The sequence below is a fragment of the Pipra filicauda genome, unplaced genomic scaffold (genome assembly GCF_003945595.2).
Source record: "Pipra filicauda isolate LSUMZ 115617 unplaced genomic scaffold, ASM394559v2 scaffold206_size1356665_pilon, whole genome shotgun sequence".
Taxonomy (NCBI): Eukaryota; Metazoa; Chordata; class Aves; order Passeriformes; family Pipridae; genus Pipra; species Pipra filicauda.
Genome location: NW_024104317.1, coordinates 6,249 through 150,427, shown reverse-complemented (window position 1 = coordinate 150,427; position 144,179 = coordinate 6,249). Strand labels below are relative to the sequence as shown.

The following is a 144,179-nucleotide window of genomic DNA, read 5'->3' as shown; positions in this document are numbered from 1 at the left end:
GGAACTGATGCTGGGTGGGCCAGGGGAAAGGAACTGAATGGCTCTGAATAAAGTCCAACAAATTGGCAGGGGTAAGTTTTGTCACCCAGAGAAGGCACTCAGGTACTGTTCACTGGTATCATGCAGTTCACAAATGTAAAACTGCTTTCAGTGAATACAGAAAAGTAAGAATGACTCATGATGAGTGCTCTGCATTATTCTGATGGGTATTGTAGGTTTCTTCAAACTTGTACATTGCTGCCTGAGTGAATGCAACTTTATGTCAAGGAAGTCTTTAAAATGGTCTTTAGAGCTAGAAAAGGGAAAAAGAAAGTGCTGGCGCAGGTAAGATAACTTCAGATGCACAGCTTTAAATTGTCACAGTAACAGTCCAGAGTAGGATGGTTTACTTTTTCCAGGACTCACTTGATGGCTAGGGAGAATTTCTATTCTTCTGTACTGAGGAGAGAGAAAGGGGGTTTTGAGAGATGTAGTAGGGAAGGAAAGAGAGAGAGAGGAATTGCGGTGCAGACCATGGGAAGAATCAGGGCACCTAGAAATTGCAGGCAGAGGGCTTCCTGTTTATCTCAAGCTGCACAGGTAGCCAAGTTGTCTCGAGCACTGGAGAAAGAGGTTATATGTATGTAGGAGGATGTATGCATGGAACTCTCCTTTGGCTTTCTACCATGGCACTGATGCTTTCCATCACTGGGTGAAAGAATAACAAATGCATTCTTTTGTGAACTTCTTTAGATGTCTGCACTCATGGTGAATGCAGGATAAATTCTGTGAGAAGCCCATCTGAGCTTGCTTGGCCAGAGAATAGCTAATGGTTGCTTATGGGCAGGGAGGTACAATCTAGGTGCAGATTTGGGAGTTGGTGAGTTGTTAGATTTTACTCTGGGAGAAGTAATTGCTCTGAGCATTGCTGATGTCACACCATAAATATCAGATCCTGAGAAAGATCAAATGGTGGGGGCATGGGTTGTACCAGAAAAATGGGCAGGGAAAATGCTGAGTTTTCAAGGATGTGGAATACACTGTTGGAGGGAATGCCTTTCAGTAATGCAGAATAAATTATAATCCAAGGTTTTGTTTTCTGTAGCATTTCAGTTGTATATTAAAAACAGTAAATTACACTGATAGAGTATGATATTCAAAGATCTAAGCAGTCTTTGAATTTCTCTTTCTAATTGATACTTGGGAATGATACATATCCGATGCAGTGGGTATTGTTTTATTGTAAGATTATCTGAGTTGTTTATATCCTGAAAAAATACTGTAGATTCAGCTGCCTTTTGCTCCCACCCCAGGGTGTCTGTGCCTTGATTTTATGACTGGTGTGTCATTTGGTAATTAGTATTCTTCAACTTTTTGTAACATTTGTTATAGTGGTGGTACCTTCACCTACTGATGGCATTAATATCGGTTGGTATTTTTATGCACTGATCAAATTGGCTCATTGTAACCAGAGAACTTTATAATCATAGAGCAAACTATTACTTTTATAATGCTCTTATTCCATAAAGGGTGCTGTAATTTTTCCAGGATAATTAGGGAAATAGATCACAAAAACTCAGGGGTGCTCAGGGCACCATGTTACTAAGTTTCATATGTGCCATTTGTTTGCCATTTCGGTCTGATATCCTGACTGTGGCAGAAGTGACTGAAACTTCCCATTGCCTTCTTAAGGCCAAGATTTCCAAATGGAAATCTAGCACAAAATTAATTACAGACAAATCTAGGAGTCTTTCTGCATCTGTTAGTCATACAGGATCGTGTGTGTCATCCATAATGCCTTGGTCTAATGCTCTGAGTTTAAAATTGCTGCCTTGGAGCTTCCCTATGCACACATACAACTGCTCTCCCTGAGGAAGTTTTTAGTTCCTCTTATAGATTTGTTCAAGAGAAGTTGCTCAGCCGTGGCAGAAGTGATGTCGTTGCTGCGGACACATTTGGGGATTTTCAAGCACCCTACTGTCAGACTGAAGAGAAGCTGGAAACACTTTCTCCTCTCACTCTCTGTCCCTCCAAATACTCCCAAGTCACTTCTAAAGAGCATCTGTGTAAGAGAAGAAACTCCCCAAATAGCAGATGTTTTACCAACATTTTCAGGGGAGTGGATTAGAAGAAAAAAAGCTCCTGTCTCACTGTGTCTCTTCTCCATGTGCCTGCTGAAGGTCTTTGCTCACTGTTACATTGCCAGTGTAACAAACGGGGCTGCTGGAGACAGGGCAGACCTGCTCAGTACTTAGGCTTAAACACGATAGTTCACTGAGCCATGCTGCTCAGCTGCCCCTCTCTTGCATAGGATTGAAGGAATTGTTTTGCAAGAAAGTAAAACAATTGATTTAAATCCAGTGATACCAGCTAATGACATGGTAAGGGCGAACAGTATGAAGGAATGATCTGTGTAAATGCTGCTGTGCATTTTTGCGTGCCACCGAACCTTGTGAGTGAGGAGAAGTTGTTACATGGAGTAGGCAATTATTGCATCTTGGGTGTTACAGGATAGAGGTTTCTTTGGGCCAAAATGATTGTGCACTACAGTTTTCTGACAGTCTTACAGCATCCTTCACCCCAGCAGTAATGTCCCCTATAAAGAGTTTTGTATGCAAGCCAAGATGAGATCAGCACTATCTTGCACTAATGACGGAGATTTTACAGTTCTAGGGAAGTTCTGTCAGCATGCAAACTGCAGAAAAGCCTAAAATGAGTTATCAATATTTAGATGTTTGGCAGGTGCATGGACATGCTCCTCTGTATTTGTACACACTTACCAATTAACTGTATGATTCTCAAAGTTGTCTAGCCAGAAACAACTGTATGATTTTGAAACCGGGCAAGTTAATTATGTTGGTTACTGAACAAGTAACTCTGTTTACGTAATTGAATAGATGCATTTAATAAATTCCAGCTTCTTATCTCTTTTACTTTCATCATTCAAACTCTTGAACCTGAACTGCAAATATTACTTGCCAAATGCCAACAGACAAGATGACTGCTAACCTTTTTGTCTCTGTTAAAAGTATATTGAGAGATATCTTTTTTTCTGAAAGAATCTTATATAGTGCTGAATAGCTGCCTACCACAGGAAAAAAAATTGCCAAGTTGGACAATCTTCAGACCTTTGGTATACACTAATTATGGTATGAATTGTGTGAATTTCATTTGTACTCGCGTATTTATATATATCTCATTAATTTGTTACAAAGAGGGAAAAAATCATTACTGTAGAGTCAAATTGCCTGTAAATGACTTAAGGAATATGTTAATGATCCTGCTCCAAATGAATAATTATAACGCAGGTGCACTTGAGATGTGATCATTTAACTGACAGCACACAGCTTCTAATGTCTTGAATATCCATGATAATGGTGATGTCATAGCAGCCAGTTAAAATCATCGCTCACATCCTCCATTCAATACACAGGAGAACTGTGGGTGTAATTCCTATATAGAGCTATTACCTTGCTTATTTAAGGAATGGTTAATTTATAAACAAATCAAGAAGTTGCTCTGCATTGATTTTAATGCAATATGTTTCCAGTGAAATGCCATGCTATTGTCTCAAGTAGAAAATAAACATCAGTGGCAGAAAGGTGTTACTGCATCAATTTGATGTTATAGTTTAAATGAACTTTACTCAAAATATCTGAGTTTATTAGAGATGTGAATTGTATTTCACCTGCTTTGCTACTAATATCCAGCTAAAATTTCCACACTTATTGCTTTAAAGGTGCCTGTAGTTTAGTTCCCTCTGAAGTCGATGCCTGTGGGAATCAGGGGATGTATGCTCTGACGTGCGCAAAATAGCCCTTGTCTGCAGATGAGTTGTCTCATTAAGAGAAGACTTGAACTCTGAAAAGGCCAGTCTACTTTTGGGCTTACATCCCGCTTCATTTTAGACAGCTGTGCAACATGTTAAGCTTTTCAGCGTTATTTGTGGTCAAGATCAGATTTTAAGTATTAAATAGTCTACTTCAAATGTGCATGAATTCACAGAAGGCAGCAGTGTGCTGCCTAGGTGTTATCTCCATGATAATAGCAATGAAACTAGAGCAGTAGCTAAATATAGAACAGTTTTTCTGCATCTATTTCATGAGTTGTCATGTAATTACAAATAGATGAAGAATTAAATCTCTAAGCTGTAATGAGGTTTATGAGGAAAACCTACAGAATTCCTAATGTAAAAGGGGTTGTTTCCAGTTAAGGTTAGCACTGTATTCCTTGAGAAGAACACTACCACCTTATTTAGAATAATAATACTATATTGATGCAGGTTATTTTAGCAGCAAGAGTCTATGCTAGGAGGGGAGAACTCTTTTGAAGATATCAGTTCCAAAGCATAATAAAACAGGTGCATCTTAATAGGTCTACCAGGAATGTTTTAGCTCTTAGCATCTTTTAAATGCTTCTGCTGAGAAACCCTGTTTTCATAACAAGGTTGGTGAGTATTAAACCTGTGATAGTTCTTTCTGGGATTACTATAATTTACAAAAACAATAAAAACCTGCTAAAAAACATCTCTGTATTTATAAATGTTGTAATCCAGGGGTCCCACTGATACTTGCAGTGAAAGATATGCCTAAGGGCATATAACCCTGCTTGTACATTGCCAGGACTGCAATCTGGTTTATGACAAAACAGATTCATTTATCTCCAAATAAATAAATTACTTTTGTGAACATTTAGAAACATTTGCATAATTAGGCTGTAAGATCTTAGCAGTCTTTTTCATAATAATTAAACTAATCTAATCTTGGACAGGGTAAACAGACTTACTAGGCTGAGAGCAGCCTTCAGGCAAGGAACTTACTACATTCTACAGGAACTGTAAGGCTGATGATGTTTGTTAATTATGCAGAGCTTTTACTCCCCAGTAATAGCAGCGTTTGTATTGCCTGAAGCTTAGATAGCTACTCCCAGGCATATAAAATTAGGCTCTGGGTTTTTTTGTCATGCTTAAAAAAAAAACAACAAACCAAAACCAAACCAAAACAAAACCCGAAACACAAAACCACAAAACAAAACAAAGAAGATACTTCAAAATGATTATACGCTTTCAGCAAGGAGATATTAACCTTACAGCGATGGATCACAGATCCACATACAATTGGCTCACTCTGCAGTCATGTGGTCTTGATTATCTTCATATCTGGAGTCCTTCATGCCATACAGAGACACGGAGTTGTGAGGCTTGGTAAAAGAACAGCAGAAGGCACTGCTTTATCTTCTGGGGACTTCAGGAAGAAAAGACTGAGAATATCAAATAAGTCTTATCCAGGACAGTTCTCAGTCAAGCAGTCAATCAAAATTTACTGCCATAAATCAAAAAATGAAGATTATAAACAGTACCTAGCAAATTTTGAAAGATTTTCTTTCCTTAAAGAATGTGTCACCCTTATCTAGTTCTATAGGAGTCATCAGTCCATGAAGACTTCAACTGGCAAGTAAACTCAAGAAAGAAGGATTTTTCTGCTTACAAGCAGGGTATGGCATTAACAAGGATGATAGTTAAAGTCTACAAGCTTATTTTAAAAAAATCATCTCTTAATAAAACTCTCTTGTAGACAAGAATTTAATTTCTGAATATTATTTTCCTGGTAACAGGACATGCAAAGAGATCCTCCTGGTGGTTTTTTTTTGATACTCTGCTTAATTTAGAATATTTTAATAAAAACAAATTCATGTGATTAGTCCTTAAAAGGTTGATTTATAGTTTATAATTTTTTTTCTGAGAATTTGCATACAAATTCACAATGCATTTCCTTTTTCAGTAAAGTTTACATTATATATGGATAGCAATAGTGAGGCCTGATCCCTGCAAAACAGGGGGTTAAACCATATGAAGGTGGTGTTGAATGAAGCATTGCCTCTAATAATCAAGGGCTAGATTTCATTCACACCAAGAAGTAGCATGCTTTATGAATTTCTCCTGTTAATGTCGAAGAGATTGTTCCCTGACTAAATACTGCTAGATGAAGTTTTCAGATTCTAGCTCTTAAAACAAGTTACATCAGGATTTGCTTATGAAGATCTGAATAACCACCGATCTTTTAAGACCTTGAGGGTCAGAAGATCTGGAACAGGTGATCACAGAATCACAGAATATGCTGAGTTGGAAGGGGTCCACAGGGATCATTGAGTCCAACTCCTGACCCTACACAGGACGATCCCCAAGAGTCACACCATGTGCCTGAGAGGATCATTCAAACCCTTCTTGAACTCTATCAGGCTTTGGTGCTGTGACCACTTCCCCAGGGAGCCTGTTCCAGTGCCCAACCACCCTCTGGGGGAAGAACCTTTTCCTAAAATCCAACCTAACCCTGACACAACTTCAGGCCATTCCCTTGGGTCCTGTCACTGGTCACCACAGAGAAGAAATGAGTGCCTGTCCTTTCTCTTCCCCTCATGAGGAAGTTATAGACTGTGATGAGGTTTCCCTTCACTCTCCTCTTCTCCAAGCTGAAAAAATCAAGTGCCCTCAGCTGCTCCTCATACAGCTTCCCCTCAAGACCCTTCACCATCTTCATTGTCCTCCTTGGGACACTCTCTAAGAGCTTAATATCTTTTCTGTATTGTGGTGCCCAAAACTGCCACGATATTCAAGGTGAGGCCACACCCTTGCAGAGCAGAGCAGGACAAGTGATGTATCTATGGATATTTTTTCCAGAATAGATGAGTGGGTAGAGGCAAGAAATTGGAGTAACTGGTTTTCAGCTTTTGCCTCTTCTGGCCTGTACAGCTGAGCAATCCAAATGTGATGTCATGCATGGATAATAAGCAAGCATCCCATTGCCAACTACCTTCTGCTGCTTCAGGCCTTATTCTTTCTTACTGTTTTCTTCATTCCTGGGCATGTTATGTCATGAAATTTAGTGAATTCAGCATGTCTGCCAGTCATTGCTGTATAATCTAGTGGGTTGTTGCTGTTTCAATTAACATTTTGTGGTATTGCCAGTGGCATGAATTCAAGTACCATGTGTTGCTCTTTATTAACTTTTATGAGGGAATAATACAAGTTGCTTGTATCAATGAAATTAATCAGAAAGAAAAATCCTCTTTTAAAGTGATGAATTGTGTAAATAAGTTATGTCTCTCTCTAGTCTCTAGGAGGCCCACCAAAAAGTTTCCTTTGACATCCCAGGCTAAAAAACTCCTAGCTAGAACATTCATCCCAACACTGCACATAGCATTAAATAGGGCTAGAAGGGACTGCTCTGGATTTCCTAGTCACAGGAACAGCCACTGATTTCTTTGAGGAGAACACCTTCACCTGAAGCCCTCTTTCTCCTCTCTTTGAGTACAGTGCATAGCTATGTACTCTTTATTTACCAGAAACACAGAAGAGCACATTTAGTATAGAGCAATTTCCAAGACTGGACTACTGGATTTACAAGGTGGAAATGTGGCACTCTTGCTGTTGTAACTCCCACCCTTAGTGCTATTTCCATGGGGTCATCCCTTGGGCCAGTGCTGGTCAGAAGAGTGAGCAAGAGCAACTCTAAGCTTCTTGTCTTGATGACAGCAGGCAGTCTAGGAAAAGTCACATTTCCCATGCTCTTAGCAAAGAACACAGCTTTTTAGATTAAAATATGGAAAATCTGCATTATGTATAATATCTGGTGTCTCTGGATATTAACTGCCTTTGATAGTTTATAGCTTGAACATGAAGCAAATTTTCATCAGATTAGTTTTAATACATACATCACTGTTAAAATTTTAACACCATTGCTTCCATATTGCTGTTCAGTATATTTAACTATATTGTGCAATGTAATATGCACCTTTATCTGCATCACTTAACATGGAGGTAAATGAGCTCCCTCCTTATTTTCCTCCTGCCCTTCTCAAATTTTCAGTCAAATTATAAGGAGAATATATGAGATTGACTACTGTTTTTCTCTGTGGGGACAAAAAAAGACCAAGTAAAGATGAAGATGATGCCATTCCGTCTGCTCACCAGACTGTTGTGGTGTTAGAGTCAAATTTTCCCTCCCCTTCCCCTTATCTCTCCAGAAGAATGAGAAAATGGTATGTAAGCTGTTACTTTGAGATATAGTTGATTCTTGGGTGCTGTCTGAGTAGGTGTAGTTATGTGCTGCTGCTTTTTCAGGACAGAATGGGAGATTTGGGACAAATTGGCCCATCAAACACGTGTATCAGCTATTTGCAGAATGGCACAGGATGCTGAGGACAGTAGATGCGCTCAAGGTTGTGTTAAGTTGAATCTGTGTCTATGACCACAGATAATTAAAAGAACATATTTTTTATAATTATAGTTCTGTGAGAAATACAGCGATTGGTGTTGTTATTAGGTCATCTGCACATTATGGACCAGGCAATAGCTTGTCTTTTGAAGATAATCCATACTTTTCAATCCAATATAGTGGTTTAAAGAAATGTCATCCGTAGATGTAGCTTTTTCTCTTGTTTAGCTCTGTCTTGATGCTAGAAGGTCAGTGGGTGAAATAACTTTAGGCCTTGAACCCTAAATAGTTGAAGTACTGGATATTTTTGCTAGTATAAACTCATTTTCAACAATCGCTTGTACTCTTGGAAAATGGTATTTTAGGAAAACTTGGTGTATACAGGTATCATTCTCTCGAGAGTTTGAGGGGGGAAAAATTAAAAATTGTCAGCTCTCTCATTTCCAACACTTCAAAGCATATTTACCAAAGATATATTGGCTGGATTTCTGTATAATTTTGTGTGAATCATTTATCTTGTCTGGTCCAGAATGTAAACTTGCTAAACATTTTAAATTAAGTATTTTTTATGGAGGAAAAATGCTTACCATTTATAATTTGCATTATAAATACAGCCCAATTCCAGACAAGCTTTGCTTTTATTTCAATAATGTTAAAGACAGAGTACTAATAATTTGATATTACAGAGCAGGGATTTTCAAAGCTGGTTAGAGAACAAGAGCGTAAGTAAATTGCATAGATCCTCTTAAATTACTTAGGTTGTTTTGAAAAGTTGAGATGATTTAATTCTCTTCTTCTTCCTTCACTATAACCTTTATCGATATAATGATAATATATTGATTCCTCTTCCTCTTAAAATCACTGTTGTTTGATAGTTTGGGGTTTTGTGGTTTTTTTTCTTTCATTGCATTATGCACTGAAAATTCTTAAAATTTCATAATTGGTCTAAAAGAAATTACTCTCTTCTTCATCCAGCAGTCCAGTAACTGCCTGAAATGAATAATTATAGTAGCTCAAACCTGATTTTTATGATCCTTGATGGCCTTATTTGGAATAATATTAGTCTAAATATGTCTACTGTATAGGATTGTTAGGAGTCTGGTCTGAGAGGGCACAGTGCAAATCATCCTGATAAGGAAGAAAGAGAGGAAATACAGTAAGAACCCAAGCTGGCTAAATCAAGAGCACTTCCCATACTTCAAACATAAGAAGGAAGATTGCACAAAGTGGAAACTAGGTCAGTTCACTAAGGCAAACTGCAAGCACATGAATCAGAGAAGCTATTCAAGAGAGTGGGAAGGCTATTTGAAGGTGACAGGGGAAGGGCTGATGTCATGCTATTGTGTCAGATTTCAGTATAAAGGTCAGGTACAATAAGGTAGTCTAATACCAGCGCCAATAGGAGAGAATAGGGAAGAAACAACTTACATAGCATGTATAAAATTTAGATGTTTTCATGCCAGCTGGTTGATGAATTCTCAGAGCTTCGAATAGTTATCTGTAGGAACTTCTGAGGGACAGGCAGGTTATCTAGGTATTAGAAAATATAACTGTAGTGATTATGTAAAAATAGTTGGAAAAGTGAGAAATTTATAGAACACCCAACCTTATTCCAGTTGCTGGAAGGGCACTAAAATATACAGAGAGATATACAAAGCAACAAGTTAACAGTTGTTCACTACAAAAATCTATGTTGAGTGAGTGTCCAAAGGTGTCTGTTCTGGATCAGATATTATTCTTGCTTTCATTACTGGCCTAACTGGTGGGCCTGAGAGTAGTCTTAAATTTGCAGATGTCACCAAACAAAAAGGACTTCCCAATGGGAAGTGACACGCTAGGTTTACAAATATATGTAAAATACTTAGGAAAGCACTGGCGAAATAAGAGCTTTGTAGAAAATGGTATGGTGGTCTGGGTGGACCACAGATTGGAGGCAAGTAAAAACTGGTGAGCTCTTGCAAAAATTTCAAATCATGCACTAGGATATAAACACGAGGAATAACATTGTATTAAGCACCAGGAAGGTCTGAGCCGTTTCCAGTTTCGGACATGCTACTTCAAATAAATTATGGACCAAACAGAGGCAGTCCAAAGGACAACAGTGAGAAATTTTAGGGGTTGTGACCTGGAAGAAAGTTGGAAGAGGAGAAATTGAGCCTAAATAAAATGATACTGGAGTGTGTTTGTGTGTTTGAGTAAGCATATGATAATAGGCAGGGCATAAAGAAATAACTACTATAAAAAGAAAATAAATTCTTGGTTCTCCGTGTCTCTGAAGAATAAGCAGAGCAGACCTAACATGATGCAGGTTAGATATTTTAAAAATTTCCTGATAGTAAAGGATGTTAGTAAAGGACATTCCTATAGTAAGCTATCAGAAGATGCTAGCGAATACCCGGTTTAAAAGGTCTTTAGGAACAACCAGGTACCTAATATGGGTGTTTTAAGGACAATTATCTCAAGATAGGACATAGGGTAGATGACATTTTTTTATCTTTTTCAGCTGTTTGATTCTACTTTATCTCCTGTGTGAGTGTAGAATGAGTGACAAATTCCAATCTGAGACATCACATGCAAACTGGGAATGGGGGAGCTGCTAGTTCCCTTTTTTGCCTGATGAGCTCTTACTCTGAGCACTACTTCTTGAAATTATGAATGATGAAAGTACTTTCTGGGGCACTGTGCTCTCCTGGTACAGGTACAACTGCTGTTGTGCCCCCCAAATATGAGACCTGAATAATTTATCCATGTGTATGGTCTGAAGGCCATACCCTACTATTTTGGGAGGGCAGAGGGTAGGGCCAGAGATTGTGCAGTCCTAATTGTACCTACAATGACCACCCAGAACTCTTACTCTCACTTTTAGATCTCTAGGGGCTTTTGTGAATTGCTCTCAGAATAGTCAGTGCAAAAGTTTTCATTGCATGGCATTTTCTTGCTTATACAATTCAGTGGCCGAGACAAGTAAATAGAAAATGAATGATGAATTTACTACTCCAAAACTGAGGCAGAAACCGGTTGTCCAGTAGGGTGTACCTTTAAATGATGGATGTATGACATTTGTCTCCTTATGTGAGAACTCTTACCTGTAAAATTTCAATTCAAAAAAGTTCAATTTATGAATTATTCATTAAATACCCCCTAAACTCTAACAAGACTTTGAGTATAAGAGACCCAAAAGCCTTACTTTTGATAAATAAAAAGACCTTAATTTTCTATTAGCCAACTCAGAGTTAATCAGAGAGATTGTAAGAGAAACAAAGGAGCTGAGAAAAAGCCAGAGATAAGAATCTGTCCTAGATAACACTAATGCTCCTTGAGTACAGGGTGGGGAAGATATCAGTGAGAGATACCTGTGGCATACATCCACCTGACCTAAAAAAACCCATAGACTAGGCTTATTTTTCCTCAGTCATAAACTTTATATTAAAATAAATAAGGTTTTGTCAACAGGTTGAACAGTTGGACACAGGTAGAGGGGGAGAGCACTATAAGCAAGACAGCTGTGTCTTCCAGGAGAGGCGGGAATGAGTTGGATTCTTCTTCGTTTGGAATAAAGTGGTTACACTGAGGTAATGAAATATTTAAATAACTCTTTTGTGCTTTGGACCCGTTTTCCTAAGTTGTGTATTCTTTGGCAAAGAGCTTAAACTCTTCTTTTGAAAGATCTGTTTCTTGTCTCGGCAGATTTACCGACAGGCTCTGAGAGGGTCAAACCAATTCAGAACCAGAATTGTTCCAGAGCAGCTCTGGGAAGGGGTCACAAGAGGATAATCCATTTGATCCCACATACAGGAAGAAGATAAACAGGAGTGTGACTTGAAAAGTGCTATGTTGAGGAAAATGTGGCTTCTAAGAAGGGTGGCTGGCCACAGACTGGCAAGCACATTTAAAATGGTTTTGGATAGTGGAGTCAGTGAAAGGGACATTTGACTGAGAACTTCCAGGGAAGAAATCTGCTGTTACTTTCACACGACCATAGTCTACGATGAGTGTGTCATCTGTTAAAATGGTTATCCCAGGCTCTCCGGGAATAAAGAGGCCTCTTACAGCTTCTAAAGTATCCAAGAGCGAACTGTAGGCGTTCTTGTATTAGTCAGATGCCCCTGCTGTCCACAGAAGAAAGAAGTGCTGCTCAAAGTCTAACACTCAGCACTGATCTATGCCTTTGGAGCAGTCTAAAAGTCTGTGAGTTGTCCTTATCTATACTTGGCTAAAGCAGTTTTTTCTTCACTTGATACCACATGCTGTTTCTGCTTCAGCACCTCTTTACATTTGTCAAAGTGATCTTGAGCTCTACTTCCTTCTGCAGTGTCTGCATCTTCTCCTTCTGTGCTAAGCAGACAGAATAAGCCTTTGTGGCTTCTGCTCCCATTTCACAGGGGCAGAATTTTGGCTGCCTTTTGCAGCAGTTCAGTTTACCCCATCCCAGGCTTGACATTGTCAGTGAGCAGGTGTGGACAAACTCTCTTTGGCTAAAGGTGGAGTTCATGTGCGGTAACAACTGTTTGAGTAATTTGGCGTTTAACAGATGTCATGCCAATTTTAGGATATAAAACTCCTCTATTCAATGGAAAAGAAGTAGGAGGATGTGAAAAGTTCCCTCTGAATGCTGAGAGGTGTTTAAGATAGGGTATCTTACCCTCTGTACATCCTTTCATCATTTGTCACTGACTAGAAAGACAGACAGCTTACACTAGATGCCAAGGTTTTAGGTGGCTAAAGTAAGGAGAAATGAATCCCGTCATTATAAGAGAATAGTTTAATTCAGTAACCACTAGATAAAGGTTAGGCCTTAAGAAAGCCACTGCACACTCCAGAGATCACTTGTTACTTCAAGTGAAACTCAGAATCTTTCCGGAGCCTGGATATGTTGCCTTTATTACTGTTCTCACCTCGCCTGCTGCTTGCTATTTTATTGCAGCATCCTGGCAGGAAGCTTTGCTTATACTTACTGCCTGAAGAATGAATGTGAGTGTTCCTCAGGTGTATTAATTCCTCAGTGGAAAGAACATCCTTTACAGAAGAATGTAATCCTCTGCTTCCTTGTAATTTGCTAGAAGTATACATCCTTTCTGAAAATCTTCTGGTTTATGATTTGGATTTTTAATTAACTATATATTTTGGCAAATACCTTTAGAATCCTTCTTATCTCAGCTCTAAACTGCCAATGCAGTTTGAACATATTATCTACCATCTCCAGAAGTGTGTAGTCTAGCACCATTAACACTTCAATTTTTCTATCCTGTTTAATGGAAAATTAGTATCCCAGATACTTAATCTCCTCTTTGAATGGTTGTGCTTTCATACTACACAGCATTAAGGCAGAAAAGTAACTGTCAAAATGAAAATTGTGGTATCTTTGAGCTGGGAGACATTTAGCTCCTTCAGCTTTGATACAGAGCCTCCAGTCACTTATTTGTGGTTCCTACCCTGGTTTCTGCAAAAATATACCAAAAATTACCCATCTTGTGTGTCCTGTCCTGTATGTTTTACATAATCAGAGAGATTTTAATCTCAGATCATTTCTGTAAGGGTTGAATATTTAAAGTATGGTCTTTCATTGTATCTCTTGTACTCTTGATAAAAACAACATTCTTAGTATTGATCCTCCCTTGAGCAGTGAGCAAGATTTGTGCTTGGAGCACTTGGGCTGGGTAGCATGAAGTGAACAGTCTTCAGATGCAGTGACTACTACTGCAAGTGTAGACAATCATATTGCCTAAGAAATCAAAGAATCAAACAGGAGAGGGCTCATTTGTAAAAGGGCCACATTTTCAGAGGTAAGAAAGTTCTCTAATAGTTTTCAAGGTGTCTAATTATTGAAGTTATGCAAATAAAATATTTTGATTTCTCCTTGTAGTCCTACCATGTTATTCTTTTGGGATCCACCTTGAGTTAATGTACGGAGAGTAAACAAAACAAAACTAACAAACAGTAATATCACATTACAAAGTAATGCAGTTTATGGACAGTGTGTAGTGTGATATTTGAGGGGGTTTGTGTATGATTTTTGTTCGTTTGTGTTTATGATGGGATTATTTGTTTGTTTTTAAGCCTTTGTCTTCACTTTCACTTATCAATATGGGATCTTGAAAGAGTTCATTCCCAGTCTCTTGTACTGTCATGGGAAAAGCAAAATGATATTCTTGGCTGACAACAGTGCAGTTTCCAAACGTTACCATGGTGATCACCTATGTAACATCACTACCACTTTTCACAACAGCTCAATTTAAGATTCAAGTTGAATATTTCCATGATTATGGGAGGGTAATTATTTCATTACTCAAGGGAAGAAGATTTAGGAGGTAAATAGCTCTTCATTAGTTCTTAAATGATTTCCCTAGTTTTTTAGGCCACAGAAATGCCAAATATTAAAGTGACAGAAACAGAGGGTCAAATTCTGATCTCCCTCTTCATCTTGCCTACCTCTCAGCCCTTTCTGAGCAGCCAAGAAAGTAAAAATATCTCCAGCCATTAAATGCTCTTCATACTTGAGATATTTGGTGTAGGGCTTAGTCTTCAATGTTGCCCTGTTTTCCAAGGTGCCCAGTTTTTCAAACATGCAATGCAGTTGAAGTCCAGAAAAATTGCAGGTTGGATCACTGACAGATCCTTGTAACTTTGAAAAATCACACAAGCAAGTTGAAAGGAGGTGAAGCATCCAAAGTGCTGGCCCGCAACTGTAAAACTTCTTCCTTGTTTTGACTACAGGTGTTAATGTCTTTTATGGATAGGGAAAGTTAGAGCCCATTAACTGCTTTCATGGGTTTTTTTTAGTTTCTTCAGAATTTGAGCAACCAGGAACTTTGACTACAGAGTCATTGTGTGGGGACCGTTGATACCTTCTGTCATTGCTGGTGATATTTTGTGGATTTTATGTGCACATTTTAATTGAACTAAGCCATCTATTTATAATTAGAAGTGGATGTAAAAAAACCAAAGAAATGAAATGTTAAATTCGACTGGGAATTTTAAAAAAAGTTAACCTTTATTGTTAATTGCAAAGGGACTGTCTTCTACTAATTAAATCAGTGGTAGAACATCAGATAGGCTTTGCAAATAACTTAATGGCTTATAAACAAATAATTGCCGCAGCAAAATAAGCACACATAACAGAAAGAAAATAATTATATTGTAACACTGTTATTAATTTGTCCCTTCATGTTATAGAATATGCTGTTCTTAGGAGTCTTTCATTAGAGAAAAAAGCTTGCAGATACCTCTCTTTGAATCATACTGTTAGTTAGGAACCAAGGGGGAAATGATTCATGATTTCTTTTTGCCTGCATTTTTACATTTTCCAGGGAAAATAAATGAGTAGATTTACATAATCACAATAAAACATTTCAAGAATAGTGGCGCAAATTTTTCTCGCCAGGCTGCAGTCACCAGGCTGCCAAGGTTTCAGGACACTACTAATACGTCTAGACAAGCAGCTGTTTGTGTTGTTTTGGCTGATGATCATTGTGTTCCCTCATTTTTTATGGGCCAGGGTTCAGCAATGATGCAACTCCATAATCAAGTGATTGGGGTTATAAAAGACACAGAAAAATATTGCAGTGTTATGCTAAATCAGACTGAGATAGAACATGGCAAATCAACAATTTTCTGGTTTGTATGCCATTTCTCAGGGATATCTGCCAGAGTGAAAGTAAGACTAGGTCACAGTAGAAAGAACTAGAAAATGCTTAATTTTTTTTTCCAGAAAAATCTCATTTATGGGAGTAGTTTTATTCAAGGGTTTACATTTTGTTGATGCTTCCTCAGATTAAGAGTGAAACTATGGATCATGAGACATCTGATTTAGGATGCTTGCTTGGAAACCTCAAATTCCTGCCCTATCTTAGTCAAACTATGGAGTTTCAGGTGGTTGTCTTGGATGTTGCACTGAGATTTCTCAGTATAAAATTCCATTCTATATGGCTATGACTTACCCATTGGCTCAGAGAGACAGGCACACAGCCAACATCTGCCTCTTGGACAGTTTAACCATGGATCCTGGGCTACAGTTCATGATCTACTATCATTCTCTCTTGCAGAGTTGTGCTGGCCTCAGGAACTTGTAATAGGAATGAGCTTGAAGGGTCCCTTGAAGGTCAGCAGTTATCATGGTCAGTTCTGGCTGATTTCCCCAGAGCGATGGATCCTTGCAAGGTGCTGTTGTCACATTCTGTTTGAAAGCCACCTGTGAAGTCCCTGCTCTCTTCAGCTCTTCATGGTGTCAGGGATTACTTAGGGCCCTTGACCACTTGGTTTGTGTTCTGAGTGAAAAAGAGTAGCTTTAATTGAAACTTTCACAGGCAAGTGTTAGCATAGAAGACTAACCTATTAGTGTAGACAGATACTGATATCTTTAAATATAATTTTCCATGAAAAATCCCTCCAATATTCTATTAGTAGCTGTTAGAACAAGAAAAAAAATCACATTTTATGAACTTATGTTGGTGTGGCAACATTGCAACATGGTTACACTCAGGACACCTTCTGGAATAGTGCCACCTTTTACTCGTAAATACATATATGTTTACTGGTTAATATTCACTTTAAGATGACAGTATAAAGTTTCAATATAGCAGCAAGATACAACCTACATTACTGTGCAAAAATTCTGTTTGAGATCAGGACTAAATTAGAAAAGCTTATAAAAGTTATATCCATGTATATGTACACACAGTAGTGAAACACTTTATAGCAATATACCTATGTGTATAAAATAGTGTAAAACAATTGAATTTTCATAGAATCAGAGAATCAGGTTGGAAAGGACCCTTAACATCATCAAGTCCAACCATTAACGTCACACTGCCAAACCCACCTCTAAACCATGACCCTAAATGCCATGTCTACACATCTTCTAAATACCTCTGGGGTGGTGACTCAACCACTTCCCTGGGCAGCCTGTTCCAATGCTTGATCACCCTTTTGGTGAAGAAATTTTTCCTAATATCCATCTAAACCTCTCCTGGTGCAGCTTGAGCCCATTTCCTCTTTCCTATCTGTTGCATGGACAAGTGATGGTGACATCTTTAGAGCTGCCTTCCATCACTACCAGCTGTGATTCACTATTGGCCAGGATGCTCATTTCGTTGTATGTTTTCCTAGCAAGGCAACAAGGTTCTACCAGAGGAGTATACCCTAAGAAAAATACAGCTGGAACATAGAGGTAGTGCCTGGTAGGAGGTGAAATATTTCATTTGGAGTGCCTGCTAAACTGAATACGCTCTGTTCTCACTTCTATATAAAGTGGAATTTATGCTGTTATGCTATTTTTGTTCTGAAGAGGAATGATTTAGCAAACTGCCAGGGGTGTAAACTGAACAAGGTACAATGTCTAAAATTAGGGGAAAAAAATGAAAAAATTGCTATTCTTGAGTTTGAGCCACCCACATCTACGTTATCTGAGTTGGTGCAGGTAAGCAACTAGTTTGGACACAATTCAAAAATTATTACTCAAATGCATAGTAAACAGTATTTTAATACACCCACTGAAGTAAATAAAGCATGTCGAAGAGAAATTAAACTTTATTTAGCACAGAATTTCTTTTTTCAAATTAGTCTTGTTTTGATTTCCTTTGTTCAAAAGTCCATTTTGAGGTAGCAGTGAAATCCTGCCTGATGTCATAAGAATAAAACTTACATTAAATTCCAAGAGGCAGAATTCCTATGGAAAGTCTTCCTACTTCTCTGTAGGTTGAGGTTTCTTCATGAATGATCACACACACTGGCTGGTACCTCTACCACATTTAATAGTGTCTTTTTCTCTCCAATTGTGTTTTCTAATGTCTTGGTTTTTTCAAGATCCTGTAAGCCAGTTGTACGATTTTGTGTTCCAGGATTAATTACTTCTTACTGCTTTTACTACTTTATATAGAAAGGAAATCATGACAGCCACACAGCCTGGTTTTCTCATATATAAGAATTCACAATATTTAATTATTTAGCAATTTCACCCATTGTTTTCAATAGCATTTTCCTTTCTTTATCAAATATAAAATATTTAGTGTTCAGTTGCAAAGACATTGAGACCTTCTGTCCCTTTCTGAAAGTTTCCTGACTCTTGCCCTTGTCTGTGGAATATTTTATTTTATTCCAACTAAATTTCAATGAATTAGTAGAAAATGTCAATGTAGTTGAAAAAGCTGTTAGGAAGAAGGTGGAGGAGGCTTGAACAATTGCTTCTCATATGGTTTTGAACAGAAAAGCTCACCAGAAGCCAGAGTGTGTGTGTGAAGACTTTGATGCACACTCTGGGCTCTGCCTCAAGGACGAGGGTAGCTTTAAGAGTATTTAAATGTCTTCTCTATGGTGAAAGGAAGACAATGTGTGCTGCCTGAGAATCACTGCAAAAGCACTGCTTTGCTGCCAGTTTACTTTTCTGGTTGACCTTTATAATTTTTAAAACTACTCTGATAGAAGTAGTATTTAAAGTATTTAAATGTTCTTCAGGTTTAAAGCATATTCTGATGTCCTGGCATTTACATGCAGATTCTCTTCAGTGTTACAACAGAAGGAAACTCACTCAGAACTACAGTTCTAGTAATTTATAAAAAATCCAAACATAAAAATTTAAGTAGTGTAACAAAATATTTTAAAATCATATTTGTAAGATTTGTGGTAAAAACTTTAGGAAAGAAATAGTGATTTTTATGTTTTCTGTCACTTTAATATTTTTTAAAAGTTCTCCTGTAATTTTCCAGTATTATTAAAAAAAGTAAGCTTTAATTGTGCATACAGTGGAATAGAACTAGAAAATACTTCTGCTATCTCAGAGTTGTATTGAATAGAATATTTCAGTTGGAAGGAACCTACAGTGATCACCTAGTCCAGCTATTTAAAATTTGAGTATATTTTAAGTGTAAGAATTTGTAGCACATTATATGTAGAATAGAAAATTTGCAGATTTTCATGGACTATGGATTTAGCAGAAGGATAAGTGCTCTGAATAGAAAACTGAATGAGAGCACAAAACCAACAAGTAAAACCTAAAACCTGACATATATCTTTCCTCTCACTGCATTGTCTGTACTTTTATGATTATTAAATGATGAGTGGTACATAGGCCTGTCATTTTTTATTTTTTTCGGAAAATGATATGTGAGACTTGGGTTCCATTTGTTCAGGCAACTCATCTTTATTCTCAGTTGTGCTACTGCTGCTGCACAGTCTGCTTTGTGACTGAAGAATCACCTCGGGAGTCCTGGTCAAGTAGTGGGAAATATGGGCAGGTCACTGAGCAAACAAGCCCCTCTTTCTTCAGCAGTACCTAATTCTGTGTTGTCCAGGAGCAGTTTGCCCATAGGAAACTCACTTTTTTGAATATTAAAGGCAGAGCTAACACCCCTTACCCCACCCCCTGCCATTTTTTAGGGGGACAAAAACCCCGAAACGATCAATTTTTCTTTTCTAATTCAATTTCTACTTTTTTCCTGCTAAATAGATACTTAACCCAAGACTATTTGGTTTAGTTGAAAACTCAATTTCCTACTAAAACAGTTATGTGATGAATTTGTGATCAGCCCTCATATTGCCACATTAGTGACCTGTGTATTTTTCTCTAACAAGATTCTTGACTAATTGTAGTTACTAAACCAACAGGCATCCTTTTTTTTCCCTTCAAAAAGGAACACCCCACTGTGAGTGGAAGGGCATTTACAGGGTTACCCTCTTTTCAGCTGATGGTTGAACAGGTCAGTACTTTCAAGAGTTGCTTAACTGATGCTCCCATATGCTTGTCTGGTATTTTCTGTGGAAAAATAAATGTTTATGTGCCATGCAACTACCCACAATATTGAATTTATTGCTTATCACAGTGCTCAAAACTCTATTTGTTTGCAGAGCAGCATGGCCTGTGTAAGTGTTAGACTTGGTACTTTGCTTTTAACATATTTTCAAAGAGAGATTCTTCAACTCAAGACTTTATCCAAACTGTTTGTGAATAGGACTGAATAACATCTGTTCTAGGGAAATAAGCTTCCAAAAAGTAGTGTTTTTAAGAGATTAGAATAATTTGAAAACTGATTAATTGCAGTGGATAATTTTGGCAGGAAAAAAATGGAATGGAAAAGATGAGAATACTGATTTTTTTAGAATGTGCCAAAATATTTCATTTGAATATTTTGTAATAAAACAAATTTTTGTGAGACTCATTTCCTGTTTAAAAATCAACCTCCATGTGGGGATAAATGTCTTAAAATAGGTTATTTGAAAATAAAATGAAGCAATTCACTCTAGGTTGGTGCAGAGTAATTGCTATTTTGATTTCTGTAATGTTTACTTCTTGAAATATTTTTATAGCTTTATTTGGCCCAAGTTACCCTTCAAAGCAAAAAGAGCTATTATTTGTCCAATTCAGTTTGCAAATTTCATTTCATTACTTGCTGGTAGATCTGATTAGAAGGTATTTTTCAATACTCTGCTTATTTTACAGAGAGTTCAGAAGGCATCATTTAAAAAAACAAAGCAAAACCAACCCAAAACATAGCTTTTCTACATTTGTGTAGCTGAATTAACATAGGAAAGTCAAGGATGACCCCTCCTAACTCATGTTTTGTGTGGCTCTTCCAGATGCCCATTGGTAAAGCATAATGAAGGGAATAACCAGTACATGTGATTTTAGGAAACTTACAGAATTATGGCTCTTACCGATTGGTCAGTAAAGCAATAATCTGTTGATTGATTTGTAGCAAATATATTTCTGTTGAGATTAGTATGTTTGTTATTCTACAGTTAGAAAATAATTAAGATGTAGGGTGAAAAGACTTGGGAATTAATTCTGTATGCGATGAATTAGCTTGTTTGCTCCAGTTTGTTTTTGATCAAATAGAAGATGCTGAAAGAGTATAAAATAAGGTCCTTAATATACTCTAAGGGCCTGTTTCTGCCCCAGCTGACATTAAAGGCAAGTTCCCACTGATGTGACTGATGCCCTAATTGCCTGCTTGACATTGATGGTTTCTCATTTCTCAATTCCAATAGCATTGCTCTAGAAAGGATGTTGGAATGATGTCAGTCTTCTAAGCAGTGATCACATAAAAAGCAAATATTTTAAACAGAAGATTAAAGAGCTGGAAGCAGAAAAGTATGGTTGGTGACTATCAAGCCCCCTTGTTGCAGGTGAGAACACACAGGAAGAACAAGTCTCTCTGTGCCCATTTTTGTTGTGGGGGAATGCATTTACATTCCCTAGGTTGGTGCATTAACTTTCCTTGCTGGGAGTCACAAAATTTTACCTAGTAATTTTAAAAGAGCCATATTACCTGGATATGACTTGTTTACTTTTTAACCCTTTTTTTTCAAGCCCACCATTGACAGGCTTTTTTTACCTAGTTATTTAATCCCTTGTTTCGTTTTTCACTCTTTGTTATTCATTTTATTAGACTCGAATGCAGCCTTGCTGCACTGTGATTCTTCCTTTCTTTTTTCCACATGGCTGCTCGGTTTGCAGAGGATTCCTCCTTACAGATGTGTTCCTTCCCCTGACAAACAATTACCCCTGTTCCCCTCTGCAGGAGGCCATTAGGACATCATCACGGGTTCTGCTAAGTCATCTCACAATCACAGTTTTGTGCAATCACCTCTCATCTGAGTCTATCTAGGCATATGCCATGCGGGAAAACTAGCAGTCACAAAATGCAGCACCTCCAGGCATATTATTTGTTATTTTGGTCCAGGAGTGTGACAGATAATGGCTACTGTCTGAAGGTTTCATTGGCTGCAGGGACTGGCATCATATGCAGAAAATGCGGAAAAACCAGGATGGGTGATCACATCCCTATCTAATAGCAACAAAAGGAACAGTTTTGTATTTTCACTGCAGTTGAAAGCACTAAAAAGGGAGACTGAAAAGGTAATGTTTGGAGAATTATTCCACTGAATAGACTCACAAAGCTAAATTTATGTCACATCTGTTCTGTATTACTTATTGCTTATGAGCTGAGTGTACAAAGACCAAATGTGTCAATAATTTGCTTCATATTTAACCTAGTTACCATAATGGAGCTTAGCATTTGACACGATTTGACTAAAAAAATGCCATAAAACTAGGCATTTTTAAGCTTAAGCTGTGCCAATTATTAGGAGATACTCACTCCTTAAAATCCAGATGTACCAGGTAGTCCTCCCATGCTAAACTGTGAAGAGCAGAGAGCTCCATTACTTAAACACAATTTGAGAAACTGTTCACACTTTCCCTGTAGCTGTTCACACACTTCTAACTCATGCTAAAAAAATCCTTAATTAAATATTATGATTTCAAGGACTGTGTTAGACCTTGAAATAAATGCACCCAAAACCGTGTGTTTTCTTGATAGAAGGAAGCCAGCTGTTTTGTGCAAGACTCTGTCTGTATAAATGTTATAAACTGCTGAATTACTAAAAGGCCCCTTGATATATGATCTCATGTTGCTTAATAGGCCTCAGATTACTTTGGGGAAAAATGGGTTTTATTGTGTTAATCATATGAAAACGAAGTTACTAATCCCTATCTAATTATGAGGGGTTTTTCTAACTTGTAATAATATCCTAATTATTTCCTCTTATTGAAACAAGTCCTGTTCTAAAAGTAATCCTCAAGAAAGCATATGGAAAACTATCCAATGAAATATCTTCGCTTTAATTTTGATTTATGTGGATTTTGAATCATTTTTTTTTTTTTTACTATTGTTCCAAATACTATCAGCAAACACTGTTTTGTATTGTATCTCTAACACATTCTTCTCTTTTTGATAGCTCTCTGAGCAGAACCTTAATTCAGGTTCCATACAACGTGTTTAGTTTATGATATTAAATCAAGTGAGTATAGACTCACCACAGTCAATCCTGAAATAAATCACAGAACAATGCAATTTAAGATTATTTGACTGCTGACAGGCAGATGATTAGATAGCATAATCATTTCCTGTGCTCTGTCTGCCTCTGAAAGTACTCTGGTTTTGGGTATTTTGTACTGCAAGATGCAAGAGATAAGAAAACAGGGGGGTGGGGGATGGAGAGGAAGGATAAGACTATTGAGAATAAGAAAGGAATAAGAAATTATGAGTAATTGTGTAGATACCACTGAGCAACATCTTAACCTCATGCTCAAGTTAAAATGCCTTTGCAGCAAATGAGACTGAGAACTGCAAAGTGAACCTTGTAGTCAATGGAAGAGAAAAAAACCCCATGGTTTTTCTGCAATGAGCTCATCAGGGAGCTCCTCCCTAATTTAGGCTCTAGCTTGCAAAAAAGAAGTCTTTTTTTTTTTGTCTTTTTTTTTTTTTGGCTGACACTATTAGATCAAAACAGTACCCAGGCATTAGACAGTATTTATTAGCTTGTAAGGCCAGAGATAATGATCCCATTCAATCAGAACTCATGAATAATTCAGCAGTCCCAACTCCACATCATTTCTGTCTTTACTTTTAAAACCAGTAAAGCACCATTTGCATTGCCTTTTTGAGGGGAGGGGAAATGACAGTAAGCAGAAAAATAAAGCAGATTTTTTGTGCTTTTGGTTTTGCTTCTCAAACATACTCCACTCTCTTTTCTTCCCTCCCATCTCCCAGAACAAAAACGACATCAGAATAAATATTAATCACGATACTATTGAGAAGATGCTGTACACTAATTATTGTCAAGAATAGTGCTACCCATATTTATAGAGGATTTTGTAATCACTGCAATTTGTTCAGTATTGTTACTTATACTAGCTGCTATGAAGTAATTACAGGTTTTTCTCTTCTTTTTTTTTTTTTTTGTTTTAAAAGAACACCCACACTTTTTTTCAGCTTTCAGGCAAGCTTGCAAATAGTCTTTTCCCTACACGCAGTTTCTGTGAAGTGAAACATTCTTTCTGTGAAATTCCTTTCCTGCTGCTGAGCTGAACAAGCCCAGGCTGATGTGGTACCCATGAAGCCTAAGGAAGAGTTCTGTGTTACATATCCCAGTGAATGGGAGGCACAGGATGAATCTGAGGTTTTCAGTATCTTGGACTCTTTCTTTACCTCACTTGCCCAGCTTAGTTGATATCTTACTTATTGTAACAGTATTTTGCTTACATTTCATGGCAGATCCCACACTGCTTTAGATATTCTTACTTTACATAATATGCCTTTGTTTCTTTGGGTTATGCTGAATAAGGTAATAGAGATTTATTCTATGTGATCTTGCTACTGCTTTATAAATCCACTTTTGTATTTTTTGTCTGCTACATTGTGACAGCAGTTATGTGACTATTACATGACTTGGTCCCTTTCTTGGGGCCTTGGGGACCCTTTCTTTTCCCCTTAGTCCACAGAGCAGTTGTGGCCTGAGTCTACCAGGGGAAGAAGGTTGTAATTTGCAGTGATTGCTCCCATTGCGCTCCCAATTGGGATCCCTGTAAATAAGTAGCAAGTTCCAAACCCCAACTACAGAAAATGTCCAGTAGCCTATTAAAATATACATTACCTTGCTTATTGATGTTAGCCTCTTAAAGAAAGGGGCATTAGAGATCTCTTATAAATAGATTATTTTTTTGTTATAAACACAAACAGCCTTGCTGAACCGTGGGAAGGAGGAAGAGGTATTAGAAAGAGCAATGACATTCTGATCCTGTCAACAGCACTCTAAAAGAATGCATTTCTCTGACATCTCTGTTAACGCAACTAATGCAGATGTCAAGAAAGTCATCACGTGCATACGTAATGATGTGGCAGAGTGGCTGTACACACAGTGAATTCACATCTATGATGCAGTGGGAAATATACAAATTATCTTTCCATTTTTATAAGTCATTGACCTGTCTTTCCATATCTGTGATGATGTATCCTTGGAAAAGGGAAGAATTTTGCAGAAAGAAGGGTTTGCCTAAGAAAGTGCTTCAAGAGCAGAAGCTTGAGATCTAAACATACCGGAGAGGATGTGTCCTTACTGTGGATGTACTTGATGTGCTTCTTTATCAAGTACAACAGAAAAAAAAAAAGTGCACTAAAACCTAATTGTTTTCCTTCATGAAGTTATATCAACGTTTGAAGAAGAAGGGGGCATTCTGGCCACTTTTGAACCAAGATGTTTAGAGGCCAAATAAACAGCAGCTCAGCAAGCCATAACTTAGGAAAAGACTGTCAATAAATCCCGAGGGACTGCAGATATATTTGTTAACTTGCAGTGTCAGTCAGAGGGCGAGTGTTTGTGTATTCATGTCAGTCATTAATTAAAGGTCTCTTGGGAGATTTTAAGATCTTCATCTTGGATTACTGAAACTGAGCAAAAGGACAAATTGGGCTTTGCAAATATCCATAGAGATTGAGAGTAGTGAGTGAAAAGGATATTCTGATTCAGATACCATTGTTTTCTTCATAGGTATCCTGGTATGAGAACTGCTGATTTAAGAGAAATCATCAACCAAATATTTACAGTGTTAGTAGAAAGGCTGCAATGATATTTTTATTAGCAGTTGGTGCTTAGTAACAAAACCCAGCAGATTAGTTTAGGGTGAAGCTTGTTCAGTTTAGCAGAAACTAATGTGGTGCTCGTGAACTTTTCCACCAGTATTTAATTAAGTATGAATTTAATTGAGTATGGAAAAATAATACATAGGCAACTGAATTTTAGGCTTGTTCTTATGTACCCTCTGTTCATTCCTCATATTTAGAGGAAATGTCAACACAAGTCCTGGTATAGAGGAATATGAGTGTAATACAGAACCAAATATGAATGCCTGAGTGTTCTGGTGAGCTCTAAAAGTAGAATCTGATCTGTGGAGTGATACAGTTTAGGCCCCAATGTTCATTATAAGTGCTGGGGATTTTGCTTTGACTACCTCTCTCTTCTGGTCCCATGGACTGAATGCCTGTTAGCAGCAGATGCACAGTAGATGCACTATATTTCATCCAAGAGGATTGTGCAACATGAGAGTGCCCTGCAATGTGAGGCAAAATGTGGTGAATGGGGATGACAAGGAAGCAAAATGAATTCTGGATTCAAAACAGAATGCTGGTGTAGACATGCCCTCTGACATTCTGTAATGCTGGTAGCTATCTCTAAGTGATATAAGGTTTAGGTAGTTGCCACTGAAATCAATGGGGTTTCACTTGTATTGATGTTTGTGAGAAAGGGAATCAGATGTTAGGTTCTGCCAAAAAAGCAGATTCCTGGCTTAAGCCTATGTAAATTTACTTGTCAACACATATGGCTCTGATTGCCAAATTGGAATCTAAATGTGCAGCCACCAGATATAATCCAAACCATATGAAATAGATCTGTAAAGTAAATAGAGTCACACATGTTTCACCCAGAGATGAATTTAAGCAGTTGAATAACTTGGTGTGGGAAATCATTCTAGTTTAAAAATAACCACAACAATGGTAATATGTGAAGAGAATTTAAGTGCTTTATTGGGGTGCATCAGGCAAAGCATCACCAGCCAGTTGAGGGAGGTGATTGTCCCGCTCTGCTCTGCACTGGTGCGGACTCACCTTGAGTTCTGTGTGCATTTTGGGGCACCACAATATAAAAAAGATGTAAAGTTATTAGAGAACATCCAAAGGAGGGTGGTAAAGAGTCTGGAGGGGAAGCTGTGTGAGGAGCGGCTGAGGGCACTTGGTCTGTTCAACCTGTTGAAGAGGAGACTGAGGGGAGACCTCACTGCAGTTACAACTTCCTCCTGAGGGGAAGTGGAGGGACAGGCACTGGTCTCCTCTCTCTGGTGACCGGACCCAAGGGAATTCCCTGAAGTTGTGTCAGGGGAGGTTTAAGTTGGATATTAGGAAAAGGTTCTTCACCCAGAGGGTGGTTGGACACTGGAACAGGCTCCTTAGGGAAGTGGTCACAGCACTGAGCCTGACAGAGTTCAAGATGCATTTGGACAATACTCTCAGGCACATGGTGTGACTTTTGGGGATGGTCCTGTATAGGGTAAGAGTTGGACTCGATGATCCTCGTGGGTTCCTTCCAACTCAGCATATTCTGTGATTCTCTGATTTTTCTTATTATGACCTGTATCATTCAGCACACAATTATCACAGCATTGCTTTCTACTACGAACTCTGCTTAGTAATGGATAATGATGTAGATGTAGCCTGGCCCAGGGAGCTTAGAGTCAAAGTGATAGTATGAAGCATAATTATACATACACCTAACTTCACATCTGAACTTAGTGGGGCACAGAGGTGCACGTAGTTGAACAATGTGAGCAATGAGTTCCCATAACAGGACTTAAATCTTCATGCCGCAAAGGTCAGTTATAATATGCCCTGAATGTCTTTACATTTGTTGGGGGAGCAATGCCATTTTTATCGTATTGGCTTGCTTATGATGGTTTCTGCAGAACAAGCAAAAGTTTGAGAAGGGGTTTAGAGTCTCGCTCCTGACCCAGATAATGCCAAAAATATCTACCATTGTATTTTCTTCTGCATTCTTAGATTACTCAGGTTGTCCTGCTGCGTTTATGAGAAATTCTGCCCAGCACCAAACCGTGCACCAGGAGTTACCTGCAGCAGTTTTATTTCCAGCACTCGCTGCAGCAGTTGCACTGACACACACCACAGAGTACAGAAGTAAAATAATCTCCAGCTTTCTCACAATGTTCAGTTTCTCAGCACCAGAGTTCAGCATTTGAAAGTGCTGATCTCTTACAGGATGCCTGAGTTAAGCAAAAACATGTAAAGTCCATTCAAACTCTACTAATGATACATGTAAGCCTTTGGAAGTTAAAACCTGATCCTACTTTCTCTGAAGGCAATGAGAGTCCTGCAATTAACTTCAGTGGGAACAGGATCAGGCCCTAAGTCACTAAATAACATTTTCCATGGTAATAATTAATAACAGCAGTTTTGAAGCTAAAGAAATTCATAATTTTTTTTTTGTAATGCAAGTATCCAAAATTGCTGGTGGATTTAGGAAGAGAATCAAACAATTATCTGAGGTATGTTCAGGGATGACAAGCTCTAAAATCAGGACACATCCAGAGCTGCAGGCTGAGTGAGATACTGTAGGATGGATTAAGAACTATCAAATGCTATAAGAGAAAGGTAAGTATTATTGATTGGGGGTGGGCTAGGAAAATAATATGCTAATAAGGTGCATTGCAGAGATCTTAAAACCTGGCAGATGCATTTTTCTAGTGGAATGTTTGTAGTGTGAGGGGTTGCAGAGGATATGTCTGAAAGGAGACCCAAGGGGAAGTTTAGTCAATCTTGGATGCTTTTTAAAAATATTGTCTTGCCTTGTGGTTAAATAATGAATGCAAATCTCCTTTCATGGATTTAAAGCTCTGATTGCTGACATGGGAAAACCAGAAAGGTTTTGGGATTTTTTTCTCTTTTGTAAAATAACACCAAATGACATGGATATCTCTTTGTTCTCACATATGAATTTATCTTTGTTTTAGGATAAAAGGAGCACCAGATGTGACTGGGATTGCATTAGCAGAAAAGAGCTGTGCAGAGCATTGTGGTTTTCATTTGTTCGGGTTGTTGCAAACATTTCTGTAAGTGTCTTTCAGTGGACAGCAGTGTAGCCTGGAGCTTGGGGTTCAAGAAAACTGAAAAATATAATCATACCTCTCAGATTTAGGAGCTGAACTGTGCTGTAACATGTACAAGAGTGCACTCTGGCCATTATTCAGTTGAGTTTCATTAATTCTAGTAGTCCTTCCACGTGCAAATTTATAACGTCATGTGTAGTCAATCACGTATTGGATAGTTCCATCATATTCTGTTGCAAACCTTACAGAATTTTCATTTTCATCATATATGATACCTTACTAAATCATATGGTATTTTTTCCCGTTCCCAGAATGGTTGTTTTGCCTTTCCTGAGGCTTAAGAAAGGAAATGCATCTTTATGACATTCTGGCCAGTCTTCTCCCTGTACTGTTCCCATTTTGAATACAATGAATAAACAGTATAGCCATGTAAACAAGAAATGGGGCATCAGCCCTTCTGTGGTTACTGCCCATATGGATAGAGTGTATCAGAAACAACTTACCCTTCTTCTTTTTAAGAAATAATATCGAATTATATTCTGTTTACTGTGGAGTTAGGTGCAATAACTGTGCTGGCAGTGAGGCTGTTACCACCCATCAGCTGGCTGTTAGTAATTGCTCGTTATGTTCCAAACCTGTAAAAATCACGAGATAATTTAGGTGATGTCCTCAGTTGATGAAGATGATCTGTTATTCCGAAGTAACCTTGCTTTCTATCAAAAGAGACACTATTCCCCCAAGGAACTTGAAAATCTAATACAATAATATTTTACTTGATTAGACTAAGTAACTGACTATGAAATAACTTATATTACATGAGTTTAAGGAGTCTATTAGCTCTATTATATTTCAGCCCTCATCAGTAAGATAATTCATCATGCTAGAAAATGTGAATTGTACTTTATGAATTAGTATAATAATATTCTGCTCCTGATAGTTATTAATTCCGGTTCACTCTGATTTATCATAACATTAAACTATTCAATGTTTGAAGAGAAATAGAAGTTAGTTTTCATATTGCTCTGAGATACAGTATGTAAAATGTTTCAGAATAATAATTAGATGTTAGATACTACTATATTTTCTGAGGCAGAGCTAGTGATTGCTTGAAAATGATATTTAAATGACCCTACTCTGCTTAGAAACCACATAACTTAAATTGTGCCATCCATTGCTGCTGCATGGAGCTCTACAAGAACATTTCTTTCAATGAGAAATGACACTATTTTTGTGCTGACAGTTTCTATGTAATAATAGTGTTAGGTTTTGCCAACGAGCTAGAATTGTTGCTAATATGACAGTTTGTGGAATTGTTGAATTTTGAATGGAGAGTAATCGAAAATGTACATTACTATGGACTTCACTGGGTGAGGCAGGAGAGGGTGGAATTAGAGTTTGCTTCTGGCTCTACTCTTATTTAAAATGCACATGATGTAGTTCTGATTGTGCGAACAATTTTTTAAACCAGTCTTAGAAAGCAGCCATTTACCAGCAGTTAGCAGCGAGATTATGCTGTGGAGGTGATACAAAAATGTTTATATTGACTTAAATTGAGATAGATTGTTTTGCTTATTCCCATGCTATTTCTAATAATATTGAATGTTGGTAACGATTTCCCTCTGAGAAACTCAGAATTGTTTATAAGCATTTAATGAATTTTGTTTTGAAAAAAAACATACCAGTATTGAAAATAGAGCAACACATAGTAAAGTTAGTGGTGAGAAGAGAGTCTAGGTTTGCTGATTCTCCTCTCAAGCCTCTCTGTTGGGATGCTTTTTTCTTTGGGCTGTGACAGAGTCAAGGTAAATTTTGATCTGTAGGTATTTCAGTGTCTGTTAAAAAAACCTGATGCACTTACTGAGGAGATGGTAAAATTGAGTATGAATGTATCAGGTGGTAGCTGATGACTTGGGTAATGTTAGTGACAGAAGAGTTTGATTCTTGCTATCAGGGACTGAAGGCAAATTCTCTAGTGGGTCACACCAGGTTTCATATGGATCTACAGCTATGGGTATCAGTGGTGTTGCTCATGATGCACACCATGAGGATTGAGAAGAGAAACAAATACTGTGATTTCTCATGTGTGTGTATAACACAGAAGATACACTTGTTTCATATTCTCTGCTGCTAGCCCTCTTCCTCCCAGGATAGCTAGTGTCCATGTTTTTATTCTCACGCCATTTCTTTACTGTCTAACGCTCCTTTCTGTGGCCAGACATCTTTTGCTCATCTGTGTGCTTGGAACTCTAAGGGAACAACAGTTTAGAATCTTATGCTTGCCCTGTATCAGGTAATTCCTTTATTCCTATGTTTTGAAGAAGCTTGTCAAAATCTTTAGGTAATCATCTATGGGAAGTCATGGCCAGCTTTAATTCCCTTGCTTTCTTGTGTGAAGCCTTTAAATGAAGTTAGGTGTGCTACTCTGATAGTGTTACCGGTTAGAGATGTTCCTTAAATGAATTATTAGATGCTATGATGAGAGTAACACATTCAAAAGGGGACATTTATAATTTTGTGTTGATTTTATGCTTTATATTTTGCAAAATATTTTTTCAGTATTCTTTTGACTGCATTGCTAAGTATCTCCATCTCCATATGTAGAGGTATCTTGTGCTAAGTTTATTTGTGGTTCATGTCATAAAATCTTTCATTCATTTAAGAACTTATGTTCCTAAAATAAATACAAATCTGTTTGTTGTCAGTTGAATTTGGAGAAGGGTTTTCCATTTATGCATATTGCATTGTTTGAAGGGTAATCACACTGGAAATATATAGGTTTTGATTGTATTTTAGATGCTTCTGAGATTAGAGCAAATATCAGAGTCTCCATAAGTGGTCTGAGCTACAGAGCTGTGAAAAGAATGGATTTTCAATTTTCTGAACAAAATGAACTACCCCAAATTATTTTAGGTCAAGTGAAACATTTTTCCAACCTGAAATGGAGTTTTAACATCTTTTCAGATATTAATTTTTGTCAGTTTAAAATACTTTGTAAGAAAAACTCAATAATGCTTTCAGAAACATTGAAAAAAACTGTTTCAGAATTGTGTGTTTTCTAGATTTAATTCTTCTACCAGTTCTGCCTGGTGAATAGGTCCAAGTTGGCTGATAGTTACGGGAGATGTCTGACTGCATTTCTGAGTGAGTAAATTATTTGTCTGAAAAGTTTTAGCATGCTGTACTCCTGGCAGAAATTTGTCTTGGTGACTGCTCCCTTTTCTTCCTTCCAGTTAGGGTCCAGGAGAGAAAGGTTGGGTTTTTCCTGTGTTTAATGACTGCACACCAGCACATCTTTCGCTGGTCTAAATCAGCACAGCTCTGGTGGATTTCTACCTGCTGAGGAGCTGTCCCTTTTTGTTCATTACTAATGCCTTAAAATCATTCTGACTTGATTTTCAGTTAGTTCACCTTGACTTATTGTCCTTCATTATTTTAATATTCATTTATGTTTTTGATCACCTGCTGACTCAATCATTTTTGAGCCCTTGTATTTCATTGCAATAACTAATTTCTAACACTAACAATCTTGACTTTTCTAATAATTGTTTATTTTCTTTTTTCTCCTTTTTCTTTTGGTGTCCTCATTAATCTCCTACAATTTTTTTTCCTGACATTTCAACTTTTTTTATGATGATGATGATTATTAATTTACATTTTACTTATTTAAACTTATTCCATTTCTTTCTCTTAAACAGTGAAAATTGCTGTAGAGTCCATTAAAATCCCTCATCTAATTCCTGGTGGGTTCTGGCAGACTGTGCGAGTTCTTGTTGCTAGAATAGCATTTCTTGAGGATAAGTAATCCTTATTACCTTTCTTTGTTTTGGAACTGGCAACGTACATGAACTAGCAGAAAACAGTTTAAAATTTTGGGCGGGAATTTCAAATAGAAAAATAATTCTGTTTCCACTGTTTTAACTGGTTACTGATGTTATCTCTACTGCTGCTATTTTTCCTCCGATGACAGTGCTTAACAGCAAACCTCTGATTTCTACCAGTGCAGAGGAAACATAAGGTGATATTGTTGCTCAAATCCTGCCCTAAATGTAGTCCCCACTTGTCAGATGGATCTTCATTTTACTCAGCGACTGATTTTCTGTATGTGGGTGCTCTGAAGAAGAGAAAAAGCTGCTACATCAAGTTATCATTTGACTGTGAATAATTTAGTAACACTGATATTCTTCTAGTTCTGTGAATATTTTATGATAAGCTTCGTGAAGAACCTGTAACTTCAAGCGAGATCAGCATAAAAATGGCTTCCACTTAGATTTGAGCATATACACTATTTGGTAGCTATGCTCTTGCTCATCTTATGCAGTACACGTGAATAGGTATAAATTAAGAACTAGGTTAATTATTACAGTATAGATTTTGTGTACTGTACTGTACTTCATCTGAGAATTTCATTGTGTTTTAACTACAGTGCTTAAACAGCTCCACAACAAACATCAAACTGTTCTAATTCTGAAGTTATTGTTCTTGTTTTCCTTTTGCAAGTGCTGATTGTTGGAACTTCAAACGTATCTGCAGCTTATAAATACCTGAGAACACAAAGCCCAGCACACCTTAAATCTGACTTAGGTGCTTGTATTTCACCCTTCAAGTCTGATTTCTCGTTCTGGAGCTCTCCACTGTAAAGCTGAATAGAAATCATGTGTTGCATGTTGTTTTGGGACTAAAGAGGTACACAGACAGAGGCTCAGGGAAGTATGTGCAGAGGTACTAGTCTCTAGCTGTACAAACTAGAGCTCCTGCTGGCATTCACCGACTGGAGCAGTGGAATGCACTAATCTATATGGCAAGGTACACTGTGCTAACAGAAAAATCAGCCCCACCAAATATTTTCAGAATGTTTACTTTTCTGTTTGGAACACTTCTGTTGTGAAAGGTGTTGAGAAAATGAACCACTGCTTAAAGCTGAGGGGAAAAAATCAGGTATGGTTTTGATCTCAGCAGGTGCCAGGAGTCAGGAGCAGCTGATGCTGACAGAGGCATCATCGTGATTTCGGCAACAAATGGGGGCTGTGGGGATCCCAGCTCTTGATAATAGTGTGTCTTCTTGCACATCAGCACTGCTTGAGTTGCAGCAGTCCACCTAAGGCTCACAAAGGGGTGGCTGGATGTGCCACTGTGAAAGGTAAAGTCTGTTTTCTGGGAATCTCTTCTCTCCAATTAGGCCTGAACTCACCTGAGGATCCTGTGGTCCCATAGCCTGAATCTTGAAGTCAACCTTTCTCAGTTGACTGGTGGGATCTTCTCCTCCCAGCCAAGATTCTCTCTCTACCAAAAATTCCCAAGACAGCCAAGCAGTTGAGGAGCGTATTTAGGATTTGTGAGAGGCAGTACCTCTGGAGTCAGGCCACTCTGCTGTGCTTTTAAAAACCTACAGAGAATAGCAGCTCTCCCCAGGTAGCTGCAGGCACTGCAGCTCCAGCTCTCTCTCCCAAGAACTGGCAACTTGCCTGCGTTCCAGCTCAGCAAGAGATAGTGCAGCATGCGGGGAGCGCTGTGTGCCATTCCTCCTGAGAATACAAGGACCTCAGGAAGTAATGATGAAAACGTATCTTTCTAATAAGCTGACTGCCATTAGCAGTTTTCATTTTCGGGGTCTCTTGTGCTATGTAAAAGCCTGAATAATATTTAAGCATATTTTAATAATGGTTAAAAAAAATCCAAGTATTTTAGTGTGTAGCTCTGTGTGTGTGAGATGGACTAAAATGAAACCTAAAGCAATAGTGTGTCATGACAGTGTAGGTTTTTCCCTGTCTTAGTATTGAAAAAAGGATTTATATTAGGGGTTTTTTTGATAGTAAAATATTTATTCTCATAAGCTGGTGCAGAAACCTTTCTAATTAGGGCATGCTGTTTTACAGTTGAAATTGCTACCAACAATTTTCAAATATCTTTGTGGCATCTCCATAATTCCTGAAGACTTATTAAAAATCTTCTCCTTGGTCAGGCAAGAGGTTGAGTGTGATCTTTCTAAAATCCTGTTGAAATGCAAATAAATCCATGAATTCATATTTGCTAGACTCCAAAGCAGTCCTCTTGTACTGCCAGCCCAGAGAGAGTGATTGTAACTTTAAGCAATGTTTGAAAGGACCAAAATGGGAGCACAGAAGTAATTGTGCTTTGCTGATCCGGTGGCATGAGAGGCTGTTTGAGGGAAGACAAAGCACCACCAATATTGGAACATCATGAAGGCCAGATACAGTATCTCTATTTGAGTACCATTTACTCACCTGCAGGAATCCCAATTAACTGGAATTACCACCCCAATTAAGCAGCAGTCCTTGCCATTAAGTATCATTAGGCTTAATTTGGTTCCCTGGGAAATGTCCCGATTAAGCGGATTTCATGATTAAACACCTGTAATAAATGTTTTAACTTACATGTAAAATTCTTTTTTATTTCATAGGATCTGATCACAAGCACCCAAATAGCAACTAGTATGCCAACCACTACTTTTGTCATTTTGTTTTATTAATTGTCTTGTATATATTAACTTCTTATCTTGGCTTTGCAAAGTTTTGACAAGGAATTCTTTATATTTTTATGTGATGATTTTGTAGTACAAACATATTCCTGCATATCTGCCTGACAGCCTGGTTAATATTTTGTCACTATCTTAAGAGAAGAGCAAACCACATGTGAACATCAGTCATATTTCAAGAAAACACCCCATTTTTTATACTGTGGAGAAAGTTTACTTGGTCAGCTGTAATTTTCAGTTGGCTGGAAGAATAATATTTCACAACCATAAACAGGTATTGAAAACATCTGCAGTACCAAACTGTTCAAATGACCGTGCATCAGGTCTCATTTTTCTAAAAATAGGTGGTGACATAAGATGTGTTATAGGAAAGATCTGTTGCCTGAGCCAATGGCCTAAATTAGGGTCCTTGTTGTAGATGCCAGGAGAATGTAGAGGTACCCAAGACAGCTTTAAATAGGGGACCAGATCAATATAGCCACAGTAAGGCCAATGCTTTGTTGGGGTTTATTTACTCTACAGCTCATGAAATAAAGCCCCTTTTGAGGGTCTAAACAATATAATGAGAAGTGGAGTTGGGAAATTGTGGGGTTTAGTGCTGCAAATGCATAAAACTCCAATACCAGCTGGTGGTAGCATCTCTGTTGAGTGAGGGCTGTTGAGATGTGGTTTACAGAGAAGACAACCGAGGTCCTTCACAGTACAAACTGACAGCTCCCATGTAGTCATGCCATCAGATTTGCAAGTCTTGCCTTGAATAGCAGCAAGCGCATTCGCCGAAGAAACATGGTATCATTGAAAAGTTGTTTATTTGTGGAGCCCAGAATATTTTTTTAAACATCTCTGATTTGCTGACCTTCTGAATCCAAGAGGTTCTCAGCAGGGATTTTTGGCCCTATGGCCAAGACCAAATTTAAGATGAATTTACAGTGAATGTTGTTAAATGGTCACAGAATCACCTCACTCCTCTAAAGAAGAGCTTAAGTTTACTTTTTTTGCTAAATTTAAATTTCCACATCAGATAAAAGAGAATATGTATGGCAAAATCAATTAAAAATAGTCAAGTGAAGAAGCAAGGAAAAGGAAGTGGAGCTATTTCTCTAAAAGATTAAACTGGAAAGGAATGGAATGGATCAGAATAAGGGACTCCTTTAATCAACCCTCTCTAATAGGAATGTGTGACCAAGGAATCCTTTTGTGCATGTAAAGATCAAGGGGTTTTAATCACAAAATAGTGATGGGACCATACACTAATTTGTTGGAACAGAAAGCACTGAAAAAATGGGAGAGAGTATAAGTACTTCAGGGCATTATGTACAAAGAGTTTAAACATCTTGAACTTGTGCCATGTACACATTCTCTAAGTGGGCAAAAAAAATGAAAAGGTCTTGCTGGAAAGGGAAACATTCTACACACAGTTCTAAATATATGCAAAATAAGGTGTTGGTCCCCAAAAGGCTAAGAAAAACATTCCAAAAAGAATAGAAACTGTTTCAAAGGATTTTCACATCTGGGGACTGTGTTTCTTTCTCTTTCCTTCTCTCTCGTTTTCTCTCTCTCTCTCTCTCACTCTCTCTGTCACTCTCTTATTTTGGCTCTCTAGCTCCTCTCTTTCCCCCACCATACACGTATTCAGCAGCAGCAGAAATAACACAAGAAATTTTTGCAGTTTCCTCTATATAAATTCTGCAATTGCACTGGTCAGAGCAAAAATATTCAGATTATAAATTGCCTAAAGTAGGTTTTTCTTTTGATGTGTGTATAACTCCCATAAATGTTAATGCTAGGTTTGGGCTTCAAAAGGAGAATATGTCCCTTGCTGTACTGTAGAGTTAAGACATAAGAAAATTTAGGAAATTGAAAAACCCATCTGACTTGGCACTTGTGCTATTTATTTGTTTTGTGAAGAAAACAGAGAATTAAATCTATCTATATAATTTTACCTAGTTTTCCTGTATACTAAAATATCAATTTATTAATATCAATTTATATCAAATATCATACTAAAGTGTCAAATTATTCCTGCATTTTTTCCTTGATTGCCTTAATTTCTGTATCAGCTTTTCCTGTTCTCTCCAACACTTATATGTAAAATAAAACAGGTCAAGACTTCGCCATCTGAGCAGTTTACATTGCTTGTATAACAGATTGAAGAATGGATCACTGTCCAAAAGGCCACCTGACCTTTCATCTTCTGGGCACTGTATGATTGGAGCATGCTGATGTAAGACTTGAAAAGAATTAATCGTAGAGATTGGTAATGGGTCTAGGTACTGTGAGTATGTTCATCAGTGACTACAGCCTACCTACAAACCTGAAAATTATCATCTGCCACAGCTCTGGGTTTCAAGAGAGAAAATGTGAATGCTGTTCTATTAACGAAAATCTTTAAGCTGTTTAGCATGGCTTTCCTCTTAGAGCCCGAGTTACTTGTGAATGATGAGCCTAATGCCATGCCAGCCAGAGCTATGGAAATAGGCTTGCTGGTTGTAGAGCAGCCAACTGCACTCATGAATGACAATCTCAACAGGACAGCCTTTTGTGAGGACCAGAAGATGAGGTAAGGGGAAGAGCAGTCTGCTACCTCAGGTGAAGTGCCCAAAGATAAGACCTTTTTACTTTACCGTGAGGTAAATATTAACTGGGGTGGTCTGGTTGTGTTGCTGAAGTGCGTGTTTTAGTGGTTGTGTGCTTTTTTCTTTTAGACCACCTTTGTGGCAAATAGAGCTGTAAGAGGCTAGTAGACAATTCCACATGAAGAGACATATAGGGGCGGTTTGAGACCAGGAAGGAAAGCAGGAGGGGCATTTCGTGCAGTGCTGTTAGTTGTTCTAGTATGGGAGGTGATTTTGAGAGGCAGGATGAAAATCTCAGCAACTGCAAATATGTTTTACTCAGTCTTGTGTAAAACAATGTGGAGCAGAACTCCTCTGTTTTCGTGGTTCAAAATGACAGAGCTATTTTCCGCTTGCTTACATTTCCTGCAAGGGTGCCTGTTTTCTAGACCGGAGACAATTATGCATGTACCTGCTTCCAAAGAGGAATTTCCTGATCTTTTCTAAAAAATCCGGTCTTTCGGAGTGTTTATCCACAGTAATTTCAAGATGTATGAGTGAATTTCGAACAGTCTCAGAGATGGAACTTGGGTTTTGACTGCAGATGTGTGTTGCTGCTTCCTAGTGATTGAATTCCTTCAAACACAGTAAAATTCTCTGCACAATAAAAGGTGAAGCTTTTGAAATAATTTCCTTAGCTGGGGCCTATATCTTCCACTGATGTGAGAGGTGTTCTGTCCACATGGGGAAATGCAGAGGCAGGGCCTTTAACTTTTAAAAGCAGTTCTGCAAAGCTCTCAAGACTCAGTGAAAATAAAGGAAATTATCTTGCATGGAGTAATTTAGTATTTTGGCCAACATGTTAAGCAATATTCTATTATTTCTATTAAAATAACTGATGAGGGACTTCAGATATCCTAGAGAGCTCTACTGAACAGAAAATTCTGCAGATTTCTGCCTTCATTCATAAAGTCAGGCTGATTTCTGAGACCTCTGTATGCACATCCCATGAGAATTTGCCATTAATCAATAGTAGATGAAAAAAAAATTCACTTATAAGCAGAAGGCTTAGTGATCAAAAGGAACATATCAGGTTAGAAATATTTTTGCTAAATGTTATGTTGTGCTCTTTATTTCCCATTTTATTCTTACTGACCTGAACAACATGATGTAAAATTTCTTGCATGTGTCTTCCCCCCTTCTGATGATCTGATCTCAAACAATCATTTGAATCCTGAAAAAGAGGTCCCTTTGTTATTATTCTTGTTCTTTCACATGATCATAAATCCTCCTGAGAAGAGAACAAGTATCTGCAGAAAGCATCTGACTTCTAAACAGATTGTGGGTTAAAGCAGTCACTTGGACAATACAAATAAGTAGTCATTTATTATATGCAAATGTAACAGGTTGACATAAAACCCATGACTTCAGTCAACTAGAAAATAATACTATAACTGAGATATGTTTTTGAAGTTGCTGTTTAGCTTCATATAAGGGGAGAAAATCTCCTGTAGCTCAGATGGGCTTATTTGAAACCAAAGCTTTTGATGTTATAATGTGCAGTCTAAATTCATTAATCCCTCTGTTCAAAAAAAAAAATCTCTTAAATGAGTAATAAACATAATAATGAAAATAACTGCCAGGAAGAACATGAGTTACATCACACTTAGTGTTCCAGCTAAAGATGAAAATTAACTTTGGAAACAGGTTACGCTAAATGAATTTAATTTGTGTTTTGATACAGAATGTTTAAACATGTTGTTATTTCTGGCACCAGGGCTGATAGCTATTAAATGAGAACATCTAAGAACATCAAAGGAACTGGACCTTTTATACTCTTCAGCACCCCCTTGGAGATGTTTATCTGGGCTGTTATCTGGATCCCATACAAGCATCGAACAATGTGCCAGTCTCACCAAGTTACTCTCTTTTCCCAAAAGTTCTGACGCATGCATTTCCTGCACAAATGTTCCATATTTTAGAGTTCACTACAAGTGCACAAATAGAAGTGGTTTGTACTAACAGACTTGACTGTAGATACTTGAAGTTTTTCTTCTATAAAGTATTTGAAATAGAAAAGAAAACTTCCTTCTGTTTGACTCAAACTAAGTTTCCAGATGTCAGGGTCAAAGGTTGGAGATAAAAGTATCAGGTTTTGGCCTACTCTAACTAGACTCCAGACCCAAATGTGTGAGATCTTCCCTAGAGGGGGTTCCTTTTGTGTTGGTTCATTTTTCTTCTTTAGCTTCTCCCAGTAAGAGGTCCCGTTCCATGCTGCTGAATTATGATACTTCATCTCAATCGTTAAGACACTTAAAACTTATATTTACTGTTTAACACTTGGCTGCAAGTCAAACCTTTTAAATATCTCTTTTTAAAACTTTTCCACTTTTGAAGGCTGTTAATTCTTTTCTTCCTGGGGCTTCAGTGACTGTGTGTGGGTCCTCTTGGCTGACATTACAGGACTCCTGCTCTAACTATGCCAACAGTGTGCAGTAAAACAAGAGGCCTTACAATTTACACAAAGCCTCAGTAGATGTGTAAAGGCTACAGGATATTAGCTCTGTGCTCCCTTTGGCATGTTCACTGGCTTTTTGGCTTGTTTGCTTCTATCAGCAGCTGAAACTGCTTAACCACCTGAGAGAAAAAATTAAAACCAGTGCACAAATGAACCTAAGAGCCTGGAAAGTGGTTGAGTTAGATGTAAATGTAAATATTAGGGTTTAAAATGATAAAATGAAGGCTGTGAAGGCTAATCATAGGAGTTACAGTTTAGATCTAACCTGTTTCTGGTCATAGGGTGAATACTTTGGCTAAATCCTGAAGGTTTGCATGTGTGAAGAAAACACCCATCTGGTCGGAGAGGGACTGTGGAGCCAAGAGACCCTGGAGTCATTCCTCCTGCACTCCGTGTCTGTGGGGAAAAAGGTACTGCTTGGTTATGGATCTGACATGCTCCTACTCTGTGCTTCCTTAGGCATCTACATTTCCATGTGGTACACAAATGTGTATGCTCCCCATGCCTTCCCCAGCAGTGCTGTCCTGTCTCTCTGCTCATGGAAGCGTGCCAATTCATCAGCATTTGGCAAAGAAGGCAGAACAGAATTTGAGGGGTGACCAGAACTGTGACATTCAGCATACGGTTTGGAGAGACCAGTTTCTTAAAGGTGGCTTCAGAGACATGATTTTGCTCTGTTAAATCACTCCAGTACATTAAGCAGGAAATAAAAGTAGTTCCTTCAGAGGTACTAGAAGAATAACTAATAAAACTACTAAGGATAATTGAACTGACACTTGCAGATCCATACCTAGGGCAAGGAAGTAAAGCTGCATGATGTAACCTAGAGCCATTATTTACATTGGAAGAAAGATTCACCTCCAAGTGCCATTTTCTACCTTAAAGCAGGAAAGCACTTCAGGATATCACAAAAAGTGGAGACAGAAAACACCTTTTAGGTTGCCAAGTTTAATCCCTCGTGAATATTGGGTTTTCCCCATGTGTACTGTGTGATGCTTTGTACTGTCTGGTTTAAACAATTCAGACAATAGGAACTTGACTACTTCCCTTGGATGGTAATGTTACGAGCTGCTTGAAAGGCGTTTACTTTGGCTTTTTCTATGACAGGGCAATTAGGGGAGTCAGATGCCTGCTAGGTTTGGAAGTCCCTAGAGGAATGAGGCAGTAGGAGAGTCTGCAAGTTATGGTGGTGTGGAAAAAAGGCCTCTTTTTGTAAGCTGTCAGGGAGTTCTGCACACGAGGGCAGTGGCACAGAAAACCAAATGAACAGTGAAATCAGTGGAGGAAACGGCTGCTGACAGAACAAAACATTGAGGGAAACTTCGCAAATGGCAGATCTAGTCTGGGTTCAGGGCAGTAATCACTAACAAGTTGGTGTAGTTGTAGAAATCGGACTTCCTGTAGATAGGGGACTGTCACGGTGGGACTATGATAAAGATGAGCTCAAAGAGACAAGAAAAGACCAGACATATAGGAATGATAAAAATTTCCATAGTAAAATCCTGGGGTCAGGATGTGCTGGAGTCTTGCTGGTAGTAAAGCAGCAGTAGTTGTGGGCTGGGGCAGAGAGGAAAGTCTGGGCTGGATGAGATGCAGGCAAGGAGGAAGGATAGACAGTCTCACAGTGAGGCAGAGCAATATTTGATATACTGTACATGCATTAAGGTTGGTAAACAGTATTATTATAAGTAATTATTTTAATGTTGCTAAAGCAGAGAAAAGAGAGTTCTCATCTGTGTTGCTCTACTGCAAATGTATAAATCGTTCCAGTGTTATATACCTATTAGCATTAACGTGGTGTTAATTTTCATGAAAGACCCCATATTTTAGTGATTTTTGCAGCTACTTTTTTATACTTTGCTTCTTTACATATTTTTTTCAGGTACTTTTTGCTTGAGATGAGTGCTGGTTTATTTGGTTCTGGTTTGAAGTGAAGGCACACTAAATGGTCACACTTGTTCACCTGTGGTCTTTTGTCTGAATTTTGTTTCTCTTCATTTAGCCCTGTTATTCTGACTTATTTTATCCCTTACCCATTCTGAAGTCATAGAACTTCCCATCAGGTATTTATGTTTATCAACTACTTATGGGCCAACACTTTTGGATAAAATTCTGCCTTGACAATTGCAAACCCCTGAACTCAAATCCAGTGGAAGCTTTGTGAAGTCAAGGAATTATGTGAGGTCCAGCACAAATCCACATGGTTTCCCCCATTTTTTCCAATAGTAAACTCAAGCAGGAATTAGTGAAGTAACCAGAGAGCTCAGGGGAAATTCAGGAATTAAGGCACAGTCCTTCCTGGGACTTGACTGCAGACCAGTTCAGTGCAATGGTGCCACTAGTGCCTTTTAACAAGTTTAAACTGCCTTTTAAACAAATTTAACCATATTTCATACCTTTCCAGTTAGAAGGTCAAAAATCATACATGCTTCTAATAGTATTTTAAAAATTAACCTGGAGCTTTTAAAAATGATAGCTCTTGATTCCTTCTGAGGCCCACATTACTTGAAATATTTTTAGATGTAGTATTTGTTTTGTTATTGGGTTTTACAAACTCTGTCCCTTTATATCTTTTTCTGTTCTAAGGTCTGCTTTCAGTCTGTTACTAAACATGCCTGCCAAGAGTTGTATTCTTCTCATATGTCATTGTTAGGACGGGGATTTCAAAGAAAGCAACCTCTGACAACCACCTGATAATGAAGAGTGAATAGAAGCTATAGGAAAATTCATATTTAGAGTAAAAAACTGAATTGATTGGGAATGCAAAAGAAAAACCATATGGCAGGTCAGTGAGAAGCTTACTTATATGTATGGAAGGATTTTGCAGAGACAAGGATGGAAAAACAGTGTTACCTGCAGAATAACTGCTTGTCTTGCTCTGGGACAGAGCAAAGAGAGTGAAGGAGAAAGCAGAGTGATGTGCAATGAGAACTGGCAAGGAAGCCCTTGGATCTGTGAACAAAGAAACCTCTTGCTGTTTGCTTCCTGCTCTGCTTGCTCTCTGATTGTCAGGGACGGGCGGTGATTTACCTCACAGTCTGGACTTTGCATTTGGTATTTTGCACAGTTACATTTAAAAAACCTGGCTTCAACCCTGTTCTGTTGGGTTCTTCTCTAGCTAAGTTTGCATATTGCAGAGAAAATATGTTATTGTTTCATCTTCTCTCTCTTCCCCTGCTTTTTATGGAAGTTGCATCTGTAAAGCTTTATCTGAACTGGAGTAGAGTCCCATCCTGACAGCAAGACAGATAGTTATTAATTCAGTAATTGATATGACTAAATTGCTAGTGAAAATTAATGATTCATCTCATACATATATATGATATCTGTACACGATTCATCTCATATATACATGTGTGTGTTTGTGTTAATAACTACTTTTATTTTCCTTAATGCACCATCAAAGAATTGAAGTTGTAAACTTCCCTGGACAGCAAAATAATTTGTGACCAGAAGATGACCTATATTGTGGTAATAACCTTTCTCTTCCTTTCTTTCCTCAGTTCCACATTTTTAATATATCTTTAAAGTACATTAAAGATAATCAAATATAGTTGCTATAAGAAAGCCAATGAATTCTTTAAAAGAAAACCTACTGTTTGATCATCTCACAAGGAATGAAGGAGAAATACACTCAGTAAAGTCTTCCTGTAGATTTGTTTTTGTTTTTAAAGCTACATTTTTTTTCAGTTTGTTTTTAAAAGAAAAGAACAGACTGTTCCAGATTTGGAAATACATCATGAGGTCACCTGAAACAACAACAGAAAAATCCAATACAAAACTCCTTTCAACTCTACTTATCTCCCAAAATGTTTCTTTTCACAAACTGGACAAAATCAATTATATTTGAGAGACCATGACCATTCCAATTGTATGTTTTAATAGTGCTATGATTGACCAGGAGTGTTCATTTGATTATATTTGAAGAGGCTTTAGAGATTCCATCCAGACATCTGAAAGATATTATTTCCAGTAATTTGTCGTGTGTATCTGGAGTCTGGCTGTAGTTTTGCTGTTCTAACTTTGGAATAAATCCATTGAGGTCAACAAGCTACTTTAAATTTCACGTTTATTGACTTTTTCATCTGTTTTTTGGTGTCTTAGCAATTTGTTGTAACTGTGAAAGGACTTTGGAGATGTCCATAAGGTTGTCATTGACAGCAAATACTGTTTGTAATTGGTGTACAGTATACAGAGGCCTTATTTACGTTATTGTCCCCATTGGACTGATTTTATAAAGAACTCTGAAAGGTATTATGTTTTCAACTCCTTTTCTGCCACCTTCAGTTCTCTCTTGTGCTTGGGACAAATAGGAAATACATTGGACAGTAACATAAACTTAACTAGGGAAGACACAGGGACCATTATGGGAGAAAGTAGATCTACCAGTAGCATTTCCAGGATTTTAAATTTGGCAGTTCTATGTCAGTGAAGCACAATATGAATTAATTATCAGAATTAGACTCTATATCTAAAAGAAAGGATTGAAAAAAGAATTGCTTAGACTTTTGTCATAATCATACCCTACAATTTGGCCTGCTTGCTCCATTGTTGGTTTTGGCTGAGCTGTATGAGCTTAGTGAAGACACACGAACTTGATTGACAGACTTCAAGTGGCTGGAAATCCTCCAGTTAATTGTGTAAAGGAAAGAAAGCTTTTGTAGCTTCAGCTATTTAATGACTCAAATAACTGGTGCTACTTCTATCTATAAACTTTTCTTCCTAAACTCCCATAAACTGTGGGTAAAATCCTGTCTTTTCTCCACTGAACATCAGTCAATACATCCATGAGCTTGCGATGTCATCTTGTGATCCTGACAGATATTAATCATCTCCTCAGTTGCTTTAGTCTCTCCCCAGTAGCAGGTGTTCTAGGCCCCCTTCTCAGTGTTTAACTGTTTGCCAACATCCTTGTAGAGTACAGTCAAAAAAAACTTTGTTAGTTTTTAAACATCATATTCAAAAATTTTGCTGGTATTTGCACAGAAAACTTGGTCAGTGAATCACAAATAGTTGTGTTTGCATGTGCTTTGAAGGGGTGGAAAGGGAGTGGATGTAAGTGTATGGTGGATGAAGGAGAAGAATTCAAAGAACCCAGCAGCAATTCAGCCTCATCCCTGAAATGCTGCTATCACCCACTCATTAAACATGTTGTTAGTAAATCTATCCCTTAAGTACATATACAAGTGTATATATTTCAGAAAATCATATTAATTTAAAAGTATTTATCATAAAAGTAAGATGGAGCTAATACAAGAAATAAAGTAAAAGTGTATTTGTATCTTTATTTGTATTGTAACTATATTTAAAAGTAAATGGAACTAACCCATTTCCCTTAATTTCCTGCTCAATAATATAGTGTGAGTATCAATGCATGTAGACTCAATGGATGACTTAAGGCTTGTGTAAATGGGTACTTTCCAGTCAGAGCTTTATAATAATTTTCATAATTTAAATATTTTCCCCTGACATTTAGTAATTTTAAATGTAGCCTTTAACTGAATTTTTAAATTAGTATGGGTTATACGTTAATTTCATTAATGATCCTGATAGTTTCTGAGTGATCCCATTATATTAATTCTTCTTTAACACTGAGTTATTTACTCTTTATTTCGGTAATTTTCTCTGGATATTATTATTCCTTAGTAATTTGCAGCATCTAACTGATTCTGCTGATACATTAAAGAAGCAAAAAGAAAATTAAATTGCTGCCCATTTCAGTCAAACAAAATGCTCTTACAAATTAGTCTGTATCTAAAAGAATGTGGAGAAAAAATTTTTTGTGAAAACAATAAAAAAAGAGCCTTCTTATGATGAATAAATTCTACAAGCTACACATGAAAACAAAATGCTATAGCTACAGTTTTGCTACATCTCACAAATGCTGAAATAAATTAATAATGTCTTAAATGTCTTAAATCTTAATGGCTTTTTAAATTCTTTATAAAAGGATCTTGACAGGTTTTACCCAGGGAGCTTTTATATCTAAATTTGGGGCAGTTTCAATGAGTCTGGAAATGCAGTTATAGTTTTAAACCCTTGTGATTCATAATGTGTATTCCTTTCAAAAATAATTTATGTAAAACAACTCCAAATGCTAGATGTCTTTATACAGTAGGAAAAAAAAGCATACTGTAGACAGATAAAGGCTGAATAGCAAAAAAAAAACCAAACCCACAGTAATTTTCTAATTAAAATAATTTTTTCATCACTTTATGATGCTGCTTTCAGTAACAAACATATTACTAGCAATACACTTTGAAGTGAGAATAATGACAACCTTCTCTTTAATTGTGCTGTGAAAAAGACTGGGGAGGTTTACATGGCGAGGATTCATAAAGAGTGGGTCAAAGAAAAATTGATCTTGTGGACATTTTGGGACAAATACAGTTTAGTTGCACAGCTTTGCCGGCTCAGGCATCAAGTCTCCCCTAGGGATTTGCTCCCCCAAGCGTTTCCTCACTCCACTCAAGCAGTGGCCTTATTTACATTGCTGCCCCCAGCTAGACATTTGCATTCTTTCGTCATCTGTGTTCGACACGGCAAATGCAGCTGTTTTGTGCTAGAGAGCAGGCAATAACTGCAGTCCAGTGTTGCTATGGGGTAGAAAATACTGGCTTCTGAGTGATAAGAGTTTAGTGACTCAAAGAGAGTAGTCTGTCTTATCCTTCACAGTCCAATTGTTGATGTCCTGCTCAAAGTATTGGACTGCAGGCCTAGAGGATGCCCAATATGTGTAGTGGATACTGTCTTAACTTACATGATCTTCTAAAGATAATATAGAAGTACTTGTAAAAATATAGCAGTAAAGGAACATCCAGAAGTACACTACTAGCATGTTGGCTCCTCCACTTGCATAGTTTTGTAGTTTGTTAATGATAATAAAAGTGAAAATTACTACATTGGGAGAAATATTTACTCCTCTGTACCAGAAAGCTTGTATCTTTCTGCACCTTATTGTCAGTTTTACTTTGTCAGTTTTACATCAAGCAGCAGAAAAAAGAAAGCATAAAAATCAAAATGAGCTGGAAAATACCTTTCAAGCTGATTTATGGAATACGATGTATTACTGAAAAAGATCTGCTTCCTTTGATGCTCACCATACTGTGCATAGTTTATGGGTATAAGAGGTAGGGGATTCCTAGAAAAATGCATGCTCTTCAAACAATAACAATTTGAACAGGTTAATTCCAAACCCTCTCAAAGTTAGACTCTGAATATATTGTATTATAGTATTGATAGTAAAAGAGAAAAAAAGAAACAGTCTATGAGATATCTAAATTTGGTGCTTGGGTTTTTAGCCTGATACTGCAACGGAAATTGAGATAACACAGTTTGCAAAAGAGCTAAGAAAAATGCCCTTGAAAATCAGGTAAGGTCAAAGACCTACACACTTCTGGTCCTGATTTTTGCAGGAGGGCTCCAGCTAGATGCCCAGTTTTCCTGCAACATAACAAATTGCTGTTAGTCACAAGGAAACTAGAGCATACAGAAGAACAACCTTCTGCTCCCTTGTTGCTTCCCTTTTTCTCTGTGGCTTTTGGGACCATGTGGTTTCTCTTTAGAAAAGAAAAAATACAGCAGAGAGGAGAGTCCAAGTAGCCATTCTTTCTTTAGGATGAGGCTCCCCTCTTCTCCTCCTTTTCTGTACCCTGCTATCCTTCAAAGTGAAGGAATGGTATCTCTTAAGTCTTTGTCATTTAGCAGCTGTGGGAATTGAATTAATTTTGCCTTGTGTCATAGACAACCCTACTCATCACAGGAGCTAAAACCTCCTAACTCTTAGGGTCTGTACCCACCCACAGTCCCTGAGGAAGGGCAGTCCTTGCCATTGCCAAGACACAGTATGACTGTAAGACACTTACCTGAGCTGCCCGGACATAAGTGCACACCCGGGCTGGGATCTGACTCATGTGGGGTGTGGGATTCAGGCTTTTGTCATGGGATGGCTACATCCTGGTTTTGGAGGAAAGAGGGACCCTGCAGACAGAGAGAAGTGAGTGTGGCTGCTCAGTGGACCGGATGCTCAGGGAGCAGCACAGCATTAAATGGCCTGGAGACTGGTGTCCCTGCCCCTGTGCTCTCCATAAAAGCACATAAGAATAGTTAGACATGTGTAGGTGGATAATCACTTAATTCTAAACAATCCTGTTGGCTAGGGTGCCTCAGTAGGCATCACTTTGGTGCAGAAGGCAATGTTGCTATCCTCCAGATCCTGCATAAACACAGTGGCTGCTGATCTGTAGTCTTAAGGGACTAAGAGTGACAGTGAGCCTTGTTGTTCAAGTTTTTGAGGGAACTTTTAGCTGCTGCTGTGTTTAGTGAGATTTGCATATTGGATTGGTCCCATAGTGTATTCTCTAGTCTGTGGATCCTAAGTCAAAGCACTGACCTGCCCAGAGTGAAGAGACAAGTTTTAAGGTGTTCCTAGGACACTTGCAGGCAAAACACATCAGTGCTTACAGGGACTTGCAGGGATTTTCTGGGTTGCACTTCAGAGCTGGGTCCGTCCATACCATGGAGTGCAGGAGTGTTCAGCTGCCTCCATGTAGCACCATTTAAGAAGCCTTACTGTGTTCTGCTATTCCAGAAAGTTCTGGTGTCTGCCTGCCCTATATCATCTGCCATCTTCTGCTGCCTTTTTATTGCTAAATAGTTAAATATCCATTTAATACTTGATGCCTGGAAAGTTGTAGAAATCTCGATGCTGTGGTCTTTGAAGTCTTACTCTTTTCCACTGCTTTTCATTTTAAACACTCAGTTGTCTTTCACAGAGGACACACAGACTGGAGCCAGAAACAGCAAAAATCCTGAGAAAGATGCAACTAAATTGATTAACATTTTTTGTTCCGTGGTGACTTTTATCCTCTCCTTTCTGTTATATTTCATGTATCAAGTCAATCTTGCTAAGCAGTTAATATTAAAAAGTAGATTTAGTTCTACTAATATTGATAAAATTAGTTTCGCAATTACTGACTTTGGGTTTCGCACATTTGCAGGATGAGGCTGTAACACAATGCACTTGTCAGAGCAAGGGATTCTCTCCTGTTTTTGGTTTGTTGCATAAATACTAGAGGTATCATCCATGTTCTTCTATTGATTTTTTTTAAAGAACTTATTATGGAAACTATATATATTGGGGGTTACTTGATAGAATCAAATATGATCAATGAATCTCTACTGGAGAAGTTTTATAATGTCCATTTTTTTATAGATTGACACTGTTAGCTGCTAATATAGCATTTCAAGTTTTCATAATGTGCAGCTCCTGTCTGTTTGGAAAAGGCTATTAAATGAAGTAAGTAATGTACTCTGATTGATATTTGAAAAGAAATGAAAAGTCTGTTTTTTGGTTTTGGTTGGTTGTTTTTTTGTGAGACATCTCTAGAGTCTGAAATGCATTTGGGAGCTTGAGAGGTGCCTGAAATGCAATGGGTTTAAGAAGAATTACTGAGTTCCCAGCATTAGTCCTGTCTTAGGTTAGTTTATTATATTTGAAGTTTGGAATTTAAACAATATATTATCATATTTTGATGATTCCCACAGTAGAATGAAAATAAAAAGTACTTAAAAACAAATATATACTTAATTTTTGGCAGATAAGTCCTTCTTAGTTAACACTTCACAGAAATTTCTTGTATGTACTTGACAACAGCATACATTTTTCATAAATCTGATTCTTGTGTTCTCAGGGAAAATATAAGGAAAGAACAGCAAAAAGGAATATGACAAAGATGACATCTTGGCAAACTCACCAAACTTATTATCATCTACAATAAAAACCCGGAATATCAATCAGGAATGTAACTTTGGGTCATTCTATACTACTCTTTCTTTTGATCTTTAGACTAGACCAAATGTGATGATTTTTTTCTTTTAAATACATGAGTAAGGTAGTCCATCTGATCTGCCCACTGAGCCTGGTATTAATTCCTGTTACCCATAACACAAGTAATAGCAGTGCCCCTGAAATGAGCCTTTATGTCTTTCCAATTACCAGAAATACTAGTGCTGGTACCAGTACCAACCTCCCTCTTCTGAATCATAGTGCTCTCTGCTCATGGTTTGTTTTATGTTATTAAATTCAGGGTGTTTTGCTTCTATTTTCAAGTCCTCACTGCTGGTTCCACTATAAATGGTCACTTAGATCCTTTTCTTGCAGTACATAAAGGATGTCCCTGTGTGTAGTTAGTGCACTAAACATAATTTTGTTTTCCTCTGGTCTTATTTGCAAATAAGACATTACCCAAATGGCTCCGATGGTAAAATGACCTCTGGTATTGTGCTGTTGTCCAGGGTGCATTGCTGCTGCAATTCAAATCATTGGCAGGCACCATGTCCTCCTTCTAATCAGGGGGAAAGCTGCTTCTCTTAGTAGTCTGTAGTCTGCTAAACTGACTATGGAAATAACCCAGAATCCAGCATGTGAGAGTGAGGAACAATTTGTATGTGACTCCTGAGGGAGCCCGGTAACAGGGACAAATAGGAGAAAAGACAGGTAATGGGGGCAGGTCTTTCCATGTTGTTTCATGTGCCAGGACACACTGAATGTTGTACTGCTAAGCATGCAAAAGGATCATCTTGAAGCAGCCATGGTGAAGGTATCCTCACTCCTCAGTTTAAAGAACTCTCTACATTTGCACCCTCTTCTTTGTGATGATGTCCAGCTGTGGTTTAGGGTGCTTATTTTATGAAAGTGTTGGCATTTAACAGGTGTGGTATAATCAGCGCTGTGTATCATGCTTCAGGTAGTCTGAATCTTATAATGAATATCACACAAATAGTGAATACTACACATCAGAAAACAATTTCCATGTATCTGTTGCATTTGGGTAATATCAGTTTTGCTGAGTTTATTCTGTTTGTTGCCTAACTTTTTGTAGCACAAAATTTACATGTTATGTAGCCATTTCAAAACATCTGAATTTGTTTTAGTTTTGTTTTATTTAAAAGCTATTTCAGATTGCCCAGACATATTTTTGTCCCATACCACCAGCAGGACTCTTAAGCTCAGAATATATTATTGTTTTCTTGATGTGTTATGTGTTATCTGACATCTGCTTTCTTTGTCATGCCAAATCCTCCAAGCAATATTTTGAAAGACCTGAAAGATATTTTTAGTAAACATCTTCTGGCAATAATGTTTAATTTCATCACTACTCTTAAAAATTTTGTCTGTGTGATAATTGCTTCTTAGTTTCCATACGGTCTCTCCATTAGTATTTAGGATATTTTTTTCCTTTTTACTACACACCTCATGTAGCCGATGCCATAACTTTTAGAAAGATAGTTATAAAAAGGTAATAATCTCTGTGATTTCCATTCCCTTCAGGCCAACCTCCTGAACAGAAGAAAAACTAAACTGTTGATGCATGAGAAAACAAATACAGTGCTTTTATGTGTACTGTAGTTTGAGTTTTTCTCTATAGCACTCCCTTAAAACACTATTGCATAGTTATCCTAATTACATGGTTGCTGTCTGGCCAGCAAAAGAAGAGTTCAACAAAATAAGCTTCAGCAATTCTCTGAAGACTGCATTGGACTTTGGTATTATTTTCTCTAGTTCTGACCTTAACCTAGGACTGAAGGTTATATGAAGGCAAAAATAGACTCAGTGCTGTCTACTCCAAATTTCCTGCAGTAATAAGTGTTGGTATGTTTGTGCTAAGACTTCATTTTCTACAGAGCCAGACGGAGTTTCTGTCCAGGACCTCAGTTTTCACATTCATAAACAGGGTTACTCACTGATTTGAGATCTGTGGATGCCGTGTGCGTGTAAAAGTTATCCAGCATCATTGCTCATGTGTTTCAATCAGGGTTGTCATGGTTTGACAGGGTTTAAGGGGTGCCATCTTCTACCAGCCTTTGCTTGGAAGTACTTAGCTATGCAAGACTGTGCTTTTCATGAAGCTCACAAGTGGAGCTATAGGTCATTGTGGAACAAGATGCTCTGATGTCTTCCTCACACCAGGGCAGAACAATCCAGACCTCTTGACTGGCGGATCCATTTTAGCCGACTGTGGGCAGTCCTGCTTCCAGACCCTGGTCCAGCTATACAAGAAAGACCAAGTGAACTCAAACAAGGTGGCAGCATCTGCTGATTAGCTTATTTGTCTTTTCTTTCATTTCAGCTTCCCAGAAAATCTTGGCTGGCATCAGATGCTGATTTTTTTTTTTCTTTTCCTGTTTTTAGCATGTCACAGACAGGGAAAAAACTAAAAATGAATATTTGGGATGTAGCTATGTGATCTTTGGGGCATAAGCAAGAGACTGTCCCTGTGCTTTAGGACAAGCAGGATCTGTGAATATATGAAAGATAGGGACAAGTGTGAGCTATTACTCTGTCTCTCAGCTGGACACACTAGTGTGAGCTCAATACCATGCTACCATTCGGACTACTCAGAGTATGGGCAAACCTTACTCTGCTACAAAAACAAGCAGAGACTTGCCTTGTAGTCTGAGGGGAAACCAAAAATCTATTCATGTAAATTAAACTTTCATATTTTTCCTTTCAAGTAGACAACAATTCAGAGAACTCCAGAATCCAGACAGTTCAGTTTTCTTCCAGAATATAATTTTTCACTTCTCTGTATTTCTTTATCACTTTATCAAAAAATAGCCAGGAATCGTGTGAGAAGACAAAAGCAAAATTTTCAGGAAGAAATGATACTCATGAAAAATATTCTGATAAATATAAGTAAAGCTGGACTGCCTCACTTCAAACCAGCTTCTGAGCCAATGGACGTAACAAGCCTCTCTCTCTCCTCAGGGGAACTGTAGGCTGCAAAGTGAGAATGGGCTGTGTGGTAATGTGTGTGCTGGAATCGAGGTAGTGAGAAAAGAGAGAGATGCCTTGTTTAATAAACATATGCCTGAAGTGTGAAAGCTGCAGTAGTTTGGTTTCTAAGCCCTACCCACATCTCCAATTCACAAATTGTCTCTTTCATATGGATATAGAGTTGACCTTGCAGGCTATTAGGCTTCAAGTGAACAGGGTCACTCCGGGCCCAAGCCACCACTCAACCTCCCCCACACATGCCCCAGTTATATCTTTTTACTATCTCTGCTGGACACCGCACCTTTCTGTAATTATAAATGTCTGCTTTCTGTCACTTCAAAGGTTTCCCAGCACTGGGAGTCCTTCTTCAAAGACTTTACATCGCTGAAGAACCTCTGTCATTGACAGGAGGTCCGTCTTTGAAGTTTTTCATGCCATTTATTGATTTCCCCTTTTTAGGATGTTCATATTAGAAAATATTTCACCATGTTTGAAAATCTGTATATTTTTAGGTTGTTGAGGGGCTACCTCTTTGAAGAAACAACACCGTTGCAGCAGTGCCTCCATATGAAGAAATCTGATAGTGTATCTGCTGCCTGCTTTATGTCCCTTCAAGCTTTCACTTAAAGAAACTTCCTGTCTTTGTTTCTTTTCTAATTGTATGTACTATTTTAAGTACTTAAGTCAGTGGGAAATTCACATATTACCTGTGTGAATAGGCCTAATCTGATCGTCCTATACACGTGCTTTAAACTTTTCATGTGCTTAATATCCTATTGACTTAGCAATGAAAAAAATTAAAATAATAACTTTGGTTTGAGCAAATGAAAACAGTTTATGCATATTTAAGTGAGAGCTGTTTGGAAGTATTGTTGTACTGTTGTTCACATAAGTCTGAGTTTTCTTAAGTTTATACATAAAGGTATAAAATCCTACAATTTGAAATGGGAGAATGCCTTGGTTACTTTCAGGTAACCATCATTAACTCTTTGCTAAGTTGCCAAAAGGACTTGTGTGAACACCCGCTGTCAGCTTCAGTGTAAACTTATCCACTAAGCATAAACTGCTTGGAGAGTGATGTGAGCAGGCTGAACATTGGTAAGTTCATGGAAGCTGCTCAGACAATTCAGCTGAGGCAGAAAATGAACACCTGATGGGTGGAAAGGTCTTCAACGCTTCAGCTATTTCTGAAGCACTCTCTGATTTTGTTCTAATGGGCAATTTTGGTAGCTCACATTTTTGGATACACAAGTCATATTAATTTTTTAGAAGTATCTGACCATTGGGGCTTTTTTTTTTTGTTTTTGGTGGGAGGGGTGGAGGGGGGTTTGTTGTTTTTTCTTTTCCTTGAGGCTTAACTTGAACCCCTTTCTTTATTTCAAGGTGCAGGCTTTTTTTGTATATACCAACGGGACTTTTGTCTTTGAAAATGAAGGAAGTTTGGACATTTCAAAGGAGAAATGCCTTAAACCAGCTGCCACTTTGCTCATTTCAACCTTTGACACTATGAAGAGTTTCAAGGACTTGTCTTCTGAAAGTGTTTACCTTGTGAGGTGGCTTCCTGGGTACGGTAAGTTCACATTGCTCATATATTCTTAAGGGGAAACTTTTGACCTTGGATTACTTCAAAGGTCTGCCAGATTCTCTCTCTCTCCCCCACTCCCGCCCCTCCCATTTTGTCAGCTCTCCTGTCTTTGCACATAGGTTAATGCTGGCCTTTTGTTCTTCAGGATCAAAAGCTAGTATTGCCTTATTCTTTGTATGCCCTAAAATACCATCATCTGGTCTGATCCATTGAAAAACAATGAAAATAAATGACTGAATAGAACATTCTTGAAGAGTCATAGTGTGTTTTAGAACAGAAAAGTGCTTTCCCCTAATGATAAGGTTGACTTTAGGCAGGTTTAAAGGCTATCCTCCAGTGTGTCACTGGGCAAGATTGCAGTGGTTCATTGTGCCTCAGAGATGTTCTGTTAGCGTGGAGCTGATCCTTGTGTGCACAAGAGATCTCACAATTCTGTAGTTCTCACACACTTGTGGACTGGCCCTGCATCACATACAGTGTGAATCTTTTGTAGTGAGGAAGCATCAGATCTATCATGGCTATGGGTTATATGCAGAGAACATGCTGGCAGTGTGTTGCACAGATTAGATGTATAATATATGCTTAGCAGGACCATCTTGCCTACTCCATGTTCTGTATTCCTGTGCAGTAGATGCAAGCAATGCAGAGCAGGCATTACCCTTGGCTGTAGACTTTTGTTCATGCTCCCAGGAAACTGCAGGCTTAGCTGGGCTGTGTGACACAGGAACTGGTGGGTGAATGACTGAAGTTGTACATTTACCCAAAACTCATTGCAGAAGTATATGTGTTACCAAAACACTTGGAGCTGTCACATATATTTAAGAGAACACACAGCTTTGAGAATGCAGAAAGATATCTTTTATGATTCCTACAATACCTTGGCAAAGATCCAAATAATTCTGGCTCTTTTTTTCCCATTAAATTTTAACAGGTCCATTTAAAATATGGCAAAACCTCAGGTAAACTGACTGATGGGATAAGTGGCACAGAGTACCCACATACAAGCATGTCATAAGGATAATAAAAAATAAGCCTCAGTCAGAAATCCTGAAATTAATGTCCTCATACTGTGGCAATTATGGTCCAAGTCTGTATTCCATGGCTGCAACACTCCTATTTAGAGTCACAATACCATGGTCTCACATTCCTTTTGTGATATGAAAAAGTTGTAAAGTTACTGATGGGATTTCAGTTTATGTGTAAGCCACTTTCTGTTACAGTGACTCAAGAAAGAAATTCTAGAGGTATGTCGGCAAATGAAAAATCTGGCTCCTCTACTGGAACAACAGGAATCTAGAACAGGAAACATATATCATCATGTTATTAGGATAAGTTAGTTCAGACTAAGAACCTGATGTTGCCTTGGTCAAATAAATTTTACTTTTCCTGGGGTCGCAGCAAGAGAATAACCTGACTTCATGCTCAGAGACAGGAGGTTACTCTTCACCATAGCAGCTTTAGGTGCTTCATATCTCTACAGGCTTAATTTGACAGCCTCTGCTGAAAGCACCTGCAAAGTTACTGTTCCTGAAGTTATCCTGATTTCCAGCTCTGCCTTACTAAGATAACAAACTGACTTCTTTCATAGCCATCTGGAGCTGTCTTCTGTTGTTCATATACCAAGTTGAGCTGACACTGTGGCAGACAGGCAAACAGTAACATTGTACATGTTTGACATGTTCCAGCTGAGACTTCCCCAACTACATTTTCTGAATATTATCTAAAATAGTTTGCCAGTTTATGGAATTGTTACTGCTTTACTGCTACTCTTCCTAATTAAAGTTATCCATAATACTTGATAAGACTTTTACTCCTTTAGTGTCACCATCTGGATACAAAAGGACTCTTCCCCCTTCAATTAATTTTTGGGGCTTGTGTAGTACGCAAGTGCTTGGTACTGCTATATAAAAGAAATGACCAACCTTTCTGTGGCATCAATCTTTTTATAAGCTTTTAACAAAGAAGGAAATTTATGTAAATGAGATTAATATATTTTTCCTTCTAGTGAGTTGTCATTGACATTTCTTGAATATTAAGTAAAGAGGAAGAAAAAAAGTTTGGGGTATATTATTTATCCCATATGTTTACAGTTTGCATGGAATAATTACATAAAGGATGGCTGCTTGTAGTGCTCTTCTCTGTGCATCATTAATGCGATAACTCTTGGCACTAGATTTAAACTGTAGCATTGTAAGACAAACATCCCCCTTCAGCTGCTTCCATTATACTGCATACTATTATAACATGAAAGGGGGATGTTGTACTTTATCTCTTTATATATTATAAATATAATGAAGAGGATAATTATCAAGGCTGTAGTGCAATTTCATGGCATTGCTGTCAGTTACAAACTGCTTGAGCTGCATTCCTTTGGTATAAAATGTCAAGAAAACACCATGATTGAAATATAGTCATCTAATTAATTTCCCTCTATTATTACTTTCATGGGCTGTGTCTGTGCAGAACACTCACTGATGGTTAATAAAAAGAGAATGAAATGTAGACAGTCCAGTTTTAGCTTTTAAGTTCTGAGTATCTTTCCAACCCAAACCTTCATTATGCTGATAAACACAAATTAACAGACTTAAAAAAAAAAAAAAGCTGAAACTTTGTCTGGCATTGTGTAAAGAGCCTTTGCTGAGTGTCTGTTTTATCATCTTTCTTCACTAGTTCAATTCAAAGCTGAGTGTTTGTATTTGAAACCTTATGAGTCTTGCCAGTTTCTTGATTTGAACCGTTTCTGCCACAGCCATAAGGCACCATGTTCTCTCAAGCCCTCTTCCTTCTTGCACTGATGGCCTTAACATTTGTTAGCTTTTTATAATCCCAGAGATGTCACTGGGCCTATATATACACCAATAGGAACAGTGCTGTTTGTATGAATGCCAGCCACCTTCTTGATTCTTACTCACTGAAATTGTATTAGGAAAAATGCAGAGAGAGCTCTGTCCAGATTTATCACCTTATTTTGCTTCTAACATTCAAAAGCAGGTTGTTTAGATGCTGCCAGTGACTGATAGGTAGCTCCAGCCTGAAGGCGAGTGCTGGCTTCTACTTAAATATCTTGCTACTAAGAAATTCCAGTGCAGCCTGTGCAAATTTGTGCAAAGAACTGAGAGCATGCACACTATAAAAGTAGAAGCTAAAAGATGGGCTACAGTTTTACTTGAAGGAAAAAAATTTGAGGGTAAACCATCATGTTTCAAAACCGATGGCAGCCTTCCCAGTTTTACCCTTGTCCAGATGTTCTTGCTAAACTTCTTATCATTTTGCATTTCTTGTTTTTTAAGAGAAATCATAGTTTTTCAAAATCCCTGCAAAAGTTCATTAGCATTGATAAGTTCTGGTTTCCACACATGACACTGCCTCCTGCAGGCTAAGCTAGAAGTACCAAATATAATTATGGCAGACCATGAATAATGAATGTACCTATCAAGGCTTTGCAGGATTGCTTGTGTCGTGAACATAAAGCATTCTGAAAATAGGAGAGGCAATTGCTTGGTATCTGTTGTTTAATTGTCTGATTTATAGAAAGGGAGCTGAAACTATGCTTGGGCCATGCAGGACATTACTTAATTCTGGAGGTCTGCGCTAGGGTGGTTTTAAGTCATCTGGGATAGCCTTTTGTGCAAAGAAATCAAATGCTGAATTTGTTCGTCTGCTGCTGTTGCTGCTGTGCAGCAAATCCTCTGAGTTCTTCTGAAATCACTGAAATAGCCAGCTGTGTACCTAGAATGGTTGGCAGCATGGCAGGGAGCTGCTGCCAGGTATTCCTGGTACGTTTGGCAGCTCAAATGAGGAATGAGTTAATATCTTTTTCCAGGGCTCAGTGTTGCATTTAAGCAGAACCCTGCACTGGAGGGAGCCGCATCCCTTCAGTCATATTGCCTCAAGGAATCATGTCTCAAAATGCAGAAGTCCTACTAGGTGTCCTGGCAGCCCAAAGTAGTTGTCACTTAGCTGCTCCCCTTCAGGGGAAGAGAAATCTTTCTGTTAGTATTGTCGGCCAGTTTTGGTAGCCAAAACACTGGGTGAATTTCAGCCAAGGTCCTGATTTTCCATCTCCTCTTCTGTCCTGCATTTGTGTACCACAGTAGAAGGGCATAACAATGGGTACTGTTCCCTTCCTACTCTTTGGTATTAAAGCTGTGGGACATCTGGACGTCAGCTGGTCTTCAATTTGGAGTGTGCAAAGAATAGTGAAAAAGCTATTAGATATCAATTGGAAGAACATAATTTTACAAGGTAATTGTCTTGCTAGGTCCATAAATGAAAATGGAAATGCATAAGTATCCATGTTATTTCCTTTTTATTTTACATGTGGTCCACTTAGTCCAGTGACTGGGAGGAACCAGAAGCATCTGTTTCAGAGGGAAGGAAAATAACTCTATCATCAATAGTTAGAGAATAAACTGACCTCAGAGAATGTTTTTCTCTGACATTCAGGAGGCAGAACTGAGATTTCTATATGAAGCTTGTATCTTTCTCAAACTTATTATCACAGTCTAGATGTATCTTCATATTGCATCTGTTATGTTCAACAAACATTTCAAAATACATTTTGAGAGGGTGACTTGAACTACCTAATTTTCTAAAGGCCAAGTGTTTGTCTTGGTTAAGCTAGTGGGTGCCTGGAGTCACGCTCTGGCAGTGGCTTGAGTTACTGTGTTTGAAGACGCTACTTACACTTGAGTGGTTGGAAAAAAAATTAAAAAGCCCCTCATCACAATAGTGAAAATTAAAGCCCTTTTAAATCTCAGACAGGGAACTGGGTTTTGGTAAGAAACTCAAAAAGAAAAGGAGTCCAGCGTGTAAATAGAGATTACATTAGGGTCTGATTTGAAAGTGTATTTGGAAATTCACCGTACAGGCCATCATAAAACAAATCCCCAAATCAGTGAGGTTATATGGAATGATTCCCTAATCTGAGCATGGTATGATGTTTGTAAATGACTGTTTTGTGTATTGTGCTTTGCCAAGCTCATTTTGTATGATCTTCAGTGTTACAGGCTTGAAGTGCTTGGTCATTATTTTTATCTCAGGGAGTCTGTGGATTTTATGATCTGCATTCCCCTTATGAACTCTCCAAGTCTAATTTCTTTGCTTACCTTCAACTGAGGCATTTCATAGTTATACAAATATGTGTTTATCTCTTTCTCTGCTTGAGGCTGTTCTAAACTGCCAGAATCTCATGGAGGGCTAATTTCAGTGATGTGAATGCATCTGCAAAGGTGGCAAGGGATAGAACAGAGAAAGCATTCTGTAATACTTTCAGGAGTGAAGGGAATACCAGTGAAGAACAGGGACAAGAATGTCAGAAAAGCCAAAGATGTCATCTACCTCTGACAAATTCAGCATAAATTTCTATACAGACTCCCTGTTGTCCTGGCATGAAAAACTGGTTATTTGCAGGACTTGCTCTGTGTATGTAATTTATAACAAAAGTCACTGTCTAAACAGCTCTCCTGGACCTGTTTCACTTTCTTTGGATCTTGGCTTACACAGTGATTCTCTTTGTGGATATGTTTTGCAGTTGTCCATTTCATTAATTCTATTTTCCCTTTTCCCAGAAATTGGGTGCTTTTTCTTTCAGATATCATTAAATGTCTTTCCTTGAGAATGTTGGCTGCTTTCAATGTGCCGTTGGATCCAATAGCCAATACCCTAGCTCACCATCTGGCACTTGATTTTTTCCTGCCCTTGTGTTCATGAAAGAATAGTTTGTCAAAAAATGAAAATAAAAAGAAAGAATTTGATGTGTTATGGATACGTTTTCTGGAATCTCCGTGTGAGCAACTGGCGAGACAGTTGATCTGGTTTTGTTTATATTGCTTTGGAACAATCTCTAAGTATCATTTAGCTCTCTTACTTATTATTTAGGACTAGTTTAGAGAAGTAAATAATCCCTTTGACCTCAGTGTTACAATTAAAATAGGTGTATAATATTTGGCTTTACATTACTAGGTACTCAAACGGGTAAGCAGTAGCAGGTAGGAGCAGATTTTCCCTCTCCATGCATACATACATCGAGTGCTTAACAACAACGACAACAAAAATTAAATAGAAAAAATAAATAATACTGTGGCTTCCTTTCGATGCACCAGAAGTGTCCAATGGAGTTATTTATAGTGTAAAACCAAGTCAATGCTTGTCTTCACTCTGGAACCTTTGTAATAAAAAGTAATGTACTTTGTATTTTTGTCTTTGCTCTTTGGGATGCAATAGTCAGAAAACCAGCTATAACTTGCAGTTTCTGTGAACTAAATTAAAGAAGCAATTTAAAACACTGAGGCAAAGTTTGAGTACAAAGGTCAGTATAGATATAAGGAAGAAAGAGTATCATCACATAGTTTTCATTTTGAAATTGTTGTGTTGAAAAAGAAATGAGAACAATGCAGTACATAAGCAATAGGATGGTGATATTACCCAAACGTGAATTTTCGGCATGCCTTCATACAGTGATGAAGCCCATATCCAGAGCCTGTATTCACACTTGGATGGTTATGACAATCAGACCAAGAAATTTGATATGAAACTTCCTCATAAGAATGACTTTAAAAGCACAGCGCTAGCTGTAGGATAGCTGCAGATGGGGAAGGATGTCTCTCTCCAAGTCCAGCGATGTTTTAATACTAAACATGTTTTTTCTCTCTGCCTCACTCAGCTGTATCCTCTGTGCCGTTATGTTTGAGTTGGCCTTAATAAATACAAATAAAATACAATTAGACCCTTACCTGTAAAATCTGAGAAAACTGTAAAACTGAAATGTAGCTGCATGGCTCTTACCTGCTGGAAATGAGAAAGGGATAATTAAAAATTTCTTAGTATTTCCATTCTGATTCTAATGAAAACCTTCAAGATAGAAGAATGTTGGTGTTTGGGGTTTTTTTGTCTCAGATGTTTTGAAGCATTACAAAATACAAAGCTGGAGCCTGGCATTTCTGCAGTCCAGGTAAAGCAGCAGGAGCTATTGTAATACAGTGAGAAGGATTCAATAAATCTGAAACTGTTACAGCAACAGTGGGGTACTTTCAACATAATTCCCATTTCTCTGGGAACAATTTTGTAATTGAAAGTATTTATTTATAAAATAACTACAGAAAGAAGTAAGAGTGGCAGTGTTTTCAGTTCTTAACTAGTAATCATAATCTAGTTCAATTCAGTGTAGAACAGCTACAGTAGCACATCAGAAACACAAGATAATAAAAGAGTTTGAGCTGAGAATACTGAACATCTTGTTTTTCTAATTGCATTCATCTCGTAAATGAACGGAAACTTTAATTGAGGAAAAAACTTATGATGGGAATCACAAAAAGCTGTCTTATGAGCCTTAAATAGACAAATGTTATTTGTCACAAATCAAATTTATTTTATTAGATTGGTAAAGTGAAAATAAATCCATCAGCAGAGCTTTTTGGAGCTACAGATGTGTTGAACTTTGATATTTTCTTCTGGTAAGGAACTGTTTAATGACAATTTTTTTCTATGCAGATTTCTGTATTTAAGATATAAAATCAATGTACTTTATTTCATTTTTAAAATATTACAGAAAAAATTTTAGTAGTGAATTTGGAGCAGTAATTGGATAATAATATATCTTGGGTTAAATAAACTTCAAGATCAAAGGCTGAGGAATTGATAGCAAAAAAATACTGTGAGTAGGGGCTGCATGTTTCAAGGCAATTATGTCTTTTGGGAAATATTAGACAACTTCCTAGATCCTAGCCAGACACAGGATAGATTGGTAAAACCTTAGCAAATCATATCCCATGACCATTGCAAATGTTACTGAAAATATATGCTAAGCAATGATGCCACTTATTTTGAAATATACTCCAAATTGATTTTGATTCCTCTCTAGTGAGACAAAGACAAAGGTTGAATGGTGGGACAGTGCTGCCCACGTGAAACATGGAAATGGAAAAGAGTATTGTTTATTGTGCGTAACTATCTTGTATCCAATTTCACAAAGTAAGATATTACAGCCTTGCTATCTGTAGTTCTCAAATATTGGGCAAGATCACGTGTGCAGTGAGAGCAAAGGGTTTTATCCCCTTGTTCCGCTGTTATTCTGCCATTTTCTGAGCAGAAAGGAGGGAACTGGTTTTTCAGATATGGTTGTACTTCCATTGATAAAATGGAAAGATTTTAAAAAAATAAACCAAAAACCAACAAAAACCAAACAAAAAAATCAACATCAAACCCCAACAAAACAAGGGAACAGAAAGAGACAGAAATAGAGGTTTGAATCTGCCTCTGTAATTTTCTCTGCAAAGTTGATATGCTGGGCTGCTGAAAGGAAGGCAGTAGGTAGACTAGAGAACTGGGATTCTCCTTCCAGTTCAGGAAGATCTAACATCACCATTTCCATCCTTTATTTTAAAAGGTTTTTAACAGTGTTGTGGGGTCACTATCTAGGCATATTGGTCCTTAGTTTAATTACATTGCATCACAAAAACCTGAGAGATGAGTGGTGTTTCCAAACACACAGACTGGATAAGGCTACCCCATCAAATTAGGTAATTACACTATGTGCTTATCCAATTTCAGCATTTCACACTTTGCAGAAGAGTAGACAAAGTCTCATCTACCATGTCAGCCTCTACACGCTACAATCCTTAAATCCAGTAATAAGCTTGGATGCAAATGTGACTAAAATAATTTTATAAAGAAAAAGCTCTTACAAGAAGAGCTTACTCATTGCATACAGCTGAATCCTGTTTTTACAACAAATCTATGTGTTCACTTACTTTTAAAAAAACATCCTGAACGATGTGAGAATTGGAACTTCTCTGTAGGTTGATTTGTTCCTGGATTCTGGGTACAGTTATTCCAACAGCACGGATTATGTCCTTTTTACACATGGAAATTGAGCAGAGGAGCACAAGCTATTTAACAATAGCTCCCCTTGTGGACAAATTGTTTTGGAATAAAAGATACTTTAGTCTGGAATAATTAGTGCAGCGATTATTCTAGAACAGAATAAGTGCACTAATTATTCCTACAGTGTCTACACAGGGACAAACAGAAAGCTATTGAATAATGGCTTATTCTGCAATAGCTATTTTGGCCCATTTCCTCATATAGGCAAATCCTGTTGGTGTTGTCAGCAGGTAATGAGCGCATAGATGGAGAATGTGGATGGATTGCATTAATGATCTCTTCCCATTAGTGTTTCTTTGTGCTTCACTTTTGTGTGTTTGCAGAGTTAATTGCTTAAAACTCCCTCTTAACTCAGACACATTTCTAATCCTAACGTCCTAGTTCTTATACAGAGACCCTCCAAACTCTTTTGTGGGTGATCCACCACCAGCCAGCTGAGCGAATCAGTGCCCATATCTGACTGTAAAATTGTTGGTTTTCACTGGAATGTATTTGTTTTTCTGGTAGGTGTTAAAGGTTATGCTGCATTAAAGACCATTTATACATTTTTACCCAGATTGCTTTGCAGAATAGTTTCATAATCCTTTGAAAAGCTACTAGAAAATTCACCCATGTGATTACTGTTTCAAGAAGACAGAAGATCCACCTGTGTGAAGAGCTGAGGGAGTTACTGGTGGAAGGGTAAGAGAAATGTCTGTTAGATCCCAAACTGTATTTCTCCCTTATATTAAATTAACGCTCAACATCTAGGTAGCACTTCATATCTTAATTTCTGAACTAAGCACGTTTTCACCCAGGTCACATAACCATCAGTATCAATATTAATGTCTTTGGCTTACTCTTCATGAGCATGTTAAGTTTAGAAGATCATATTTTCCTAGAAGAAAGAGTTGTTCCTGTACTGGTGTGTGATGTGCAGGGCACAGCTCTCACTTGTTCTCTTGCTGACAGGTAGAGAAACTCCCTGGTGGGACAGGGAGGAGAGGGGGCTCACGAAGTGGCATCAGGGACTTCAGCATCTTGGTCTCACCAGGCACCCAGAGAAACTAGTATTTACTTTCAAATTGAAAATGAGGACAGTTTTAGAGAAAGTTTTCAGAAATGTCACCTAATTAAGCACCTAGTTTAAGCACCTTGTATGGTGATCTCAAACTGTACCCATAAGGTACAAATAATTTCTGTCCATTTAAAAAAGAATTGCCAGGCAAACACAGCAGACTTTGTCTAAGCTCTGTATAGGTTCTGTTTATGTTATTGTAGAAACTGTGGCCTAAGTGTAGAACTGGAAGGAAAATAAGCCTCGTTTTTCCATTCTCACACTAAGTTACTGTATAAGCTTAGGTACCTCAATCAGCCTTTTGGGGCCTCAGTTCTGCATGTATGCAGTGAGATGAAGATACAAGCCATAGTTGAAGCGTTGCATTATAAAGGGTTTAATAGATTTACAATCAGATCTGTTATGGAGAAGTTTAGCACTTGAAAAGCAGGAAGGTTGCAACATGAGATGAGTGAGAAACAGAGTGGGATATAAGGACTGAGGCCTGCATGCAATCTATGCACGTGGGTTAATGCTTATTTCATTACAAAAACTGTTTGAGAAGTACTATTATTAAGGCCTATGCAAAGATAGTCTGAAAGATAGGGATGTCTTTGTTCTGCTGGACAGTATGGCTTTTAAAAACATTTCCCTCAATGACTAAATATCCCTGCTAAATTGACTACTACATTCGCAGTTAAAATCAAGTTTCACTGTTCATAACCTTCTCTTTCTAATACTGTGTCATAAAACTGTAATTTAGGTGATACTAGCTTGCAAACATGAGTTTAACAACGTGCCCATACTATAATTTCAATAGAGAAAATTCGTCACTGGTGAAGTGCAGCCTCTCAAATGACGTGGTAAGTGATAATATTTAGAAATCCGTTTTCATGTTAAAAGAGGGGGGAATATTAGGAGTAATGTCTTTGTCCCTCTGTTATCGTGTAATTCTACTTCTCTTTCCTTTGTGCAGAAATGGTGGAATAGGATGTAGATGGGTCAATAACTGGAAACATTCTAAAAATACCCTACTGGTGCCAAACACTGGAAAAAATACCTTATTTCTCTTCATTTAGAAGTAGAGAAATGAGCTGTTTGGTTCAACAGAAATTCAGGCAAGAGAAAACTAATTTTTTATTACTCAAATGATCTGAATAAAATATTATACCATAGCAATATAATGTCTTAAGGTTACAATACTACTTTGTCATGAAAAACTTTAGGCACTACACATGTTTGCAGCTGCAAAAGTGCTCATAATTTGTCCAGCTGAAATAACATTCTGAAATACAGCAAACCAACAGATTCTCTGGTGAAATGCCTCCTCTGATTTGCAACAGTAAACAAAAAATCCAAACAACTGGAGATTGGCTTGAATTGCATCCAGAAGATTAAATTGCAATCCGGACCTGGCCTGATCTTTTGTACTCTCTTTTCTTACAAATCTTTTATGATGCCCAAGGAACAATCTCTTTCTGTGTTTTTGTCATTACATGCACCCAAATCCAATCTAGGCAAGTGAGTGGGTTTCAGCTTTCTCTGTAGAACCTCACTGAGTGAGATGGAAGAATTTTGCAGTTCCCTGTGCAGTCAGACATATCAGGAATTTTCGTGGTTGGGATCCTCACTGTTTTGGGGGCAACTCTGGCAGAAGAGGGAGCTAATTTAACTCTTCCCCTACAAGAGTTTGCCATGTGACATTTTTTGTCCTAAAGTGTTCCAGATGCTATAAGTTAATCCACGTACTTAAAAGATTAAAGATAGGAGTATTTAGATGGTAGTGCAGCATGGACAAGGGAACAGAAGGTGGCTGACAGGAGAAGGAAGGAAAAGATGCATCCTCATTATTTATAACGTAGAAAAAAGGTGCAAATTTAACCAAGTGTTTTCTATCCCATGTGTTCTCTTTTTATTGCTCTCTAAGTGCAAAAATGTCTATAGTTGGGTCCCCATCTGGAACATTATTAAGGATCTCAGAGAAGAGATGAGGGTCTGACTCTACGATATTCACAGGTGTGAAGCTCTCTTCACACATGCCTCATAGGTGGGAAGCCTTACCAAGCAGTCATGGGAATGTTTTCCCACTCCCCTTTCTTGGTAACATTACACATTTTTATGCAATAAGGCCTTAGGGTGCCACAGATTCCTCCTTCAAGACACTGCTGAGCTCAGCAGTGCTGTTTTGTTCTGCATGAGTTTTAACTTGGAGAGAGTGAGGCTGCAGAACAGAAACAAAAGTGACTTAGAGCATCATGAGCCTTGTGGGAAACTTCTTTCCAAAGAGTTGCAAATGATCAAAAGATCAGAAGTTTGCTTTACCTACCTAATGATCTGTAGAGTCTGGAACTATGGAAGAGAGGGAATTTTCTCCTTGCAGAACAGAGATCTTTATTTGAAGTGATAAAAGCTCTGGATGTGTTTGCTTTACTGTGGGCAGCACTGGTGGGCATTCCAATGTTGCCTTTCTTTGGATTTATAGGGTTTGTACTACCTTTTAAAATAACTATCAGTTATGGAAATAAAACATGGGGAGATTTGTTTGTGGGGATTTTTTGTGTGTTTGGGGGGGGAAAAAAGGAAAAGGAAAAGTCTATTCTGGACTGAGCAGAGACAAGTCACATTATGCAGCTCCGGGAATGTGGACCTCATCCAATTTAGGTAACAATCTCAAAAGTTGCTTGGGTTTTGACAGATCCACAAATTTAAAGCAAGGTGGGGGTCAAACTTTCAAAATTTCAGAAATTATTGTCTTATTTTCACAGAGATTCTCAAGATCTTTGTGGAAACTTATTCCATACACTAGACACTTATCATTCTTGCTGAAAGCTTGTTGACCAGGTTTTAACATGGTTTCAATAGAGATCCCATTAAAAATTATTGAATATATTTTGTGTGAGCTGGTGAGTACAATTTGCATCCTCCCAGCCTTTGAACTCTGTTGCTGAAGAGATTTGCTGCTGTGCCACTGCAGTTCCATCTCTCCTGTAATAAACATGCCCTGTTGAGTCCCCCAGATGCTGGGCAGCGAATGAACCCAGTGTCCTCCCACCCCAATAGCGCTGCTTGCAGGACAACCAGCATTCCCTGCCCTTTGCCACCATGGCTGGAGTGCAAACAGCATACAGGCTGTAAGAAGGACTGCAGATATGGAGGTCAAAGACTCTGGTTCTGCAAGGATCACCAGCACAAAATTCTGTGGTCACAGGTATGTGATTTTTCTGTCTCTGAGACTCATTTTTCCAATCTATAAAATAAGAAACATACCCAGAGCATATTCACAACAGTTGCAGTAGTTTGCTTCTTCTCAGCTATTTCTGAACCTCAGCTAGAACCTGACTTGGGAACAGCCCCAGTGCAGTTCAGGGCAGAGGCAAGCAGACCAGCTTAAACCATCTCCAGCAGTTTTAGCAGACTGACAGTAGATCTGAAAGCTAATCCCTTTGACTTGGCCCTGCTGCGGTCTAGGAAGTACCACATCTCAGATAACAAGCTGATAGGGGATATTTTTTACTGTAACAGTTTGTGCTGCACATAAATACACTCTGGGAGTGTTTTTATGGATGCCACTGGAATTTGTCATAAAACAAGGTGAGACAGTATCAGGAAGGCTGAGAAAACGTGACCTTATACAAAATGGTGGTGAATGGTACTAATGCATCCCAGTGCTTTACTTATTTTTTCCTAATACAAACATCTTATTTTTTTAGAGTTACATTTAGATCATTTAAATTCATAGCTTTGGGCCAGACCTGTGAACAGTTCTCTTTGTGTTCAGGCAAAATTCTTTGTGTCTGTATTTTTAGGGCAGCATTTCTCGCTTATAATCCAAACTAAAAGGACAGATTCTGCTTTAACTTGCATTGGCTTAGACTTAGGAATGCTCTGCCAAAGGTAGTACAGTTGCTCCAGTTTTATGCTGGTGCAAACGTGCTGAAGTCAGTTCGTAAATAACTTAGCTTTGTGTGATATTTTCTGAAGAATTCATTGGTATAATAGTCTACATCTACGCAAGGAACCTGGGAACCTGTCCATGGCCACATCCCAGCTCCTCACTGGAGCAAGACCTTGGTACTTGCTGTCCTTTCTCCCCTCCTTTTCCTTGGATGAGAAAGCTGGGGAATGTGTACTGGATGGAGCTGAGGCGCATTTCGACAGCTGCTTGGTTTGATGAAGAAACACTGAAGACCTCAGGGCACAGGATGGCACACAATGGCACACACTCAGAAATGCAGCCATACAATGACAGCTTGTGGTAAAACTTTGTGTGAAGTGTATGGTCTATGAAGTGCAGAAAGCTTGGCCATTGTGTTTCTTTTAAAGCCTCTGTAGCAACTGGACAACATCAGCACTCTGAAAGAGTGAAGGTGGGAGAGGAAATTTGCCCACACAGGCTCTGACCTTCCTTTCTGAGCTTTTCATTGTGGCAACAATTCCCTGGTGACTGGTAATTTACTACAGAAGATTCCTCACCTGCTGTCATCCTAGCCAGGGAACAAGTAGTGCCTTTAGGTATAATTGACTATGCCAAGCAGTTCAGGCTCAGTGCAATTATGGACAAACCTTGTAAATAGACATTTAGAAAGTTATTAAGTGCATAACCTCATATAGAGTGTAGAATTCAATGGTGACTAAAAATGTATTTTAGGTTACCTGAATTGTCTAGAAGTGAACTTACCAGTTGAATACAGATCATGCAGGGGGTTGTGTAGCTGGCAGGAATAAGAGATCTTGGCAAGTTATGGGAAAAGAAAAATGAAAACATAATGGTGAAAGGCAAGCAAAGAGTTTGGCTGTGATACAGCATGAGGATGCTCCCTCTCACTTGGAAAACAAAGGTTAGGCTAATTCCACTTCCCCAGTCCCAAGGCTGGAAAATGGATGAGTCTGTATTTCAAGTGATCTTCCCAATGATGTCATGTCTTGATTTCTCTCCCTACCACTTAAATATAAGACATTTTAGGGAGAATATGACTGCTTTAATGTGTTTCATTTTCTCAGTATTGAATAATTTTCCAAAGACTTTCAACTTTGTTAATGTATCCTCAAAGCATCTCCTGATTTCAAAGGCCCACTAACTCTAGATCAGTACAGGGTAGGCTGAGATCTGAATGGGTTTCACACTGTCCTAAGTGCAAATGATTCCTGTTACACTTAACAAAGAAAACTTTGAGTTTGGGATTCTGATCATAAAACACGTTTTATTCCATAGGCATGAACAAAAGTTCACTGGAACTTAATTTGTGGCAAGCCGTTTTTTTAATGGAAAGTGGAGATATTCTGTTGTTTTTGAAAGAGAGCAGAATGCTGCACTAACTTGGGAGAGTAGCTTGCTCTTTCACTTTCATGCTCATTAGGGAACTGGGCTGTTTCTTGTGTGAATGTAGATAACCTGAATACAGATGACAGATCTCAGTTCTTATACTTCTGATGTTCACATTTTCTTGTCTCTGAGGGGTCACCTGAAGTACTTTGGAAATATGATTGCTTCAGTGGAGAGGGAGACTTCCGTAAATGTGAGGAAGACATTTATTGTGTTTATCTAATAAATAGTTCACTCTCATGCATAAGGTAAAGCTTTGCAAATGTAGGGAATGTATACTTTCAATAGCAAAATGTCCTAATTATTTTGGCATCATCAAGGTGTATTTTATGAAGGTGGATATTGTTCCAATTCTTAACTCTCTTTGGTTTAATTCCAGGAGACACACAGTCTGTGTCTTTTTGAATTTCAGTGTTACTCTTTCCTTTTCATAGCCAACTTTTTTTCCCTTTCTGAAATGTGTAGCTTGGAAACGAGGTCCTTTTAATGAAGCTTTTGAGTCTCACAAAATATGATTAATCTGATTAGTGGTTCAGACTCTTTTTATGCTTACATTAACTAACACAAAGAGCCCCCCTACAGGTTAAAGTTTAAATGTGGATTACCAGATAAAGCTAGTCCTGACGAGGTTTCTATGGTGCAAGGAAAAATTGAATTTGCCTTTCACCTCATTTCAGCCTTTGTCATCCTGGTTTTTGCCCCACTCCCTCATTCACAGTGAGGATATTAATTTTGCAGTAAAATCTTTAAGCAATTATGCAGATAGCTTGGAAAAAAACAACATACAAACACAATATGAAAAGCTTAACTGAAAAATGGACCCCAGATATTCATTAAAACCAGATGGCAACATTCCTAGCAGCATAACTTTGGATGTTTGGACTAAATTTGTATTAATGTGTTACAACCAGATGACAAAAATGAACCAGTGTCATATGTTTGTACGTATGTATGTGTTTACAAAGTACTGAAGTATAGTACCTAGTCCATGAATGTCCTTTTTGATAAACAGCTAAGAAAGACTATCCTTTCACACACAAACACATCCATCTTTAGATAGCATTCCTCTGTGGGAGGCTTCCCTTCAATTTAACAGATAATGAACTTCTTCAGATGAATCAGAAAATTGATAGTGAAATGAAGTTTAGTGTTTTGCAGTGCAACATCTACCAATACAAGGATGTTTATGGTTTCAAAATGTAGTTTATTAAAAACGCTCATTTTAGAAAAATTTCTCATCAGTCTAGTAACCCTAGCTAATTTTTATCCCTAATCATTTCATTTTGCAGATTATTTTTGTTATTTTTCTTTCATAAATGGCTATAGGGAATTGGAGAGACATAGCACCTGCAAATGGAACTTAATTAAAAGCATGATTGTGTGCAGGGGCTTCCTATATATTTCTCTCTGAACAATGAAGGTGGAAAGGTGTTTTTTCTTTTCTTATATGGCATGCTCCATATGATCCAATAAGGCACAACTAACATAGCTCACCAGCCAGGGTAGACTACAGTTTCCCCTCAGTGCACACACATAATTCCCATTACTGCTAATGGGAGATGCATGTCCCTACACAGAGGCAAGAGGGATCTTATATGTACATGTCATACATATGAAAATATCTGGCATGAAAAGAGGTGTCTAGTCCTGACAAATTGCCAGGAGGCATTTTTTTTTCTGTTAATTATAGTAATTATTTATCATGCATTAAAATAGTGCCCTAAATTTGCATGGCACTATGTGCAACACAAATAAGCTGTATTCACTGCTGAAAGGAACATACTGCGAAAAGCTGACAAACATGCACAATGTGAGGGACCGGTGCATCATCGGGAGTTACAAGAAATAGTGATCCCCTTCCTGGAGATCAGGATTTTAAGAGATTGGAAGGGCCAGAGCACTTTCTTGGGACAGGGGGCAGTGTGAGCCCAGCTGAAGAGCCCTCATCTGCCAGAAGCAAGGTGAGGGGCTCTAAGCAGCCCAGTGAACTGAAATCAGAGGCAGGGGAGGGTCTGCCTGCCGTCCTGGGAGTGGTGGCATGGGCTGTGAATGCCATCGCTGATGAGAATTAGCAAGGGGATCAGAAGAGGCGATGTGCCTGCAGTGCAGGGAGAAGGTGAGCTCAGCAGCAGCTGAAAGGCAGGGCTGAAAGAGAGAAAGCAGCAGCATACAAGGTAAAAGATGAAAGAGCTTTGGCTAAACCTGATGGAAAGGCAGACAAGTCCTGTGGAGGGCAGCTTGGCCAGGAGTCAGAGGAAAAGGTCTTTCTGTGACCAAGAGAGAGGGTTCACCACTGAGTCTTGTATTAGTCTTGTGTACGTAGTCTTGGCCTTTCCCTGTCATTGGTTCTGTCTACGTCCAAAGAAATATAGTTTTTATCCTGTTTGTAAATATGTTTTATATGCTCACATATTTCTGCATTTTATGTCTGTGTCAGTCTGTGCACTATAGGTAGTGAATGTGCTGACCAGTTGCTATAGGTTTTGTGGAAACTGGTAGCAAGGGAAGATGTGCTGTTGTTCCCACTGAGGGAAAGGTATCAGGAGTCCTCACAGGACAGAGATTGTCCCAACTGGGGCAACTTTCCATTGGAGCTTTGCAGTCCCTGAAGTCCCAGGGAATCTAACTACGAGCACAAAGCCAGGGGAGAACAGGCATCCTTCATTCTGCCGTTCACGGAAGTGCTTGTATTGTAATTGAAATTTAATCTGAGTTCATGAAATGTTTATGAACCTGGAACAATTGTATAAAGTTTCAGTCAGTTGCACTGCAATTTGATTTGCATATTTGTTTTTGGAAAGGAGCATGGGCCTTCAAAAACTGCAAAAGAGAATTTTTTTCTTTATTTTTGAACTTTGAGTTGATCTAAGGTAGGTTACTGGAATCTCTTGGGTAATCCCCAGGATTAAGAGGAGCTATTTGGACTCCATTTTCTCAAAAGAAGTAGCTACAAGCTTTCAGCCCTTGTGTTACCTTTGAATCAGTTGAAAAATAACTGATGGCAATAAGCAGTGGCAGGCCTCCCAGATTGTCAGCTGAGGGCTTCGTTATGTATTCTTTCCCCCAAAAGGATTACCCAGGAGAGTGCAAGGGAGAGTGCAACTGCCTGAGTGCTGCTCTAGAGACGCTGGAATGTGTTTAATTCAGCAGAAGCTGAAGGCAGTTAGAATATTACACATTCGTTTCCATAAGGAAAAAAAAAACATCAGAGAGAGATACTATCTGAGGATTTTAGATTATGTGGCTTTTTGAGCTACTCCGGAGATGTAGGTAGTTTAGAAAAATCTCTTGACCTTTTCAGGCTTCCTCCACCATGATGGTTAGACGTAGCTGTGTAAAATGATAGGTAGTTTACAGCTTGCCTTCCCTGGGGTGAAGCTGATTTACAACACGCTTTGTATGTAATTTGGCTGTAGAGAGACAGCTTTACACCCAGCTTTTGCGTTTTGGCTATGATGAGGACTGTAAAAATGCTGTGATCCTGGAATGTGCATGTTCTTAAATTGTTTCTTCTTGGAGATGCAGGGCTTGCTGAGGCTGGTGGTAGGCTGAGGTAACCCACTGACCTAATATCTAGACCTAGACTGATTAGATAATCTTCTGAATGAATGCATAATTATTTTCCTGAGTCAATGGAGTTATTGTGTCTGAGCCAGTCCTGACTTCCACTCAAAGGAAAGATTGGGCAGCTGCTTCCCTTCCTCCTCCTCCTCCTTCTTCTTCCTTGAGATCACTAATTCTTCAACTTAATCATGCCTTGAGTGATCCTGAAGTAGCAGGCCTTGCAGAGATCTTAATTATTTTCTGGAAGGTGGGGAGGTACACATCCTTGTTTTTAAGCATTGACAAACTGTCGCTGTTGAGTTGTTGTGACGGTCAAGAAAGACACAAGCAGTCTGGTTCGGAGCAAAATGCCACAGCAGTGGTGCTCTTGGTGCTGGGCTGTCTATGCTTGTCCTCTGCTGGGTGCTCTAACCCCTTGCAGCCTGGCCCTCAGCTGAAAGCCTGCTCACATGGCTCTGGCAGCTGCTCACCCCACTGGCAGCAACACTGTCATATTCTGGGGACTGAGTCCACATGATAGCTCCCAGCAGCCACCTGTAATCAATATCCATTGTCCTCTTACCTGGTAGGACAGAGTGCTGGTGCTGGGCTGAGCACTCATGTTTTGGACCATTTGGTTGTCAAGGTTAGAAAACATGGGCTATGAAGTCCCACATCTCATGAGATCGGGATGTTAGTATTGCATGAGCTGAGTATAGGACAGCTTGATTTGTAGGAAGGCTTGGAGTAGGATCACCCTCCACCACGGACCAAGAGGGACCAGGACTCAAAAAGGCTGACTGCTTCTCTTTTCTTCACAAATACCTTCCATTCACCAAAATTTTTAAATATCTGCCCAGAGAATTGACATGTTGGTGCCTCGTGGACTACCCCTAAGAATCCGAGCTGGCAAAAGTAATTACGGCATGTGTTATTACTGTGCTTAAATTCTAATATCTGTTTTTAAAAAAAATAATTAATGATAAGGGTCTACTTATTAACAGGTATTGCAGAACAGCAAAAAGCCAATGTGCTGATTTTGGAAAACAACTCCAGCATAACACTGATGCTAAGTATATTTGCAAAAGCCTAAGCCTACTACCCTAAATATTCATTAAATTATTGCCTCAGTGCATTTGAAGAATGAATTACATACTTGAAATAGAAAAGAAAGTACTGCATTAGCTATGTTTTCCTTTCTGTTTCACATATATATATATATATATATTTTGTGTGTGTTACAACAAAATATTTTATCTATACATGGAGAACGTGTGTGTCTGTCTTCCTGTTTCAGATGAGAAAACTGTCTGTAGGTTCATTCATCCTCTCCTGATTCTTAATTTAATAGAAAAGTCAACCTGGCCTTTAAAAAATAATTTGCAATATAATTGTTTTTAGAGGGGATTTTTTAGATGACTTTGAAAACAAGCTGTTTAAACCTCTTTGAATCTGTCAGAGTTAGTCAGGATAATTGATGTTGATATTACTTGTAATGTTTTCAATAATGTTTTATAGAAAAATGGACACATGTTTTATATTTGTGATTGCATATATTTACAGTTAAAGAGGTGGGGAGCAGAATTTGAAATTTTAGCATTAGAAGTGAAAAAATTAACTCAGTTATGGGAAATTTTGTCCAAACAAACTTTGCTGCTGGCGAGTTAGCAGTGTATCTTTCATTCCCCTCCCCCAATCTGTTGATTTTATTTTTTTCCTGTCTTGGCTTTTTCTTTCTTTCAGTTTGTTATGTGTTCACATTTCTGGGCTGATGTTTCTTATTAAATTACAGACACATGTTGAGCTGAATCATTTAATCTTGCAAGCTGGAGTCCAGTTTTCTTGCATAAGAAAAATCTCTTCAGATTCTTTAGGACAAAAAGCATCATGTCTTTAAGTTCTCTGAGAGCATTTAATAAAGCATGAAAAGATATGACATCAATCCCACTAAAACACAAGGGCAAATGAATGATGTTACTGTAAATCTTTACATCAATCACGCCCAGGACTTTCGAAACAATATAGTTTTGTTTGCATTTCAGAAGTGACAAACAACTCTTCTGACTGGCTTAACATAGTCACTTTCCATTAGTCAAGACCAGAAGCAAGTCAGAATTAAAATGTGGCCCTTGGTTGCCAGGCAGCCGAGTTGTCTTGACATGGTGGTTAGTTTCCTTTTCATCGAGTGACAACAGTGAAATGAAAGAAGTTTTGAAAAACTTGATAATGGTTTTCAAAGGAGGAGGATAATTGGTGGGGCTAGCTTGTGCAGCTCTGTGTGGAAACTTTCGTCTGTGGTAAGGGAAGACTGTCACTAAAAATTTAAACTCTTGTACACAAACTTGACCTGGAATCTTCTCCAGGTTTTCACTGGTTCATTTGTAGAACACTTCTCTCAGCCCAAGGGGTGCTGGGATGAAAGCGTTAGGACAGATGGGTAAAGCCCCAAAGGAAGAAAAGAATCAATAGTTGTGATTTAATCCATCAGTGAAAGGGAGGAATTAAGTAAAATCCTTAAAATGGGGAATTTGTAAAAGATCTTTTGATAGTACCTATAGCTGAAAATAATTTATCATCTGATTGCTGTTGAAAGTTAATGGCATTTGGACTTAGAAAAGCATATTTTTGACACATTTTGCCAGATAGTAAGCAATTTTCCTGCTGTTATTTTTGATATTCTTTAGACAATAGATAATTTAATTCAAACAAATTTCCCCAAGATGACAAAAACCTAAAGCATAACAGGATGATTGCAAGATAAGCTTTTGCTGCTGATGTTAATAATGCAAAAGCTAATGGGACATTAATATTAATAATAATATAAATTGATGTGAAGTAATATTTGTGTTAAACTGTTATAAAAGTCAAACGTATGCATAGCTGTCCATATCATTCATTTGTTAAAAGAAAAAAGGGGGGGGGGGGGGAAGCTCAGCAAAATGTACCCATAATGAAAGAAGGGACCAATTAGGATTGGATTAACATTCATGGTTATTTACAGTTGTTTTTGTACTTGTTCTTGTGCTCTGACTTCCTAAAATTTCACAACCCAAAGATTTAGAAAAATGGGGTTGTTTAGACGCGAGGTGCAATGAAGTGGCTGCAGCCATTGTGCAGACACCACCTCTCTCATTATACCCTCTCAATCAACACTCGGCACACAGGAAACCGCAATAAAGCCCATCTGCCACGGTTAATCTGCAGGCAAACCCACACCCATGTCTGTGCCCGTTACTCTCCAGCCTTATTATTCTCAGATCCAAAGCTTCATAAGGGATCAGCCAAAGTCCATTAAAGTAAATAATAGCTAGAAATGACAGGCTTAGCAAGGATTGGGAGGAAGTTGAAGACCAATCTGAGCTGTGAGCTCTGATTAATAGAGAAAAGCATTAGGAGAAAAGGGGAGAAAAATGACCTCAGCCTGCTCCAAAGAATTCCTGAACCTTGGTTGTTAGGGCAAGTGCTACCATCTGAGACGTTAGTGATCCTTGAATTTCCTTCACTTTGATGCAGCTCAAATGGGAAAATTTTGAAGGTTCAGCAAGGCCCCAGACCTCAGCTGGAAAGCCGTCTGGAGTCAACCCTGTCAAAATTCTCTTGTGGAAAAGAAAGCCTTTATTAGCTAGATTGCAACAAAAACTCCACTGCCTCTAATAAGAGAATGCATGCTATAGATTGCATATACATTAATTATTAGAGGGCCTTTAATTGTTCTCATCTGTATCCAAATGTGTGCAAAAGATTTTTTAAAACCAGCCAGTATGTGTTTAAAAAAAAGAAAAAAAAGGCACAAAACCAAAAAACAAAACCAAACACCTTCTCATACCGTTTTTCTTTGTTCAACTCAGTTTTTAATAGAAGATTCAGTTCATTGACAAGTGAGAGGATACCCTGCTTGGGAGGACTGGTAGATAAAGTTGATACTTGCAAGGATGTTGCATGTAATGCTTGCTCTCCATTATGTACATGAACATATTATACAGAAACCAACACCAAGTCAACCCTGAGCAAGGATTTCTTTTTCAAGTGCTGAAGAAAATTACTGCTCTAAAACCAGGAACTTGGGCAGTTGGAAAATATTTTCTGCTGTTTCTTAGCATATATTACCTATCTCTCTTCCAAACATATGGTTGGAATATGTTTTATTTTGGTTACTGGAGAGAATGAACAGTCATTTACTATGCATCAGAGTATTTACTTTTACTGCTTTTTAAAAATCCATTGTGCAATTAAGAAAATGCATGTACCACTGCACTTTTGCAACTTCAGCTGAGCAAAGCCCTAACAATAAGGAGCTTGTAAATGATTTTAGATCTAGTAGCTAAGGAATAGCATTGAACTGATCAATCTCAGACAGCAACCCAAGCAGAACTATTAAGAAACATCTGGTGCAGCTGTACAGGTGTTTCTCTGTCCCTGATGAATTTTTTGGGGAAGATATTAATGATCTGAATGAGGGCTTCTTGTCAGGGCAGCTCTTGTAATGATACATTCCTTCTAAAAGTTTATGTTGCAGTATGCAATTTTCATAAACAAGATGAAGAGGATGCTGGTGAAAACGATGACGCTGCTGTGATAGTGCTGATCACTTGGCTGAAGCTCCACTCATGTGCACGTGATGCAATTTTCATATTTTAATCCTAAGTAGAACCAAAAATGACAATTATGAAAAGACAAAATAGATACCACCAACAGCTGTAATTGCTATCTACACTGCTCAAGGATGGGCAAAAGATACAGTAAATCAATATTAAGATCTCTACATGTTCAGGTATCACAAGGACATAATATAACATCATTATAAGGAAATCCTAATAAAATTTGGACAGTTATTCCGAAGAATACAGAGTGAGCATGGAGTGTGTGTGCAGCTAACTAGTTCTCTGTAGTTCCAGATGGTGTCTTAAGAGAAAAAAAAGTCTGCCTTTATAAAAGTATAAGTGTGTTTCTGTAGGAAAAATCAAACATGTATTTTAGAAAAAAAAACTTTTTTTTTTAATAGATGGATACTAGTGACAGCTTCAATATTTTTCTGTTGGTCATGTTGGAATGATAAGATTGTGAAGGATGAAGTGTCACTGGAATTCTTTTAAAGTACATAAGATACAATGCCTTTTTGTGTCCTGAAACAGAGGTGACATATTTTATTTGGAACATTGGGCCTAACTACTGAAACCGTGTGCCTTCTCAGAGAATTCCATATTAAAAATGAAAAATATTTCCATGTTCAAGAAAATGTACATGATTTTCGGTGGAGTGGAAGCAAATAATATTACAATGTGGCTTATGCATAAGGTTTTGTAGTAATTAAAAGACAATGAAATATGAAAATGTTGAATGTAAGCAGGATCTGTATGCCACTAAATATTCAAGACACTGAATATATTATTCAGATAACTGAACAAAAAAAGCAGTAAACAAACTGTATGTGAACAGAAAAAACAAGCTATTAAAAGGAACAAATAATCTCCTTTGCTTTTTTTTAATTATTCTAAAATAGGCACTACGATATTGCATAGAAAGCCTGCATATAGAGTCTGACTTTAGCAACAACCTTTTAAGATGTCTTTACACCCCTATCAACTTTTCTGCTTAATATAAAACAGAGTTAGCCTGTCATTTATCTCTTGGCATATATGTGATGCTGTCTAAGATATGTTTCCTTTTGACCATGCTCAGTGCTATCAAACACAGTTTTCTGTACTCATCTCACAGTATTGAAAGCAAGGGTCTTGTAGCACATCATGGGTACCTTGGTTAGTTTTCTGTCCTTTGTTTCACTGAAACAAATGCATTTTCACATATACTTTTTCTCTTGTTTCCAAGTACAAGGCTGGCTAGTACTAATGATATGTACAGTAACCTCCTCTCAGAGCTCAGCCTCACACTGGAGATACATTTGGGTTTTAATATAGACCCTGTCCAGTGCATAAGGAGGAGCTGAACTCTTTAGCAATAATGCTTGCTGTTTGTTTAATGAAGGTATAAATAATACTATAAATTTGAATGGGTTTTGGAATTCATTAATTTACACAGAAATAGAAATAATAATCTCTCAGCAACATTTGGTCAAGTAATCCATCAATCAAAAGAGTACATAGCTGAAGTCAAACACCTTTCTGTCTGTGAGAATTAAAAAAAACCCAAATACAAACAAGAAAACAGATTGTGGCATTGAATCCATATTTCTCTGTTTATTATACAGGAACTCCAGTTTACAATTTCCTCTTATGTTATTGGTTAGCCTCCCTTGGATATTTCTTAAATATATCTGCAGCTCACAAATATTCTTATAAATTTTGTTTATTTTACTCTAAGCTCCTTATTCCTTACTAGAAAGAATATTTTTAGTGACACATTTAGTGTAGGCTTGCTGCTTATAAACATGAAGTGGTGCATGCAGAGACAGATTTGCCCAGTTTCCAAATATAAAGACAATAACAACTTATACTCTTCTGTCATTTTCTGTTAAATTCACCAAAAAGCAGTGAGTTTTTTCCCCTGTAGATCACCAGGAGATTATATTTTCTATAGCCCAATCCACAGAATGATGTCACCTCATGTTTTGTTTAACACCTGGCATGTTGCACAGTCCTATATATGTTACACATAACTGGACAGTTTTAACGAGTGACTGTCTGAGTGTGTTTCAGTGGTGCAAATGTACAAACTGCAATTCTTGTTAAAGTTACTTCTCTTAGTGAATTTCTGCAGGAAAAAAAAAAGCAGCCTATGCTGGTAAGATGATAATGCTGTATATTTTTAATAGAAACTGCAGTGAATAGATACTGGAAGAGAATGGAAATCTATCAGTTCTAACCAAGAGCTAATGGTAAAATTTTCTGGTCATCCTTTGGCATAATTTGGGGAAGTTGGGGCCAATTCACTTGCCATAAGGCATCTCTGGTCTTTAGGTCCACTAGCATTTTTGACACCCATCACCTTAGGGAGCCAGTTCTCACTTTGCCTTATTTACCTGTGGCCAAAGCCCCATTTCTCATTCTATTACACTGCAAGGGGTAAGTGCAAAGCCCTTCTCTTCCTCTTTTTCTCCCATTCATCGTCATGTTCCATAGCAAAGAGCTTGTGCAGGGCACTATTGCTAGAACCATCGGGAACTTTTTCATCTGCTGCCTTCCTGAAATAGAAGGAAAATATAAATATTTGGCCCCAAGATAATTTATTTATATGGGAACAGAAATTCTTTTTAGAGAATCCATGTCAAGGACTCCCGTGAGTCTTTTAGACTCCCCAGGATTACCTCCAAGAGAGCAGGGACTTCATTTCTACTGTAAACACGCTTGCAGTTCACCACAAACATGTCAATAATGGTAACAAATGGCCCCACGATGTGTCGTACATCGGGAGCCAGGGGAAGCGCGTGCAAAAGCTATTTTTAGAGATGAAGCAGGAAGGCTCGTTTTACTTCATAAGTAACACAAAGATTAAAACAACTAAATTTTTAAAAAATTGTACCCAGGTTTGTGGGGTAGTGTATAAAAAATCTGTGGGAGGAAAGGGGGAGAAATAGGAGAAATGAAGTGCTATTTATCCTGTCATTATCTTACCAGTCTGTGTTTCTTTGGACAGTAATCACGGGACCCAGATGCTACGGGTAAGTGATATTTTCCCACAAGCAGTTACTGGCTCGTTGGCAGCTTTTGTAGGCAGTTGTGTTGGCAGCTTTGGAGCTGCCTCTGGCTCTGTTTTGTGGCTTTGCTCTTGATGGGCTGCCTGGGCTGCCCTGTGCTGCTGGATACCATTTCCCCACGTCAGCCCATGGGCTTTCTGGAGCTTTACACTGCGCAAATCCCCCGTGAAATAGATAAATGGGTTCTTCTGAGGCAGAAAGGGAATCTGTCTCCTGGCTGTTGTAGACATCAGGTGAATTACTGCTTCAGGTACTTGGGGAAACTTTGTCCGTTTTGCAATTTTTGGCTTCCCTAAGCTGTAGTATTAGTCACAAAGGCACAGCCAGGTACAAGCCCAGGTGTTAGTCCTTGCTTGTTCCACTCCTCTCAACCCCGCCCCGGGGGGGGGTTTCTTTTTTAACTGTCTTTTATCTCTGCTGCTGTATTTTATGGTCTTTTTAATTGTACGCTATTTATGATATATTAACAACACCACACCATCAGAAAGTAAATACAGTATCTCAAATTTGACTATAAGAGTGAAAAAAAAGATGAGTTCTGTACGTGGCAGCAATGGCAGATTCCACCTCCACCCCACCCCCACTTTACCACTTTACCTGTAACTTGATCATGCTTTAAAATATAAAGGTATATAAAATACACTGTTTGTAAGTAATTCTGCATATTCTGTCTGGAACATGTAGATGCAACTATCTTAAAATGTTTTTAAACATTATTCCGTCTTTTAGATACATGTGTGGCTGTGCAGCCAATATACAATATTTCTTTTACATATGTATTATTGAACAGAATTGGAATAATTATATTTATAAAAGAGATTTATAAGTCAGACTCCTGGGCTTTTTAATAAATCAGGTAATAATACTATACATGTTTTTATATTGTTTCCCTTTTTTTCCCTGGTTTGATCTACTTCATTTGCAGCTGAATTGAAAAAAGTACATTTCTTGAGTACGTTAACTTCTCCTTTGTGGATTTCTAGTTTCCAGCTTATTAATTTTGGATTTTTTTTAATAATTAGTAAATTGCGTATTTGTCCAATTATGACAAATAAAATGCAGAAAATTCTATTGCAGCTTCACCTGCAAAAGCAGATCTCTAGAGGTTTTTTTTTCCCCTGAGTTCTCTGTGTGCTTTCTAGTCTGCTAGTTCCCAGAAAGCTGTCAGATCACTTGTTAGATTTGACTGGAATTGTGTATTGTTTTGAGATTACTTCTGTCCATGGAATCATTTCCTGGAAATTCATATACTGAAAATGTTTATTAATTGGTTGTTCATATCCTGTTTGTTTGGATTTTTAAATAGAAATAATGAACTCACTAGAAATAAGAAAACAAAAACCCTCTCAACCAATTTGTGTGAGCTCTTTTACACTTTGATGTCACCAAATCTGTGTAATTCTATCTGTGTCAGGAAATTACCACATGCCAGAGATTCCTCAATGAAATGCTGACAGTCCATATTCCTAAAAATGTATGATTCTTAAAATTTATTTTTATTAGTCTGACATCAAAGACCACTGTGGATTTCTTGGCCATTGTGAACTGATTGGCAATATTTTTGTTCAACATTAGTTCTGCAAAAATCTAAAGGAAAAAATTAATCCACATGCAAAAGGGTGGTCTTGAGTTAAATTTGCAAATTTTTTTTTTCTCTTTTAAGTCAGACACCAGTAAAGGCTATTCTAAATCCAGACATATTTAGAATATGTTTTTCCTACAATCTGGTTTTATCAATTTTCTTTCAGGACACTGTGGTTTGTGACAAAATCTCTTTGTTGTAACCAGTCCTTACTGGGTTCCTGCGGTTCAAAGATTTGTGCCCATTACCTAGAGTTTGCAGAACTGGACATGTAGATTATAGACTATTTGTACCATAGTATTTAGAAGTTTGGTTTGAAATGCTGTGAGATCAGTGGAAACTGTCATTTAAAATGTTTCCAGCTTTTCTGCATAGGTGAGCTTATACTACACAAAACCAAATTAAACAAACAAACAAAGAAATCAAAACCAAACCAACAACCCCCACCAAACCAAAGAAATAAACAAAACCTGCTAAAAGCAAGAAAGCCACAGGGTCTAATGTTCACCCTGCACTGTGGGCGCAGTTGTTGGACATATCCCTAAACTATGTCTGGATCACTACTTTCCAAACTGAATCCCCCTTTTTTTTAATGAAGTACCTGAAGGATAATATTAGTGTTTCATATTGTCCATCCACATGGCTGGTGGCTCCTGTGCTTTCCTCACTAAACTGATGTAATTAAACAGGGTTGTTCATTTTCCTCCCCGCAGTGCTTCAGTCCTGAAAAGTTTCTTCAAAGAAACTCTCGGCCTGGGACTGGAGCAGCTCTGCAGACTGGAGCTCTCACTGTACTTCAAAGCAGAGAAAGTCTCGCAGCTGCCTGGAGCCCGCTTGCCCCAGGAGGTGTCACTGTTGGGACTAGCAGGGCAAGCTCCAGAGCTGCTGTTTATTTTTTAAAGGCTACATTGACCATGAGGTAGGAATTGACCTGTATTACACCTCCTTCCCTGCGCTCAGCCTTTCTAGTGAAAGCTAATCACAGGTAAAATTAGCTGGTGGCTTGTATGGCGTGATGGACAAATAAAAATTTTACAAAAAGACAGTGAATGCTGGGTGCTGTAAGAAATACAAGCTAATCTAGGCTTGTTAAAATATGTTTTTTCTTTCCTATTCTTTCAGTGCTTTTAAATTATACTGGAGAAATTGTAATGATATAACTTTTTTTTTTTTTCATTTTAATAGTCTTCAAGGTGAAAGACAGTTGAATTTATGTGATGTGAGATTTATTGTGTATATGTTAAGATCTTCCTAGATAAGGCTCTTAGGATATTTGGTACTTATTAAATCCTTTTCTACTAAGGAAAAAAAAAAAGTATATTTATAGATCACCCAAGGGTTGAAAATTTTCTAACCATAAGTATAATGCAAATAATCTGTATGACTTCCTGAGGATTTATTAGAGACTGTAGACTTTTAGAAGAAATATAATTAGGAATTACTATGATGTATATTCTACACACACACACACACACACACACACAAAAGTCTTAGTAAATTATGCTAAGGTTTTGGAGCAGCCTACCACAATCTGAGGTAAGTTGCTTCCCTGGTAATTATATTTGCCATCAACATTTTGCACTTTATTTCTAGAATCAGTTCTTCTTTCAGCCTTCAACTTTGGGATTTATTTCACCAGATCTGTCAGTTTGCCCATTCTCCGTGGGTTTTTAGAAGTTTCCTATCTACACAGTAATAAGTTAAAACCTAGTGAGTTGCATTCTCTGCCTAGTAGATATTTCTTATTCCTGCGGTTTGTGGTTAATAAGTAGAATAACAAGAATTAAAGGAAGAAAGTCAATTTAGTTTTAAGTATCTTCAAACTCACACTTCATATTTTCATTTAAAGGATACAACAGAAACTTTTTTTTTCCCAGACAAAACTACTGATATTAGCATAAAGCACACTGACCTCTGCCTGAAACATTAGATTTTACCTGAATGGGGGATTTTGAAATTCTTTGTCTTTATATTGTCACTGTGAAAAGCCCAGAGAAGCAGGGTTCAATAACTTCTTTTTCTTGTGCTCTTGATTTAATTTCTCTGAGTATGTTTTAGTCCAGCTGTGAAAAATGCATACATGAAATGCCACATGCATATGAGAATTTCAAATGTAAATGGATTTAAGCCCCAACTTTAAGGAGAGCCCAGTCCACAAAGGAATATTATTACCCATTAGTTTTCAGACCTATAATCTTAAAATGTCTCAAAATGTCATTGAGGCAAACACATCACAGCTGGAGTAAATCTTGCTAGTCTTCTTACTTTCTTTTAAAAGAGTAAAGTTATACCTTACATGATAGCTTTAAAAAAGCACAATTTTCCTATGTTTTGCGCCATATATTTATCAGTAATCCCTTCTGTGTGCAACTTTAAGATAAAAGCTTGTAGCTACTCCACTGCTTGCTTTTCCAAGTCACATAAAAATGGAAAAATTGCAGCTGGAGAGGCTGGCCAGTAGAGGCCTCTCTAGATTTGCCTTACGATTAAGGACTCTGACTGCCTGGAATCAGTCGCAGTGAGCAAAAGTACTTGAAAAGATTCTGTGGTGTGTGGGGGGGGGAAAGATCACTTTTTAATGCCCTTTTAAGTTGCAAGATGTTGATTAATGTTGCCCTTTACATTAATGATGTTTCAAGTAAAAGAAAACAAATTTAAAATGGATAAATTCTATTGAGGATGCATTAATTAAACAGAGACTTTACCATATGCTGTGGCTGGAGTGCTTGCTGGCCTTTCTGTTGTTGTTACCTGTGTAAAATCCACCCCATCCTCTACATGAATGCCCAAGCTGAATAGCCATTTGAATGCAAGCTTTAGTTTGATTCGCCATACAAGGGGTACTGTGTCACTGTGTTTTCTTTCTAGGAGTCACTAAGTGATTTCTATATCTGTTGTCATGGTGATATAGCAAAGCAGGGGAAAATGGGGGCAACTCCAGTCTTTCTCTACACCCTCTGCACTAAGAACTAAGATGTTGTTAGCAGGCCTATAAAACATTGGGCTTTATCTGGGCCTTCTTTTTGTTCTCTGATTGTCAATAAAACTCATTTTAAGGGTAACAAGGACATCTAAATGTCATCTGTCACAGTGTTAGAGAGATTAAGTTTGTTTAGGAACTTGTGCTGGACAAAAGGCCACTATTTGTTCGGCAGATACAAAGCGATGTTGGCCATCAGCAATCGTGATTTAGAAGGAGGCTGCGTGGAGCATCCAGGAAAGATCAGCTCAGTTGCAGGTGATATAAGAGGCTCCTTGACACGACAGCATTTAAAACAACACCAAAACAAATATGGTTTTGAGTTAGGAGTGGTTTTATCAGGGTTTTGTTCTCTTGGGCTGTTTTTTTTTTGTTACTTATCAGCATTGTGGACCACACGTTACTAGAGTAGCTACATAGACCTGAGGGAAGAAAACAGCCATTGACAGTGGACAGCCTGTTTAAAAACATGACACACACACCTGATAGTCCTTGAATGAATAAAAAAAGAAGAGGGAAAGGAGGTTTTTCATGGAAAATCCAACAATAATAGGTGCTGCATTAACTCAGCATTTACTTAATAATGAGGCTAAATGGAAAGTACAGATTAATGAAGACATTGGTGTTATTAAAATCAAATCCTGCGGTTCATATGCTTTTCTTAATAATGAACATTGTGGCTATTGGAGAGGAAGAACAGGATTTTTTCTATTAATTTGGCACACATCCCAGATCTCATTCAACCAGAACCTATCCTGTGCAAAATGCAACCCATGGCCTTTATGTTCCACAGTCTTGCCGTTTAATATTTGCGTTAATCCAGAAAAAAAGCTTTTTTTTTTCCAAATTAAAGAAAAGCAAAGGGTGATCTTTAAGCCTAGACAATAATTAAATAACACAGACCAGCCATGTTGATTTTAGAACAAAAGTTGGTTGAAAAATGTCCCTAGAAAGGAGATGTGATGGTGTTAATTGAACTACAACTACATGTGATTCTAACATTTGTGTTTGGTTAGTAATATGGTGTATAATGCTGACTGAAATATTTTGTGGGTTGTTGTGTATTTAGTGAGACATAAGGGAGAATATTCAGGACATTTATCTTGACAGGTAAAAATATTTCAGTCTCATTCAATGAGATTACTATAGTTCGAACACCAAACAAGCAGGATTTGAGATGCAGCTGAACAATGGAATTGGCAAAGCTGAGTGCTCATTTTGCAATATGCTCAATGTGAAACGTTAGTTTGACATGTGGAAGGAAGCTGCATAACCTACTCGGTGGTGGGTTGTGTGCATCGTGGCAGTTACCAGCTCCCTACTGAAGTATTTCCCATTATGATGACCCAGCCATGCTCCCTGAGGGTCTGCAGGCTGAATGGAGGAGGCATACAGTGTGGCACAGGAATGGGGGTATGACCCATGGGAAGGGGTCCTTGTCCTCTTGGGTAGGCCAGAAAGAAAAAGCATGACAGAATGTGGCTTCTCAGTGAATTAGGCTTTTCTCTCTAAAAAGCTGCTCCAGATCAACCCATCAGCTCGGTTCTGCATGTGGATATGAGTAACTCTGGCTGAAGAAGTAAGAGCCCCCAGAGCATGCTGTCTTGTCTTCTGTTTTCCCCATATCACAAATGTGCATTCATAGTGAAATTAAATGCAAACACCACAGTAAATCCCCTAGAAGTAAACCTTGTCTGATATGGGAAGTATATTGTCTCATCCCCTCTCTGGGTATGTGACAGTAAAAATTTATCGTGTGCAACCAGGTGTACAGTAAAACTCACTACAACATTTTCAGCCTTTGGACTGTTTAAAACAATTTCTTACCTAATTGCTGAAAAGTTGTGTAGAGGTTGTTGCTATAGAGGACAGAAACCACTCTCACTATTTACTTGAGGCTTGACATCCATCCCTGCTTCAGAGGGCAGCCAAAGGATGCCCAACGGGAGAAGATCAGCATTGCTCTCTTGTCTCTTTGTGTATCACTATGTCCAGGGAATGTAAAATTGTGGCAGAGAACCTCTCTACCACCTACAGCTTCCTCCTGTGAAGGAGGCTTTCCCATCCAAGCAATTTACATGGTTTTCTGACCTCTCTGTGACCAGGCTCTTGCAAATTACTTATCAGGAGAGCAGAACCCAGGCTTTAGTATTCAGTATTGGAATCTGTTGACAGCAAAAAAAAAAAAAAAGAAAGCACCATACTGCAAGGATGTTCTGAGAAAAAAAAGAAAAGAGTGGGTTTTTTCAATTTCAGATTTCTTTGTGTTCATGACCTGCCACTCTCCTGTTTTCTATTATTTTAGGTATGTAGTCTGCTATTCATTCAGCTTCTCTCCACAGTCTGCACTGACCTTCAAGACCAGACTTGTTCCAGAAGTCAGGAGATCCTGTCTCACTCCTCCCTGCTCTAAATTCCACTTGCTTTGAAGGAGACATCTCATTTTTTTCTCTCTAGAGCAGGTGTAGCATTTATGAAATGTTCGTGAGACCTTGTTGGACCCTTGTGCAAAGGGCAGTTTTGTGATGTGAAATGCCCTCTTACTGTGGAGCAAGCTAAGACAAAGGAATGAGTGAGTGATGCCTGACTCAGGTATTTGATCCTTGCCCACTTATCTTTATGTGTAAATTTAGTTTTTACATTTTCTTTCTCTGCCTCTGCAGTGAAAATTCTGTGCAAGCTGTCACCTTGGCATCACTGGGACAGTTAAGTGCTACTCAGTGTGAGAAAGGGCTACAGAATTAGGCCTCAGTTAGGAAATGTTTTAGGGGCATCAAAAGCCTGACCCCTTCTCTGACTTCAAAGAAGTTATTGCTAAGTATTATTAGACTGTTCAAACTGGGACACTCGTAATAGTGCCGGGAGCAGAAAGTGCACCAGGTTCAATACACGTTTTACATCGGTGGGGTCTCCAGGAGCAAGGCAGCAGCCTTTGAGCTTCTCGTGAGCTGTTGGGAATAAGTGGGCAAAGGTGCCTTTGAGTCTTCAGGTGCACGAAACTGCTTCATCAAGGCCTGGATGCAGATTCCCTTCCCTGAACTGAGAAGCACCTGGTGTCATTCAATGTATTTTTTTGATGTGAAGTAAAGCCCAGGAGAATCAGCCCCATTGGTTGGTGGGTGCCTTCAGCACCCACTAAGTGGTCAGGAACAGAGGGCATTTGCCCATAGTTGGCAAACACAGACCTCTAGTTTTAAGTTGAGAAATTACTTGGTTGTACACCAGCAACTTTAATGTTGTGGGAACATTTTAGATGTTATTAGAGAAACTACTCAGAAATGAAAAGGGAAATAATAAAATTACATTTTGTTCTTACCTGACACAGCTATTATATATGATTATATTTGGTAAGATGATTTCTTTGGTAGCACTTGTTTCCATGTTATTCCTGCTTGTGGTTTAAGTAGTAAAAGAACAATGAATTAACTTTCTACACTGAAAGGAGAAAAATGTGTCACCTTCTACTGGAATAGCAGGGAGTCAGAAAATATTTTTATTATTATTATGACTAATGATTATATGACTGAGGGATATGTGACTGTTCAAATTCCCTTAGTAATGAGTTTAATGTTACGTTTACAGAACCATCCCAGTTAAAGAAGTTATTGCTGTTTAAAGTGAATTATTACAAATAATAAGAAAACATTAGCAAGACAGCAAAAATGAGTTTTACTATGGTTTTATAACTGTTCGATTACTGTGAATTGCTAAGATTTGTAAAGATCTTTGAAGATGAAAAGCTCTGTGTAATATTATTATACTGGCTGGGAGAAAGTAAAAGGAAAAAACCCAGTTCATCCTGTTATAATCCTTTTAGAAATTTTAACAAATCCAACAGCTTTCAAGTAGTGGAAATATTTCAGAAAGTGCTACCACCACTACTGCTGTTGCTCCAGGCTATATTATCATATACCATAGTGTGCATGCAAGCAAAGCTTAACTAAGGTCATTCTAATGAATTTTGAACAGTTACATGGACCTAATTTAGCTTTCTGTCCTGTATGAAAGGCAACCTCTTCATGCTGCAGAACCCAGAAGAAACCCCTGAGTCGTCTTATCAACCTCATCTGCATTTTTCATCATCTGAAAGAGCTGCAAGTAATGCTCAGTCTATGAACTCAGTGCACATGTGTGCTTTTTCCATCTTCAGCATAGGGGCCGAACAATAGATTTTTTTCAGCCTGAAAAGAACTGAAAATGTATTTTATTCTGCTATCTCCACTTCTGGCTCCAGTTTCATTCTTTCGTTTTTGTTACCAGATTTGAGTTCTTGGGTACAAAAGGACAGCGTTTCACCAAATTCCTTTGATATCAGCTCTCTGCTCCATTCACAAGAGAGCTGCAAGGCTTCAGCAGCATTCCAGGGAGCCGTTTCCCTGTTGTTGATAGAGAAGGCAGGTTGAAATCCTGATCTCATGAGTTCACATCAGCGCTGCATGGCTGGGGAGCTGGTCTAGCTGGGCCATGAACCCACTGCACTCAATGCAGAAACCTTTCTACCCAGATGAAGCTTCTTCCAACCACACTTCCTCCTACAGATGCCACAGAAGAGAGTTTAAAAAAGTTTTAGTGAGTAAACACAGCTCATCATCCCAGGAACCAAGTCAGAGTGTCTGAAAGTAGGGAAAGTCCCGGAGATTTTGTGTTCTTTATAAAATATTAATTCTTATTCTCTCTAATCACTGTGGATATTCTTTCCTTTGTAAAAGTTTAACTGTGGTAAATTCTTGCTCTTAAAGAACTCCAATGTTGATGAGCTCCAGAATAGTTGGAAATGAGAATTTCCATTTTGAGAAAAATGAAATGCAAAAATGAGAAGAAAAAATTCTCAAGAATTCCCAGTTCCCACTTTTGGTGCAAATATTAATTGATGATCACAGAAATATTTTACTTCAATAGCATTTGACTGTGTCTTTTTATCTAATATATGATGTAATGAAAGAAGCTTAATCAACGAATTAAAGTTTAAACTCAGTATTTCACTTTCTCTGAAAAATATTTTTTAGATTTATAACATTTGTAGATATTGTTGTAGATACTTTATTTATAATGTTTCAATTTTTACTACATTGCACTATGCAACAGAAAACTGAAAAATATTTTATTTAGCTCTCTACCATAGCTCAATTATGAAACAAAAATAATAAGTTTCTTGTTATCATAGTTGCATTTGCCATCTTTTCACTTCAGTAAATCCTTTGTTCTTAGGTGAAGTTTTTAACCTTTCCCAACCATTCAGTGTTCATACTTGGATAATGTCCTTCTTATGTGTCTCCTTTCCAATATAAATAACCCTGCGCTTTTAACTTCTCTTCAGGTGAGGTTTTTGGTTTATTTTTTTAGTTTCTTGGCTATTCTTAATTATCTTTCTATTTTATCAGCTTCCCATTTATCTCTGCATTATCCCTTTTGCTCAAAAATGAGTAGAAATAATGATGTATTTTCGAAAGCTCTGTATCATTGATAAAGTCATTTAATAATGTTTTTATTTTTGCTATCATATTCTTGCACCATATTTGCCTTTTTTCACTGCAGTTCAATACTACTATTTGTGTTGTCTGTTTTTCTGAATTGATGCTAAATGAAAACATTTTAAGAATCACTAGAAGAAAAAAAAAGTAACTGAAAAAACCCCATATATTTGCACATTAAAATATATTTATTATAATGACACCTCTTCACCCATCTAACTTACATCTCTCTGAGGGTGAATCATAGTCATCTTTGGCTGCTCATGGTTTATATAACAAAACCAGGTGCATTCTGCATTGCTTTTGATTCTGCAGCAAGAGCACATAGCTGTAATTTTACACAAATCCCCAGCAAGATTTTGCTTAAATTGCTCTGCATTTGTGTACTAGCTTTTTGCATTTCAGCTATCTGCATTTTCTTCAAGGTATAGTGAATATTGCCAAGCTACTAAGATGCTTAATGGATTCTTACTGAAATGTGACTGTCTTTTCCACAGTCTCAAAGGAAATTGCAGAAGGACTGAAGGCACCTGTATGTGAGACTTTAGAATAGTTTTCCTTAGCTTTAGGCATCCAGCTCTACTAGGAGGTTGATCTCTCTAAGTTTCCTGTCCTCCCTGAAGGGGGCTGTGCTCAAGCCAACAGATTGCATCTGGTGGTGGTGGTTTGCAGAGACAATAGTACAAGCTCCTGTGAGTAAATCTCAGTGTTACGGGTATGGCCAGTTGTATATTCTCAGCCTTGGTTTGTTTCATTAAGTTCAGTGGACTTTATCACATATGTACTACTAATATTCTGTGATGTTTTGGCTTCTTTGTCTGTATTGAGTTGCAAGATCAAGACACATATTCACCTCAAGGCAGAGCTGTTATTTCCAAGTATCAAGCATGAGGAGCTTTTCCTGTGGATACTTTGATTATTTTGGTTCTTGGAGCCCTTGCCTACTTTATATTTTTTATCCAAGTTACTCAACGTGGCAATTTTTTACTTCTCATCTTCCAACTGCTAGCTTAGTCGCCCTGATTTTTTCCTAAACATTCCATGGCTTTTTGTGTGTGATCCCTTTTCTCTAAATAATGAGCCCAAAGGGTCTGATCCTAGACTTCCCCTCTCAAGTGGCACCTCAGGAACTTGCTTGAGATTAAACATAATGTCAGTCCAGTGTCTTAGATGTCTACTGTTTGCTACTGAGTCCTCAGACCTGTCCAAAGAATTACATGGCAGTACATACCCTCAACTACTAAATAGCAACAAATGTTGAGCAAGAAAGATTTGAGAGAGCTGAATTATCTCGTTAAATTAACTGGAACATTTTAATTTTTACCAGAGTTGAGTGAGCTTGAGTAAATATGACGAATTGGACGCTCACTTCATTTAGCAGACATCAAACACACACAGAACGTTGCCCAATTTAATTTAGCCCTACCAAGCTGGGAAAATGCTTGTACAACATCAGTGAACAAGAAAAGGGCTAAAATTTACTCTCGGTTGAGAGTGCATGCATAAATTCCCTTTACTTAAACTGGTGTTGTGTATGTACATATAAAACCTTCCCTCAGGGAAAATCCTCCAAACACCTGCAACCAGAATTTATGCTACTATGAGTTATTCCCAGTAAAGTAAATAATAGCTTTCCCTATTGTTCTAAATAGACTATATGTAACTCCTGTCTTACAGTCCAAGGTTTATCTCCTTTTCCTTTCCTGTCTCTTATCAAGCACATGCCAGCACAGTCACTTGTTCAGTCATGCTCAGTAGAGTGGTTGGTTTTTTTTTTTTTTTGGCTTTATCCCCTGAGCTTAATGGGCACATTTTGTGAAGAGTGAGCCAACCAGGTAAATAGCTGCTACTATGGAGCTTAAGAGCTACAGCTCTCAAATTAGGAGGTGCTTTTTGTCAAATAGGCCTCTGTAGCTCTAATATTAGTAACAAAACAAGGGCTTTTCAGACAAGAAAAAAATCTTTAGTCTGACTCTGTATCACACTTAACTCTGTTGCCTTGTCAAATATGTCAATGTTCATATTATACAGCAGCATTCATCTGTGGATGCAAAAGTGCTTTACAAATATTACCTCTTGAATAGTTTTAATTTATACTTAACAACCAGGTTTGTGAGATGGTACTCGAAAAGAATCAGAGTGAACTATTTAAAAAGTTAGTATAAATAAATTATAGTGATTTCCTTGCTTTCCTGTTGCTCTATAGAAGGTTGTTGGCTTGAGATCCAGAACAAAGCTACCAAAGGATTTTTCGAAGGGATTTTTTTCTCCTTTTGTTTTAACACCATGTCCACACACATCTACATGCCTGTTTAATTCTAGTTTTAGCTTCTCTTTTGCTGTAATTTGTAAGTATCTTTTGGTAGAGCACCAGGAACGAGGTACACAGAAAGCAGAATACAGAATACAGCCCTGTGCAGAGGCATTATGGTCTCAGATACATACATCAGGCAAAAATAGTCATCCTTTTTCCTCAACTTGTTTATGGAATTTTATTACTTTTTTGCATGCTTCAGAAACATTAGCTAGAAACATTACCGAAGGAGTTCCTTGCCTTCAGGCTATGCAACTTCTCACAGTGTTTTAAGGCATTTTTATTGATTTTTTAAGCAAATTTGCTTTGAGCACAGTCTTTCATTTTCTGTTTTCTGAGGACAAGGCTGCAAGCCTGTTTGCAGAAGGCAGATGTCACAGACACATGCTGTGAGTTTTAAACTGGTCCATGAAATGCTGCAGTAGGATGGCTTTTACTATTACCTGTCTGCAACCAAAATAATAGTGAGTTACTTTCCTTCTTACTAATAAAAAACTTATGTTAGTCATTCTTTATCTCAATTTATAAGCTCATTTGTTAGTTTAAAATTATTAGGCTTTTTGAATATTCCATTCCCTCAGTATTTCTGTAAGAAATACTAGTTTTGTGTTAAAACAATGCACTGAGGCAAAGAAAAAGCTGCAGGCAAACTGTCTTTGGTGCTCTGGTTCTTGGTTTCCTGATTACTCTGTTTTAGGTCTTGAGTATCAGAGCTGGTACGTGCTCACAACACTGACAACTGTAGGGTATTTCTCCTTTTGAAAACTAGAATTTTGGTGCCCAAAGCTGGGTTCCCAAACTGAAACATTGAAAGTCAGAGGTCTTTGTTTCGACTGGGGATGTGCACAGACAGTGAGTGAGTGAGCGAAACGGCATTTAAACTGTGTATTGAGGAATGGCTGAGCAACGTGAAGTTGTTGCTGTGGAGCACATTTATTCTTGATGCTAATTTGGTGAGGGTGCTCTCTTACCTGCTGAGGAATGCATAGGGGCTGCTCATCCTTGGACCACAAGGTTGCTTTGAGCTGTTTCGTTTTCAGGTCTGTTTAGGATAACAATTCTGCCGACAGCTGGGTTCTGTAAGAAAGCTCCCATTCAGGTACATAAGGTTAAAATAATTAGATGTGTTCCTCGGGCAGAGATAAACATTGCCCTTCTATTTTTTGAAAGCAGATGAACTTACTAGGCCCACTCTAATACTCTGGGGTTGTCTCCTGCCTGATGTGCTGCCACCGAAGCTCTAAAACCGTCACACACAAAGGCACCACGGGACTCCCACCATCAACACGAGCTCTCTGCCTGCCTCTGGCGCTGGCTGTCAGAACTGCTTCATCTGAAATCAAGGTAAAGAATCAGCAGCACTAAATACTGCAGGACAAAGGCATAAACTAGCTTTGTAACCCTGGGCAACCTGGATGTTTGCTGACTGACAGTGTGAATGACAGCCCAGTTGTCAGTCTAAGATATCGTCCTCTAATCATTCCAGATGTCACCCGACAAGATGATGGCTACTAAAAAGGGAATAATTTGGGAAAAGTCATAAAGCCCATTATCTCCTGCTGAAACCATTTCTCTTTGCCATTTCTGAAGTCTCTGCAAAATAGATCCAGAATCCCTTATGTAACGCAACTGGTTTATTGAGAGTGTCCACTCAGAACTGCACTGGGTATCCCATTACATTCCTAGAGAAACCTACCCCTGAGCTATACCACTCCTTCATGTCTTGGCAGGAGACTCCAATCTGGCCACACAGTGTAGCTGAAATATTTTCACTTGTTCCAAAATACAACAGGGAGCAAAAGGCTGCCGTAGTAGCTGCTCGCAGACACAGCCTAGCAAATCAGAGAAAGAATGGAGTTAATCACAACAGAAACATAGTGCAGCTTCTGGCTAGAATTCTTATTAATATTTTTCTCCTTAACAAAGAACGAAATGTCTGAAAACATTGTTAAGGCCTTTCCATTCTTGCTTAATTTATTCAATTGCATTTTAATTTCAATATGAAGAGAGGACTTTATTCTGAACTTGAGGCTGAATGAAGGGCTGCATATAAAAGAAAAATAACGAATAAAAAGAAAAAATCTCTTTTGAGAAGGACAACAAATTATAGCAGAGGAGGTGGAGGAGAAGGAGAACATAGGAAAGGCAGAACATTATGGTGTCTGAATCTTGAGCTTTAAATTTTGAAAACATAGTCTGAACCACGGAAGTTAGAATACAGTTTGTCATCCAGATAAAACTAGAAATGAACCCCTAGATTGTTATAGCAGGCTGTTTTAAGGGCATAAACTGAAACTGGAAAACATTCATTAATTACTGTGTCAATTCCTTCCAAGATCTATCGGAGGAGATTCCAGACTGTGAGCCAGAAAATTCTATATCTCATTCATATAAAATATCTCAATGAAATACACTGAAAGATTGCTGCCAAACTTTGGTAGAGAGGACAGAAATGTCTTTAGGGCAACTGTTAAAAAATCTGTCTCCTGTAGGCTGCACTGGACCTGATTCTGCCATTTTCACTCATACTGGCTGATAACTGACCAATCGATTGCAATGAAGGTAGTGGAATAATTTATGTTGTAAGGAGTTAAATTTGCATGAATTTAGGCAAAAGGTTGTAGTCATTTGTCTTAATGAATAATTTCATGTTGCTTGCTATCTACCTGAGCAATTCTAAAATGGTCGGTAGGGTAATGTGGAGAACGGAAGAATCCCATCTAAGAAAAGGTAAGTTTTCTGACTGGCAGTTACATTTCTACATCATGAAAATAGATTCTCTTCCTAACTAATCAGTTCCCCTTCCCAAAAGGTGTGGTAGTTTTGAAGTTTTAGCTTGTCCAAAGAGCAGCTTGAATCTAGCACCAAAGAATTTCCCAACAGTGACTTGAACAGTTTTACATAACAAGTTATGGTAAAAGATCCTAATGAAGCCCTTTCCCATGCCACTTAGACAGTATTGATATCTTGTTGTAATAATATTTTGGCTGTTGAATTGCATCCATGCCTTGCTTCAGCTATGGAAAGTTTGGAAACACAAAGACTTTGTGGGAGCCTGTGAAACGCTGGAAGGTTGATACACCTCCCATGGAGTATGAAATGAAGGTTATGATTTCTCTTTGTCATGGAGCAGCCCAGAACAACATCACAAAAAGTATTTATTTCAGATTTTGTATAAACTATTCTTAACTCTCTCTTCAAACTTTAAAAAATTTGGTATTGATTCTCAGTAGCTGCAAATCTTAATTGTAGCATGTTTCACTCATATGCATGTATACATAGGTGGGGGGTGTTGTGCTTACATAGTCTTGATTCCTTTTAAATCTTGAGTAGATATATTTTTATACAAATCTACATGTTGTTCATTATTATGATCCCCTTTCTAACTGAAATACAATTTTTTTCTAATATACCTTCTCCCCTGTGTCTCGCTAAGTTTAGCTAACAGACACAACAATGCGCTAGTAACCAGTAACTTTTTTTTTAAGTTGACATATGTGCTCAGATGGTAGGAATTTAAAATTAGGAGGCTATAAATTCTGCCCTTGCTTGGTAATCAAGTCCTGTCTAATAGCAAAATTGTTGCAGTAATTCCACTGTGACATGCTAAAATTAGGAGCCAGTAGAAATAGAATTGTATGTGTGTGTATATACATGTATGCATATGTGTGCCCGTAAGTACTTCATTTCTGTGGACTATTCTAGTCCACTAGGTAGTGAATCTACCTAGTTCTGTATATTATAGTAAGGGATTTTGATTTTCTACAAAACTGTACATGGATTTCATGTTTATAAACAGGTTTGTCATGTCAACAATAAAAATCCACAAAAAAGGTGAAAAATTGAATTGCTTCCAATTCATTCTTTAAATATAGCAGACATAACCTCTTGTTTCACAATATTGGAGGGGCACTTTGTTTTGTTTCAGAAACTTCAATAATTTTATGTGTTATGATGAAGTTTTGCTTGAAGTTTTGCTGTTGGTTAAAAACCTGAAATGCACAGTGAAATCTCAATTTGTAAAATCATTTAACTGGAACTTAGATCAGTGTTTACTGTTGGTTATCTTTCATCTAGTCATGTAATGCCCTTAACTCTGATTTAATTTCTCATTACTATGTTTTAGTGATATGTTTTGAACTGCACATTGTACATACCACTCGGTTTTCTATGGAAATTTTGTCTGCCTATGCTCAAAACTAACAACTCACTATGTGTCTGGATTCAAAGAAGTGATACTAAAAATTATTTTTTTTTTTAAATCACAACTAACATTTTTACAATTAGAAATGCATTGCAGTGCTTTGGCATTACACTAAACCTATATGACCTTTGAATCAGCCTTCAGTGACTGAACAAATGCAATTTGCAATTCCTTATGTGGAGTTAAGAACCTCTTCTCTGGTTTGGTCCTTGAGCCACCACACTGCAATGACTGCTCTTCTAGTGGATATCCTTTTACTCTGATACCTTAAGGTCCATCTGGTTTTTTTGATTTTTCTAATTTTTACAAGCTTTATAAGTAGTTATATAGCAGAAGTAGATTTAGAAGCAGCATGACTTATTCCCTTACACTTAGCACAGAAACTACACACATTCCCCAACCCTACTACCCCATTCCATGCTCCCCATATCAATTCTACCCCCTAAATTCCAGTAGAAATGTCTCTCTTTAAGATAGGCATCTTCTGTTAAAGGATATCTAATCCTGGCCTGAACTGCAAAAGTACAGTCAAGAACTGGGTGAATATATGCCCCCTGTACCCCGAAGAAGATGAAGATTGATGAAGAGGTGGTCTTAGAGACCCTATCCCCAGTTCCCAAGGGGTGTGATTGAGGGTGGTCCAGGGCAAAAGCCAGTGGGTGGACAAAACCTGGGATTGGACAGACAATATTATAAATTGTAACATCTGTACAGAGGGGCACGTGCGTGTCTTGTATTCTTATGCCTAGGCACAAAATTAAAACCCCTTTCCTTATCTCACCTTCAAAACTAAATTGCCTCAGAGTTTTTTTCTCCCTGAATTTTCTTTCAGGCATCACTCTTTACTCTCATTGATAGTCATCTCTGTTTTGTCTCATACTATCCTTTGAGAGGGCCATGAGGGAACTGTGAAACATCCTGGCTTAGAGCAGTCTCCCCTGAAGGAAGTCCAAGCATACTGGCAGCCAGTGATTGGAGAAGTACAGCCAAGCACAGGAATCTTTATGTACAAGCCTGGTTCCTCTCCTCTTCCTCCCGCCTCTGCCACTGGCTGCTGCTGGAAGTAGGACTCTGCCTGAGAGACCTTTGCTCTTATCCAGTTGTTCTTATGCTAAAACTTTTATGTTGTGCTTTGATTTTTCTTCTGTTTTTGCAGATAGTCAGATTTCTGAAGGATAAAAGGGCGAGAAGAAAGTTCCCATTTTTTTTCACACTTCTGTACTTCTCAGTTTAGTCTGTTCACTGCCTAGAAGGAGGAAAGAAAATGAAAAGGAGAACAAATGTCATGGCATTCCTGCCTTCCTGAGGCTGGTAATTCAGCCAGTTGCAGTCTCAGCCTCTTATAGCTTAGTTTTCCCAATAGTTTTAGGAACATTCCCTGCAACCTTGGTTCTCAGATGTCAGAACTGACAGAGAACTATGGGAAATAAGTTGGTACCTAGCAATCTTTCGTAATTTTTCCCAAAATCTTTGAAATTTTTTGTGAATTACCCATAAAAGACAGCTTTTCTAGAGCAAGTTTATTTATTATCTATCAAAATACTTCTGTTTATCCTTCATTTTCTTAATTTTTGCTTACTTGCTTAAGCACCGTGCTTTCCTGTGAAGTTTGGATAGGAATATTCTTGAATGTTTTGCTAGTGTAAGTTCCAAGATTGGACCCATTGCTACAACATATGGGTTCTTTTGAAAAATGTTAGATTTTAACTGGTTTTTACTTTTCAGCAGAGGAGTCCAACACAGTAATCCACAAATTAAGAATGATCGAATGCTTTATTTGGTAGTTCCCCTTGGACATGTATTGTATTTAAAGGTTTAAGTATGTCTTGATGAAAGTCTTTGCCTTTAGCTGTTCATTGCTATTTTATCTATTTCTTCAGCTGTGAAAAGCTTTTTTATTTGGTTGAGGTTTGTTTATTTCTCACTGGTAAACTTTTCTAGTATTTTAAAATTCTGCATTACAAACAGGTTTGAATTTTGGCTTCTCTTTGGAGTATTTTACAAGGACAGGGATTTTACACACTAAATTGCTTTCCATAAAACACAGCTGTAAAAAAAAAGTGAAGTCACTCTGTCTATACTTTGTCCTCTTGAAACTTATTCTCTTTAAAAAGGGTCTGTGTAATTTTACATAATTATTTTGGCAAGAATGTTTATTGCCCAGCTGGGTGAAATTATTAGTGTACCTCTCAAGCTGCATTTTCAAAGATCAGTAATACGTATATAAACCTCTTTGAGGGTCCTTGATATGTAGGATTTTTATTGGAGACCCTTGTTTCACTTCAGTAAAAGGATGACACAAGATGTTTACTTTAAAAAGTCTTTGACATCCTCCTGAGAATGTTTTGATAGAATGGCATACATTTGGTTACAATTAGTAAGCCAAACAATTTTCCATTGTTATCTCACTGTGTTTGTCTAGAGCCTGTAAGGAGCTTTCAGAAAATATCCATCTCCATGTTTTAGTTAATTGATTGCATGTTTAGTAGGATTATTCATTTTTATAAAGCTCCTTGTCCTTTTAATTTTATCACAGGGATTTTACACAAAGGCATGTGGTAGAAAGCAAAAGGGAAATACTGGCACGGTTAAGCATAAAGAGATATTGTAGTTGTATCAAGGCTTATATTCCTGCGTGTGGGAAAAAATACCAATGTGTTCCTGCTGCTTCTGGGTGCAAGATGTTATACCTGAGGGCTGAAAGTAATAGTTGCTGGTGTGAAAGTATTCACCAATATCAAGTGCAGATGAATGCTTTTGGACCCAACTGAAAGCTGAGTTAGTAATTCTTTAGCTTAATATTTGAACTTGTACTTTTAGTATAATAAATGATGGGTGACTTAATTTTATTTAAACTTTATTAGCAGTGTGATTAAAGGACTAAAATCCTTGTCTGACACCTTTGCTATGTTGTGATTTCTTTGGTTATTTACCATTTTATTTATAAACTAGAATCTCATCTTTTCTTTTGTATGTTAGCTGAAATACATCTTTCTGTTGAACGTCTTACTTTCTAAATAGAGATTGGCAAGTCTCAGCTGAGATCATTGTCTGTCTTTTTTAGGTAGTAAACTTATCTTGGTACGTACATCCCGTCTTGCTTATAGCTGTTTGGTGGTTACATGGTTAAGCTGAATATAATGTGAATTAGTGTCTATGTCACAGAAATTCCCCATGCAATTATCACCCCTTGAAACTGCTGCAGTGCCAGGTTTAGGCCTGATAGCAGAAACTGGTGCTTCTCTACATCCTTTTATCATCCTCTTTTGTTTACACTCTTTTTGGAGAAATCACTGATCACAACTCCTGTAATGGTAGGTACACGCTGGCAGCTGAGAAATGCAGAGCTTATAGTGCTATTCTGCTTGATAAACCTGTATCCTTGAAGTCTCCTGCATCTCTACCCTGTCAGACTGGTAAAGCCATGCTGCTTTTATGAATTCCTGGTGGGAGTGGTCAATACTGAATTGAATAACTCCCTGTTGAATTATATCTTTAACAAAACAATTCTTGAAAAGCCTGCTCGATTTTGGATGGGTGCACAGGAAGAAAAGGGATGGTACTTGAAGTGCTTTCTGCAGTTGCTGCCTCTGCTCCCTCACCAGGGTGGGAATTGACAGAGTTGCACAGGGCTGTCCTCTGATGCTGTCCTGTCCTACATTGCCTCCAGTCAGCACTGCAAGAGGAAGTTACTGTTGTGGGTCTCTGCACGACTGGCACACAAATTGCACCTTGGCCAACTGTGCACCAACACTTCTGTGCAATGAAATCACACTACCTGGTGTCTCCAAAGTTGAAATCAGGAGTTTTGGCCCCTCAGTGCATGCCAACATCAAATTCAGGCCTTTTAATCTCCTTTTCATCAGAGCTAAGTTATGTCAGTTCATGTTCTCTAGAGCAGTTTGAATTCAAGTTAGCTGGTGATTAAGGTACTTTGAGTGAATTGGATGCTGGTAGGAGTGTTTGTTCAAAGGGTTAACTTAACCTTCCCCAAGGTTGTAACGGACACTGGAAGATCAAAAGCTCCTCCAGACTGTCAAAGAGAGAGGAAAAAAAGAATTGCCTGCTTTTACAGTTTTCAGTCAATGTCTTCCTTCTGGAAAGAAAGTCTGTGTTTAACATACTTAAACTTATGGTACGAACTACTCATTTTGTTTCTAATTGTAAACATAATTTGTTTGGTCTTTCAGTTCTTTAGATTTATGCAGTAGCCATGTTTGTGAAAGTATTTGGCACCAGTGACATCATTTCTGTTGAAATGCCGGACAGCGTGATGAGTCTCAGATGTTAACGCACACCAAAAGTGGAGAATGAATAAAATATAAAGATCAACTGTAACAGCTATGGAGGTAATAAAAAGTAATTCTGTTTTCTTCTAATATTCAAAGATAATTATTTATATTTGTTTGAGGTTTGTTTTGCATAAATGATCAATTAGGGACTGTGCTCAATACTCTGCATGTACAATATAAGGGCAGACTGAGATGTGAATTTGGATGAACACTGAATAAAGCATGATTTAACTTCATGATTGCACTATTTCCTTTGTGTTTTTTTCCAATCTTCTACACTTTGCATGTATAGATTATGATATATGCAAAATATGTGTACTGAGACCTAAATGTGCCTCTTTCTGAACTGCCAGAATGTAACGTGTCATTCGGATAATGGTCATGCATGGTTATGTCAGCACATCATGTTTTCTAATGTACTGTAACATGACATGCCAATGTAACCAAGAGTAGCACCATTTCCTAATGACATGTCATGTCTGTGAAATGTAAAAAGGATATGACTTACTGAGAATAGGGCTTGATTTTTTTTTTAATTTTAAAATAAAATATCTCTCTGTGCAGTTTATCCAGCTCCAAAAGTAGCTTTCGTAAAAGTATGGTTTAGGTGCGTAAGGGGAAAAATCATAAAGGTACCCAGGCATGGTTCCATATTAACCACATTTCTACCCAAGTGTTTCATGCTTCCCACGTTTGGTGTAGGAAACACTAACAAATAATACATCCAACCATCCAGAGCACTCTCAGATGGATAAGACTTACCTGACTGATATTGTCGTGGAAAATCAAGCAGAGGTGCTCCCTTAATTTTCTTCCTACAATGAACACTTTCTTTAGGTCATTCTGTTGTCTAAATAGTGTTCACTGTCATGAAAAATTTTCATATACACAGTTAAAAATTGACTTGGAAAATGTCTACTTATTTGTCAAATATGTTTCCTTAATTTATTGCACCAGTTCTCCAGGCTCTATAGGCATAAGACAAATTGTATTAAAGCCACAGAGAGAAAAAAGAAATTTAGACTTTTCATATTGGAGTATTGAGTCCTATAAAAATGAATAATCAGTTTGATGTATAACTCATATGTTGCTGTCTTCTCTTATAAGACTTCACATCAGAAAAGAAATATAGAAATATATCAAAACATAAGCTTGTTTCAGTTCTCAGTAGATTATTCTTAATATCTTTATTTGGACTGAAAGTTTTCTCTTTAGTCTTAATACAAGTTTTCTGAAACCTGAAAGCAGAGGCAGTAGTGATGGCATTGTTGTGGTGAAATTTTCACTGTGCTGCTTGGTTTTGAGCCATATGACATTGATATTGCTGAGTATGAGGGAATTATTCTGAAATTATTTGGATTTTTCTTAACTTTTCTTTCAGGCTGCGTGGTATTTTGGGAATAAACATTGAAAAACAGATCAACTTATATTATTCTTTCTGTTTACAGGACTGTACTCAATTTACATTCTGATGTTGATACACAAAGGCTATAGGATTTTGTCAAGGGCTTCTAAAGCTGTTAAGACTTCCAGGTGAGTCTTTCAGGTACCCTTACTAAACCCAGCATATCTACAGGATTTTGTTAGATCTCATTTTCAAAATCACTTATGTTATTTAGGGGTCTAATTCACTGTTCTGAAAGCAACTTGGATGCTTAATACATTAGACCTCCCTGACCTTCAAAGGGACATCTAAGCATTTATGGTCAGATACTGAACATAAGAGAAGCTTGGTAGGACTCTTTTTATAGTGTTTCATCACCTCAATCCCTTTGAAATCACTTTAAACACTTTCCTTCAATTTAAAAAATGGGGCATGAATTTCTATATCATATGTGTACTTATGAAAATATTACCTGTAATTTATTTAAACCTTGTGAATACCCCAGGAAAAAGATATGTTGTGGATGCAGTGCGTTAGTATAAAATGTGTTCTATGAATTTTGGGACAAATCCTGGTTTTTGTCACTAATGTGTCATTTTAGTCATTACTTGCTGAGATGTATCATTAGAAATCTCAGTCACATAGGCCATGCTTAAATTACATATCAGATGACCCAAATGTTTAAGACAAGATGGTGTAATTCAGCATCACTTTAAGCAATTTATGCCACTGAAGATCAACACCCTCAAAATCCTGCATCTTCCTGAGTGGAATTATTTCACCTTCTCAAGTCTTTTCTTACATCTTCTCATTTTAGTCAGGACCCCCTACCTTCCCATCCCCATCTTATCTGACTGGCTTGGGGTACTGATGCAATTACTGTCTCCATATACTCTCTACAATTAGTCTTAAAAAACATAAAAATTTCCCTGAAACACAAACGTACCTGTTTTAGATAGTTTGTGAAAATAGTGAAGGAGAAAATCTCAAGGGGGTAAAGAAACAGAGAGAGCTTTGCTGAAGGGTGAGCAAAATGTACCTGTTAGTTACATAAAGTTATGATAATACAATATCCTATTGTGTAATAAGATATGACACAATGTAATATTTTTTGTATGCTTTAGTGTCAGTTTTAATTGCTGAACATTTAATAGGTTTGCAAACAGAATAGTTAGATTTGCCATTTGCAGTTTTGCTTTTCTTATTTTTTTTTTTTAATACTTCCATCTATTTTCCAGCAGTCATTCCCTTTCTTTTCCATTATGGTCAGAAAACTGTGCTATGACATGCTGAAAAATGTTTACTAACATTATTAAAGGTCACGTTCAGAGCTATTGATTACAGACGCAGTGACTTCTTGCCAGGCCACTGTGTTTATGCCAAACTGTGTCATCAGGCTCTCTGCTAACATAGCTTTAGTGCAGTGGCTTTTCATTGTTTCTGTTTAAAATCCATGGCACTACATTTTCCAGAAACCCTGTATGTGATGTTGGGCTCACACTTTGCAGCTGTCTCTGTAGTTCTTAGAAAGGTGAAAAAACAATGACTTAACACTCTGTACCACCCAAGTCTGATTTTTTTTTTTTTTTTTTGTCTAAGGTCACCTTATATTTGTAGATCTTGGAAAAAGATCATGAATATTTATGATGGCATCAAAAAATCAAGCAGCTGCAAATTGTTTACAACATTTTTAAGAATATGAAACCAGCTTCTACTATAAATCAAATACATCTGTTAGAACTGGATGAAAATTGAAAGCTCTTCGGTTCCATCCTATCCTCTGAGCGTTGAAAAATCATTGGTAGCATGATTCCAAAACACTAATGTGGGCTGTATAGACAAAAGGTAGAACCCAAAGTAACGTATCAAATTAATCATTCTGAAGATAGCACGTGAAATTAGTTTAATGAAATATTAATTTGAAATAGATGCCATAAAACTTTGTGGAAACTTCCAAAATGTAGAATCATAGTCTGCCTAAAATTTTGTCTCATTATGCTTTTTTCCTGCTTTAAGAAAAATTCTTCCGTAACACAGCATCTCAGATCTGCATATTTGAAGTGCACATTAAAAATGTGCACAACATTTTCTTCAAATATTTGTTGAATCTTTCCTCTACAGAACCATGATTTACAATCTGCTGCAAATTTAAAAGCTAGCTGGAGAAATAGGCAGAAGTAATCAATTTTAAATCTTGGCACTGCTGGTAAATTGGTATTTAGATGGCATTTATTGTATGAAAGCATCAAAACATTTGGTTTTGTTCAAACCAGAGGAATAATGTGTGTGCTTTAGATGAGCTGCACTACTTGCCTAAAAATTATCTTGAATGAGAGGGAAAACTGTTCATCCCTTAGGACTATGATTTTCAAACTTTTTCTTGCCAAGTACTGCCATCAGCAGCAGTGGTGACAGCAGCCTCAGCCTGCAGCTCCACAAGGGCTCACATCAGGGTGCAGACTCTTGTGTGTCTCTTGTGATATGTGGGTTGCAACTTGGGAGTGTCTGTATTAGAGCTCTTAATTCATTAAAATACAACTGTGCTAATAAATAAACTCTCTGATTTAGAGAGACTACAATTGCATTTTACCTCTCCTTGAGAGGTTTCATATTTTCCGTATTTGGGGTCTCCATTTCTTCCTACCACTTAAATGGTATTGGTACTGTCCCTCAGTTTTTCACTGAAGTACTTTTGACTCGGAAAGTGTGTGGGATTTTAGGTTCTTCCCATTTCATGTTTAAAGGATAATTCAAAGACCTGTATGGTCAGAGGTACCCCTACACTTTGCAAGAAGATCTTTTTCAACTGCCATATGGTTCCCTCCATTCGACACTGAAGAATAAACTCCCTTTCTTTTCCTGCTGCCCAGTGTTACAGATTGTCACAGACTATCCATCCCCGAGCAGCATTGCATTACAATTCAAGTAAACCTCCTTCAACCAGCATGCAAGACTTCATCAGAAGGCAAAACGCTAGTCTGAGAGGATAATAACTGAGACATTCTTTTAATAAGGACCATTTTTAAATGTTAAGAATGACTTGTTTTAATTGCAGGAGAGGAAAGGAACTCCTACCAAGAGTCAAAGAGATCCCCCAGCGCTCTCTGAAGTCTTCAAATTGTCTTGTATAGAAATGCCTGAGAATCAGAAATTAAAAAAAGTTATAAAAAATTTCCAGCCATTTTACTGTAAAGTTCATCTGAGGAGTTTATTCTCTTCTGAAGTTAAAAATTTGGCTTTAGTTTAAAATAGGATACTTGACTACCCTATTTACTGAAGGCAAATCACAAAACTCATTTTATAGACCCAACTTTTGCTGAGTTTGTGTAAGCAGGGATGCAGAACAATTATGATTAAAACCATTCCTTTCAATCTACTATACAATATCCACCTGTTCTGTCAGACAGCAGGAATGTATGCCACAAATACAGACTACTGTGGTGACAGCAGCAGGTGTATGGCAGCAACAACTAATCAAATCAGCTGAATCGGAGGTGTGAGTCACATTGCACTTCTGTGCAATGAAAATGACCAGAAAGGAGAGAGCTAAATGATGGTGAATTTTTGTTTTGTTTCATTTTTAAGAACTGTCTTTAAATTATAGGCGGTGCAACTGCAACAGTACAAGAAAAAAATAATGAAGAATTGAAAGGAAAATGACACTTCATTGCTGCAAAGGACAGGCAGAGTGAGATAGGTATAAGACAACCATTGTAATCACTCTGAAAAAGCAAGGCATGGGTTTCGATTTTCCTAAAGAAGCAAATGCAAAAGAACTCTTGTCTGTACCATATGACTCATGATGCTTCTTTACTAGGCTTAAAGAGAATTGAACTTGAGTAATAGCACCATTAGAGCTCTTTACCAGGAGCTAGTTCCTGTGGTTTCACTGGGTCCAGCTGCTGATGACTCACAGAGGAAGTGGCAGAGATTAGGTGCACAGGGAAAAAATCAGAACAGCTCAGAAATAAAGCAAATCAACCAAGCATTACCTTTTGTGCACAACAGAACAATGGCTTAACAACTAAGGTTCAAAATGATCCGTCTTATTCCCCTCATTTATGCTATTCCTGTTGGAAAGACCACCAGGAAACATGTGAACCACTGTGGAATACACACTGTAATCCATGGAACATCTCAATTAATATTCCCTCTTGACTACAGCTAGAACAATACATAGCATCAAGCAGTTTAATCTCCGGCAATAATGCCTTTTGTAAGATCAAGAGGTCTTTCCCTTGAATTAAGGTTTAAGTGAGGATTTTGAAAATTAGTTAGGTATTCTGCATAATGTCTAGTTGTGGCTACAGGTTCCATAAGTAATAGCTAGGTAAAATAGCTAGACACAGACTGGTTTTCATTAGAAATGTTGTTATTAGTAATTTCTCCTTTGTAAATTCACATTGGGTTCCCTGTAGAAGAGAGTTAATTCCTCCAGCAGGCTTTGTTATGAACAGATATATCCAAGCTCGTATAAAATTTAAATGTTGCCTCTAGTATTCAGTTTTGTGCTACAAAACTATGTCCCCAGCAGCAAAAAGTTAAAATACGTAACTTAGAAGGGAGGATACGGGAGGAAAAATTCTGGATCTTGTTTAAATTACTAATGTACAGTAGTAGTCCTGCTGTTGGATCACATCACTACAGTCTTGGACACATAGCTCAGGGGATGTTTTCTTCTTGAAAACTACAAACAGTTTAGGCTCTAAATTCCTTGGGGAGGAGTTCCGTCTGAGTTGATATAGATTGATAATGTATCTTATTACAGAAAGATAAGACTACTTTGACGAGATTGTACCACTTCTTTAAAAAAAAAAATTTGAAAAGTATGATTAAGTACTAAAAGCACCCTAGGAAAAAAATATTGCAGATTTTGCTAGGTCAGCAATTTATCCTTGTTTTTAAAAATAAATTGGAATAGGTAATTTCACTTACATTCCACTTTCTATTTTGATAAGAATTTCAGAGGTAAGATCAGTTAGTTATTATACAGAGATACATTTTATAAACATTTGCTTTAGTAATTAATGTAAAACAATTCACAGCCATCTCTTTAGAATATTAAGTAACGCACTGTACTTTATGTGTTTACCACGAGCTGGCGTTTCAAACCCCACAAGGTGACTGTGCGACACTGGTACATGGCCTCTGCCACACAGTTTTGAAGAGGCCCATACTACCCTCAGCTTCAGTTGCGCTCCAGCTTACGCAATAAGCACTTGAAAAAATATTGCCTGTAAGAAAGATGCTTCTGCTGGTGTTTTCCTGTATGGAAAACTAAGCACGAATTCACTTCTTGGCCTCAGTTCTCCCGATGCAGGGCTGCATTATCTGCAGTAAGCAATAAAGGCTGCATTTAAGATATTGAAGACTGTGCTGTGCATTTGTGATGGCTGGCGAGGTGCCGCTGTCTGCAGCGCTGTGGGTGGCCGGGAGTGTGTAGGGTGCTGCCACGGCTGTCCTGGGCACTGACCTGGGACACCGTGGGATTTGGGGAGAGCTGCACCAGCTGTCCTGAAAGGCATGAAATTCCTCTTCCCTGCATGCAGCCACATGGCCTTCACGCACTCAGAAGTACATGGATGGATCAGGTCAGTTAATTTACTCTTCTCTTTTAAAAGTCAGTTATTTTATGTTTAAATATTTTCAGTCATCTCATTCACATTGACTCTTTGGCATGTATGTGAAGATGAAAGGGATGAAACCTTACTCCTATCAATGCCATAAATATAGATTATGGGAGGGGGGAAAAAAGTTAAATGGAGTTAATATGCATTAGAAATTGTTTATTTGATACTATTATACTATCCCTTTAAGATATGCTAATATGAACTGGCTGTCAATACAACATCACTTAGTTGGTTTTCATCTGGACCTTAGAGCACAACAAAATTATTAGTACATAAATCTCTACTAATTTACTCTAGATTATGATTCTTTCATCAACATGCACATATAAATTATATCATTAATCATAATGATTTCTTTCAGTACTCATACATAGTTTCTTGGGAATCCCACTGTAATTCAGCATGAATTAATGTCCACTTATTGGAAAACACTACCTACATTGATATTTCTAGGGAAAAAAAACCAACAACTGTGATGCATCTTAAACTACAGCCTAATTGACCGGGGTGCTGGTAAACAACCACCAAAGGAGCGTCACTGCAGGTAAAGGAAAGTTGTCTTAAAGGCAGTTTGTTCCAAAGCTCATTAGGCCAGATGGCAGCCTGTCTTCTAGGAGCACGTAAAGCACTTATGAGGGAACGGGGAACTTCTCTCTCCTTCACCCTGCCCTGGGGGAGAATGGTGTGAATACGCAGAGTGAGGGGAGAGCTGAAGCAGGAGGGCATCACTAGATGCTGGAGAAGGCAGTGCAAAACCATCTGCTGCACTTTTTTGACAGGGCTGCATCAGTCTTAAGGGGTAACACTTTCTAATTGGCCTCAACAATAAATTGCACTGAGAGAAGCAGCAGTATCCATCCACTTTTCTGCAGAGTGTTTTTTAGCCATGAATTATATGCTTGGAAGTGGCTGGCCCATAGATTGAGCAGGTTGAGGATCCATGGGTGGAGTGCCTTGGCCTCAGTTTCCCCCTCCTAAGAAATGCAGCTGCCTCCTTGAGAAGTGCTGTGCCCTTTCTGGAGGTGAAGTAGGGTATTACTTAATCTAGCTATCAAATATATAAATGGAACATACATATATACATATGCATGCTTCATAAGTGAGACAGTGAGGGGGAAAAAAAGGAACTTCTGACTACAACGAAAGATTCATTAGGAAAAATGAACTAATCAGTGCTCTCCAAGGAGAAATTCATTCTGTTTAGGAGGCCGTACCCTCTGCTGCTGCATGTACTTAATATAATTTATATTATTATTTAAATCACTGCGTAAATTTTAGATACTTTTAAAAATCAAGTTAATGGACCATAGTTTACTGCTTAGCATCATTTATATCAAGAATTAGTGGCTGTGGAGCTAATATACGTTAACACAGAGGAGAAAACACAAACAAGCAAATATCATAAAACTCATCTGTAGCATGAGCTTAAAATACAACTGCAGAAATGAGCCCTTGGAAGTTGTGTATTTTGTGGTACAGCCTTTCCTTTAAGTTGTGTGCACCCTTTCGTGTAAGTACAAGGTATTCTTGAAATTGCCTACCACCACACAGGGGGCCCAGCCTTGCACCAACCTGTTATGGCAGAATATTTATTGTTCTGGGAAATATCTCCCTCTCCTCACTTCGGATACAAAGAAAGACAAGAATACAGCATGGCTTTCCCATAGCCATAAGAGGAAGTGACAATTTAAGGAATTCTTGTGGAGAACACAGGGACCTATAAAAACTGCTTAGGAGCTGAAGAAAGAGTCTGAGACACTTTAAACGGACACAGCATAGAAACAAAGAAAGAAGGAAATAAAGATAATAGGAAACTGAAAGAGTAAGAGGATTCTGGCAGCTGAAACAAATCCAGGGCCTTCTGCCCCGGGCTCTTTAAAAGGCAGAATATATTCCCTGAAAATATCTTACCTGTACCAGGCAATAAAACAGCTGTGCATCATTGCTTGCTTCAGGATAGCTGTGCTTTATTTCATTCCTCTTTTTTTTTTTTTTTTTTTTAACAAGAAACCCAGTTGCTTAAGCTTTGACACAAAGCCTTTGAGAGCCCTGGATTCCTGTCAACGTCATGCTGAAGCTCATGTCACCGAAGTGATCGATCAAGCTGCCATGGGAGAGTGTTACAGAGATGGGATGGCCAAGGGGGTGCAGCAGGCACAGGGGAGGAGAGAGGCAGACCCTGGGAGGTTGGCAGCACCTGTGGCAGCAAGTCCAATGGTACACAGGTAGTGCAAAGGGATGGTGTTAGCACTTCTTGTTTCATATAATCATAAAATAGTCTGGGTTAGAAAATATCTTAGAGATCATCTAGTTCCAAACCCTCTGCCATGGACAGGGACACCGTCTACTTCTCCAACTTATTTTATGTTGTTCCTGAAAATCAGGAGTTTAGGTAAACAGTGAGTGATATACTTGGAGTAGAAAAAAAACCCAACCCACAGCTGTGTCCAGGAGGTGTGAGAGGGAATCTGGAAGGCAATGAGCTAATCAGGGACAGTACTTCTTATCTCACTGGAGAAAGTGTCACTTATCCCATCAATTAGGCATCTCTCTCTGTGGGGAAGATAGAATGTTTCTTCAGATTTGAGCATTACTTTCTGATTAATTACTTATGTACAATTTCACGAAACATGGTCTTCCAATACAAAAGGTTTGAAGCTGAGAATGCTCTGTTTGTGCATCTCGTGACTCAGGCCTAAATTCATCCATATTTCATATTCCCTCATTTGCAGTCTGTTTCTTCCTGCCTGACTTATAAACTTTCTACTTAGTAAAAGTTGTGAGGTTTTTCCATCTAGCAAATGAAGCTCCAGGTATAAATTCTTTGCTGTTGCCACAGTGCAAAGACAGACAAAAAAAGTAAGCTTTTATTAACAGATATGAACTTGGGCCTCTGGCGTCTTACAGCAAGCCCTGACAAAGTAGCTGTAGTCAAAATCTAATTTTAAACACAGAGAGCAAAATGCATAGACCACACATCGGCACATCCTCTTAGCATTGACTAAACTTATATTCTGCCAAGGAGACGGTGAGAAAAGCTGTTTACTTGTGTGCTGATTTATTCCTACTTAAGGTTTGTTCCTCTGGGAAATGCAAGTCATTTTTTACAAAGCTGTGTTTTACCTTGCAGTTTGGAACCCAAAAAGTCAGTTAATTCCTGAATGTGATGTTGGATAAAATTGTTTTTCTTTCAAGAAACCTGCAACAATTATGTTTTGGTTGACTCATTTCAGATAACGGTAATTGTTTAAACAATTGCTGTACCTAAATTATTAGTTGCTGCCTGAGTGACTGCCTGCATTGCTGGATCACCTGACAGTTTCGTAGGAGCATTTTTATTGCCTGTACGTAAATAATTTTCTTATTAATTCACAAGCTGCTGCCTCAGATACTCCCTTTGTATCATCTGTGTATTACTTGGGGTCTGAAGCTAAGTGGGTAGATTGCTCACAGCAACGTATTTCATCCATGTCCTTTGGTTTCGGATGCAGCACGCACTTCCAGCTGTCCGGGAGCGCCTCCATTACCCAGTCTTGTGGTAGAGCAAATAGCATTCTGGCCTCAGTCTTCGAGCAGTAGATTAGTGACAGCAGTAGGCAGACAACTTTTGTCCCCAGGGAATATTAGAAATCTAGAGCTAGAAATAGATGGATTAACTGAAATGCAACCCAACCTCTGATCTACATTATTGTCTCTCTTCTTTATCTCACAAGGGAAGCAGAGATAAAGAGTGATAGACACTGATAATGATGGAAGTCCGCGATAATACACCGAAGTGATAAACTTCTTTGTGGCCCTCATTGTGCCCAGTTGTCTTCAGCTGGTTATGAGCTCTAGCCTCAAGCTATTTACACCATGATCAGGCTAGTAATTAGCAAAATGTTTAATATAATATAGAAGCAATTAGGAGGTGATAACACGCAATTAAGATGTGTTTTCAGATTAAAGATTTTATAGTGCTCTCTTTCTTGAAAAGATAAAGTGCCTATCTCAAAATGTCAAACTGCAGTGATTTAATCTGAGTTATTTTCAATTAATATGCATGTATTCTTGCGATGTGTTCACCGTTGTTATTGACATTGATAAATTAAGCTCATCCCAGCAGAATTTATCCTTGAGTCGCTCTATATTTCCTGAATGTCAGTTCTTTATTCGTATTTTTTTTATGCCTACAAGCTGTGCACGATCTAACTCTAAGTCCCTTGATTCATCCCTGGGATTACAGTAATGTGTCAGTCTGAGTGGAACAATAATCTGAAAGGGCATTGTTATAAATAGTGTGTTAGAATATAATTGTTTGTCATGTCGTTTCTCCCCTTTAAATTCCTCTGAGTCCTGTTTAAGTAATTTAGACAGCTAGAATGACAAGAGTCTTGAGACTTCACTTATAGAGTTGTCCAACCAGTCTTCAGCCTACCCTGTCTTTTGAGACTGTCTCATCTGCAAAGTAGGAAGTGCAAAGAACAGATGAGTTCCGACTACACTGTGGATTTGTTATGAGATTTTGCTCAGGCCATTTATAGAACAATGTAAATGCTACTGATACTAATTTTGCCCAGGCTAGTCAACAAAAATGCTTATACAATAGACATTAGGGTGCTTCCTATCATCATTAAATAAGTTAAAATCCTAAAGATGCTTTTCGATAAAATTCCTAATAAAATAATTTAAAAAAAAAAGGCCAGAGACAGGAAAGACATAGGGGTTTTGTTATTGTTTTTAGTGGTACCAGCTTTTTAGAAAAAGTAGTAGTACTTGCAAGGAAAAAAATTGCTAGAAATGAGTGTCCAGTTAGGTCATCCAGTCTGGTTCCTGGATCATGCAGCGTTATTCTTTGTAACGCATTTTTCTGCTGCTTGGTGCTCTCTAGGTTTTTCAGAAATGCAGCAAAGCATCCAAATATCAGAGGATTTGCATACAGCATGTATCAGAAAGGATTTTCTCAATTTAACAGTTATTTCTTCTCCTGTTTCTGTTAAGTATTTCCCCATAGTTGATCCTAACACTTTCCAAATATTTGTGTTTATGTATCTTCTCTTGTTCTTTCTATGGTTCACTTTATGATATTTAGTTCATATGTGGTATCAAAAAAGCAAGTTAGCTGACAGTCTTTGCTAAGCAAGGCAATTTGTATTTGGCTTTATGTCATCCAACTGTGATTAAACTCTTTTGAGACTATGGATTTAGTAAAGTAAGATGATATAACTCATCACAGCTTATGCTGACTGGCCAGTCACTGTTATCATTTAGTCAGCTAACCCAGTTCTTCACAGGGCTGCTTGAACACATTGAAATGTTGCTTTTGACAATCCCCGAGTCACTGTTGGTCAACCCAGGCATATTTGATTCTCACCTATAAATAAACACCTGTAATATTCTTCATTAATTCTGCAGCCCAACTTCCAGCCTCTCAGTGTCTCTCAGGTAAGTCACTCGGGACATAGAACAAAATGCAGCTCTTGAATGTTATCTGTGAATACCACGGTGTCGTATCCTTCGACTCACCTTCACAGAACTTTAAAAGACAGGCAAAGAAAAAACCAACACAATTAAAGAGAGCTGCTAAAATCTATAGAAATGTCAGCTGATACCACTGTTCATTATACAGATAAAGTTATTGACTTTTACATATATAAATGATCTGGGAAAAGCTACGTGAAGACTTGAAAAAAAGACTTTTTTTTGCCAAAAGGAAAAATACGATTAAGAACCTCCGCTGAAATTTGTTGGTGAGTATGTGAACATCTCCCTGCCCCTGAATCAACAAGGGATAAGATTAGCTTTACTCAGCTCATTCACCCTATCAGTACTGAGGTCAGACAAAAAGCAGTGACAATGTAGCTGGAAAGTCCTAATAGCCTGGTTTGTCTTTGGTCAGCACCAGAGGTATGACCAGTTATGTCCTGTCTACACTGAAAGTCTTGAACCAAAAAGAATTATAACATTTCCTTCCCTGATAAGTAATTCTGTGGGAGTAGTTTTGCTCCATGGACCATGGCTGGGACTTGCTGGATGTATCATCCAGAAGGGGTGCAGCAGTGGGTGTGAGGTGGAGTCTGTAGCACGGGGACAGGTATTCCAGCCTGTCCCTGCCAGGGTGCTTCAGGCAGCCTGATGGTGAAGTGGGTCATCTGGACTCCAGCACATGAGATTTTGGGGCGATTCCTTGTATGTTGGCCAAGCAGTGCACGGAGGTCGGGGAGCAGTCAACGTCACCTTTTCAAAGATCACCCCATTGTTCCTGCTGAAGCACAGGAAAGTCTCTGGTTTCCTATGTTCTCTCCCTGAACAAGTAGTGCAGTACTCCAGAGGTATTGACAGAGGGAGGTAGTAAATAAGGTTGGAAAAGTGCAGGATAGGAATAAAAAAATCTTAATGTTGACCATATAAGATTAATACATAAACAAACAGAGCAGCCACACAGATGTGTTAATGCCATTGGGATATTAACTGAGAGAGGTATTTCTGTTCTGGATTTGCCTCTAGCTACAATTATAAGACCATTTGTACAGTATATTTTTGTTTAATATTTTTCTTTACAGGCACTCCATCAATGTCATGTACAGAGTTTACTGAATTATGCTGCTCGCATATTTAATAACAAATAATCCTTGCAGGAACTATTATGGATTTAAGTGTGGTTATAGTAAGGATGTCCAATAGCTACTTTAACTTATAAAAATATCCATTTTGCAAAGTTGCATACTTAATTAGACTGTAGCCTAGAAGTGTATCAGTTTTAATTTAATTAATTTAATTTAACAAGCTCTTTGACTTTTTATTAAAAATTATGTGCATTACAAAATTTTCTCAAATAATGTTTGTGGTCATTATATTATCCCCTCATAGATGAGTTATGTGACATTTAAAATAATTTTACAAACTGTGCTAAAGTGAGTTTTGATTGCTGCTTCTGGGTTAATTTCTGCATTAGTGAATTCAGAATCGCGTCCAATATTTCATGCAGATGGTCTTTCTTGTATGATGTAAGAGGAAAGTGAAAAATTTTCACTTGATCAACAGTGTCAGTCAGCAAAAGAAAAGGTAGTGTTCTTTTTTCTTGTGTTTGTTTCTCTGTTTTCACATTTATGTAATGCACATTTAAGAAAAGAGAGGAAAACAGATTTTTGCAGCGCTACCTTTGAACCTTAGAGTTGCTTTACAACACTTATTGCATTACTAACAAGCCACAGGTGTACACTACAGGAGCGGGTGAAAATGTAATTGAGGGGTATGATGACAGTTAATTGTCCATAATGTATTTATCCCAAGATGCACTTATGCATCTGTTATATATTTAGGTATTTGTTACTGGTAGCTGTGGTGATACTTAAGCAGAGGGGCATCTATATCTAAAAGACAATAAAAAAGGAAAATGCTATCAAGGGGCCCTAAAGTGGCAAGACAAAGAAAGTTCGTCTCTTTTTCACTGTCTCTGAAATGAATAGGTCTATTTATTTCAATGGGATTTTTTTTTTCCACATATGCCATACTATGGTTTGAGTACAAAACACTTGACTCCTGTTTCTGGGTGTACTACAGAACTGAATTACTTGATTACCTGCAGGCATTTTACTAGTGATGTATTTTGATATTTGCCTTTCTAATATAGTTTCTTCTCTGTTTCAGCTTATTGTTGTTATAAAACAGCCTTGCACAATAGACTAAAGTAGTGTCTATTCACCCATTGACACATAGAGGATTTATGTGTGGGAGTAACCCACAAACTTCCCCTCCTCTTTATTGCCTTCCCTCCATGCATGCCTTGAGAATAGATGTGATAATTAGTCATCTACTTTTATCTATATTTGTATGCCATCCAGACATTTAAGATGAGAACAACAAGTTACTGTATTGAAGCAGTGTCCTGAATTCAAAATGCAGTGATATAGCTTGGATGACTTTGGAATATTGTACATTTTTTGGGCCTACTTCTGATCTCTGTGAAATCAACAGCAAAACTCCCACAAGAGTCAGCAGTGAGGCAAAACAAGACTCAAAAAATGAGGTTATGGTTTTTGGGATTTTTCAGCAGAAGTCAAATAACTGAAACCAAACCACGTATCTTTAAAATTCAGTGTAGATTAGACTAATAACAAAATCATTTTAGGGCGGTGGTTGGTATCAGTAAGAGACACTCGGTGAATAGCTGATGCTTGCAAAGGTTAGAAGGTAAATGGACAAGTTGTATGAGGGGATGGCTCACCCCACATCAGGCAGAGCGAGCACCGAGGTGCTCACCCTGAGCTATGCAACGTGTTAACTTTCTAATCAGTCTGTCTTTCTTGCTGCACTGCTGGCCTTGCATTTGGATTTGCTTGCACAGACTCCCATCAACTTTAACAGGATTCTGTAAGGGGGACAGTAGTCCCACTACATATAAGATTGGGGCCCATATAACCACATTATCTTAAAAGACCAGAACTCAGTTCATATCAGAAGCTGTTTGCTCATTTGAAACTGGCTAAACATTAGCATCTTAGAAATATTATCTGAAGTTGCTGAACACTGATATTAACCTGCTGCATGCTTGGAGTGCTCTGATAAAATGCATTTGCTGTGGTAATTGTTATATTATGTTCAGAAAAGTGCCAAGAACATAATTGCTTGCAAAATGACTGTGCAGTTCAGCTTTAATCTACATGGTAAAATCGTTTACTAAAATAAAAAAAAAAAAATCCAAGTCTTTGCATGAACAAATATATTCAGAAGTAGACTCTTTATTAAACTTTTAACACCAAAATTGTACTCATAGTTTCTTTTAAGCAGATGCTATTTGTAGCATTTGCTGTTTGTTAAAAACAAAAACGAAAAGCACATAGCACCCAAGAAAACGCAACAAAAAACAAAACCCCCAAAACACAACAAACCTAAACCACCAGAGGATGATTTCCTTAAGAATGTTCTCTCAGGTATGTCCAGAATATTAATTAGGCCCATCTATTTCTGTCGGATAATAACAATGTCCAAGAACTGAATAGAATCTGTGACCTGTGAAAGGGCCATTCATATGCTTTAGTCTGCCTTAGCGCATTCCTTAACAAGTGAACATAGACCTTTTTCATAGTCATCCTAAATGTTTCAACTGTGTGTTTCATGGTTTGGTTCTTGTGTCTCCAAAACACATAGCTTTTCCCCCCCCCCTTTTCTTTCTTTTCTTTTCTGTCTCTTTACTCGCTCTTTTTTTTTTTTTTTTCAGTCTAGTGGGAAGTATTCCATGCTCTCCTCATTTAAATGCTTATGCCTTTATGGTTATTTTTACTGCCATACCTATGGGGCTTCTTACTGTATTGCCTGTAGCTGAATGATATTTTAAAGGAATTAAATTTATTCAGTTTAAATCTTCAGGGGGATACAACAATATCTTAAACAATTAGCAATAATTAAAAAGCATCTATTCGAACTGTGCAAAAAGCAAATAGATTTAATTTAAATACAGTAGTCAGGCCTAAAGGTTTTTTCATTAAAACCAGGAAGGGTCTTGGCTCATTCCAACCCTTTCTTTTTTTTAGGCATCTTTTCAGCAGTTACTTTTTTAAAGTTTTTTGGCAGTCGTTGGTTCAGAGCATTTCCCAGAGGGTTTGTGTTAGGCATTCCCAAAGCCTCCACAGAGCTGACCTAGGTATGCTGCTTCATTGCCTAATCTGAGACCAGAGGTTGAGCTGCTTTGGAACCTTAAGAACCTTCTCTGTTTAATGAGACTTTTCTGTGTTCACACTGGCTGTACAAGCATATCTGCATTACCATAATCTAATGGAGATACAATCAAATATATGTAATTGCTGTGTATCCCAGTAACTATAATTACAATAAACACCAAAATGACATTAGAAATATTTTAAGGTCTTACCAACAAATCTCTTTTCAGTGTGTGATCCTTGGATTTGGTTGGATTTGCTGTAGTGACTCTCCTTTGACACAGCAAAATGTGTTATCAGAGCCATTTTCACAAAAGGCATCAGTGCCAGAAGCAGTTTCTCCTGCTACCCGTCACCAGACACAGTGGAGGGTACCTTCAGGTGGGACTTCAGAAGCTACCTGTGGCTGGACCTCAGTCAGAGCTCCTTCACAAGGCAGCCCCAAGCCATCCTGCTTGATTATAATGCATGTTTGGGAATGTAAAGTCAAATACGGGATGGAACCGGGACATTTTAATTTGTGCTATTATGACTGAATTAGGGTCATCCCTTGCTTTTCTCTGATTTTCTCCCTCCCTCTCTGTTCAAAATTATGTTCACATTTTTCTTGGAGACTGTAGCACCAAAAATGCTTCTGGTGTACAGTGTTACTTAAGTATTTTTGGTAGCAGTTCTTAGTTAAAGGTGCTCATCCCTACCTGAATACTCTTGGTCTCACAGCACAGCTTATTCAACAGAAAAGAAACATGTGCTGACACGTAATGGAGATGAGTGCATGGCAGCCAGGGACAGGGACGATTCCAGAGGGCTAAGCCTGAGCAGCAGCTGCTCATGCCAGTGGAGAACTGCACTTGTCCTGGATTGTAATCAAAATAGCATAGATTCAAACTGACAAAGTTTTGTTTGCATAGTTTATCAAGATGCTTAAAGACACTTGGATTCAGGTAGCCTTTTTTTTTTTTTTAATTTATCCAAAAATGCATATATTCTATTGTGGTTTGGGGTTTTTTTCAGCTTGAAGCCTGAGAATATATTCATAGGGAGATGTAAGGGAAGAGATAAATTCTAGACAGTTTGTTGTAAGTGCCAAAGAAAGTGACAGCTATCTACATGAGCAAAATTTCTAACAGTGCCTCACATCCAGTGGAAAATGCTTAAGAGTCCACAAATAGAAAAAGGTTAAAAACTACTGACCTAAATAATTGGTTCAATTTTCAAGACTGCTGAGCATCCAACTGTTCTCATTGATTATAAACAGATGATGATAACGAATAACAGCTCCCATAGTTGATGAAAGGCATCTTTTCTGGGGAACTTGTCCACAGATGCTTAGAAGAAGGATACATCTAATACAAGTCTTTGATAAGGAGGAACATTTCTCCCTTGGTTGTCTATTTTGTATGCATAGTGTACATAAATATTTTTGCTTTCACACTATCTTATGTTTCTTAGAACTCAGTTTAGAATTGAACTGTAGCTGATAAGAGAAAGCATAAGACAAGATCTTAGTTTCATGGATTGTATGCTGCCTCATGCTTCAGTCTTGAAACTGCTTTCATATTTACTGTATTATTTGACCACCTTTTTAAAACTTAGTAAATTCAGCATCCTATAATACAGAGGAGTTAGAAAAATGTATAAAAAAATCTGTTAAATTTCATACAAGCTTTAGATCTTTTCTTGGTTGCTGCATCCAACAGGTTTTGTGTTTTGATTCCATATTTTTGCGGTAAATACAGAAGAGCTGTGTTGTTTACTGGGAGAAAAATTATACCAAGTGTTACCAGGAGAAAATTGAAGCTTGCATTTTAATTTAAAATTCTGAACACTCTCCTTAAAATTTTTCTTTTTGATGTTGTCATTCATATACTTCAGATCTCTTGGATTTTAGAGCTTTGTTTTAATTAATCTTTTGAACGTTTTTGCCGGATTGATGTGGGCAGTGAATTTTTTCAGTCTTGTTATGCAATACTAGTGCTTTTGTCTGCCAAGAATCTAAGCTGAAAATGTCTACAGTTGTTTGGTCAAGGAGGATTGGATTAGAGAACACCTAGGCAAACTTGACATCCACAAGTCTCTGGGCCCTGATGGGATTCATTCACGAGTGCTGAGAGAGCTAGGGGACACTATAGCGAGGCCACTCACAATCATCTTTGTAAGCTCGTGGCAATCAGGAGAGGTGCCTGAGGACTGGAAGAAAGCAAATGCCGCCCTGCTCTTCAAAAAGGGCAAGAAGGAGAACCTAGGGAAACTACTGGCCAGTCAGCCTCACATCAGTCCCTGGAAAGGTGGTGGAGTGCCTCATTCTGGAGGCCATCTCTGTCCACATGGATGAAAAAAAAGTGATCAGGAGTAGTCACCATGGATTCACTGAAGGTAAATCATGCTTGTCCAACCTGATTGCCTTCTACAATAAAACAACTACTTGGATGGATGAGGGGAGAGCAGTGGAGATTGTCTACCTCGACTTTAGCACAGCTTTTGGCACACTCTCACATCATTGTAGGCAAACTCAGGAAGTGTGGACTGGATGAGTAGACAGTGAGGTGGATTGAGAGCAGGCTGAACAGCACATCCCAGAAGATTGTAATCAGTGGCACAGGGTCTAGTTGGAGGCTTGTCACTAGCGGTGTCCCCCAAGGTTCAATACTGAGCCCAGTATTGCTTAACTTATTCATCAGTTACTTGGCTGAAGGGGTAGAGTGCTGCCTCAGCAAGTTTGCTGCTGACACAAAGCTGTGAGGAGTGGATGATACCCCGGAGGTCCTTCAGAAGGACCTCAACAGGTTGGAAAGATGGACAGAGAAAAACAATCTGAAATTCAACAGAGGCAACTGTGGGGTTCTGCACCTGGGGAAGATCAACCCCAGGCATCACTACAGGCTGAGGGGCAACCTACTGGAAAGCTGCTCTATGGAGAAGGAGCTTGGGGTACTGGTGGACAACAAGCCATTGGTGAGCCAGCAGTGTGTCCTGGGGGCCAAGAAGTGGCCAGAAAAGGCACCAAAGGGTACATTAGGAAGAGCATGGCCAACAGGTCAAGGGAGGTGATCCTGCCCCTCTACTCAGCTCTAGTTAGGCCACATCTGGAGTGCTGTGTCCAGTTCTGTCCTCAGTACAAGGGAGATGTGGAGCTCCTGGTGTGGGTCCAGCAGAGGGCAACAAAAATGATTAAGGGACTGGAGCATCTCTCTCACAAGGAAAGGCTGAGGGAAATGGGCCTGTTCAGCCTCATGAAGAGACGTCTGAGAGGGCACCTCGTCTATGTCCATAAGTATCTGAAGTGACAGTGTCAAGAGGATGGAGCCAAGTTCTACTCTCTGGTGCCAAGCAATAGGACAAGAGGCAATGGGCAGAAATTGATGCACAGGAAGTTCCACCTGAATATGAAGAACTTCTTTACTGTGCAGGTGACCACACACTGGAACAGATTGCTGGGAGAGGTTGTGGAGTCACCCTCACTGGAGGCCTTCAAGAACCATCTGGATGCAATTCTGTGCCGTGTGCTCTAGGATGACCCTTCTTAAGCAGGAAGATGGACCAGATGACCCACTGTGGTCCCTTTTCACCTCACCCATTCTGTGATTCTGTTAAAGGCTCATCGGTGTATTCAAAACATCTGTCTTGTAAAATAATAACCTTGGTCCATCTTGTAATATTCTATACCGCTCTGATCTATCAGTACTTTGGATAGCTGTGGTTACACCAAAACTAGCTTCTTGCAAAAGGGTGCACATCCTGTAAGTGAAGGCATTAAGTTGCAGTACTGACATTAGCTGGAACCAGTTTAAGTTATACACAGATGAAGCCATCTGATTAGAACCCCACCAGGACAGTATTTGTATAAACTCTTGATTAAATCAGTAATCTACTTTCAGGAACTTTTGAAGACATTGAGCTGAACTCCTTCCCCCAAAATCCTTAAGACCACTGCTTAAAAACAGATATCCTGCATTTAGAAGCATTTATAGTCAGTGTCCCATTTTCATACAACTTGCTAAGCCTGTCTATATGAGCAGTGCTGAGCATAGCCCGTAGCTCCCAAGCCTAGTGCGTATGAAGTGGCAAAGTAGAATAGGATCTGGACCTAGTTAGTCACTGACAAATCATAATGGAGTGGAGCAGCAAAAAAATGCTCAGATGGAGAGGAAATCTCCAGGCCGCTCCTGGTCCTTGTGTCCAGCAAGGGAATTAAGCCATGCAATGGGTGAAGGCAATGACAGCTCTGCAGGTACTGCATTGGCTCTCCTCATGTACTGCTCCTTTTCGTGACACCCAAATGCACTTAAAACCATCACTTTCACATTGTGACTTAATAATTAAAATAAAAAGAAGTTGTTTAATAAGTATATATGATCATCCTCTCTGTTCAGAAGAGGGAGCCAGAAAGCCAAACTCAAGGAATCCTGAGGGCCATAGAAATACGAAGACTGCTGAGAACACACACATGCAAATGGCAAATTTGATTACAACGATGGGCTGTCTGCTTTGCAGCTCCTGGAAGCCCACCCTCAACCATAAAAATGCAAAAATAGTGCAACAGGCAATGTGGCAGAACAGGGCTCTCTGTATTCATTCACAATTAGGTGTTCTATTCTGTTGTCACCAGATGCTGCCACGCACATTACACAACAGAAATGGGATTAGCAGGAATAACAAAAACCTGTCAAAGCACAAAACCATGGCCTAGTAGTCCTGACAAATTAAACAGCCTACAATGAGTGCCAGAGCATGAAAATCACTCACCCTTCCTCTTCTATCTCTCAGAGGTAGGCAGTGAATGCCTTCTTAAAGGCAGGCCACCATGCAACCAACACTAGAAGTAGAGGAAAAAAGGCATTTTCATTTCTGATTGAGTGTAAATTAAGGACAAACCACCTGACTAGTGAATATCTGAAAGACAGATGTTTCATTCTGTTAAATACGGAATAATTTACATGCTTCTGGTATGTCCTAAGTAGCCCATGTTAAAAACCCTGTTATGCCTAACAATCCATTTTTATATGTAGAAGCTTCTGTGGAGTGCTGTTAGTTTTATTTGTATTTGTGTAATGCAAGATCAAATAGGCCCAATAGCTGTGTAAAACTCATGTTTTGCTAACGATGCTCATGCTGGTGGGTCATCAACATGGGATACTGGAGGATTCAGAGGATGAGTTCTTTATGTATCGCTCTGAGATGACTGCAGTCTTTATATATTTTTAAGGTAAGAACAGGAAGCTCTGTTATAGCCTGTTTTACGTATCTAGAGTTTAATAAATGGTGTCATTAAGCTGAGCAGCCAACTATGCAATCCACTTGTCCGTCCTGCATCAAACTCTTGTCAAAAGTGGTGACTTGTAACAACCTTTTTCATGTGTAAGGCATCTCCAGATTTTGTGGGTTGCCTGTCACTCATCCTACCTTAATATTCCCTGTAGATGGTGATCATTGTCCATTTCTATTGCATCTGTACAGCTCTTCAGCTAGACATTTTTCTCCCAGCCACCCTCAGATATTATTTTCTTGTCCTAAACTTGGTGAACTTTTATTCTTGCCATAATCTCAGCTGTGTGGTTCTTAATTTTTGCTATGTGTGATAGGGAAATAGGAGATAAGTAGCTGAAAGATCAAAATCTTTAGGCAGCTTTCTAGATGATACTTTCACAGTGTTCTTTTTTTCTCCTTATACTTCTTTATCCTCACTTTTCTTCCTCCCTAAGAGGTGGCAGATAAGTCACTCAGCTTTAGTGCTCCTGTAAGTTTAGATGACCAATTCAGCAAGGGTGACAAATGCTACTTTCTTGCCTCTTTCCTGACCCCATAAGATTTCCAAGATTTCTTCTGGGAATTACTTACAGAAGATGTATTTCTTCATCTGTGGCACAAAACCCATTTTTCCCCTTTATTTCCGCCCTCTGAGAAAGTCCTTGGAGTAATAGGTAAAATGTCAGAAATAATTAAGAAAAATACTGATATACACTGTGGCAGAGAATTATACCTTTTGAGATGGTCGTTGCCATCATCTGTAATCAGTCCCCTGACAATATAAATACCAGCTTTATCACTTGGTTTAGATGATGATGTGTTGAATCAATGTTGATGAAGACTGTATTTTGGCAACTTCAGTTAAAGGGAAAGAATAGTTTCAATTGCGAAGCAGAGAACATAAGTTCAAAGTAGAGTAAGTAATTGACACAGAATACAGACATTCCTTTATGTAGTATATATTTGATGCTAAAATCAAATCCTATTTCATTTCATTTCATTCATAAAAAATCTCCCTCATCTGTTTCATTATTAATTTTTCTTTTACTTCAAAATTGGATACCTCTATACATGGAAAGTGAACTCTGTTAGAGTGCTTTGGTATCAACTGTTAATGTGTTTAACATATTAAGCTCCTAGAACATCATGTCTACAGTGGCAGGAAAGTGGCAAGATCCAAACTCAAGATATCATTTTAATATTGTGGAGTTAAAAGTAGGTAGGTGCTGATTACACCTTAAGGAATTTTCTGTGATATGGTGTGTCCATAATATATATATAATAATATTGTCACAGACATATGGTATGGTACATTAAAAAAAAAATGGACCAGAGTCCTTTCTTATGGCATATCTAGGAAATGTGTAGTATACCTTGGGGTTTACTATAAAAGATGACAGCCTTGGAGATAAAGGGGATTGGAAGATAAGAAATGGAGATTTGAAGTTAGCATGATAGAAAAGTCAGAAGACAAGAAAAACTACAGGAAGAATAGATATGTCAAGAAAATATGGGGAAAGGGCTGACAGTAGCACAGTTCTGTCCCTAAAAAATTTCTGACTAAGAACTTGCTTTTTGCTTGTCATGGAGACCATGTATCCAGTGACTACCCACGTCCAGGAGCAATGTCTTTACTATTTGGGCTAAGTGGCTGTTTGGATTATTAGGTGTTTATGTTCTTAAGAAAGAACCTTTTTTGTCCTGCATCTTAAAAGAAAAGGTCATATTTATTTTCCAGGGAAATCATGTCATGACTAGATTTATAGTACCATGTACTCAAAGATCAAATCGCATAACCGCAAGCATTTATATTTTTATTTATAGGAAATAATATAAAGGAGCAAGAAGCTTATGTGCAGCTTAAGTGTTGGACATTTATCTTTTTCAAAATGCATTAGAAAGGCAAATGGACTTGGAATGCCAGTTAAAAAGCTAGGATCACTCACTATAGTTTATTACTTTTTACATTTAGGTAGATTCAAAGTACAAGTTATAGTGCCTGCAGTTCAACTGCTCTACTATATTTTATGAGGTACAAGGTAGCAATTGGTTGCATAAGGGACTAAAGATCTGGCGCTAAATCCTCTTCAACTTTTAAATAATACTTCCATATTCTTTGATTTTTTAAAAAAGCCTTAACAACTACGTCTACATAGTAAATAGGTACCTTAACATGCTTTGGAATGGATCTCCATATAAAAAGCCTTGCATCCACATGCAAACCTCTATAGATCACTCAAAATAATTTTGCAGACCTTGAGAATTCTAGGATATTGGGACAGTGCTCAGGGCCAGAGTTCTCATGGTCTACATGAGACTTAAAAATTAGCTGGGTCCAAAATTCTCAGCAGGGGTATGCTGTGTTCACATGATGTACAGTCCCTCAAGCCAAAAGAGTATTAACAAACTAATCTACTGCCTCCAATCTTTTATATAAAAAAACGCCTATTCTTCCAGAAATTTTTCTAGAGTTTTTCTGGTGTATTTTGACCTCTCTCTTTCTCTGCCTTTAAATTTCTTTTCTCCTTGTCTGTCTATTCAAAATAAAACAGAGGAACAATTGTCCTGTTTGCATCACAGATACAGCAGGTCTCTGATGAAAAGCAATAGCTCAATGTTCATTTTCATTACACAGGCATGAAAATCCACTGAAGCTGACTTGAGAAGTCTACAAGTTGCTGCCTTCATAGACTTCTGTGTTCTGGAAGCATGGAAAACTCCCTGATGCCTGAAACATGCATGCACTCTTATGGAACATGATATGTGAGTATAATCTAATATGTGTATGAAGGAGCTGAAGAGTACATTGTCTTTTCATGTAAATGTATCAGGAAAGTCCCCAGAACTAATTTCTGGAAGCGGTTAGGAAAGCTGACAGAGCATAGCAGGACTGGAGACTCTTTCTTGTTGCTCAGCAGACTGTGTTGAATGGCTGGGCTCAGCAGAGCAGCGCACACATTCAGTCAGTAAAAATTGTTGGCATCACCTGAAGATGATTGTTATCTCTGGAAGACTCCCTGTCATGTGGATAGCTTTCATGCACAGTATGATGTGTGGTATGAAGCGAGTTTTGCATGTTTTCAGCCAGAATGCAAACCCAAGAGCTGCAGAGCATATCTGTGCAGAAATAGCTAAGGGCACCTGGCAAGAAAACAATGGTTCCTGGTGGCCCAAAACCTAGTTCTGCTGGAGCTTCTGGAAGTGCCTCATCTCCTCAGCTCACTGCTGACTCCACACTTGGAGTTCAAGATTGAACTTCTAAATTAAATCTTGTGACCATCTCCATTGTTTATGCTTTTATTCATGTTGAGGAACTGTCTCAAGTGCATGAACTGGAATTAATTTCAGATAAAAGTAAACCAACCACATCTGACACACTGCAGATAGAAATAGGTACTTGATCTGTGGGATTAAACAAGAGACAGTCCGAAGTAAAAATAAATAAATTAATTAAAATTGCCAGTAATGTAGATTTCTGGTCCTTACTGTCAACTGTTTTGCTCTGCAGATCCACTTCTTCTAGTCTGCACTATTTGCCAATGTGGATGTAAGCCTAAAAGTTCAACTGAGCTTTTCTTCTCAATGTAAAAAGAACTTTCTGATGGCTTCAGAAAATGTTCAGTCTATCATGAGTCAGTCTTAAAGAGTGAAATGGGAAAGATAAAACTTTAACATCTTTATCAAACAGTACACATCCGAGATAAAAGCCCGAGCAAGTCCAGAGTGTAGTAATATTTTAGGTGTTACTACATCTCCAGGATCCTTTAATTGTCTTTAATATATACATGTATTTTAAACTTGCATATCAGAACTGTAAAAATACACCAAAGCTGATGGCAGTTCACATGATCAAATCCTCTTAAATATAAGCTCTGCTTGGTTTCCCATATGATTTTTAGTGCCTACTAATTGTTTAGGGATCAGTTTCTGCTGTGATGCTGCTTATAAGTGTATATATAAAGGTAAGGGAGAACATCACCTCTCTTGGTGTGGCAGACAGTTGCTAAATAAATCTCTACTAGGTGGGTGCACTGTCACCCTAAATAAGGCATAAATCATAAATTAAATTTTAGAAATAACTATTTTAACTAGGGCAGTGTGGTGCTGTGAATCTTTTATGAGAAAGGAAAAATACATTTTGTAGTGCTTTGTTTCAGCAGTTTTAATAATGCTTTTTATTTTCAGTGAGGACTTCAGGTTATTTGGATTGTTTTCATTGAAATGAGAAAGCAAAGTACTCCTGCCCAAATGAAAATAGATTTAGGGTTTTTCTCCCTTTCTTCAAAAACAAATGTACTTAGTAAACAACATAGGAATTGCTTAATACACTGAGATATCAAGCTATTTTTGCAGAATTGCAGGAAAGCATGATAAAACACAATTTGCTATTACTGCTGTTGGCAGTACTTTGAACTGGTGAAAGAGATGCGTTCCTTATTTTTCAGATGTATTTTGCTTTGTGTCTTAGTAGATGACAAATATACAACCAGTTCTGTAAGTCCTTGAAAGATTTTATATTCTCTTCAGTATTTTAAAATTAAGTTTGATCCATCCTAAGTTTCAGCATGAGTTCTCATTGGCAGCATGGCGTTAATAAATCATCAGAGCACCATTGATCAACTGGCTTATTTAACACTGCACAAACAGCAAGAACTTATACTGGGCCACAAACCCCACTCCATGCCTTTGCCATTAGGAGAGTTAATTATTTCACACTGACAAGTTATTAAGTTCTCTCTAGCTCCAGAATTAATATGAAAAATACTTAGAAGAGATTTTTGGGAAAAGAGCGAGTTGGGTCAGGTCTGATCCCAGATCAGGTTGGTCTGTTCTGGGTGAGACAGTCACTACTAGCTCTATTCAGAGACTCAGCTTCTACACCTGAAAAAGGGGGGAAATTATCCTGGTCCTTACCATGTGGTTACAGATTGACTGGGTCCCATCCATTTTCAACCATTTTCTATTCCTGCTGTAGGATAGCATTTCCCAAGTGCTGTAATCCTTAGGCAATTATCTTAGACTTCAGCCTAACTTGGCTTATTACATTTCTCTGCTCTCCATTCCCTGCTCATCTTTCTTTGATGTTGCATTTTTATACATTACTTTCCCCACATGCACTTGTAGGATTCAGCCTGTATTGGCCTTATTATAACTTTCACTATCTTCATAATGAACTGACTCTGTTTTCTCATTTCATGTAATGAAAAGAAACCACTGTCAAATAGCAACCATTAATGGCACAAATTTCTATATCTCACTAAACAGAAACAGTCAGATCTTCACCTGATAAATTTAGTGCAATTCGATCTAACTTTGTCTCCTTCAAAACAGCAGCCTGGTATCCAAATTAGGTCTTAGATTAGAATTGTCATCAAGACTGTCTACTCTAGGGAAAACCAGAAATATTTGGAGAATAATTTAGCCCATACAAAGTGAATCCTTAAGTACAAGGTGAAGGTGTGTGAACACCCTCCATGGAGCCGGAGAGCAGCCTTGGACCCCTGGAGTCCTGACTTCATGTCCTTTACAGAGGAACATCAACATAGGCCATATTCTTCAGTCTGCCAAAAAAGTAATGCAGAGAAGATAAGAAAAAGGATCAGAAGATCATGATTGCCATGGAGAGGAAGAAATACCCACTATTTTTTCTGATACCAGAAGTGAGGGGATTAAATGAAGGCAACATGCACAGCCTCAGAGGGGATCACGATGGTTCTGCACAGCGGGGGCCCTCATGCTGTGGGTATTGATCCTTTATGGGGGTGTTCAGTAGGCAACTAGAGAAGTTCATGGAAGAGAAATCCAGCAAGGTCTGCTAATGAGAATCCTCTAAGATGCAAATTTTTGGCGGCTGGCAAAGTTTTCTGGGTAAATATCACTAAATATTTGTTCCTTGCTTGCACTAATTCCCAGGCATCCACTTGGTCACTGTTAAGGCCAACTGGGCTGAATGCATGTCTTGCACAAGCTGGTGAGGCATGTTTTATACTATTCAGTACCTCAGCTGTCTGTCTTCAGTTGGTGGAGTGAATATGTGTCTCTGTTCACAAACTGTGGTTGTGGGTTCCCTGTAGAGGAACATCTCTCCAGACTTACCAATGGGCCTGCTCTGGTGAGCCGAGATGCACATGTGCATTAGTGTTTGTTAAAACAAAGTTTCTAATTGAGTTTTAAATGAATGAGCTGATAGAAATGCTATCCAAATGATCACATTTCAGTTCAGCAAGACTGAATTTCTTTTCATTTGAGAGAGCTCTGATCTAATTTTGTGTCTTCCCGCCGGATTTTTATTCCTCCCAGTCGGCAGTGTAATGGGTTACATTCTGGTAAAAGACACAAATATTTTCTGACTGCAAACCATCATGTTTCAGTGGTTTCAGCTCTTCAGATTGTTATCAGCAACTGTTATTACTACACTATTGTAACTGCCACTTTTTTCCAGATTGAATGTGCTGCTATTTGAACTCTGATCCCATGGATGGAGCGTGAACAGCACCTTTAGTAGGATGGCAAATGCTATCTGTTAAACTGTGACCATTAAATGGACATAATGTCTTTGTATACATTGATCACTGAAAAGAGAAAATAAACTCTCTCTTTTTACTATGAATGAAACGTGAATTAAAATATTTAACCATTTTAAAGCATGGAGAGTGTATGTGCTAAGTTGTTTGTGGGATTGATTTCTATTAACTTTTTTAATTGGAGGTTGAATTCAGGTCCAAATGGGTAATTCTTAATAACCATATAAACAGCTAATCACACCACCAGGCAGATCTTGATGTATCTTCAATAATTAATTCAGTCAGATATCCTTAAATAATTCAGTGATTTTTAATTAAAGAAAATACAGTATTTAGTTGATTCTTTTTAGTCTGGGGAATATTTATCAACATGATTCCATGCCTTTACTTTTCTCTAATATTTTTTTGTTTCCCTGCTTGGTATTTTATGGCTTTTAGATTCTTTCTTAGCTAAATATTTTTCTAAAAGCAGAGACTTTGATTTGTAAATGTGAATGTGATCAATAAAAACCTATGGCTTCAAAGTGTCCTTATTTATATTTAAATCCTTCCTCTCACCTGCTGTTTGTTGCTTTTTAGTTATGTCACCAAGCCCACTGGAGCTCAGAAAATTTAGCTGGTCCTCTCTAAACTCCCAGACATGTTCTTTTCCCATGTACTCTTCTGTCCCTGCAGCTTCTGATGTAAAACAGATTTAAGTTTGTGTAGAGCAGAGGTCAACATGAAAGCCTAAAACAAAACAAAAAAAAAAAAAGCTGGCATTCAACTTTTAGCTCTGGTTCTTATTATAACTCAAAGCTCTATTTTAGTAATTTTAAAATGGTAGTATTGTTCTACATCCATACACTACCTTTCACTGAGTTTCTTAATGATGGTGATGCTGAGTTTAGATAAACTTCTAGACTAGTTAATGGCCACTTGGATGAACTTCAGCCGGTCATGCCACAATGGTAAAATTGACAAGTATTTTTCAAAATAATCTCTGTGAATTTTACAATTTAGATTGTGGCCAAGGGCAAAGCTGTGAACTCATTTCTCCCATTCCTGAGTAGTTATTTGCACAATCATGACTTTGGTGAGCCTTTGGTATGGGTAATGGGAGTAGTAGCTACATGAGATCACTTCAGTGACATATTTCCTAAAAGATTTTTGCTAACTGCTTCAAATATTTTTTTTTTAAGCAGCACAACCTTTTCTCTTCTGTAGTTTGCAGTATCACATTCCTTTCTGAATGGCTCAGTAAATAATCATGAGTTAAGTGTTGAATGAGAATTAAATATGGCATGCTATGGCTCAGTGTGTTAGTCCACTTACCAGTGTTGTAGATATGTACCCAGCCTTCTGCATTTTTTTGGTGTTAATCAGATGGAAATAGCAATTGGAGGTGTAATTCAGTGTTGTGCTTAAAGTCATTAAACCCTGTGGTAATGGATAAATCCAGACCCTGCTGTGGCCTTATAAGGCAATTTGGCAAAGAAACCGGTGCTATTTTACTGAGCCGATTAGAGCTGGACAAGGACTGTGTCCCTGGTAAGGGACAAAGCCCCACTGTATGAATTTGCTGCATTTTAACCTACGTGGAACATGTTTAAGCTGACAAGGATCTATACTGAGTGCCCACCAGCCTCTCCTCTTCTTGGGAGAGGTATGTACCCAGAACAGCCCTAGAGCTGCTCCTTGGTGAGTGCCAAGTGTTTGTCTTTCTGCTCTTCAGTTCAACATCCATCTTGAAAGTAAATTTCTGAGGAAAAACTAGTTTCTTTCACAGGAGTTTCTTTCATGGAAAATGAATCCTGAGATGAGATAGAAGGTAAATTAAGGTATGATAGAAGGTAAATTAAGGTATTCACTGTAATAATTAATTATAATCAAAAAAGAAAAAATACTGTAAAGGTTTAGGCTTTATCCCATAGTGTGTTGGTAATTACACTGAAGTTAGAAGGATGCAATAGATATGTGCCACTTTGTGGGAGCTCAGTAAAGACTGTAATCTATATTCTGCTCATACCAAAGTCTAAGTCTAGGTCTTAGCTGTGAATTTGATATTAGTTTAGCACCTCTTTTGCTTCTGGGTAAATGTGACCACTCTTTCCTCAATGGTCATTTATTGTCCTTCTAATAGAGAGGCTTTTTTGTGGAGGTGGAAGATGGAGTAGAACATGGAGAGCAGATAAAAAAGTCAGTGGTGAAATGGAGTCCTCTGGAAAAGCAGAGGGACGATTTTTTATGCCTGATAGCTAAAAAAAACATCATGGCCCTAGGGCCTCCAAATGTGTTTTATTCTTTTGTCTGCGATAAGGAATTTGAGCTCTTTGAGCATTTTGGGGAAGGTCAGGTGGTTAATTTTGAAGCTGTTTGCCACAGCTGTGTAAATCTTAGAGAATCCCGTGAGGCCTTGAATTGCATATTATAAACTCAGAAGCTCTGAGGTGGGCGTTGTAAGAGGCAGGACTTTTTCACAAGAAAACCGTCGATGGCGAGGTAGAGTCAATTAGAGATGATTCAGAGATGGAAGGAGAGAATAAACTGGCATGCAATTTGGATCAAGGATGCCATGGGGTGTTCAAGCAACAGATATTCTTTAGAATCCATGGAAAATTTAAGGTTATTTTAATACTTCTCATTCCTTGCACAAGAGCTCAGTAAAGCATGCCAAAATGTAGAATATTTGAGAAATTTCAACAAATCCTATTGTTAACCCCGAAGTGCTTAAAAATCATCAATTCAGTTCCAAAAAAGGTTTAGACGAAAATAATAGAAACAATACATGCAGTGCGTGTGTGTGATAGTGTGGCATATTTTTAAGCATTCTGATAGTATTATAAACCTTGTCTTTTTATTGTTAGACTTAATATATTGCATATCCTCCATTGTTACATACAAACACTAAATAACTGAGACTTGCATATAATTTTAAGCTAACATATCTTTTTGCTCCAAACTCTGGCAATTTATCTTCACTCTTGTTTCCATAATAATTACTCATCCACTTGTTAAAAAGTTAAAAAGTTCCAGTCCTATTCCTACCCTTTTGCACTACAATATTGAAATATGGTTGCTCATAATTTTGCCTCTTTTTTTGTGATGAAATCTCCATAGAAAAATTCTGGTGCTCTGGTTAGAGTCGAAGGTGATCACATACAGTCTTGCATTTGTGCAGTGGACTTGTTTGAGCAATGCGGAGGGTTACCATGTGAAAACAAGTAAAGTTGAAGGACGTGGTAAAAGATTTTTTAGTTGTTTTGGGTTTTATACATAGGAAAACAAAATTTTCAAACTTTGTACCTTTGTTGTTGATACCATTGTTTTGTGGGATATTCTGCACAACTCTAGAAGTTAAGCTTTGTATTTCAATGGACTTGCAATTCTTCCTTTGGAAATACAAGATACAGCCCCAAAACTGCTACAGGTCTTCATGTAAGTATTAGATCACATGCCTGTTGAAAGAAACATTCTCTCAAGAAGGTTGTTCATAGGCTAGATTTCCTCAACATCAAGGGTTCAGGCTTTAGAGTTGTCATATTCTAGGTGCTGTTGCATAGAAACATGGCAATGCATTTCATTTGCTGGAGAGTCAGATTCTGTCTCCTTCTCTGTTGTCCTTACATAACTACTTTACAGAGGTTCACCAAAATAAATATGAGTATTGCCTGTCTCCACTCACAAGCAGGATAATCAAGACATTATTATTTTCATGCAAGTTCTTGTAATGCTTAAAAAGCTGCATTATAATTATTTAGATCTCTTTTTCTTTTCTTTTTTTTTTTTTCCCTGCCGTTGGAGTTAAGTAAGTGAAAATTCTGTCTTCAGAATCTCAAGTTTCAAAAGAAACATAACTCTGAATTTTGGATCATCTGACTTCCTTTTCCAGTGATGTGTCAAGTCTAGTATTTCAGTGTGAAACACTGATGTGACAGACTGCCATAATGCAATGTGTTTAACCACCTCAATGATGCGTCAAGTGAAAGGAGTTCCCAAAGATTCAGTTCACACATGCACACACACACAAAAAAAATGAGGGATAAACAGTCTGGGGAAGCGGAACATAAATCTTTTTCACATAGTTTGGCACAAATTCAATTATAATTTGTAAATGTTCAATCAATTAGACCACTCAGTTGTTTAACTTATAACTTTGAAGGCAGATTATCTTTTCCAAGAGAAAAGCTTCTCTTAACCAAGAACTTTTATACTAACTGTTCCAGAAGGAAAATGCTACATTTGCCATAGAATATGAATAGAGTTGCAGGAGAAAAGTGTGTAATACCGTGACGTCTTTGGCTGAATTTCAAGATTTTCATAGGAATAGGCTAGTTAAACCTTCAAAGTTCCAAATGACACAAAAACATTTCCCTTCCCCCGAAAAAAAGAACTCACATTTTTTCCTTTACATTAGAAATAGTAATACGAGGTCTTTATCCTATTTAACATTTATAGTGGTAATTCAATATTAATTGCAGGTACGTTCACGTTTAGAAGGTTTTTTTCCTTAATTTTCAAATACTTTTCCAGAGTCTCACACTCATTTTACCTGTAGCCTATTTAAGTTCAAAACCTGGCAATTCCTGTACGAGATATTGTAATCTTCATGCATTATCAAGAGTCACTTCACAAACATTGAAGACTACAATGGCAACTGGGTGCCAGGAAGGGAAGACTTGAAAACATGGAGATACAGAAAGCTGAGTGAAATGGGAGGGAGATACACACCAGGTGAGTACACAGTGTGCACTGTTGTATTTTTTGAGTTCCAACTCCACCACTGGGGGTGAAAAAAATCTTCTATTAAACATTTTTTCCTGCTGCAAGGACAGCACATGCCTGCCAGAGAGCAGGAATACTGGTGGGTTTGGCAGCCTCATGATGGCACCAGAAGAAACACTGAGATGCTGGTGCTATGTCCCCTCTGCTAACTTGCAGGACAAATTCGTTGAATACATTTTACATGGACAAACCAGAACTGTCTGCAGTCTGGGAGCAGTTCATGAGTGGCTGTGGTCCACTGACAGAACAACAACCGAAATATTGTTTGAACAGAAAACATTGCATTTGCTCCCTTTCCTGTTGAAGGCAGTCTCTGTGTTGGCTGCACAAGTTTGGCTGAGCACTGAACATGTAGACCAAAACTAAATCATAACCAGAGTCTGTCTGAAATCTTGTCTGCCAGCAAGCACAGCAGAAATGATGTCTGTCCAAACACTGCTGCCTCTGGGTTAAGACGTATTGTAACCATGAGCTGCCTCACTAATTATAGCTGAATGCAGGAGTCTTGGCTGCCTGCTGGTGACTGCATGTAACCTTTTCGAAAGCACCCAAATATCATAGGAGCCTGAGTCTCATTGAAAGTCAGATAGCTGAAGGGTGACTAAATAAAAAACAGTCTAAATGCAGTAAGATTGCCTGGAATGGTCTCATAAACTTCAGAGCTCTCCTTCTACCCAAGTTTTGGCAATTGTACTCTGTGGAAGTTACATAGTGGCTGGCTGAGTGTTAAACAGTGTTTAGTTGGCCAAATCTGGCTGATTCTTGGAAGAGTTAGTGGCTGCTAATTTTTCTCAGCCTCCCATCACCCACGCCTGTTGATCTGCTGGGGGACTTTGCACTGGCCATGTGATACTGGTCAGTAGGTGTGTGGTGCTGCGTGCCTGTGCCACATGCTATCTGAGGTAGTGGTGAGCATGGAGTGCTCCCACAAAACGTGCAGCATGCCAGCTCTCTTTAGTTCAGTGAGGACTGGAGGATTTTTTCCCTGTGGATCTTTTACATGCAAGTCAGGCTCCACATAGCTCACAGTCAAAAAAAAAGAAAAGAAAAAAAAATCCTTCACTACAGAGACAAATAGCAACATGTGGCTGGAAGATAACAGAAATGTACATGCAAGTGCAAAAATTAAATATGGAAATATGAAAATGAGGTAGGGTTTTTTTTTAAGCGAAAGAACTGATTCACTTCTCATTGCTAGAAATTACATGGGGTTTTATTTCCTTTGCAGCCCATCTCAGAAAAACAAAATACGAAAAAAAATGTCCATAGATAAGATGCACCACCACAGTACCCTCCCTTTTTAGTTGCCTTTGTTAGTGGGAGTCTTTTGCAAAACTTTGCAGCCGGATGGAGATGCAACAAAAAAAAGATAAAGGTAAAAGAGCACATTAGAACCAAATGTGTAGAATGCAGATGTGCAGCCTTTCTGCCTTCCCTTCTCTGCCTCCAGTATTGCTGCAGTGTCATACCTTCCCAAGGAACACTGGATTTGTTTTAAAAGACTGTTTCTTCATCTTTCACTGTTCTATTCTGCACCTCCTCCCTCCCTCCGTGTCCCTTCTCCCTGTCCACAGCCCACATCTTTGCCAGATATTTAATGCAAAAATGATTACCTCAGCTTCTTGCAGGCTCTGCCCCTGCTCTGTGGTGGTTTAAACAATCTGCCTGGTTGTAGAAAAAAAAATCACAGTGCTCAGCAATGAGGCTGGTTGTCTCTGAGCCACATCATCCTGGAGGTGGCTGTTAAGAGCTGCCTCCAGGAGCAGCAGAGAGATAGAGACACAGTGTTCAGTGTTAAAGATGCAGACTGCTGGGATCACTCTGTTCCTTCTCCTGTTAATGACTCAGTCTGTATTTACAGAGGAATAAAGTAGGGAAAAAACATCCCTGGTCCTGTAATTTTCATTAGTCCCCAAGAAATCAAGTTACTGAAGTATTCTTTGGTAGGGAAGAAAATTAGTTATCTATGCTTCCTCTTCCTGTGCAAGGATTTTGTATGAATTTTGCCCATATTGCATTTTAAAATGTGTAGTTATGAGACAGTCCCTCACCAGGGGCCTTTGCTCTGTCAGGTACAACTAGAAACCAAGGCTAATTGAGGTCAATATTCCATTATATGAAGCACAGTGATAGGGAAAGGAGTTTTCATTTGAAGGTAACTGTCCCTGGCCTGTGTGTGGAGGCAGTCCTGACTGGAAAGAAACACAGGCCCATTTTGAACTTATACACACCAAATTTTTGGGGCACAAAAGTAAGCAGTGACTTATTGAGTTTTCCTACCAGAATACATCCCAAAAACTTCTAGTGCTCCAAGTCTGAGGTGCATTTTTTTCCCTTTAAAATACGAGAAAACACTTTCTATTAAGAAAAAAATAAATCTATATCATGTGATAATTAATTAACTTCAACATTATCTAAAAAGACAGCTTTGGCAGCTTTCCATTAAAAAAAAAATAAATGAGCTAAAATTGGGGTGATTTATCAGTCCAATACTATACAACATGAGCCTCATGACAGCCTACCCTTTATGGAGGGGAGCAGGGCTCTGCAGTTCACCAGGAAAGGCCATTAGAAATAATTAGGGAATCTGGTCCCATCTCTTCCCCATCTGACTAATAACAAGTTGTGCTTCAGAGCATGCTGTTTCAAAGATTGGAGAAGGCAGGACTGAAGTTAAGCCTATAGGTGTACATGCCAGCGATGCTCAGGCAGACAGGGAAAAGAGAGAGAAAAGAATCTGGTCCTTTTTGTGTGTGTGTGCTGTAATACCCAGACTCCGAACAAAGCAGAACATGAGAGCCTTAATGTCCTTGGTGAGCAAAGGGTCCTGGCTAGCACTCCCCTTGTTTGGCTATCATTACTGTTATTCTCCATGTTTTTTGTTTGGTGAAATCTGGAAGAGTCAGTCCCAGCTGATGGTATGACTGCAGCTCGAGGCACCCAGAAGAGGTTTGTGCTCATCAGGTCAGTGTCTGATGGGCTTCCATGGTGATGTATCCTGGTTAACGAGGTGCTCAGGACCCTGAGCAATGGGTATATGAACGCAGAAGGGAATAATCAGAGACAGAATTACACATTTTCTTATAATTCATATAAGTCTAAAGAAAATAGTTGTGCCTTTTTTTTGACAGAATAATATCATTCTCCAAATGAGGCAGGCATCATTTTATTGCCCTCCATTTGTTTTTATTGTCACCCATGTGGCCTGCTCCCATAATTTGTGCTTTACTTTGCACAGGTATTTATAATTCTCCAGTTGTTTCCACTACTTTGAGAGTTTATTTTCTCTCTTCTCTCTTTTTGTAGTTACTTTTTCCTTACAATGCTTCTCATTAAAGTTTTTCTTCCAGTTGACTAGCTCCTTTCCAATAACTTTTACTCTCTAGAGAGCACCTATAATTTTTCTGGGCTATTAACAAACTTCTGATTGACCAGCTTTGAAGAGTGTCTTTTACTATCTCAAATACACAAATTGTGTAGTTTCACTTATCTTCATCTTCTTCCACTTTACAGTACAGTGCCTCTAACCACTCCTCCTGGTTTCCTCAGGTCAACTGATCGTATTCAGAGAACCCGGAAGGGTAACCTGCCTTGAAGATTAATGCTACCTGCTCATTTCCTGATCAGGAAACTGTTGACTTTCATCTCCTCCCTACCACAGGTAACTCTGGATATTCTTTCAATACTCAGTATTGTATGAGTCAGAAGGAGATTATGAGATAGACAGTTTCTTGCCTTTAAAGGGTGCACAAAATCATAAATGCTGTTCATTTTGCCTACTCCTGATTGGCTCCAGAGAGGTGGAAAAGTGGAGATACAGACACCTACATACCTACTTGGAAGGTTTCAGTAATGAGAGGGGATTGGTCTGGTCCATCCTACACCTCCCCATTATGTTGTGAGGGCAGTGAACATCTTGAATTACTGTGAACACTGGAGTAGATTATCCTTCCCTAGCTTGCCAAGGGCTTGGTGGAGACCTAATCAAAGTACTGTGCATACTTTGAAACCAAAGGCAAATCAGATCCCTTCTTTAATACACTGAGCATTCTTTACCAAAGTTCAGATCACAAATTTCTTGGAATGATGGCTTAAAGAAGACACAGATAAAAAATGAAGGAGGCCATTTCAGGTATATAATGTATTCTTTGTATATGACTCCTCTTGAGAAATATGGGGAAGATGTAAAAAACTGCACAGAATTAACATGCAGTAAGTATGCTCATACCTCATATATTAAATAAATAGCTGCTCTGCTAGAGAAGTATATACACAGAGTATATGTTAATGTTCAAAAAATATACGGATAGGAGGTTTTTTCATGTGCCTGTAAAGACTTTGTTGTCAACAGACCCACAGAATATTATGTGTCATTCCAGAAATGAGATCAGGGATCAAAAATGTTTTCACAGTTGCAAAAGTAATAAAGAAAAGCCTGCAATCTCTGCCTGATGGCAGCAGTAAATCCTGGTGCCCACTTTCTCTTTTAATAGGGATGGGTGTTACTGGGTGGGTAGGAGTATATTTTTATCTCAATAATACAGTCTTTGATGACTTGTGGGAGTCTTCCATGGACACTATGACTAGAAGAACTTTACCAGTTTTTATGAGAGCAAAATGGGCTAGATGATATTTACTCAGTTCTTTGCTCTATTTTGGAAAAACTTTGTAGTTATCCATCTTAAAAAAAAACAAAAAAAAAAAACAAAAAAAAACCCACAGAAAAAACCAAACCCAACCAAAACAACAACAACAAAAAAAAACAACAACAACAAAAAAAACCAAACAAAAAACCCCAAACAAAAAACCCCCAACAAACAACCAAACACACCTTCTGCTCTCTAGTTCTTGTCGTTTCATTTTAAGAAAATAATCTATGAGTACAATCCAATGATGACTAAAGGTGAAGGATATTATTAGCAATGCTACAAGGTGAGAATTGCTATATTGTATCAGGGAAGAGTCAACGTATTGCTGCACCATATCTCTGGCAAGAGCCAGGGTCTAAATATTCACAGAATTTTGTGATAGCAAATGAGGACTATACTGCTTCAGACCTGTGTCTCTTATTATTTCCCAGTAATTCAAATTGACTATTGTAGTGCTGGAGATCCTTGTATCATACAAGCATCAGATTTCTGTTTATTCTGTTGGATTTAGCCTGACTTTGGTGAAATAATATGATATGGCATATTGACAGCCTAAATACGCAAAGTGAGGAAAAAAAGGGATTTCTTTTATTGTGTTTACATCTCTTTATTATCACTCTTTGTCCTTGTGTTTATAGAACAAAGAGAACAGAAGCACTAGGTCTATATTCTCTGAACCAGCCATGGTTTCGCATACTTTTATTCAAGTTCTAGAGGATGCTGTGTCATTGTTTTATACAATCCCAGTAGTACCACAGTACTTCAAACAGGCATGTGAAATGCAATTCCTTCTATCCCCACTATTGTCATTTCCTAGGATATCAGAAAATATCTTGAGCCCAAAAAGTGGGATTAAAATCTCCTCCACATCTTCAACAGCTGAGGTCATTGGCTCCTGTCATTTGGTTTGCAGTTCTTCTTGCTCAGTCTGAGACAGGTTACAAATAGACTCCCCCAGACTAACAAGCAAGCAGGTCTAGAGGCAGCTGTTTCTGCTGTTGTGTCCTAATGAGTGAGCCCTAAAGAAGGTAATTTCTTTTCTCTTATCCATTATGTAGCATCAAAAACTGAATTCAAAACTTCCTTAAGTTTTAGGAGGTCTTCTGTTAGTGCTGGGGTGGTTTTTTTTTTTTTTGATAAACTGTGCACCTGATGCAACTCAGACCCTAATTACTGTAAGTCAGGCACTTATTTCTTTCCAGGACAAACCCTTTTGTGTTATTAAAATACAAAAATGTCTAACTGACTGACTTCCACAGAAAGGGGGAGGGGAAGGAACCACACATAACTTGAGTTACTCGAGCATAAGCTATTTTTATTCAATTGAGCCCTTTAGTTCAAATTAGGATCATAGCTTCCTTTGAATGTACAAGCTACTTTGAGTTCTTAGTTCAGTGTTGAAAAACTAACACTTTCAGACATCCCTGACAAGTTCAAATAAAATCCATTAGGTTCTTCTGAATATAAACCTCACTGAAAAGTTGAATTTACAAAAATGCCTATCTACAGTGTATATGAATCTTTACAGTAAAACAGGAATACAAGTGAAGGCAGCATGGGAAAAGTCTTGTTTGTATTTTGCATCTTAATACCAGGAGGTATTAAGTTGTATGTTATAGCAACAAATTTCTAATGAATTCTAAGGAAACAGTGGAAAGTTTGTGATGATGAAGAGTGGTATGTGCATTTTCTCTTTTTATATCCCTGTGTAGTAAGAGGCAATTTCATCAGTGTCAAGTTCTCTTAGAAGACTATTGATTGGTTTATTTATTTGTCATATATAGCAAGGAAAATATAACATATTTCTTTATAGATTAATATTCGTATAATAATAATAATAAATGACACAGATTTTATGCTTTTATTCCACTGTCTTTATAAAGAAAGCCACTGTTTTAACAGATGGGAAAGTCAGAACTGACCAGGAAGAAAAAAAGAAAAGGCAAAAACTCTTGTCTAAATCTAATACATCTGAAGATGGTTGTAATTATTTCCTTCTCTGTGACTTACAGCAACGTATTGAAAGTTAATAAAGATAAATGTAACATTTACTGAGTAATAAAAGATTGTGGAAGGAAATAAACAAACCTAGGATATAGTGCATCTAAGTAAACACAAAGGTTGTAAAACCTTCAAACTCAAATATCAAGAGCACTGCAAATTAATGCTGCACACAATAGACCCTTTGGAAGCTAACTTAATCCACCCCCATGTATCTACATGAGGGCCATGCATAACAATGCATGAGCTGGATTTCCATTAGAGTTTCCTCTGCAGGCTGTCAGTTGTTTGAAGAAATAACAATTTCCTAGGCATGAAAGCTTTTTCAGAATGTTCCCACTGATGTGTAATAAAAGTGACTTTACTTTTTTTCCTTCCCCCCTCTGCTTCAGCCCCTCCCCCTGAGATGTGACTCTGGGGGGGAAAGAGGATGGACTTAGACCTTCAGCCCCCTACCAGTTTACCTTGCCTGGATTATCAATGCAGGTGTTAAAATAATTGAAGGTGTGGTAGGAGATACAACCCCTAATAGCTTTTCCTATATGGAGATTACCTAGGTAGAGAATGCCAGAGTACCTGAAGAATAGGCAAGTGAGTACCTTATTAACATAGCACCATTCAGCGGCAGCTGCATATCTGGAAAAAAAAAACCTTTAAAGAGCCTATTCATCTATGTTAATGGGCCCATTGCACAGTACATTGTGTGGGAAATTAAGTCTCTGGCTGTGAACTTCCTGTGCTGTGCAAGCTGCCTTGACTCTTTTTTATTGCTTCAGTGTTATTATCTCCTCCTGGAAATAAAAACAATCATGTTCTCACATTTGAGAAGCCAAAACATTCCCAGATAACAAACTGGTTGAAAGTTTCTTTTGTTTCCCTTATTAAGTGAAAAAATATGTTTTGAAATTAAAGTAAACCCTAAATTAACATCAAAGCCCATCAAATTAGCTGAGCTGTCATACGCATGACAATGTTGGGTTTTCTTTTTTTTTTCCCCTCCTCTGTAAAATACACAATTTAAATTGCTTTCCTATTTATTGTTCCTTCCTTGGAATTAATTTTTGCCACAAAATATGTTAATTTATTCAAATGAGACATGATTTTTGAATGTTTAACTGGCAAAAGAACTGCTTTCCTGCTGAAAGACTGAGGTAGAAAATAACATTTTTTTGAAAACATTTCTCAAAAATGTAGCCCCTTTCCATTTTAACGCAGAATGGACCAATTCTTTAGGACTAGGTCTGGGAAGGTATATAAAAAAACCTGCTTATTCAACTTCTTTTCAAGCTTTGTCATGAATTTGAGAGTAATATCTCAGAGTTGTGCAGCCTATATCACCTTCAAGAAAGAATTATCATCAAATATTTAAACAATTTTCCATCCTCTCTTTATGATCCAAGTGCTGAACAAAAACTCAATAACTAAATGTAGTAGGCACCTTTCTCCATTAAGTATTCCTCAAAGTAAATCGCATTAGAGAACATCACCATGAGGAACTTACCTTGGGATTCTGTGATCTCCTGAAAACTAACAGGGAAAATAGCAAAATAGGAAGGAAAAGATGTGCATATTGCTAATCATACTTTATATCACTTGATTTTGTTGTCAGATATCTGTCTTCCTGTCATGATAATTTGAGTGTATATAACTCAGTCCCCCTTTCTAAACCTTAAAAATCTACCTTGCTGTTTGTTTTTCATTATAATTGTCCCTAGTAAGTCGTCCAGTGACAGATGATTATGCAAAAGAAAGTTTTCTATCCTTTATGAACCCTTCATCATTTTCATGTATTTATCAGCATTCATTTTTGAGGACCTCATTGTGATGGAGCTTGAAAATGAAACAAGCCATCTAACTCCTTTCAGCCTCATACAGTTAACAAAGAAGGCAACAAAAGGACTTCCAGAGCTTCATATTTCCTGACAAAAGATAGAGGACTGGAGCAAGCTCCATTCATATTTAAATGTTCCTGGCTTTGGAATTAAAAGTCCATCTTTCATGTTACCATTTCCGTTCCTCACTTTTTTGTTGGTGTTTGCTGGCAGTGAAAGCTCTGCCCCAAAACATTAGTGTGACTCTTCAGTTCAGTCTGCAGAACTCCTGTTCTTAGAAAATATCCCTTGTCACAGACAACTGAAACTTTCTTAAATAGCATTTGTGCATCACTGTAGCTTTGTCCTGGAAAACTGATTTAAGACAAGAAAAGTGTGGGTGCAACAACTGTCTGCACATGTGAGTAGTGGCTGATTACAGCTAAGTTTACTAAAGCCAGCAGGACCCCTCTCCTCAGGAAAAAATTACTTACCTAAGTAAGGGGTACAGGAAGGGACAGGGTCAATTCTGTTGCTCAGTACTGTGGAAGCAGTTTTTATGCCCAAGGATCTGATCTGAAAACTTGACAGCTAAAACCAACACACATAGGGTTTAATTTTGCATTGATTTTGGTGCCAATAAACAGAACAAAGTTCAACAAAAATACTCCTTGCACTGTGTTCA

At 38.1% G+C, this 144,179-nt stretch overlaps 1 long non-coding RNA gene across 3 annotated transcripts; it reads right to left on the bottom strand.

Moving 5' to 3' along the window:
- Positions 1-77,185: 77,185 nt before the first annotated feature.
- Positions 77,186-136,771, bottom strand: LOC113996815. 3 transcript variants are annotated; one of them, XR_005563409.1, is made up of 11 exons: positions 136,647-136,771; positions 133,555-133,706; positions 130,828-130,998; positions 123,245-123,314; positions 106,306-106,367; positions 102,609-102,710; positions 95,047-95,182; positions 94,534-94,683; positions 94,322-94,427; positions 80,329-80,490; positions 77,186-77,992 (listed from the first exon to the last, which is right to left on the bottom strand). It is a non-coding gene; the product is annotated as an uncharacterized LOC113996815 (long non-coding RNA). The 3 variants fall into 3 exon arrangements; XR_005563410.1 differs by lacking the exon at positions 80,329-80,490 and having other exon boundaries at positions 102,609-102,661; XR_003543895.2 differs by lacking the exons at positions 80,329-80,490; positions 123,245-123,314; positions 130,828-130,998; positions 133,555-133,706 and having other exon boundaries at positions 136,647-136,769.
- Positions 136,772-144,179: the final 7,408 nt, after the last annotated feature.